Source organism: Coloeus monedula (assembly GCF_965178545.1).
Source record: "Coloeus monedula genome assembly, chromosome: 1".
In the NCBI taxonomy this organism is placed as follows: domain Eukaryota; kingdom Metazoa; phylum Chordata; class Aves; order Passeriformes; family Corvidae; genus Coloeus; species Coloeus monedula.
The window spans coordinates 58273565-58412556 of record NC_138781.1 but is presented as its reverse complement, the minus strand read 5'-3'; positions in this window follow the sequence as shown (position 1 = coordinate 58412556).

Below are 138992 nucleotides of genomic sequence, written 5' to 3'. Positions count from 1 at the left end.
CTCCTCGTCGCCCGCATTGTGGTGCTGTGTTGAAAGTCTTGGCCAGCCAAAGGCTAATCTTACAGCAAGTGCTTCTCTCCTGAAGCATTTGGCTCAGTGAGAGCTACACACGCGGTTTGGACACTGTAAAGCAGCAAGAAAAATGATTGTACCTCGAGCTGAGGAAAATCCCTGCACAGAACCCTGTGCATGCGTGCGCTATACCCTCTGAAGAGCGCGACAGCTCCGAGCCGTGGCTGGGCTTCACTTCTGTCCAGAGCACAGAAGGCGAAGAACGAAGCAGCCGGGCACCGGGCTCATGCACTCAGTGCACCGAATTGCATGAGCTCGGCACAAAGCTGCTTCACAAGCACAGTCAGCTGAGAATGCTCCGGCTGCTTCCGAGAGTCCGGCGCAGCCCTTGCACTCCATCACACACGCTGGCCAGAAACAGTTTCTTACAGCCGCACTGTTGCAGAGTCCACGCGGCTTGAGCGCACGCAGAAGGAGGCGTCCAGAAAGAAGGCGTTCTTCAAGTCCCCCTTCTCTAAGCAGCCTTGAAGCTGAGCACAGCACACTGCGCCTAGGCAGCTTCTTTCTCCGAGAGACGTGCCCTCCTCACACGATGCACTCTCGCAGCTCCCTTGCCCACTTGCAGCAGCTGCTAGCAAAGAAAAAGGCTCCAGGGCTAAGAGCCACTGCTGGGCTGAACCTTCCCCTTGCCTCACGTCAAGCCCCAGAAACTGTCCTCTGCACTCGGTTTTTCCCTTCTCCACCGCATCTACCACGGGCGTCTCTGCATCTCCAAGCATGAAGCTAGCAGAATTGCTTCCAGGGAACAGTGGAAGAGAAATAGGGAGCAGCACAAGTAGCCGCAAGTTGAACTTTCTGCTTCCCACTGCTCAAGTGAATCCGCAAACAAGCGAGTGGCAGGCACGCTTCCTCTTGCAGCCTGGGCCATTCGCACAGCAGCCCAGCCGCTGCTCTGCCTTCGTTCTTATGCCCTTCGTAGCAGGTCGCGCTTTCGTTTTGCTGGAGACGAACAGTCGTCTGCTTCTCGCCCAGAGAGCACGGTGCCGGCAGCGAAAGCCTCCAGGCTGCTGCTTCTGCCCAAACACGCCTGGCCTATGCACTTTCTCTGGCGGCGCTAGGTAGCGGCACATTCGCTCTGCCTTGTAGCCTGAATCTTAACGGAAAGCTTCTCGGCTACGTCTGGCACAGAGCACAGGTTGAGGTCAACGAGCTTCCCCAGAGCTTGCCCCCGAGGCGTGGAAACTTGGATTTGCAGCACATTCCAGGGCTCCTCTTCCTTCCTTTACAGCCTGCCCAGCGCCGTCAGATCGCCGTGCTCTCTGCCGCCGCCTTCTCGCTTCCAAGTACCAGCACGCACCTTGCAGCCGTGCAAAGATGCGGATAGACGTCTCGCTCAGAAGAAGGTGCCAGGACGAAAAGATGTTCGTCCTTTCTGCTCCTCGTCGCCCGCATTGTGGTGCTGTGTTGAAAGTCTTGGCCAGCCAAAGGCTAATGCAGCAGGTGCTTCTCTCCTGAAGCATTTGGCTCAGTGAGAGCTACACACGCGGTTTGGACACTGTAAAGCAGCAAGAAAAATGATTGTACCTCGAGCTGAGGAAAATCCCTGCACAGAACCCTGTGCATGCGTGCGCTATACCTTCTGAAGAGCGCGACAGCTCCGAGCCATGGCTGGGCTTCACTTCTGTCCAGAGCACAGAAGGCGAAGAACGAAGCAGCCGGGCACCGGGCTCATGCACTCAGTGCACCGAATTGCATGAGCTCAGCACAAAGCTGCTTCACAAGCACAGTCAGCTGAGAATGCTCCGGCTGCTTCCGAGAGTCCGGCGCAGCCCTTGCACGCCATCACACAAGCTGGCCAGAAACAGTTTCTTACAGCCGCACTGTTGCAGAGTCCACGCGGCTTGAGCGCACGCAGAAGGAGGCGTCCAGAAAGAAGGCGTTCTTCAAGTCCCCCTTCTCTAAGCAGCCTTGAAGCTGAGCACAGCACACTGCGCCTAGGCAGCTTCTTTCTCCGAGAGACGTGCCCTCCTCACACGATGCACTCTCGCAGCTCCCTTGCCCACTTGCAGCAGCTGCTAGCAAAGAAAAAGGCTCCAGGGCTAAGAGCCACTGCTGGGCTGAACCTTCCCCTTGCCTCACGTCAAGCCCCAGAAACTGTCCTCTGCACTCGGTTTTTCCCTTCTCCACCGCATCTACCACGGGCGTCTCTGCATCTCCAAGCATGAAGCTAGCAGAATTGCTTCCAGGGAACAGTGGAAGAGAAATAGGGAGCAGCACAAGTAGCCGCAAGTTGAACTTTCTGCTTCCCACTGCTCAAGTGAATCCGCAAACAAGCGAGTGGCAGGCACGCTTCCTCTTGCAGCCTGGGCCATTCGCACAGCAGCCCAGCCGCTGCTCTGCCTTCGTTCTTATGCCCTTCGTAGCAGGTCGCGCTTTCGTTTTGCTGGAGACGAACAGTCGTCTGCTTCTCGCCCAGAGAGCGCGGTGCCGGCAGCGAAAGCCTCCAGGCTGCTGCTTCTGCCCAAACACGCCTGGCCTATGCACTTTCTCTGGCGGCGCTAGGTAGCGGCACATTCGCTCTGCCTTGTAGCCTGAATCTTAACGGAAAGCTTCTCGGCTACGTCTGGCACAGAGCACAGGTTGAGGTCAACGAGCTTCCCCAGAGCTTGCCCCCGAGGCGTGGAAACTTGGATTTGCAGCACATTCCAGGGCTACTCTTCCTTCCTTTACAGCCTGCCCAGCGCCGTCAGATCGCCGTGCTCTCTGCCGCCGCCTTCTCGCTTCCAAGTACCAGCACGCACCTTGCAGCCGTGCAAAGATGCGGATAGACGTCTCGCTCAGAAGAAGGTGCCAGGACGAAAAGATGTTCGTCCTTTCTGCTCCTCGTCGCCCGCATTGTGGTGCTGTGTTGAAAGTCTTGGCCAGCCAAAGGCTAATGCAGCAGGTGCTTCTCTCCTGAAGCATTTGGCTCAGTGAGAGCTACACACGCGGTTTGGACACTGTAAAGCAGCAAGAAAAATGATTGTACCTCGAGCTGAGGAAAATCCCTGCACAGAACCCTGTGCATGCGTGCGCTATACCCTCTGAAGAGCGCGACAGCTCCGAGCCATGGCTGGGCTTCACTTCTGTCCAGAGCACAGAAGGCGAAGAACGAAGCAGCCGGGCACCGGGCTCATGCACTCAGTGCACCGAATTGCATGAGCTCAGCACAAAGCTGCTTCACAAGCACAGTCAGCTGAGAATGCTCCGGCTGCTTCCGAGAGTCCGGCGCAGCCCTTGCACTCCATCACACAAGCTGGCCAGAAACAGTTTCTTACAGCCGCACTGTTGCAGAGTCCACGCGGCTTGAGCGCACGCAGAAGGAGGCGTCCAGAAAGAAGGCGTTCTTCAAGTCCCCCTTCTCTAAGCAGCCTTGAAGCTGAGCACAGCACACTGCGCCTAGGCAGCTTCTTTCTCCGAGAGACGTGCCCTCCTCACACGATGCACTCTCGCAGCTCCCTTGCCCACTTGCAGCAGCTGCTAGCAAAGAAAAAGGCTCCAGGGCTAAGAGCCACTGCTGGGCTGAACCTTCCCCTTGCCTCACGTCAAGCCCCAGAAACTGTCCTCTGCACTCGGTTTTTCCCTTCTCCACCGCATCTACCACGGGCGTCTCTGCATCTCCAAGCATGAAGCTAGCAGAATTGCTTCCAGGGAACAGTGGAAGAGAAATAGGGAGCAGCACAAGTAGCCGCAAGTTGAACTTTCTGCTTCCCACTGCTCAAGTGAATCCGCAAACAAGCGAGTGGCAGGCACGCTTCCTCTTGCAGCCTGGGCCATTCGCACAGCAGCCCAGCCGCTGCTCTGCCTTCGTTCTTATGCCCTTCGTAGCAGGTCGCGCTTTCGTTTTGCTGGAGACGAACAGTCGTCTGCTTCTCGCCCAGAGAGCGCGGTGCCGGCAGCGAAAGCCTCCAGGCTGCTGCTTCTGCCCAAACACGCCTGGCCTATGCACTTTCTCTGGCGGCGCTAGGTAGCGGCACATTCGCTCTGCCTTGTAGCCTGAATCTTAACGGAAAGCTTCTCGGCTACGTCTGGCACAGAGCACAGGTTGAGGTCAACGAGCTTCCCCAGAGCTTGCCCCCGAGGCGTGGAAACTTGGATTTGCAGCACATTCCAGGGCTCCTCTTCCTTCCTTTACAGCCTGCCCAGCGCCGTCAGATCGCCGTGCTCTCTGCCGCCGCCTTCTCGCTTCCAAGTACCAGCACGCACCTTGCAGCCGTGCAGAGAGCAAAGATGCGGATAGACGTCTCGCTCAGAAGAAGGTGCCAGGACGAAAAGATGTTCGTCCTTTCTGCTCCTCGTCGCCCGCATTGTGGTGCTGTGTTGAAAGTCTTGGCCAGCCAAAGGCTAATCTTACAGCAAGTGCTTCTCTCCTGAAGCATTTGGCTCAGTGAGAGCTACACACGCGGTTTGGACACTGTAAAGCAGCAAGAAAAATGATTGTACCTCGAGCTGAGGAAAATCCCTGCACAGAACCCTGTGCATGCGTGCGCTATACCCTCTGAAGAGCGCGACAGCTCCGAGCCATGGCTGGGCTTCACTTCTGTCCAGAGCACAGAAGGCGAAGAACGAAGCAGCCGGGCACCGGGCTCATGCACTCAGTGCACCGAATTGCATGAGCTCAGCACAAAGCTGCTTCACAAGCACAGTCAGCTGAGAATGCTCCGGCTGCTTCCGAGAGTCCGGCGCAGCCCTTGCACGCCATCACACAAGCTGGCCAGAAACAGTTTCTTACAGCCGCACTGTTGCAGAGTCCACGCGGCTTGAGCGCACGCAGAAGGAGGCGTCCAGAAAGAAGGCGTTCTTCAAGTCCCCCTTCTCTAAGCAGCCTTGAAGCTGAGCACAGCACACTGCGCCTAGGCAGCTTCTTTCTCCGAGAGACGTGCCCTCCTCACACGATGCACTCTCGCAGCTCCCTTGCCCACTTGCAGCAGCTGCTAGCAAAGAAAAAGGCTCCAGGGCTAAGAGCCACTGCTGGGCTGAACCTTCCCCTTGCCTCACGTCAAGCCCCAGAAACTGTCCTCTGCACTCGGTTTTTCCCTTCTCCACCGCATCTACCACGGGCGTCTCTGCATCTCCAAGCATGAAGCTAGCAGAATTGCTTCCAGGGAACAGTGGAAGAGAAATAGGGAGCAGCACAAGTAGCCGCAAGTTGAACTTTCTGCTTCCCACTGCTCAAGTGAATCCGCAAACAAGCGAGTGGCAGGCACGCTTCCTCTTGCAGCCTGGGCCATTCGCACAGCAGCCCAGCCGCTGCTCTGCCTTCGTTCTTATGCCCTTCGTAGCAGGTCGCGCTTTCGTTTTGCTGGAGACGAACAGTCGTCTGCTTCTCGCCCAGAGAGCGCGGTGCCGGCAGCGAAAGCCTCCAGGCTGCTGCTTCTGCCCAAACACGCCTGGCCTATGCACTTTCTCTGGCGGCGCTAGGTAGCGGCACATTCGCTCTGCCTTGTAGCCTGAATCTTAACGGAAAGCTTCTCGGCTACGTCTGGCACAGAGCACAGGTTGAGGTCAACGAGCTTCCCCAGAGCTTGCCCCCGAGGCGTGGAAACTTGGATTTGCAGCACATTCCAGGGCTACTCTTCCTTCCTTTACAGCCTGCCCAGCGCCGTCAGATCGCCGTGCTCTCTGCCGCCGCCTTCTCGCTTCCAAGTACCAGCACGCACCTTGCAGCCGTGCAAAGATGCGGATAGACGTCTCGCTCAGAAGAAGGTGCCAGGACGAAAAGATGTTCGTCCTTTCTGCTCCTCGTCGCCCGCATTGTGGTGCTGTGTTGAAAGTCTTGGCCAGCCAAAGGCTAATGCAGCAGGTGCTTCTCTCCTGAAGCATTTGGCTCAGTGAGAGCTACACACGCGGTTTGGACACTGTAAAGCAGCAAGAAAAATGATTGTACCTCGAGCTGAGGAAAATCCCTGCACAGAACCCTGTGCATGCGTGCGCTATACCCTCTGAAGAGCGCGACAGCTCCGAGCCATGGCTGGGCTTCACTTCTGTCCAGAGCACAGAAGGCGAAGAACGAAGCAGCCGGGCACCGGGCTCATGCACTCAGTGCACCGAATTGCATGAGCTCAGCACAAAGCTGCTTCACAAGCACAGTCAGCTGAGAATGCTCCGGCTGCTTCCGAGAGTCCGGCGCAGCCCTTGCACTCCATCACACAAGCTGGCCAGAAACAGTTTCTTACAGCCGCACTGTTGCAGAGTCCACGCGGCTTGAGCGCACGCAGAAGGAGGCGTCCAGAAAGAAGGCGTTCTTCAAGTCCCCCTTCTCTAAGCAGCCTTGAAGCTGAGCACAGCACACTGCGCCTAGGCAGCTTCTTTCTCCGAGAGACGTGCCCTCCTCACACGATGCACTCTCGCAGCTCCCTTGCCCACTTGCAGCAGCTGCTAGCAAAGAAAAAGGCTCCAGGGCTAAGAGCCACTGCTGGGCTGAACCTTCCCCTTGCCTCACGTCAAGCCCCAGAAACTGTCCTCTGCACTCGGTTTTTCCCTTCTCCACCGCATCTACCACGGGCGTCTCTGCATCTCCAAGCATGAAGCTAGCAGAATTGCTTCCAGGGAACAGTGGAAGAGAAATAGGGAGCAGCACAAGTAGCCGCAAGTTGAACTTTCTGCTTCCCACTGCTCAAGTGAATCCGCAAACAAGCGAGTGGCAGGCACGCTTCCTCTTGCAGCCTGGGCCATTCGCACAGCAGCCCAGCCGCTGCTCTGCCTTCGTTCTTATGCCCTTCGTAGCAGGTCGCGCTTTCGTTTTGCTGGAGACGAACAGTCGTCTGCTTCTCGCCCAGAGAGCGCGGTGCCGGCAGCGAAAGCCTCCAGGCTGCTGCTTCTGCCCAAACACGCCTGGCCTATGCACTTTCTCTGGCGGCGCTAGGTAGCGGCACATTCGCTCTGCCTTGTAGCCTGAATCTTAACGGAAAGCTTCTCGGCTACGTCTGGCACAGAGCACAGGTTGAGGTCAACGAGCTTCCCCAGAGCTTGCCCCCGAGGCGTGGAAACTTGGATTTGCAGCACATTCCAGGGCTACTCTTCCTTCCTTTACAGCCTGCCCAGCGCCGTCAGATCGCCGTGCTCTCTGCCGCCGCCTTCTCGCTTCCAAGTACCAGCACGCACCTTGCAGCCGTGCAGAGAGCAAAGATGCGGATAGACGTCTCGCTCAGAAGAAGGTGCCAGGACGAAAAGATGTTCGTCCTTTCTGCTCCTCGTCGCCCGCATTGTGGTGCTGTGTTGAAAGTCTTGGCCAGCCAAAGGCTAATCTTACAGCAAGTGCTTCTCTCCTGAAGCATTTGGCTCAGTGAGAGCTACACACGCGGTTTGGACACTGTAAAGCAGCAAGAAAAATGATTGTACCTCGAGCTGAGGAAAATCCCTGCACAGAACCCTGTGCATGCGTGCGCTATACCCTCTGAAGAGCGCGACAGCTCCAAGCCATGGCTGGGCTTCACTTCTGTCCAGAGCACAGAAGGCGAAGAACGAAGCAGCCGGGCACCGGGCTCATGCACTCAGTGCACCGAATTGCATGAGCTCAGCACAAAGCTGCTTCACAAGCACAGTCAGCTGAGAATGCTCCGGCTGCTTCCGAGAGTCCGGCGCAGCCCTTGCACTCCATCACACAAGCTGGCCAGAAACAGTTTCTTACAGCCGCACTGTTGCAGAGTCCACGCGGCTTGAGCGCACGCAGAAGGAGGCGTCCAGAAAGAAGGCGTTCTTCAAGTCCCCCTTCTCTAAGCAGCCTTGAAGCTGAGCACAGCACACTGCGCCTAGGCAGCTTCTTTCTCCGAGAGACGTGCCCTCCTCACACGATGCACTCTCGCAGCTCCCTTGCCCACTTGCAGCAGCTGCTAGCAAAGAAAAAGGCTCCAGGGCTAAGAGCCACTGCTGGGCTGAACCTTCCCCTTGCCTCACGTCAAGCCCCAGAAACTGTCCTCTGCACTCGGTTTTTCCCTTCTCCACCGCATCTACCACGGGCGTCTCTGCATCTCCAAGCATGAAGCTAGCAGAATTGCTTCCAGGGAACAGTGGAAGAGAAATAGGGAGCAGCACAAGTAGCCGCAAGTTGAACTTTCTGCTTCCCACTGCTCAAGTGAATCCGCAAACAAGCGAGTGGCAGGCACGCTTCCTCTTGCAGCCTGGGCCATTCGCACAGCAGCCCAGCCGCTGCTCTGCCTTCGTTCTTATGCCCTTCGTAGCAGGTCGCGCTTTCGTTTTGCTGGAGACGAACAGTCGTCTGCTTCTCGCCCAGAGAGCGCGGTGCCGGCAGCGAAAGCCTCCAGGCTGCTGCTTCTGCCCAAACACGCCTGGCCTATGCACTTTCTCTGGCGGCGCTAGGTAGCGGCACATTCGCTCTGCCTTGTAGCCTGAATCTTAACGGAAAGCTTCTCGGCTACGTCTGGCACAGAGCACAGGTTGAGGTCAACGAGCTTCCCCAGAGCTTGCCCCCGAGGCGTGGAAACTTGGATTTGCAGCACATTCCAGGGCTACTCTTCCTTCCTTTACAGCCTGCCCAGCGCCGTCAGATCGCCGTGCTCTCTGCCGCCGCCTTCTCGCTTCCAAGTACCAGCACGCACCTTGCAGCCGTGCAAAGATGCGGATAGACGTCTCGCTCAGAAGAAGGTGCCAGGACGAAAAGATGTTCGTCCTTTCTGCTCCTCGTCGCCCGCATTGTGGTGCTGTGTTGAAAGTCTTGGCCAGCCAAAGGCTAATGCAGCAGGTGCTTCTCTCCTGAAGCATTTGGCTCAGTGAGAGCTACACACGCGGTTTGGACACTGTAAAGCAGCAAGAAAAATGATTGTACCTCGAGCTGAGGAAAATCCCTGCACAGAACCCTGTGCATGCGTGCGCTATACCCTCTGAAGAGCGCGACAGCTCCGAGCCATGGCTGGGCTTCACTTGTGTCCAGAGCACAGAAGGCGAAGAACGAAGCAGCCGGGCACCGGGCTCATGCACTCAGTGCACCGAATTGCATGAGCTCAGCACAAAGCTGCTTCACAAGCACAGTCAGCTGAGAATGCTCCGGCTGCTTCCGAGAGTCCGGCGCAGCCCTTGCACTCCATCACACAAGCTGGCCAGAAACAGTTTCTTACAGCCGCACTGTTGCAGAGTCCACGCGGCTTGAGCGCACGCAGAAGGAGGCGTCCAGAAAGAAGGCGTTCTTCAAGTCCCCCTTCTCTAAGCAGCCTTGAAGCTGAGCACAGCACACTGCGCCTAGGCAGCTTCTTTCTCCGAGAGACGTGCCCTCCTCACACGATGCACTCTCGCAGCTCCCTTGCCCACTTGCAGCAGCTGCTAGCAAAGAAAAAGGCTCCAGGGCTAAGAGCCACTGCTGGGCTGAACCTTCCCCTTGCCTCACGTCAAGCCCCAGAAACTGTCCTCTGCACTCGGTTTTTCCCTTCTCCACCGCATCTACCACGGGCGTCTCTGCATCTCCAAGCATGAAGCTAGCAGAATTGCTTCCAGGGAACAGTGGAAGAGAAATAGGGAGCAGCACAAGTAGCCGCAAGTTGAACTTTCTGCTTCCCACTGCTCAAGTGAATCCGCAAACAAGCGAGTGGCAGGCACGCTTCCTCTTGCAGCCTGGGCCATTCGCACAGCAGCCCAGCCGCTGCTCTGCCTTCGTTCTTATGCCCTTCGTAGCAGGTCGCGCTTTCGTTTTGCTGGAGACGAACAGTCGTCTGCTTCTCGCCCAGAGAGCGCGGTGCCGGCAGCGAAAGCCTCCAGGCTGCTGCTTCTGCCCAAACACGCCTGGCCTATGCACTTTCTCTGGCGGCGCTAGGTAGCGGCACATTCGCTCTGCCTTGTAGCCTGAATCTTAACGGAAAGCTTCTCGGCTACGTCTGGCACAGAGCACAGGTTGAGGTCAACGAGCTTCCCCAGAGCTTGCCCCCGAGGCGTGGAAACTTGGATTTGCAGCACATTCCAGGGCTCCTCTTCCTTCCTTTACAGCCTGCCCAGCGCCGTCAGATCGCCGTGCTCTCTGCCGCCGCCTTCTCGCTTCCAAGTACCAGCACGCACCTTGCAGCCGTGCAGAGAGCAAAGATGCGGATAGACGTCTCGCTCAGAAGAAGGTGCCAGGACGAAAAGATGTTCGTCCTTTCTGCTCCTCGTCGCCCGCATTGTGGTGCTGTGTTGAAAGTCTTGGCCAGCCAAAGGCTAATCTTACAGCAAGTGCTTCTCTCCTGAAGCATTTGGCTCAGTGAGAGCTACACACGCGGTTTGGACACTGTAAAGCAGCAAGAAAAATGATTGTACCTCGAGCTGAGGAAAATCCCTGCACAGAACCCTGTGCATGCGTGCGCTATACCCTCTGAAGAGCGGGACAGCTCCGAGCCGTGGCTGGGCTTCACTTCTGTCCAGAGCACAGAAGGCGAAGAACGAAGCAGCCGGGCACCGGGCTCATGCACTCAGTGCACCGAATTGCATGAGCTCGGCACAAAGCTGCTTCACAAGCACAGTCAGCTGAGAATGCTCCGGCTGCTTCCGAGAGTCCGGCGCAGCCCTTGCACGCCATCACACAAGCTGGCCAGAAACAGTTTCTTACAGCCGCACTGTTGCAGAGTCCACGCGGCTTGAGCGCACGCAGAAGGAGGCGTCCAGAAAGAAGGCGTTCTTCAAGTCCCCCTTCTCTAAGCAGCCTTGAAGCTGAGCACAGCACACTGCGCCTAGGCAGCTTCTTTCTCCGAGAGACGTGCCCTCCTCACACGATGCACTCTCGCAGCTCCCTTGCCCACTTGCAGCAGCTGCTAGCAAAGAAAAAGGCTCCAGGGCTAAGAGCCACTGCTGGGCTGAACCTTCCCCTTGCCTCACGTCAAGCCCCAGAAACTGTCCTCTGCACTCGGTTTTTCCCTTCTCCACCGCATCTACCACGGGCGTCTCTGCATCTCCAAGCATGAAGCTAGCAGAATTGCTTCCAGGGAACAGGGGAAGAGAAATAGGGAGCAGCACAAGTAGCCGCAAGTTGAACTTTCTGCTTCCCACTGCTCAAGTGAATCCGCAAACAAGCGAGTGGCAGGCACGCTTCCTCTTGCAGCCTGGGCCATTCGCACAGCAGCCCAGCCGCTGCTCTGCCTTCGTTCTTATGCCCTTCGTAGCAGGTCGCGCTTTCGTTTTGCTGGAGACGAACAGTCGTCTGCTTCTCGCCCAGAGAGCGCGGTGCCGGCAGCGAAAGCCTCCAGGCTGCTGCTTCTGCCCAAACACGCCTGGCCTATGCACTTTCTCTGGCGGCGCTAGGTAGCGGCACATTCGCTCTGCCTTGTAGCCTGAATCTTAACGGAAAGCTTCTCGGCTACGTCTGGCACAGAGCACAGGTTGAGGTCAACGAGCTTCCCCAGAGCTTGCCCCCGAGGCGTGGAAACTTGGATTTGCAGCACATTCCAGGGCTACTCTTCCTTCCTTTACAGCCTGCCCAGCGCCGTCAGATCGCCGTGCTCTCTGCCGCCGCCTTCTCGCTTCCAAGTACCAGCACGCACCTTGCAGCCGTGCAGAGAGCAAAGATGCGGATAGACGTCTCGCTCAGAAGAAGGTGCCAGGACGAAAAGATGTTCGTCCTTTCTGCTCCTCGTCGCCCGCATTGTGGTGCTGTGTTGAAAGTCTTGGCCAGCCAAAGGCTAATCTTACAGCAAGTGCTTCTCTCCTGAAGCATTTGGCTCAGTGAGAGCTACACACGCGGTTTGGACACTGTAAAGCAGCAAGAAAAATGATTGTACCTCGAGCTGAGGAAAATCCCTGCACAGAACCCTGTGCATGCGTGCGCTATACCCTCTGAAGAGCGGGACAGCTCCGAGCCGTGGCTGGGCTTCACTTCTGTCCAGAGCACAGAAGGCGAAGAACGAAGCAGCCGGGCACCGGGCTCATGCACTCAGTGCACCGAATTGCATGAGCTCGGCACAAAGCTGCTTCACAAGCACAGTCAGCTGAGAATGCTCCGGCTGCTTCCGAGAGTCCGGCGCAGCCCTTGCACTCCATCACACACGCTGGCCAGAAACAGTTTCTTACAGCCGCACTGTTGCAGAGTCCACGCGGCTTGAGCGCACGCAGAAGGAGGCGTCCAGAAAGAAGGCGTTCTTCAAGTCCCCCTTCTCTAAGCAGCCTTGAAGCTGAGCACAGCACACTGCGCCTAGGCAGCTTCTTTCTCCGAGAGACGTGCCCTCCTCACACGATGCACTCTCGCAGCTCCCTTGCCCACTTGCAGCAGCTGCTAGCAAAGAAAAAGGCTCCAGGGCTAAGAGCCACTGCTGGGCTGAACCTTCCCCTTGCCTCACGTCAAGCCCCAGAAACTGTCCTCTGCACTCGGTTTTTCCCTTCTCCACCGCATCTACCACGGGCGTCTCTGCATCTCCAAGCATGAAGCTAGCAGAATTGCTTCCAGGGAACAGTGGAAGAGAAATAGGGAGCAGCACAAGTAGCCGCAAGTTGAACTTTCTGCTTCCCACTGCTCAAGTGAATCCGCAAACAAGCGAGTGGCAGGCACGCTTCCTCTTGCAGCCTGGGCCATTCGCACAGCAGCCCAGCCGCTGCTCTGCCTTCGTTCTTATGCCCTTCGTAGCAGGTCGCGCTTTCGTTTTGCTGGAGACGAACAGTCGTCTGCTTCTCGCCCAGAGAGCACGGTGCCGGCAGCGAAAGCCTCCAGGCTGCTGCTTCTGCCCAAACACGCCTGGCCTATGCACTTTCTCTGGCGGCGCTAGGTAGCGGCACATTCGCTCTGCCTTGTAGCCTGAATCTTAACGGAAAGCTTCTCGGCTACGTCTGGCACAGAGCACAGGTTGAGGTCAACGAGCTTCCCCAGAGCTTGCCCCCGAGGCGTGGAAACTTGGATTTGCAGCACATTCCAGGGCTACTCTTCCTTCCTTTACAGCCTGCCCAGCGCCGTCAGATCGCCGTGCTCTCTGCCGCCGCCTTCTCGCTTCCAAGTACCAGCACGCACCTTGCAGCCGTGCAAAGATGCGGATAGACGTCTCGCTCAGAAGAAGGTGCCAGGACGAAAAGATGTTCGTCCTTTCTGCTCCTCGTCGCCCGCATTGTGGTGCTGTGTTGAAAGTCTTGGCCAGCCAAAGGCTAATGCAGCAGGTGCTTCTCTCCTGAAGCATTTGGCTCAGTGAGAGCTACACACGCGGTTTGGACACTGTAAAGCAGCAAGAAAAATGATTGTACCTCGAGCTGAGGAAAATCCCTGCACAGAACCCTGTGCATGCGTGCGCTATACCTTCTGAAGAGCGCGACAGCTCCGAGCCATGGCTGGGCTTCACTTCTGTCCAGAGCACAGAAGGCGAAGAACGAAGCAGCCGGGCACCGGGCTCATGCACTCAGTGCACCGAATTGCATGAGCTCAGCACAAAGCTGCTTCACAAGCACAGTCAGCTGAGAATGCTCCGGCTGCTTCCGAGAGTCCGGCGCAGCCCTTGCACGCCATCACACAAGCTGGCCAGAAACAGTTTCTTACAGCCGCACTGTTGCAGAGTCCACGCGGCTTGAGCGCACGCAGAAGGAGGCGTCCAGAAAGAAGGCGTTCTTCAAGTCCCCCTTCTCTAAGCAGCCTTGAAGCTGAGCACAGCACACTGCGCCTAGGCAGCTTCTTTCTCCGAGAGACGTGCCCTCCTCACACGATGCACTCTCGCAGCTCCCTTGCCCACTTGCAGCAGCTGCTAGCAAAGAAAAAGGCTCCAGGGCTAAGAGCCACTGCTGGGCTGAACCTTCCCCTTGCCTCACGTCAAGCCCCAGAAACTGTCCTCTGCACTCGGTTTTTCCCTTCTCCACCGCATCTACCACGGGCGTCTCTGCATCTCCAAGCATGAAGCTAGCAGAATTGCTTCCAGGGAACAGTGGAAGAGAAATAGGGAGCAGCACAAGTAGCCGCAAGTTGAACTTTCTGCTTCCCACTGCTCAAGTGAATCCGCAAACAAGCGAGTGGCAGGCACGCTTCCTCTTGCAGCCTGGGCCATTCGCACAGCAGCCCAGCCGCTGCTCTGCCTTCGTTCTTATGCCCTTCGTAGCAGGTCGCGCTTTCGTTTTGCTGGAGACGAACAGTCGTCTGCTTCTCGCCCAGAGAGCGCGGTGCCGGCAGCGAAAGCCTCCAGGCTGCTGCTTCTGCCCAAACACGCCTGGCCTATGCACTTTCTCTGGCGGCGCTAGGTAGCGGCACATTCGCTCTGCCTTGTAGCCTGAATCTTAACGGAAAGCTTCTCGGCTACGTCTGGCACAGAGCACAGGTTGAGGTCAACGAGCTTCCCCAGAGCTTGCCCCCGAGGCGTGGAAACTTGGATTTGCAGCACATTCCAGGGCTACTCTTCCTTCCTTTACAGCCTGCCCAGCGCCGTCAGATCGCCGTGCTCTCTGCCGCCGCCTTCTCGCTTCCAAGTACCAGCACGCACCTTGCAGCCGTGCAGAGAGCAAAGATGCGGATAGACGTCTCGCTCAGAAGAAGGTGCCAGGACGAAAAGATGTTCGTCCTTTCTGCTCCTCGTCGCCCGCATTGTGGTGCTGTGTTGAAAGTCTTGGCCAGCCAAAGGCTAATCTTACAGCAAGTGCTTCTCTCCTGAAGCATTTGGCTCAGTGAGAGCTACACACGCGGTTTGGACACTGTAAAGCAGCAAGAAAAATGATTGTACCTCGAGCTGAGGAAAATCCCTGCACAGAACCCTGTGCATGCGTGCGCTATACCCTCTGAAGAGCGCGACAGCTCCGAGCCGTGGCTGGGCTTCACTTCTGTCCAGAGCACAGAAGGCGAAGAACGAAGCAGCCGGGCACCGGGCTCATGCACTCAGTGCACCGAATTGCATGAGCTCGGCACAAAGCTGCTTCACAAGCACAGTCAGCTGAGAATGCTCCGGCTGCTTCCGAGAGTCCGGCGCAGCCCTTGCACTCCATCACACACGCTGGCCAGAAACAGTTTCTTACAGCCGCACTGTTGCAGAGTCCACGCGGCTTGAGCGCACGCAGAAGGAGGCGTCCAGAAAGAAGGCGTTCTTCAAGTCCCCCTTCTCTAAGCAGCCTTGAAGCTGAGCACAGCACACTGCGCCTAGGCAGCTTCTTTCTCCGAGAGACGTGCCCTCCTCACACGATGCACTCTCGCAGCTCCCTTGCCCACTTGCAGCAGCTGCTAGCAAAGAAAAAGGCTCCAGGGCTAAGAGCCACTGCTGGGCTGAACCTTCCCCTTGCCTCACGTCAAGCCCCAGAAACTGTCCTCTGCACTCGGTTTTTCCCTTCTCCACCGCATCTACCACGGGCGTCTCTGCATCTCCAAGCATGAAGCTAGCAGAATTGCTTCCAGGGAACAGTGGAAGAGAAATAGGGAGCAGCACAAGTAGCCGCAAGTTGAACTTTCTGCTTCCCACTGCTCAAGTGAATCCGCAAACAAGCGAGTGGCAGGCACGCTTCCTCTTGCAGCCTGGGCCATTCGCACAGCAGCCCAGCCGCTGCTCTGCCTTCGTTCTTATGCCCTTCGTAGCAGGTCGCGCTTTCGTTTTGCTGGAGACGAACAGTCGTCTGCTTCTCGCCCAGAGAGCACGGTGCCGGCAGCGAAAGCCTCCAGGCTGCTGCTTCTGCCCAAACACGCCTGGCCTATGCACTTTCTCTGGCGGCGCTAGGTAGCGGCACATTCGCTCTGCCTTGTAGCCTGAATCTTAACGGAAAGCTTCTCGGCTACGTCTGGCACAGAGCACAGGTTGAGGTCAACGAGCTTCCCCAGAGCTTGCCCCCGAGGCGTGGAAACTTGGATTTGCAGCACATTCCAGGGCTCCTCTTCCTTCCTTTACAGCCTGCCCAGCGCCGTCAGATCGCCGTGCTCTCTGCCGCCGCCTTCTCGCTTCCAAGTACCAGCACGCACCTTGCAGCCGTGCAAAGATGCGGATAGACGTCTCGCTCAGAAGAAGGTGCCAGGACGAAAAGATGTTCGTCCTTTCTGCTCCTCGTCGCCCGCATTGTGGTGCTGTGTTGAAAGTCTTGGCCAGCCAAAGGCTAATGCAGCAGGTGCTTCTCTCCTGAAGCATTTGGCTCAGTGAGAGCTACACACGCGGTTTGGACACTGTAAAGCAGCAAGAAAAATGATTGTACCTCGAGCTGAGGAAAATCCCTGCACAGAACCCTGTGCATGCGTGCGCTATACCTTCTGAAGAGCGCGACAGCTCCGAGCCATGGCTGGGCTTCACTTCTGTCCAGAGCACAGAAGGCGAAGAACGAAGCAGCCGGGCACCGGGCTCATGCACTCAGTGCACCGAATTGCATGAGCTCAGCACAAAGCTGCTTCACAAGCACAGTCAGCTGAGAATGCTCCGGCTGCTTCCGAGAGTCCGGCGCAGCCCTTGCACGCCATCACACAAGCTGGCCAGAAACAGTTTCTTACAGCCGCACTGTTGCAGAGTCCACGCGGCTTGAGCGCACGCAGAAGGAGGCGTCCAGAAAGAAGGCGTTCTTCAAGTCCCCCTTCTCTAAGCAGCCTTGAAGCTGAGCACAGCACACTGCGCCTAGGCAGCTTCTTTCTCCGAGAGACGTGCCCTCCTCACACGATGCACTCTCGCAGCTCCCTTGCCCACTTGCAGCAGCTGCTAGCAAAGAAAAAGGCTCCAGGGCTAAGAGCCACTGCTGGGCTGAACCTTCCCCTTGCCTCACGTCAAGCCCCAGAAACTGTCCTCTGCACTCGGTTTTTCCCTTCTCCACCGCATCTACCACGGGCGTCTCTGCATCTCCAAGCATGAAGCTAGCAGAATTGCTTCCAGGGAACAGTGGAAGAGAAATAGGGAGCAGCACAAGTAGCCGCAAGTTGAACTTTCTGCTTCCCACTGCTCAAGTGAATCCGCAAACAAGCGAGTGGCAGGCACGCTTCCTCTTGCAGCCTGGGCCATTCGCACAGCAGCCCAGCCGCTGCTCTGCCTTCGTTCTTATGCCCTTCGTAGCAGGTCGCGCTTTCGTTTTGCTGGAGACGAACAGTCGTCTGCTTCTCGCCCAGAGAGCGCGGTGCCGGCAGCGAAAGCCTCCAGGCTGCTGCTTCTGCCCAAACACGCCTGGCCTATGCACTTTCTCTGGCGGCGCTAGGTAGCGGCACATTCGCTCTGCCTTGTAGCCTGAATCTTAACGGAAAGCTTCTCGGCTACGTCTGGCACAGAGCACAGGTTGAGGTCAACGAGCTTCCCCAGAGCTTGCCCCCGAGGCGTGGAAACTTGGATTTGCAGCACATTCCAGGGCTACTCTTCCTTCCTTTACAGCCTGCCCAGCGCCGTCAGATCGCCGTGCTCTCTGCCGCCGCCTTCTCGCTTCCAAGTACCAGCACGCACCTTGCAGCCGTGCAAAGATGCGGATAGACGTCTCGCTCAGAAGAAGGTGCCAGGACGAAAAGATGTTCGTCCTTTCTGCTCCTCGTCGCCCGCATTGTGGTGCTGTGTTGAAAGTCTTGGCCAGCCAAAGGCTAATGCAGCAGGTGCTTCTCTCCTGAAGCATTTGGCTCAGTGAGAGCTACACACGCGGTTTGGACACTGTAAAGCAGCAAGAAAAATGATTGTACCTCGAGCTGAGGAAAATCCCTGCACAGAACCCTGTGCATGCGTGCGCTATACCCTCTGAAGAGCGCGACAGCTCCGAGCCATGGCTGGGCTTCACTTCTGTCCAGAGCACAGAAGGCGAAGAACGAAGCAGCCGGGCACCGGGCTCATGCACTCAGTGCACCGAATTGCATGAGCTCAGCACAAAGCTGCTTCACAAGCACAGTCAGCTGAGAATGCTCCGGCTGCTTCCGAGAGTCCGGCGCAGCCCTTGCACGCCATCACACAAGCTGGCCAGAAACAGTTTCTTACAGCCGCACTGTTGCAGAGTCCACGCGGCTTGAGCGCACGCAGAAGGAGGCGTCCAGAAAGAAGGCGTTCTTCAAGTCCCCCTTCTCTAAGCAGCCTTGAAGCTGAGCACAGCACACTGCGCCTAGGCAGCTTCTTTCTCCGAGAGACGTGCCCTCCTCACACGATGCACTCTCGCAGCTCCCTTGCCCACTTGCAGCAGCTGCTAGCAAAGAAAAAGGCTCCAGGGCTAAGAGCCACTGCTGGGCTGAACCTTCCCCTTGCCTCACGTCAAGCCCCAGAAACTGTCCTCTGCACTCGGTTTTTCCCTTCTCCACCGCATCTACCACGGGCGTCTCTGCATCTCCAAGCATGAAGCTAGCAGAATTGCTTCCAGGGAACAGTGGAAGAGAAATAGGGAGCAGCACAAGTAGCCGCAAGTTGAACTTTCTGCTTCCCACTGCTCAAGTGAATCCGCAAACAAGCGAGTGGCAGGCACGCTTCCTCTTGCAGCCTGGGCCATTCGCACAGCAGCCCAGCCGCTGCTCTGCCTTCGTTCTTATGCCCTTCGTAGCAGGTCGCGCTTTCGTTTTGCTGGAGACGAACAGTCGTCTGCTTCTCGCCCAGAGAGCGCGGTGCCGGCAGCGAAAGCCTCCAGGCTGCTGCTTCTGCCCAAACACGCCTGGCCTATGCACTTTCTCTGGCGGCGCTAGGTAGCGGCACATTCGCTCTGCCTTGTAGCCTGAATCTTAACGGAAAGCTTCTCGGCTACGTCTGGCACAGAGCACAGGTTGAGGTCAACGAGCTTCCCCAGAGCTTGCCCCCGAGGCGTGGAAACTTGGATTTGCAGCACATTCCAGGGCTACTCTTCCTTCCTTTACAGCCTGCCCAGCGCCGTCAGATCGCCGTGCTCTCTGCCGCCGCCTTCTCGCTTCCAAGTACCAGCACGCACCTTGCAGCCGTGCAGAGAGCAAAGATGCGGATAGACGTCTCGCTCAGAAGAAGGTGCCAGGACGAAAAGATGTTCGTCCTTTCTGCTCCTCGTCGCCCGCATTGTGGTGCTGTGTTGAAAGTCTTGGCCAGCCAAAGGCTAATCTTACAGCAAGTGCTTCTCTCCTGAAGCATTTGGCTCAGTGAGAGCTACACACGCGGTTTGGACACTGTAAAGCAGCAAGAAAAATGATTGTACCTCGAGCTGAGGAAAATCCCTGCACAGAACCCTGTGCATGCGTGCGCTATACCCTCTGAAGAGCGCGACAGCTCCGAGCCATGGCTGGGCTTCACTTCTGTCCAGAGCACAGAAGGCGAAGAACGAAGCAGCCGGGCACCGGGCTCATGCACTCAGTGCACCGAATTGCATGAGCTCAGCACAAAGCTGCTTCACAAGCACAGTCAGCTGAGAATGCTCCGGCTGCTTCCGAGAGTCCGGCGCAGCCCTTGCACGCCATCACACAAGCTGGCCAGAAACAGTTTCTTACAGCCGCACTGTTGCAGAGTCCACGCGGCTTGAGCGCACGCAGAAGGAGGCGTCCAGAAAGAAGGCGTTCTTCAAGTCCCCCTTCTCTAAGCAGCCTTGAAGCTGAGCACAGCACACTGCGCCTAGGCAGCTTCTTTCTCCGAGAGACGTGCCCTCCTCACACGATGCACTCTCGCAGCTCCCTTGCCCACTTGCAGCAGCTGCTAGCAAAGAAAAAGGCTCCAGGGCTAAGAGCCACTGCTGGGCTGAACCTTCCCCTTGCCTCACGTCAAGCCCCAGAAACTGTCCTCTGCACTCGGTTTTTCCCTTCTCCACCGCATCTACCACGGGCGTCTCTGCATCTCCAAGCATGAAGCTAGCAGAATTGCTTCCAGGGAACAGTGGAAGAGAAATAGGGAGCAGCACAAGTAGCCGCAAGTTGAACTTTCTGCTTCCCACTGCTCAAGTGAATCCGCAAACAAGCGAGTGGCAGGCACGCTTCCTCTTGCAGCCTGGGCCATTCGCACAGCAGCCCAGCCGCTGCTCTGCCTTCGTTCTTATGCCCTTCGTAGCAGGTCGCGCTTTCGTTTTGCTGGAGACGAACAGTCGTCTGCTTCTCGCCCAGAGAGCGCGGTGCCGGCAGCGAAAGCCTCCAGGCTGCTGCTTCTGCCCAAACACGCCTGGCCTATGCACTTTCTCTGGCGGCGCTAGGTAGCGGCACATTCGCTCTGCCTTGTAGCCTGAATCTTAACGGAAAGCTTCTCGGCTACGTCTGGCACAGAGCACAGGTTGAGGTCAACGAGCTTCCCCAGAGCTTGCCCCCGAGGCGTGGAAACTTGGATTTGCAGCACATTCCAGGGCTACTCTTCCTTCCTTTACAGCCTGCCCAGCGCCGTCAGATCGCCGTGCTCTCTGCCGCCGCCTTCTCGCTTCCAAGTACCAGCACGCACCTTGCAGCCGTGCAAAGATGCGGATAGACGTCTCGCTCAGAAGAAGGTGCCAGGACGAAAAGATGTTCGTCCTTTCTGCTCCTCGTCGCCCGCATTGTGGTGCTGTGTTGAAAGTCTTGGCCAGCCAAAGGCTAATGCAGCAGGTGCTTCTCTCCTGAAGCATTTGGCTCAGTGAGAGCTACACACGCGGTTTGGACACTGTAAAGCAGCAAGAAAAATGATTGTACCTCGAGCTGAGGAAAATCCCTGCACAGAACCCTGTGCATGCGTGCGCTATACCCTCTGAAGAGCGCGACAGCTCCGAGCCATGGCTGGGCTTCACTTCTGTCCAGAGCACAGAAGGCGAAGAACGAAGCAGCCGGGCACCGGGCTCATGCACTCAGTGCACCGAATTGCATGAGCTCAGCACAAAGCTGCTTCACAAGCACAGTCAGCTGAGAATGCTCCGGCTGCTTCCGAGAGTCCGGCGCAGCCCTTGCACTCCATCACACAAGCTGGCCAGAAACAGTTTCTTACAGCCGCACTGTTGCAGAGTCCACGCGGCTTGAGCGCACGCAGAAGGAGGCGTCCAGAAAGAAGGCGTTCTTCAAGTCCCCCTTCTCTAAGCAGCCTTGAAGCTGAGCACAGCACACTGCGCCTAGGCAGCTTCTTTCTCCGAGAGACGTGCCCTCCTCACACGATGCACTCTCGCAGCTCCCTTGCCCACTTGCAGCAGCTGCTAGCAAAGAAAAAGGCTCCAGGGCTAAGAGCCACTGCTGGGCTGAACCTTCCCCTTGCCTCACGTCAAGCCCCAGAAACTGTCCTCTGCACTCGGTTTTTCCCTTCTCCACCGCATCTACCACGGGCGTCTCTGCATCTCCAAGCATGAAGCTAGCAGAATTGCTTCCAGGGAACAGTGGAAGAGAAATAGGGAGCAGCACAAGTAGCCGCAAGTTGAACTTTCTGCTTCCCACTGCTCAAGTGAATCCGCAAACAAGCGAGTGGCAGGCACGCTTCCTCTTGCAGCCTGGGCCATTCGCACAGCAGCCCAGCCGCTGCTCTGCCTTCGTTCTTATGCCCTTCGTAGCAGGTCGCGCTTTCGTTTTGCTGGAGACGAACAGTCGTCTGCTTCTCGCCCAGAGAGCGCGGTGCCGGCAGCGAAAGCCTCCAGGCTGCTGCTTCTGCCCAAACACGCCTGGCCTATGCACTTTCTCTGGCGGCGCTAGGTAGCGGCACATTCGCTCTGCCTTGTAGCCTGAATCTTAACGGAAAGCTTCTCGGCTACGTCTGGCACAGAGCACAGGTTGAGGTCAACGAGCTTCCCCAGAGCTTGCCCCCGAGGCGTGGAAACTTGGATTTGCAGCACATTCCAGGGCTACTCTTCCTTCCTTTACAGCCTGCCCAGCGCCGTCAGATCGCCGTGCTCTCTGCCGCCGCCTTCTCGCTTCCAAGTACCAGCACGCACCTTGCAGCCGTGCAGAGAGCAAAGATGCGGATAGACGTCTCGCTCAGAAGAAGGTGCCAGGACGAAAAGATGTTCGTCCTTTCTGCTCCTCGTCGCCCGCATTGTGGTGCTGTGTTGAAAGTCTTGGCCAGCCAAAGGCTAATCTTACAGCAAGTGCTTCTCTCCTGAAGCATTTGGCTCAGTGAGAGCTACACACGCGGTTTGGACACTGTAAAGCAGCAAGAAAAATGATTGTACCTCGAGCTGAGGAAAATCCCTGCACAGAACCCTGTGCATGCGTGCGCTATACCCTCTGAAGAGCGGGACAGCTCCGAGCCGTGGCTGGGCTTCACTTCTGTCCAGAGCACAGAAGGCGAAGAACGAAGCAGCCGGGCACCGGGCTCATGCACTCAGTGCACCGAATTGCATGAGCTCGGCACAAAGCTGCTTCACAAGCACAGTCAGCTGAGAATGCTCCGGCTGCTTCCGAGAGTCCGGCGCAGCCCTTGCACTCCATCACACACGCTGGCCAGAAACAGTTTCTTACAGCCGCACTGTTGCAGAGTCCACGCGGCTTGAGCGCACGCAGAAGGAGGCGTCCAGAAAGAAGGCGTTCTTCAAGTCCCCCTTCTCTAAGCAGCCTTGAAGCTGAGCACAGCACACTGCGCCTAGGCAGCTTCTTTCTCCGAGAGACGTGCCCTCCTCACACGATGCACTCTCGCAGCTCCCTTGCCCACTTGCAGCAGCTGCTAGCAAAGAAAAAGGCTCCAGGGCTAAGAGCCACTGCTGGGCTGAACCTTCCCCTTGCCTCACGTCAAGCCCCAGAAACTGTCCTCTGCACTCGGTTTTTCCCTTCTCCACCGCATCTACCACGGGCGTCTCTGCATCTCCAAGCATGAAGCTAGCAGAATTGCTTCCAGGGAACAGTGGAAGAGAAATAGGGAGCAGCACAAGTAGCCGCAAGTTGAACTTTCTGCTTCCCACTGCTCAAGTGAATCCGCAAACAAGCGAGTGGCAGGCACGCTTCCTCTTGCAGCCTGGGCCATTCGCACAGCAGCCCAGCCGCTGCTCTGCCTTCGTTCTTATGCCCTTCGTAGCAGGTCGCGCTTTCGTTTTGCTGGAGACGAACAGTCGTCTGCTTCTCGCCCAGAGAGCACGGTGCCGGCAGCGAAAGCCTCCAGGCTGCTGCTTCTGCCCAAACACGCCTGGCCTATGCACTTTCTCTGGCGGCGCTAGGTAGCGGCACATTCGCTCTGCCTTGTAGCCTGAATCTTAACGGAAAGCTTCTCGGCTACGTCTGGCACAGAGCACAGGTTGAGGTCAACGAGCTTCCCCAGAGCTTGCCCCCGAGGCGTGGAAACTTGGATTTGCAGCACATTCCAGGGCTACTCTTCCTTCCTTTACAGCCTGCCCAGCGCCGTCAGATCGCCGTGCTCTCTGCCGCCGCCTTCTCGCTTCCAAGTACCAGCACGCACCTTGCAGCCGTGCAAAGATGCGGATAGACGTCTCGCTCAGAAGAAGGTGCCAGGACGAAAAGATGTTCGTCCTTTCTGCTCCTCGTCGCCCGCATTGTGGTGCTGTGTTGAAAGTCTTGGCCAGCCAAAGGCTAATGCAGCAGGTGCTTCTCTCCTGAAGCATTTGGCTCAGTGAGAGCTACACACGCGGTTTGGACACTGTAAAGCAGCAAGAAAAATGATTGTACCTCGAGCTGAGGAAAATCCCTGCACAGAACCCTGTGCATGCGTGCGCTATACCTTCTGAAGAGCGCGACAGCTCCGAGCCATGGCTGGGCTTCACTTCTGTCCAGAGCACAGAAGGCGAAGAACGAAGCAGCCGGGCACCGGGCTCATGCACTCAGTGCACCGAATTGCATGAGCTCAGCACAAAGCTGCTTCACAAGCACAGTCAGCTGAGAATGCTCCGGCTGCTTCCGAGAGTCCGGCGCAGCCCTTGCACGCCATCACACAAGCTGGCCAGAAACAGTTTCTTACAGCCGCACTGTTGCAGAGTCCACGCGGCTTGAGCGCACGCAGAAGGAGGCGTCCAGAAAGAAGGCGTTCTTCAAGTCCCCCTTCTCTAAGCAGCCTTGAAGCTGAGCACAGCACACTGCGCCTAGGCAGCTTCTTTCTCCGAGAGACGTGCCCTCCTCACACGATGCACTCTCGCAGCTCCCTTGCCCACTTGCAGCAGCTGCTAGCAAAGAAAAAGGCTCCAGGGCTAAGAGCCACTGCTGGGCTGAACCTTCCCCTTGCCTCACGTCAAGCCCCAGAAACTGTCCTCTGCACTCGGTTTTTCCCTTCTCCACCGCATCTACCACGGGCGTCTCTGCATCTCCAAGCATGAAGCTAGCAGAATTGCTTCCAGGGAACAGTGGAAGAGAAATAGGGAGCAGCACAAGTAGCCGCAAGTTGAACTTTCTGCTTCCCACTGCTCAAGTGAATCCGCAAACAAGCGAGTGGCAGGCACGCTTCCTCTTGCAGCCTGGGCCATTCGCACAGCAGCCCAGCCGCTGCTCTGCCTTCGTTCTTATGCCCTTCGTAGCAGGTCGCGCTTTCGTTTTGCTGGAGACGAACAGTCGTCTGCTTCTCGCCCAGAGAGCGCGGTGCCGGCAGCGAAAGCCTCCAGGCTGCTGCTTCTGCCCAAACACGCCTGGCCTATGCACTTTCTCTGGCGGCGCTAGGTAGCGGCACATTCGCTCTGCCTTGTAGCCTGAATCTTAACGGAAAGCTTCTCGGCTACGTCTGGCACAGAGCACAGGTTGAGGTCAACGAGCTTCCCCAGAGCTTGCCCCCGAGGCGTGGAAACTTGGATTTGCAGCACATTCCAGGGCTACTCTTCCTTCCTTTACAGCCTGCCCAGCGCCGTCAGATCGCCGTGCTCTCTGCCGCCGCCTTCTCGCTTCCAAGTACCAGCACGCACCTTGCAGCCGTGCAGAGAGCAAAGATGCGGATAGACGTCTCGCTCAGAAGAAGGTGCCAGGACGAAAAGATGTTCGTCCTTTCTGCTCCTCGTCGCCCGCATTGTGGTGCTGTGTTGAAAGTCTTGGCCAGCCAAAGGCTAATCTTACAGCAAGTGCTTCTCTCCTGAAGCATTTGGCTCAGTGAGAGCTACACACGCGGTTTGGACACTGTAAAGCAGCAAGAAAAATGATTGTACCTCGAGCTGAGGAAAATCCCTGCACAGAACCCTGTGCATGCGTGCGCTATACCCTCTGAAGAGCGCGACAGCTCCGAGCCGTGGCTGGGCTTCACTTCTGTCCAGAGCACAGAAGGCGAAGAACGAAGCAGCCGGGCACCGGGCTCATGCACTCAGTGCACCGAATTGCATGAGCTCGGCACAAAGCTGCTTCACAAGCACAGTCAGCTGAGAATGCTCCGGCTGCTTCCGAGAGTCCGGCGCAGCCCTTGCACTCCATCACACACGCTGGCCAGAAACAGTTTCTTACAGCCGCACTGTTGCAGAGTCCACGCGGCTTGAGCGCACGCAGAAGGAGGCGTCCAGAAAGAAGGCGTTCTTCAAGTCCCCCTTCTCTAAGCAGCCTTGAAGCTGAGCACAGCACACTGCGCCTAGGCAGCTTCTTTCTCCGAGAGACGTGCCCTCCTCACACGATGCACTCTCGCAGCTCCCTTGCCCACTTGCAGCAGCTGCTAGCAAAGAAAAAGGCTCCAGGGCTAAGAGCCACTGCTGGGCTGAACCTTCCCCTTGCCTCACGTCAAGCCCCAGAAACTGTCCTCTGCACTCGGTTTTTCCCTTCTCCACCGCATCTACCACGGGCGTCTCTGCATCTCCAAGCATGAAGCTAGCAGAATTGCTTCCAGGGAACAGTGGAAGAGAAATAGGGAGCAGCACAAGTAGCCGCAAGTTGAACTTTCTGCTTCCCACTGCTCAAGTGAATCCGCAAACAAGCGAGTGGCAGGCACGCTTCCTCTTGCAGCCTGGGCCATTCGCACAGCAGCCCAGCCGCTGCTCTGCCTTCGTTCTTATGCCCTTCGTAGCAGGTCGCGCTTTCGTTTTGCTGGAGACGAACAGTCGTCTGCTTCTCGCCCAGAGAGCACGGTGCCGGCAGCGAAAGCCTCCAGGCTGCTGCTTCTGCCCAAACACGCCTGGCCTATGCACTTTCTCTGGCGGCGCTAGGTAGCGGCACATTCGCTCTGCCTTGTAGCCTGAATCTTAACGGAAAGCTTCTCGGCTACGTCTGGCACAGAGCACAGGTTGAGGTCAACGAGCTTCCCCAGAGCTTGCCCCCGAGGCGTGGAAACTTGGATTTGCAGCACATTCCAGGGCTCCTCTTCCTTCCTTTACAGCCTGCCCAGCGCCGTCAGATCGCCGTGCTCTCTGCCGCCGCCTTCTCGCTTCCAAGTACCAGCACGCACCTTGCAGCCGTGCAAAGATGCGGATAGACGTCTCGCTCAGAAGAAGGTGCCAGGACGAAAAGATGTTCGTCCTTTCTGCTCCTCGTCGCCCGCATTGTGGTGCTGTGTTGAAAGTCTTGGCCAGCCAAAGGCTAATGCAGCAGGTGCTTCTCTCCTGAAGCATTTGGCTCAGTGAGAGCTACACACGCGGTTTGGACACTGTAAAGCAGCAAGAAAAATGATTGTACCTCGAGCTGAGGAAAATCCCTGCACAGAACCCTGTGCATGCGTGCGCTATACCTTCTGAAGAGCGCGACAGCTCCGAGCCATGGCTGGGCTTCACTTCTGTCCAGAGCACAGAAGGCGAAGAACGAAGCAGCCGGGCACCGGGCTCATGCACTCAGTGCACCGAATTGCATGAGCTCAGCACAAAGCTGCTTCACAAGCACAGTCAGCTGAGAATGCTCCGGCTGCTTCCGAGAGTCCGGCGCAGCCCTTGCACGCCATCACACAAGCTGGCCAGAAACAGTTTCTTACAGCCGCACTGTTGCAGAGTCCACGCGGCTTGAGCGCACGCAGAAGGAGGCGTCCAGAAAGAAGGCGTTCTTCAAGTCCCCCTTCTCTAAGCAGCCTTGAAGCTGAGCACAGCACACTGCGCCTAGGCAGCTTCTTTCTCCGAGAGACGTGCCCTCCTCACACGATGCACTCTCGCAGCTCCCTTGCCCACTTGCAGCAGCTGCTAGCAAAGAAAAAGGCTCCAGGGCTAAGAGCCACTGCTGGGCTGAACCTTCCCCTTGCCTCACGTCAAGCCCCAGAAACTGTCCTCTGCACTCGGTTTTTCCCTTCTCCACCGCATCTACCACGGGCGTCTCTGCATCTCCAAGCATGAAGCTAGCAGAATTGCTTCCAGGGAACAGTGGAAGAGAAATAGGGAGCAGCACAAGTAGCCGCAAGTTGAACTTTCTGCTTCCCACTGCTCAAGTGAATCCGCAAACAAGCGAGTGGCAGGCACGCTTCCTCTTGCAGCCTGGGCCATTCGCACAGCAGCCCAGCCGCTGCTCTGCCTTCGTTCTTATGCCCTTCGTAGCAGGTCGCGCTTTCGTTTTGCTGGAGACGAACAGTCGTCTGCTTCTCGCCCAGAGAGCGCGGTGCCGGCAGCGAAAGCCTCCAGGCTGCTGCTTCTGCCCAAACACGCCTGGCCTATGCACTTTCTCTGGCGGCGCTAGGTAGCGGCACATTCGCTCTGCCTTGTAGCCTGAATCTTAACGGAAAGCTTCTCGGCTACGTCTGGCACAGAGCACAGGTTGAGGTCAACGAGCTTCCCCAGAGCTTGCCCCCGAGGCGTGGAAACTTGGATTTGCAGCACATTCCAGGGCTACTCTTCCTTCCTTTACAGCCTGCCCAGCGCCGTCAGATCGCCGTGCTCTCTGCCGCCGCCTTCTCGCTTCCAAGTACCAGCACGCACCTTGCAGCCGTGCAAAGATGCGGATAGACGTCTCGCTCAGAAGAAGGTGCCAGGACGAAAAGATGTTCGTCCTTTCTGCTCCTCGTCGCCCGCATTGTGGTGCTGTGTTGAAAGTCTTGGCCAGCCAAAGGCTAATGCAGCAGGTGCTTCTCTCCTGAAGCATTTGGCTCAGTGAGAGCTACACACGCGGTTTGGACACTGTAAAGCAGCAAGAAAAATGATTGTACCTCGAGCTGAGGAAAATCCCTGCACAGAACCCTGTGCATGCGTGCGCTATACCCTCTGAAGAGCGCGACAGCTCCGAGCCATGGCTGGGCTTCACTTCTGTCCAGAGCACAGAAGGCGAAGAACGAAGCAGCCGGGCACCGGGCTCATGCACTCAGTGCACCGAATTGCATGAGCTCAGCACAAAGCTGCTTCACAAGCACAGTCAGCTGAGAATGCTCCGGCTGCTTCCGAGAGTCCGGCGCAGCCCTTGCACTCCATCACACAAGCTGGCCAGAAACAGTTTCTTACAGCCGCACTGTTGCAGAGTCCACGCGGCTTGAGCGCACGCAGAAGGAGGCGTCCAGAAAGAAGGCGTTCTTCAAGTCCCCCTTCTCTAAGCAGCCTTGAAGCTGAGCACAGCACACTGCGCCTAGGCAGCTTCTTTCTCCGAGAGACGTGCCCTCCTCACACGATGCACTCTCGCAGCTCCCTTGCCCACTTGCAGCAGCTGCTAGCAAAGAAAAAGGCTCCAGGGCTAAGAGCCACTGCTGGGCTGAACCTTCCCCTTGCCTCACGTCAAGCCCCAGAAACTGTCCTCTGCACTCGGTTTTTCCCTTCTCCACCGCATCTACCACGGGCGTCTCTGCATCTCCAAGCATGAAGCTAGCAGAATTGCTTCCAGGGAACAGTGGAAGAGAAATAGGGAGCAGCACAAGTAGCCGCAAGTTGAACTTTCTGCTTCCCACTGCTCAAGTGAATCCGCAAACAAGCGAGTGGCAGGCACGCTTCCTCTTGCAGCCTGGGCCATTCGCACAGCAGCCCAGCCGCTGCTCTGCCTTCGTTCTTATGCCCTTCGTAGCAGGTCGCGCTTTCGTTTTGCTGGAGACGAACAGTCGTCTGCTTCTCGCCCAGAGAGCGCGGTGCCGGCAGCGAAAGCCTCCAGGCTGCTGCTTCTGCCCAAACACGCCTGGCCTATGCACTTTCTCTGGCGGCGCTAGGTAGCGGCACATTCGCTCTGCCTTGTAGCCTGAATCTTAACGGAAAGCTTCTCGGCTACGTCTGGCACAGAGCACAGGTTGAGGTCAACGAGCTTCCCCAGAGCTTGCCCCCGAGGCGTGGAAACTTGGATTTGCAGCACATTCCAGGGCTCCTCTTCCTTCCTTTACAGCCTGCCCAGCGCCGTCAGATCGCCGTGCTCTCTGCCGCCGCCTTCTCGCTTCCAAGTACCAGCACGCACCTTGCAGCCGTGCAGAGAGCAAAGATGCGGATAGACGTCTCGCTCAGAAGAAGGTGCCAGGACGAAAAGATGTTCGTCCTTTCTGCTCCTCGTCGCCCGCATTGTGGTGCTGTGTTGAAAGTCTTGGCCAGCCAAAGGCTAATCTTACAGCAAGTGCTTCTCTCCTGAAGCATTTGGCTCAGTGAGAGCTACACACGCGGTTTGGACACTGTAAAGCAGCAAGAAAAATGATTGTACCTCGAGCTGAGGAAAATCCCTGCACAGAACCCTGTGCATGCGTGCGCTATACCCTCTGAAGAGCGCGACAGCTCCGAGCCATGGCTGGGCTTCACTTCTGTCCAGAGCACAGAAGGCGAAGAACGAAGCAGCCGGGCACCGGGCTCATGCACTCAGTGCACCGAATTGCATGAGCTCAGCACAAAGCTGCTTCACAAGCACAGTCAGCTGAGAATGCTCCGGCTGCTTCCGAGAGTCCGGCGCAGCCCTTGCACGCCATCACACAAGCTGGCCAGAAACAGTTTCTTACAGCCGCACTGTTGCAGAGTCCACGCGGCTTGAGCGCACGCAGAAGGAGGCGTCCAGAAAGAAGGCGTTCTTCAAGTCCCCCTTCTCTAAGCAGCCTTGAAGCTGAGCACAGCACACTGCGCCTAGGCAGCTTCTTTCTCCGAGAGACGTGCCCTCCTCACACGATGCACTCTCGCAGCTCCCTTGCCCACTTGCAGCAGCTGCTAGCAAAGAAAAAGGCTCCAGGGCTAAGAGCCACTGCTGGGCTGAACCTTCCCCTTGCCTCACGTCAAGCCCCAGAAACTGTCCTCTGCACTCGGTTTTTCCCTTCTCCACCGCATCTACCACGGGCGTCTCTGCATCTCCAAGCATGAAGCTAGCAGAATTGCTTCCAGGGAACAGTGGAAGAGAAATAGGGAGCAGCACAAGTAGCCGCAAGTTGAACTTTCTGCTTCCCACTGCTCAAGTGAATCCGCAAACAAGCGAGTGGCAGGCACGCTTCCTCTTGCAGCCTGGGCCATTCGCACAGCAGCCCAGCCGCTGCTCTGCCTTCGTTCTTATGCCCTTCGTAGCAGGTCGCGCTTTCGTTTTGCTGGAGACGAACAGTCGTCTGCTTCTCGCCCAGAGAGCGCGGTGCCGGCAGCGAAAGCCTCCAGGCTGCTGCTTCTGCCCAAACACGCCTGGCCTATGCACTTTCTCTGGCGGCGCTAGGTAGCGGCACATTCGCTCTGCCTTGTAGCCTGAATCTTAACGGAAAGCTTCTCGGCTACGTCTGGCACAGAGCACAGGTTGAGGTCAACGAGCTTCCCCAGAGCTTGCCCCCGAGGCGTGGAAACTTGGATTTGCAGCACATTCCAGGGCTACTCTTCCTTCCTTTACAGCCTGCCCAGCGCCGTCAGATCGCCGTGCTCTCTGCCGCCGCCTTCTCGCTTCCAAGTACCAGCACGCACCTTGCAGCCGTGCAAAGATGCGGATAGACGTCTCGCTCAGAAGAAGGTGCCAGGACGAAAAGATGTTCGTCCTTTCTGCTCCTCGTCGCCCGCATTGTGGTGCTGTGTTGAAAGTCTTGGCCAGCCAAAGGCTAATGCAGCAGGTGCTTCTCTCCTGAAGCATTTGGCTCAGTGAGAGCTACACACGCGGTTTGGACACTGTAAAGCAGCAAGAAAAATGATTGTACCTCGAGCTGAGGAAAATCCCTGCACAGAACCCTGTGCATGCGTGCGCTATACCCTCTGAAGAGCGCGACAGCTCCGAGCCATGGCTGGGCTTCACTTCTGTCCAGAGCACAGAAGGCGAAGAACGAAGCAGCCGGGCACCGGGCTCATGCACTCAGTGCACCGAATTGCATGAGCTCAGCACAAAGCTGCTTCACAAGCACAGTCAGCTGAGAATGCTCCGGCTGCTTCCGAGAGTCCGGCGCAGCCCTTGCACTCCATCACACAAGCTGGCCAGAAACAGTTTCTTACAGCCGCACTGTTGCAGAGTCCACGCGGCTTGAGCGCACGCAGAAGGAGGCGTCCAGAAAGAAGGCGTTCTTCAAGTCCCCCTTCTCTAAGCAGCCTTGAAGCTGAGCACAGCACACTGCGCCTAGGCAGCTTCTTTCTCCGAGAGACGTGCCCTCCTCACACGATGCACTCTCGCAGCTCCCTTGCCCACTTGCAGCAGCTGCTAGCAAAGAAAAAGGCTCCAGGGCTAAGAGCCACTGCTGGGCTGAACCTTCCCCTTGCCTCACGTCAAGCCCCAGAAACTGTCCTCTGCACTCGGTTTTTCCCTTCTCCACCGCATCTACCACGGGCGTCTCTGCATCTCCAAGCATGAAGCTAGCAGAATTGCTTCCAGGGAACAGTGGAAGAGAAATAGGGAGCAGCACAAGTAGCCGCAAGTTGAACTTTCTGCTTCCCACTGCTCAAGTGAATCCGCAAACAAGCGAGTGGCAGGCACGCTTCCTCTTGCAGCCTGGGCCATTCGCACAGCAGCCCAGCCGCTGCTCTGCCTTCGTTCTTATGCCCTTCGTAGCAGGTCGCGCTTTCGTTTTGCTGGAGACGAACAGTCGTCTGCTTCTCGCCCAGAGAGCGCGGTGCCGGCAGCGAAAGCCTCCAGGCTGCTGCTTCTGCCCAAACACGCCTGGCCTATGCACTTTCTCTGGCGGCGCTAGGTAGCGGCACATTCGCTCTGCCTTGTAGCCTGAATCTTAACGGAAAGCTTCTCGGCTACGTCTGGCACAGAGCACAGGTTGAGGTCAACGAGCTTCCCCAGAGCTTGCCCCCGAGGCGTGGAAACTTGGATTTGCAGCACATTCCAGGGCTACTCTTCCTTCCTTTACAGCCTGCCCAGCGCCGTCAGATCGCCGTGCTCTCTGCCGCCGCCTTCTCGCTTCCAAGTACCAGCACGCACCTTGCAGCCGTGCAGAGAGCAAAGATGCGGATAGACGTCTCGCTCAGAAGAAGGTGCCAGGACGAAAAGATGTTCGTCCTTTCTGCTCCTCGTCGCCCGCATTGTGGTGCTGTGTTGAAAGTCTTGGCCAGCCAAAGGCTAATCTTACAGCAAGTGCTTCTCTCCTGAAGCATTTGGCTCAGTGAGAGCTACACACGCGGTTTGGACACTGTAAAGCAGCAAGAAAAATGATTGTACCTCGAGCTGAGGAAAATCCCTGCACAGAACCCTGTGCATGCGTGCGCTATACCCTCTGAAGAGCGCGACAGCTCCAAGCCATGGCTGGGCTTCACTTCTGTCCAGAGCACAGAAGGCGAAGAACGAAGCAGCCGGGCACCGGGCTCATGCACTCAGTGCACCGAATTGCATGAGCTCAGCACAAAGCTGCTTCACAAGCACAGTCAGCTGAGAATGCTCCGGCTGCTTCCGAGAGTCCGGCGCAGCCCTTGCACTCCATCACACAAGCTGGCCAGAAACAGTTTCTTACAGCCGCACTGTTGCAGAGTCCACGCGGCTTGAGCGCACGCAGAAGGAGGCGTCCAGAAAGAAGGCGTTCTTCAAGTCCCCCTTCTCTAAGCAGCCTTGAAGCTGAGCACAGCACACTGCGCCTAGGCAGCTTCTTTCTCCGAGAGACGTGCCCTCCTCACACGATGCACTCTCGCAGCTCCCTTGCCCACTTGCAGCAGCTGCTAGCAAAGAAAAAGGCTCCAGGGCTAAGAGCCACTGCTGGGCTGAACCTTCCCCTTGCCTCACGTCAAGCCCCAGAAACTGTCCTCTGCACTCGGTTTTTCCCTTCTCCACCGCATCTACCACGGGCGTCTCTGCATCTCCAAGCATGAAGCTAGCAGAATTGCTTCCAGGGAACAGTGGAAGAGAAATAGGGAGCAGCACAAGTAGCCGCAAGTTGAACTTTCTGCTTCCCACTGCTCAAGTGAATCCGCAAACAAGCGAGTGGCAGGCACGCTTCCTCTTGCAGCCTGGGCCATTCGCACAGCAGCCCAGCCGCTGCTCTGCCTTCGTTCTTATGCCCTTCGTAGCAGGTCGCGCTTTCGTTTTGCTGGAGACGAACAGTCGTCTGCTTCTCGCCCAGAGAGCGCGGTGCCGGCAGCGAAAGCCTCCAGGCTGCTGCTTCTGCCCAAACACGCCTGGCCTATGCACTTTCTCTGGCGGCGCTAGGTAGCGGCACATTCGCTCTGCCTTGTAGCCTGAATCTTAACGGAAAGCTTCTCGGCTACGTCTGGCACAGAGCACAGGTTGAGGTCAACGAGCTTCCCCAGAGCTTGCCCCCGAGGCGTGGAAACTTGGATTTGCAGCACATTCCAGGGCTACTCTTCCTTCCTTTACAGCCTGCCCAGCGCCGTCAGATCGCCGTGCTCTCTGCCGCCGCCTTCTCGCTTCCAAGTACCAGCACGCACCTTGCAGCCGTGCAAAGATGCGGATAGACGTCTCGCTCAGAAGAAGGTGCCAGGACGAAAAGATGTTCGTCCTTTCTGCTCCTCGTCGCCCGCATTGTGGTGCTGTGTTGAAAGTCTTGGCCAGCCAAAGGCTAATGCAGCAGGTGCTTCTCTCCTGAAGCATTTGGCTCAGTGAGAGCTACACACGCGGTTTGGACACTGTAAAGCAGCAAGAAAAATGATTGTACCTCGAGCTGAGGAAAATCCCTGCACAGAACCCTGTGCATGCGTGCGCTATACCCTCTGAAGAGCGCGACAGCTCCGAGCCATGGCTGGGCTTCACTTGTGTCCAGAGCACAGAAGGCGAAGAACGAAGCAGCCGGGCACCGGGCTCATGCACTCAGTGCACCGAATTGCATGAGCTCAGCACAAAGCTGCTTCACAAGCACAGTCAGCTGAGAATGCTCCGGCTGCTTCCGAGAGTCCGGCGCAGCCCTTGCACTCCATCACACAAGCTGGCCAGAAACAGTTTCTTACAGCCGCACTGTTGCAGAGTCCACGCGGCTTGAGCGCACGCAGAAGGAGGCGTCCAGAAAGAAGGCGTTCTTCAAGTCCCCCTTCTCTAAGCAGCCTTGAAGCTGAGCACAGCACACTGCGCCTAGGCAGCTTCTTTCTCCGAGAGACGTGCCCTCCTCACACGATGCACTCTCGCAGCTCCCTTGCCCACTTGCAGCAGCTGCTAGCAAAGAAAAAGGCTCCAGGGCTAAGAGCCACTGCTGGGCTGAACCTTCCCCTTGCCTCACGTCAAGCCCCAGAAACTGTCCTCTGCACTCGGTTTTTCCCTTCTCCACCGCATCTACCACGGGCGTCTCTGCATCTCCAAGCATGAAGCTAGCAGAATTGCTTCCAGGGAACAGTGGAAGAGAAATAGGGAGCAGCACAAGTAGCCGCAAGTTGAACTTTCTGCTTCCCACTGCTCAAGTGAATCCGCAAACAAGCGAGTGGCAGGCACGCTTCCTCTTGCAGCCTGGGCCATTCGCACAGCAGCCCAGCCGCTGCTCTGCCTTCGTTCTTATGCCCTTCGTAGCAGGTCGCGCTTTCGTTTTGCTGGAGACGAACAGTCGTCTGCTTCTCGCCCAGAGAGCGCGGTGCCGGCAGCGAAAGCCTCCAGGCTGCTGCTTCTGCCCAAACACGCCTGGCCTATGCACTTTCTCTGGCGGCGCTAGGTAGCGGCACATTCGCTCTGCCTTGTAGCCTGAATCTTAACGGAAAGCTTCTCGGCTACGTCTGGCACAGAGCACAGGTTGAGGTCAACGAGCTTCCCCAGAGCTTGCCCCCGAGGCGTGGAAACTTGGATTTGCAGCACATTCCAGGGCTCCTCTTCCTTCCTTTACAGCCTGCCCAGCGCCGTCAGATCGCCGTGCTCTCTGCCGCCGCCTTCTCGCTTCCAAGTACCAGCACGCACCTTGCAGCCGTGCAGAGAGCAAAGATGCGGATAGACGTCTCGCTCAGAAGAAGGTGCCAGGACGAAAAGATGTTCGTCCTTTCTGCTCCTCGTCGCCCGCATTGTGGTGCTGTGTTGAAAGTCTTGGCCAGCCAAAGGCTAATCTTACAGCAAGTGCTTCTCTCCTGAAGCATTTGGCTCAGTGAGAGCTACACACGCGGTTTGGACACTGTAAAGCAGCAAGAAAAATGATTGTACCTCGAGCTGAGGAAAATCCCTGCACAGAACCCTGTGCATGCGTGCGCTATACCCTCTGAAGAGCGGGACAGCTCCGAGCCGTGGCTGGGCTTCACTTCTGTCCAGAGCACAGAAGGCGAAGAACGAAGCAGCCGGGCACCGGGCTCATGCACTCAGTGCACCGAATTGCATGAGCTCGGCACAAAGCTGCTTCACAAGCACAGTCAGCTGAGAATGCTCCGGCTGCTTCCGAGAGTCCGGCGCAGCCCTTGCACGCCATCACACAAGCTGGCCAGAAACAGTTTCTTACAGCCGCACTGTTGCAGAGTCCACGCGGCTTGAGCGCACGCAGAAGGAGGCGTCCAGAAAGAAGGCGTTCTTCAAGTCCCCCTTCTCTAAGCAGCCTTGAAGCTGAGCACAGCACACTGCGCCTAGGCAGCTTCTTTCTCCGAGAGACGTGCCCTCCTCACACGATGCACTCTCGCAGCTCCCTTGCCCACTTGCAGCAGCTGCTAGCAAAGAAAAAGGCTCCAGGGCTAAGAGCCACTGCTGGGCTGAACCTTCCCCTTGCCTCACGTCAAGCCCCAGAAACTGTCCTCTGCACTCGGTTTTTCCCTTCTCCACCGCATCTACCACGGGCGTCTCTGCATCTCCAAGCATGAAGCTAGCAGAATTGCTTCCAGGGAACAGGGGAAGAGAAATAGGGAGCAGCACAAGTAGCCGCAAGTTGAACTTTCTGCTTCCCACTGCTCAAGTGAATCCGCAAACAAGCGAGTGGCAGGCACGCTTCCTCTTGCAGCCTGGGCCATTCGCACAGCAGCCCAGCCGCTGCTCTGCCTTCGTTCTTATGCCCTTCGTAGCAGGTCGCGCTTTCGTTTTGCTGGAGACGAACAGTCGTCTGCTTCTCGCCCAGAGAGCGCGGTGCCGGCAGCGAAAGCCTCCAGGCTGCTGCTTCTGCCCAAACACGCCTGGCCTATGCACTTTCTCTGGCGGCGCTAGGTAGCGGCACATTCGCTCTGCCTTGTAGCCTGAATCTTAACGGAAAGCTTCTCGGCTACGTCTGGCACAGAGCACAGGTTGAGGTCAACGAGCTTCCCCAGAGCTTGCCCCCGAGGCGTGGAAACTTGGATTTGCAGCACATTCCAGGGCTACTCTTCCTTCCTTTACAGCCTGCCCAGCGCCGTCAGATCGCCGTGCTCTCTGCCGCCGCCTTCTCGCTTCCAAGTACCAGCACGCACCTTGCAGCCGTGCAGAGAGCAAAGATGCGGATAGACGTCTCGCTCAGAAGAAGGTGCCAGGACGAAAAGATGTTCGTCCTTTCTGCTCCTCGTCGCCCGCATTGTGGTGCTGTGTTGAAAGTCTTGGCCAGCCAAAGGCTAATCTTACAGCAAGTGCTTCTCTCCTGAAGCATTTGGCTCAGTGAGAGCTACACACGCGGTTTGGACACTGTAAAGCAGCAAGAAAAATGATTGTACCTCGAGCTGAGGAAAATCCCTGCACAGAACCCTGTGCATGCGTGCGCTATACCCTCTGAAGAGCGGGACAGCTCCGAGCCGTGGCTGGGCTTCACTTCTGTCCAGAGCACAGAAGGCGAAGAACGAAGCAGCCGGGCACCGGGCTCATGCACTCAGTGCACCGAATTGCATGAGCTCGGCACAAAGCTGCTTCACAAGCACAGTCAGCTGAGAATGCTCCGGCTGCTTCCGAGAGTCCGGCGCAGCCCTTGCACTCCATCACACACGCTGGCCAGAAACAGTTTCTTACAGCCGCACTGTTGCAGAGTCCACGCGGCTTGAGCGCACGCAGAAGGAGGCGTCCAGAAAGAAGGCGTTCTTCAAGTCCCCCTTCTCTAAGCAGCCTTGAAGCTGAGCACAGCACACTGCGCCTAGGCAGCTTCTTTCTCCGAGAGACGTGCCCTCCTCACACGATGCACTCTCGCAGCTCCCTTGCCCACTTGCAGCAGCTGCTAGCAAAGAAAAAGGCTCCAGGGCTAAGAGCCACTGCTGGGCTGAACCTTCCCCTTGCCTCACGTCAAGCCCCAGAAACTGTCCTCTGCACTCGGTTTTTCCCTTCTCCACCGCATCTACCACGGGCGTCTCTGCATCTCCAAGCATGAAGCTAGCAGAATTGCTTCCAGGGAACAGTGGAAGAGAAATAGGGAGCAGCACAAGTAGCCGCAAGTTGAACTTTCTGCTTCCCACTGCTCAAGTGAATCCGCAAACAAGCGAGTGGCAGGCACGCTTCCTCTTGCAGCCTGGGCCATTCGCACAGCAGCCCAGCCGCTGCTCTGCCTTCGTTCTTATGCCCTTCGTAGCAGGTCGCGCTTTCGTTTTGCTGGAGACGAACAGTCGTCTGCTTCTCGCCCAGAGAGCACGGTGCCGGCAGCGAAAGCCTCCAGGCTGCTGCTTCTGCCCAAACACGCCTGGCCTATGCACTTTCTCTGGCGGCGCTAGGTAGCGGCACATTCGCTCTGCCTTGTAGCCTGAATCTTAACGGAAAGCTTCTCGGCTACGTCTGGCACAGAGCACAGGTTGAGGTCAACGAGCTTCCCCAGAGCTTGCCCCCGAGGCGTGGAAACTTGGATTTGCAGCACATTCCAGGGCTACTCTTCCTTCCTTTACAGCCTGCCCAGCGCCGTCAGATCGCCGTGCTCTCTGCCGCCGCCTTCTCGCTTCCAAGTACCAGCACGCACCTTGCAGCCGTGCAAAGATGCGGATAGACGTCTCGCTCAGAAGAAGGTGCCAGGACGAAAAGATGTTCGTCCTTTCTGCTCCTCGTCGCCCGCATTGTGGTGCTGTGTTGAAAGTCTTGGCCAGCCAAAGGCTAATGCAGCAGGTGCTTCTCTCCTGAAGCATTTGGCTCAGTGAGAGCTACACACGCGGTTTGGACACTGTAAAGCAGCAAGAAAAATGATTGTACCTCGAGCTGAGGAAAATCCCTGCACAGAACCCTGTGCATGCGTGCGCTATACCTTCTGAAGAGCGCGACAGCTCCGAGCCATGGCTGGGCTTCACTTCTGTCCAGAGCACAGAAGGCGAAGAACGAAGCAGCCGGGCACCGGGCTCATGCACTCAGTGCACCGAATTGCATGAGCTCAGCACAAAGCTGCTTCACAAGCACAGTCAGCTGAGAATGCTCCGGCTGCTTCCGAGAGTCCGGCGCAGCCCTTGCACGCCATCACACAAGCTGGCCAGAAACAGTTTCTTACAGCCGCACTGTTGCAGAGTCCACGCGGCTTGAGCGCACGCAGAAGGAGGCGTCCAGAAAGAAGGCGTTCTTCAAGTCCCCCTTCTCTAAGCAGCCTTGAAGCTGAGCACAGCACACTGCGCCTAGGCAGCTTCTTTCTCCGAGAGACGTGCCCTCCTCACACGATGCACTCTCGCAGCTCCCTTGCCCACTTGCAGCAGCTGCTAGCAAAGAAAAAGGCTCCAGGGCTAAGAGCCACTGCTGGGCTGAACCTTCCCCTTGCCTCACGTCAAGCCCCAGAAACTGTCCTCTGCACTCGGTTTTTCCCTTCTCCACCGCATCTACCACGGGCGTCTCTGCATCTCCAAGCATGAAGCTAGCAGAATTGCTTCCAGGGAACAGTGGAAGAGAAATAGGGAGCAGCACAAGTAGCCGCAAGTTGAACTTTCTGCTTCCCACTGCTCAAGTGAATCCGCAAACAAGCGAGTGGCAGGCACGCTTCCTCTTGCAGCCTGGGCCATTCGCACAGCAGCCCAGCCGCTGCTCTGCCTTCGTTCTTATGCCCTTCGTAGCAGGTCGCGCTTTCGTTTTGCTGGAGACGAACAGTCGTCTGCTTCTCGCCCAGAGAGCGCGGTGCCGGCAGCGAAAGCCTCCAGGCTGCTGCTTCTGCCCAAACACGCCTGGCCTATGCACTTTCTCTGGCGGCGCTAGGTAGCGGCACATTCGCTCTGCCTTGTAGCCTGAATCTTAACGGAAAGCTTCTCGGCTACGTCTGGCACAGAGCACAGGTTGAGGTCAACGAGCTTCCCCAGAGCTTGCCCCCGAGGCGTGGAAACTTGGATTTGCAGCACATTCCAGGGCTACTCTTCCTTCCTTTACAGCCTGCCCAGCGCCGTCAGATCGCCGTGCTCTCTGCCGCCGCCTTCTCGCTTCCAAGTACCAGCACGCACCTTGCAGCCGTGCAGAGAGCAAAGATGCGGATAGACGTCTCGCTCAGAAGAAGGTGCCAGGACGAAAAGATGTTCGTCCTTTCTGCTCCTCGTCGCCCGCATTGTGGTGCTGTGTTGAAAGTCTTGGCCAGCCAAAGGCTAATCTTACAGCAAGTGCTTCTCTCCTGAAGCATTTGGCTCAGTGAGAGCTACACACGCGGTTTGGACACTGTAAAGCAGCAAGAAAAATGATTGTACCTCGAGCTGAGGAAAATCCCTGCACAGAACCCTGTGCATGCGTGCGCTATACCCTCTGAAGAGCGCGACAGCTCCGAGCCGTGGCTGGGCTTCACTTCTGTCCAGAGCACAGAAGGCGAAGAACGAAGCAGCCGGGCACCGGGCTCATGCACTCAGTGCACCGAATTGCATGAGCTCGGCACAAAGCTGCTTCACAAGCACAGTCAGCTGAGAATGCTCCGGCTGCTTCCGAGAGTCCGGCGCAGCCCTTGCACTCCATCACACACGCTGGCCAGAAACAGTTTCTTACAGCCGCACTGTTGCAGAGTCCACGCGGCTTGAGCGCACGCAGAAGGAGGCGTCCAGAAAGAAGGCGTTCTTCAAGTCCCCCTTCTCTAAGCAGCCTTGAAGCTGAGCACAGCACACTGCGCCTAGGCAGCTTCTTTCTCCGAGAGACGTGCCCTCCTCACACGATGCACTCTCGCAGCTCCCTTGCCCACTTGCAGCAGCTGCTAGCAAAGAAAAAGGCTCCAGGGCTAAGAGCCACTGCTGGGCTGAACCTTCCCCTTGCCTCACGTCAAGCCCCAGAAACTGTCCTCTGCACTCGGTTTTTCCCTTCTCCACCGCATCTACCACGGGCGTCTCTGCATCTCCAAGCATGAAGCTAGCAGAATTGCTTCCAGGGAACAGTGGAAGAGAAATAGGGAGCAGCACAAGTAGCCGCAAGTTGAACTTTCTGCTTCCCACTGCTCAAGTGAATCCGCAAACAAGCGAGTGGCAGGCACGCTTCCTCTTGCAGCCTGGGCCATTCGCACAGCAGCCCAGCCGCTGCTCTGCCTTCGTTCTTATGCCCTTCGTAGCAGGTCGCGCTTTCGTTTTGCTGGAGACGAACAGTCGTCTGCTTCTCGCCCAGAGAGCACGGTGCCGGCAGCGAAAGCCTCCAGGCTGCTGCTTCTGCCCAAACACGCCTGGCCTATGCACTTTCTCTGGCGGCGCTAGGTAGCGGCACATTCGCTCTGCCTTGTAGCCTGAATCTTAACGGAAAGCTTCTCGGCTACGTCTGGCACAGAGCACAGGTTGAGGTCAACGAGCTTCCCCAGAGCTTGCCCCCGAGGCGTGGAAACTTGGATTTGCAGCACATTCCAGGGCTCCTCTTCCTTCCTTTACAGCCTGCCCAGCGCCGTCAGATCGCCGTGCTCTCTGCCGCCGCCTTCTCGCTTCCAAGTACCAGCACGCACCTTGCAGCCGTGCAAAGATGCGGATAGACGTCTCGCTCAGAAGAAGGTGCCAGGACGAAAAGATGTTCGTCCTTTCTGCTCCTCGTCGCCCGCATTGTGGTGCTGTGTTGAAAGTCTTGGCCAGCCAAAGGCTAATGCAGCAGGTGCTTCTCTCCTGAAGCATTTGGCTCAGTGAGAGCTACACACGCGGTTTGGACACTGTAAAGCAGCAAGAAAAATGATTGTACCTCGAGCTGAGGAAAATCCCTGCACAGAACCCTGTGCATGCGTGCGCTATACCTTCTGAAGAGCGCGACAGCTCCGAGCCATGGCTGGGCTTCACTTCTGTCCAGAGCACAGAAGGCGAAGAACGAAGCAGCCGGGCACCGGGCTCATGCACTCAGTGCACCGAATTGCATGAGCTCAGCACAAAGCTGCTTCACAAGCACAGTCAGCTGAGAATGCTCCGGCTGCTTCCGAGAGTCCGGCGCAGCCCTTGCACGCCATCACACAAGCTGGCCAGAAACAGTTTCTTACAGCCGCACTGTTGCAGAGTCCACGCGGCTTGAGCGCACGCAGAAGGAGGCGTCCAGAAAGAAGGCGTTCTTCAAGTCCCCCTTCTCTAAGCAGCCTTGAAGCTGAGCACAGCACACTGCGCCTAGGCAGCTTCTTTCTCCGAGAGACGTGCCCTCCTCACACGATGCACTCTCGCAGCTCCCTTGCCCACTTGCAGCAGCTGCTAGCAAAGAAAAAGGCTCCAGGGCTAAGAGCCACTGCTGGGCTGAACCTTCCCCTTGCCTCACGTCAAGCCCCAGAAACTGTCCTCTGCACTCGGTTTTTCCCTTCTCCACCGCATCTACCACGGGCGTCTCTGCATCTCCAAGCATGAAGCTAGCAGAATTGCTTCCAGGGAACAGTGGAAGAGAAATAGGGAGCAGCACAAGTAGCCGCAAGTTGAACTTTCTGCTTCCCACTGCTCAAGTGAATCCGCAAACAAGCGAGTGGCAGGCACGCTTCCTCTTGCAGCCTGGGCCATTCGCACAGCAGCCCAGCCGCTGCTCTGCCTTCGTTCTTATGCCCTTCGTAGCAGGTCGCGCTTTCGTTTTGCTGGAGACGAACAGTCGTCTGCTTCTCGCCCAGAGAGCGCGGTGCCGGCAGCGAAAGCCTCCAGGCTGCTGCTTCTGCCCAAACACGCCTGGCCTATGCACTTTCTCTGGCGGCGCTAGGTAGCGGCACATTCGCTCTGCCTTGTAGCCTGAATCTTAACGGAAAGCTTCTCGGCTACGTCTGGCACAGAGCACAGGTTGAGGTCAACGAGCTTCCCCAGAGCTTGCCCCCGAGGCGTGGAAACTTGGATTTGCAGCACATTCCAGGGCTACTCTTCCTTCCTTTACAGCCTGCCCAGCGCCGTCAGATCGCCGTGCTCTCTGCCGCCGCCTTCTCGCTTCCAAGTACCAGCACGCACCTTGCAGCCGTGCAAAGATGCGGATAGACGTCTCGCTCAGAAGAAGGTGCCAGGACGAAAAGATGTTCGTCCTTTCTGCTCCTCGTCGCCCGCATTGTGGTGCTGTGTTGAAAGTCTTGGCCAGCCAAAGGCTAATGCAGCAGGTGCTTCTCTCCTGAAGCATTTGGCTCAGTGAGAGCTACACACGCGGTTTGGACACTGTAAAGCAGCAAGAAAAATGATTGTACCTCGAGCTGAGGAAAATCCCTGCACAGAACCCTGTGCATGCGTGCGCTATACCCTCTGAAGAGCGCGACAGCTCCGAGCCATGGCTGGGCTTCACTTCTGTCCAGAGCACAGAAGGCGAAGAACGAAGCAGCCGGGCACCGGGCTCATGCACTCAGTGCACCGAATTGCATGAGCTCAGCACAAAGCTGCTTCACAAGCACAGTCAGCTGAGAATGCTCCGGCTGCTTCCGAGAGTCCGGCGCAGCCCTTGCACGCCATCACACAAGCTGGCCAGAAACAGTTTCTTACAGCCGCACTGTTGCAGAGTCCACGCGGCTTGAGCGCACGCAGAAGGAGGCGTCCAGAAAGAAGGCGTTCTTCAAGTCCCCCTTCTCTAAGCAGCCTTGAAGCTGAGCACAGCACACTGCGCCTAGGCAGCTTCTTTCTCCGAGAGACGTGCCCTCCTCACACGATGCACTCTCGCAGCTCCCTTGCCCACTTGCAGCAGCTGCTAGCAAAGAAAAAGGCTCCAGGGCTAAGAGCCACTGCTGGGCTGAACCTTCCCCTTGCCTCACGTCAAGCCCCAGAAACTGTCCTCTGCACTCGGTTTTTCCCTTCTCCACCGCATCTACCACGGGCGTCTCTGCATCTCCAAGCATGAAGCTAGCAGAATTGCTTCCAGGGAACAGTGGAAGAGAAATAGGGAGCAGCACAAGTAGCCGCAAGTTGAACTTTCTGCTTCCCACTGCTCAAGTGAATCCGCAAACAAGCGAGTGGCAGGCACGCTTCCTCTTGCAGCCTGGGCCATTCGCACAGCAGCCCAGCCGCTGCTCTGCCTTCGTTCTTATGCCCTTCGTAGCAGGTCGCGCTTTCGTTTTGCTGGAGACGAACAGTCGTCTGCTTCTCGCCCAGAGAGCGCGGTGCCGGCAGCGAAAGCCTCCAGGCTGCTGCTTCTGCCCAAACACGCCTGGCCTATGCACTTTCTCTGGCGGCGCTAGGTAGCGGCACATTCGCTCTGCCTTGTAGCCTGAATCTTAACGGAAAGCTTCTCGGCTACGTCTGGCACAGAGCACAGGTTGAGGTCAACGAGCTTCCCCAGAGCTTGCCCCCGAGGCGTGGAAACTTGGATTTGCAGCACATTCCAGGGCTACTCTTCCTTCCTTTACAGCCTGCCCAGCGCCGTCAGATCGCCGTGCTCTCTGCCGCCGCCTTCTCGCTTCCAAGTACCAGCACGCACCTTGCAGCCGTGCAGAGAGCAAAGATGCGGATAGACGTCTCGCTCAGAAGAAGGTGCCAGGACGAAAAGATGTTCGTCCTTTCTGCTCCTCGTCGCCCGCATTGTGGTGCTGTGTTGAAAGTCTTGGCCAGCCAAAGGCTAATCTTACAGCAAGTGCTTCTCTCCTGAAGCATTTGGCTCAGTGAGAGCTACACACGCGGTTTGGACACTGTAAAGCAGCAAGAAAAATGATTGTACCTCGAGCTGAGGAAAATCCCTGCACAGAACCCTGTGCATGCGTGCGCTATACCCTCTGAAGAGCGCGACAGCTCCGAGCCATGGCTGGGCTTCACTTCTGTCCAGAGCACAGAAGGCGAAGAACGAAGCAGCCGGGCACCGGGCTCATGCACTCAGTGCACCGAATTGCATGAGCTCAGCACAAAGCTGCTTCACAAGCACAGTCAGCTGAGAATGCTCCGGCTGCTTCCGAGAGTCCGGCGCAGCCCTTGCACGCCATCACACAAGCTGGCCAGAAACAGTTTCTTACAGCCGCACTGTTGCAGAGTCCACGCGGCTTGAGCGCACGCAGAAGGAGGCGTCCAGAAAGAAGGCGTTCTTCAAGTCCCCCTTCTCTAAGCAGCCTTGAAGCTGAGCACAGCACACTGCGCCTAGGCAGCTTCTTTCTCCGAGAGACGTGCCCTCCTCACACGATGCACTCTCGCAGCTCCCTTGCCCACTTGCAGCAGCTGCTAGCAAAGAAAAAGGCTCCAGGGCTAAGAGCCACTGCTGGGCTGAACCTTCCCCTTGCCTCACGTCAAGCCCCAGAAACTGTCCTCTGCACTCGGTTTTTCCCTTCTCCACCGCATCTACCACGGGCGTCTCTGCATCTCCAAGCATGAAGCTAGCAGAATTGCTTCCAGGGAACAGTGGAAGAGAAATAGGGAGCAGCACAAGTAGCCGCAAGTTGAACTTTCTGCTTCCCACTGCTCAAGTGAATCCGCAAACAAGCGAGTGGCAGGCACGCTTCCTCTTGCAGCCTGGGCCATTCGCACAGCAGCCCAGCCGCTGCTCTGCCTTCGTTCTTATGCCCTTCGTAGCAGGTCGCGCTTTCGTTTTGCTGGAGACGAACAGTCGTCTGCTTCTCGCCCAGAGAGCGCGGTGCCGGCAGCGAAAGCCTCCAGGCTGCTGCTTCTGCCCAAACACGCCTGGCCTATGCACTTTCTCTGGCGGCGCTAGGTAGCGGCACATTCGCTCTGCCTTGTAGCCTGAATCTTAACGGAAAGCTTCTCGGCTACGTCTGGCACAGAGCACAGGTTGAGGTCAACGAGCTTCCCCAGAGCTTGCCCCCGAGGCGTGGAAACTTGGATTTGCAGCACATTCCAGGGCTACTCTTCCTTCCTTTACAGCCTGCCCAGCGCCGTCAGATCGCCGTGCTCTCTGCCGCCGCCTTCTCGCTTCCAAGTACCAGCACGCACCTTGCAGCCGTGCAAAGATGCGGATAGACGTCTCGCTCAGAAGAAGGTGCCAGGACGAAAAGATGTTCGTCCTTTCTGCTCCTCGTCGCCCGCATTGTGGTGCTGTGTTGAAAGTCTTGGCCAGCCAAAGGCTAATGCAGCAGGTGCTTCTCTCCTGAAGCATTTGGCTCAGTGAGAGCTACACACGCGGTTTGGACACTGTAAAGCAGCAAGAAAAATGATTGTACCTCGAGCTGAGGAAAATCCCTGCACAGAACCCTGTGCATGCGTGCGCTATACCCTCTGAAGAGCGCGACAGCTCCGAGCCATGGCTGGGCTTCACTTCTGTCCAGAGCACAGAAGGCGAAGAACGAAGCAGCCGGGCACCGGGCTCATGCACTCAGTGCACCGAATTGCATGAGCTCAGCACAAAGCTGCTTCACAAGCACAGTCAGCTGAGAATGCTCCGGCTGCTTCCGAGAGTCCGGCGCAGCCCTTGCACTCCATCACACAAGCTGGCCAGAAACAGTTTCTTACAGCCGCACTGTTGCAGAGTCCACGCGGCTTGAGCGCACGCAGAAGGAGGCGTCCAGAAAGAAGGCGTTCTTCAAGTCCCCCTTCTCTAAGCAGCCTTGAAGCTGAGCACAGCACACTGCGCCTAGGCAGCTTCTTTCTCCGAGAGACGTGCCCTCCTCACACGATGCACTCTCGCAGCTCCCTTGCCCACTTGCAGCAGCTGCTAGCAAAGAAAAAGGCTCCAGGGCTAAGAGCCACTGCTGGGCTGAACCTTCCCCTTGCCTCACGTCAAGCCCCAGAAACTGTCCTCTGCACTCGGTTTTTCCCTTCTCCACCGCATCTACCACGGGCGTCTCTGCATCTCCAAGCATGAAGCTAGCAGAATTGCTTCCAGGGAACAGTGGAAGAGAAATAGGGAGCAGCACAAGTAGCCGCAAGTTGAACTTTCTGCTTCCCACTGCTCAAGTGAATCCGCAAACAAGCGAGTGGCAGGCACGCTTCCTCTTGCAGCCTGGGCCATTCGCACAGCAGCCCAGCCGCTGCTCTGCCTTCGTTCTTATGCCCTTCGTAGCAGGTCGCGCTTTCGTTTTGCTGGAGACGAACAGTCGTCTGCTTCTCGCCCAGAGAGCGCGGTGCCGGCAGCGAAAGCCTCCAGGCTGCTGCTTCTGCCCAAACACGCCTGGCCTATGCACTTTCTCTGGCGGCGCTAGGTAGCGGCACATTCGCTCTGCCTTGTAGCCTGAATCTTAACGGAAAGCTTCTCGGCTACGTCTGGCACAGAGCACAGGTTGAGGTCAACGAGCTTCCCCAGAGCTTGCCCCCGAGGCGTGGAAACTTGGATTTGCAGCACATTCCAGGGCTACTCTTCCTTCCTTTACAGCCTGCCCAGCGCCGTCAGATCGCCGTGCTCTCTGCCGCCGCCTTCTCGCTTCCAAGTACCAGCACGCACCTTGCAGCCGTGCAGAGAGCAAAGATGCGGATAGACGTCTCGCTCAGAAGAAGGTGCCAGGACGAAAAGATGTTCGTCCTTTCTGCTCCTCGTCGCCCGCATTGTGGTGCTGTGTTGAAAGTCTTGGCCAGCCAAAGGCTAATCTTACAGCAAGTGCTTCTCTCCTGAAGCATTTGGCTCAGTGAGAGCTACACACGCGGTTTGGACACTGTAAAGCAGCAAGAAAAATGATTGTACCTCGAGCTGAGGAAAATCCCTGCACAGAACCCTGTGCATGCGTGCGCTATACCCTCTGAAGAGCGGGACAGCTCCGAGCCGTGGCTGGGCTTCACTTCTGTCCAGAGCACAGAAGGCGAAGAACGAAGCAGCCGGGCACCGGGCTCATGCACTCAGTGCACCGAATTGCATGAGCTCGGCACAAAGCTGCTTCACAAGCACAGTCAGCTGAGAATGCTCCGGCTGCTTCCGAGAGTCCGGCGCAGCCCTTGCACTCCATCACACACGCTGGCCAGAAACAGTTTCTTACAGCCGCACTGTTGCAGAGTCCACGCGGCTTGAGCGCACGCAGAAGGAGGCGTCCAGAAAGAAGGCGTTCTTCAAGTCCCCCTTCTCTAAGCAGCCTTGAAGCTGAGCACAGCACACTGCGCCTAGGCAGCTTCTTTCTCCGAGAGACGTGCCCTCCTCACACGATGCACTCTCGCAGCTCCCTTGCCCACTTGCAGCAGCTGCTAGCAAAGAAAAAGGCTCCAGGGCTAAGAGCCACTGCTGGGCTGAACCTTCCCCTTGCCTCACGTCAAGCCCCAGAAACTGTCCTCTGCACTCGGTTTTTCCCTTCTCCACCGCATCTACCACGGGCGTCTCTGCATCTCCAAGCATGAAGCTAGCAGAATTGCTTCCAGGGAACAGTGGAAGAGAAATAGGGAGCAGCACAAGTAGCCGCAAGTTGAACTTTCTGCTTCCCACTGCTCAAGTGAATCCGCAAACAAGCGAGTGGCAGGCACGCTTCCTCTTGCAGCCTGGGCCATTCGCACAGCAGCCCAGCCGCTGCTCTGCCTTCGTTCTTATGCCCTTCGTAGCAGGTCGCGCTTTCGTTTTGCTGGAGACGAACAGTCGTCTGCTTCTCGCCCAGAGAGCACGGTGCCGGCAGCGAAAGCCTCCAGGCTGCTGCTTCTGCCCAAACACGCCTGGCCTATGCACTTTCTCTGGCGGCGCTAGGTAGCGGCACATTCGCTCTGCCTTGTAGCCTGAATCTTAACGGAAAGCTTCTCGGCTACGTCTGGCACAGAGCACAGGTTGAGGTCAACGAGCTTCCCCAGAGCTTGCCCCCGAGGCGTGGAAACTTGGATTTGCAGCACATTCCAGGGCTACTCTTCCTTCCTTTACAGCCTGCCCAGCGCCGTCAGATCGCCGTGCTCTCTGCCGCCGCCTTCTCGCTTCCAAGTACCAGCACGCACCTTGCAGCCGTGCAAAGATGCGGATAGACGTCTCGCTCAGAAGAAGGTGCCAGGACGAAAAGATGTTCGTCCTTTCTGCTCCTCGTCGCCCGCATTGTGGTGCTGTGTTGAAAGTCTTGGCCAGCCAAAGGCTAATGCAGCAGGTGCTTCTCTCCTGAAGCATTTGGCTCAGTGAGAGCTACACACGCGGTTTGGACACTGTAAAGCAGCAAGAAAAATGATTGTACCTCGAGCTGAGGAAAATCCCTGCACAGAACCCTGTGCATGCGTGCGCTATACCTTCTGAAGAGCGCGACAGCTCCGAGCCATGGCTGGGCTTCACTTCTGTCCAGAGCACAGAAGGCGAAGAACGAAGCAGCCGGGCACCGGGCTCATGCACTCAGTGCACCGAATTGCATGAGCTCAGCACAAAGCTGCTTCACAAGCACAGTCAGCTGAGAATGCTCCGGCTGCTTCCGAGAGTCCGGCGCAGCCCTTGCACGCCATCACACAAGCTGGCCAGAAACAGTTTCTTACAGCCGCACTGTTGCAGAGTCCACGCGGCTTGAGCGCACGCAGAAGGAGGCGTCCAGAAAGAAGGCGTTCTTCAAGTCCCCCTTCTCTAAGCAGCCTTGAAGCTGAGCACAGCACACTGCGCCTAGGCAGCTTCTTTCTCCGAGAGACGTGCCCTCCTCACACGATGCACTCTCGCAGCTCCCTTGCCCACTTGCAGCAGCTGCTAGCAAAGAAAAAGGCTCCAGGGCTAAGAGCCACTGCTGGGCTGAACCTTCCCCTTGCCTCACGTCAAGCCCCAGAAACTGTCCTCTGCACTCGGTTTTTCCCTTCTCCACCGCATCTACCACGGGCGTCTCTGCATCTCCAAGCATGAAGCTAGCAGAATTGCTTCCAGGGAACAGTGGAAGAGAAATAGGGAGCAGCACAAGTAGCCGCAAGTTGAACTTTCTGCTTCCCACTGCTCAAGTGAATCCGCAAACAAGCGAGTGGCAGGCACGCTTCCTCTTGCAGCCTGGGCCATTCGCACAGCAGCCCAGCCGCTGCTCTGCCTTCGTTCTTATGCCCTTCGTAGCAGGTCGCGCTTTCGTTTTGCTGGAGACGAACAGTCGTCTGCTTCTCGCCCAGAGAGCGCGGTGCCGGCAGCGAAAGCCTCCAGGCTGCTGCTTCTGCCCAAACACGCCTGGCCTATGCACTTTCTCTGGCGGCGCTAGGTAGCGGCACATTCGCTCTGCCTTGTAGCCTGAATCTTAACGGAAAGCTTCTCGGCTACGTCTGGCACAGAGCACAGGTTGAGGTCAACGAGCTTCCCCAGAGCTTGCCCCCGAGGCGTGGAAACTTGGATTTGCAGCACATTCCAGGGCTACTCTTCCTTCCTTTACAGCCTGCCCAGCGCCGTCAGATCGCCGTGCTCTCTGCCGCCGCCTTCTCGCTTCCAAGTACCAGCACGCACCTTGCAGCCGTGCAGAGAGCAAAGATGCGGATAGACGTCTCGCTCAGAAGAAGGTGCCAGGACGAAAAGATGTTCGTCCTTTCTGCTCCTCGTCGCCCGCATTGTGGTGCTGTGTTGAAAGTCTTGGCCAGCCAAAGGCTAATCTTACAGCAAGTGCTTCTCTCCTGAAGCATTTGGCTCAGTGAGAGCTACACACGCGGTTTGGACACTGTAAAGCAGCAAGAAAAATGATTGTACCTCGAGCTGAGGAAAATCCCTGCACAGAACCCTGTGCATGCGTGCGCTATACCCTCTGAAGAGCGCGACAGCTCCGAGCCGTGGCTGGGCTTCACTTCTGTCCAGAGCACAGAAGGCGAAGAACGAAGCAGCCGGGCACCGGGCTCATGCACTCAGTGCACCGAATTGCATGAGCTCGGCACAAAGCTGCTTCACAAGCACAGTCAGCTGAGAATGCTCCGGCTGCTTCCGAGAGTCCGGCGCAGCCCTTGCACTCCATCACACACGCTGGCCAGAAACAGTTTCTTACAGCCGCACTGTTGCAGAGTCCACGCGGCTTGAGCGCACGCAGAAGGAGGCGTCCAGAAAGAAGGCGTTCTTCAAGTCCCCCTTCTCTAAGCAGCCTTGAAGCTGAGCACAGCACACTGCGCCTAGGCAGCTTCTTTCTCCGAGAGACGTGCCCTCCTCACACGATGCACTCTCGCAGCTCCCTTGCCCACTTGCAGCAGCTGCTAGCAAAGAAAAAGGCTCCAGGGCTAAGAGCCACTGCTGGGCTGAACCTTCCCCTTGCCTCACGTCAAGCCCCAGAAACTGTCCTCTGCACTCGGTTTTTCCCTTCTCCACCGCATCTACCACGGGCGTCTCTGCATCTCCAAGCATGAAGCTAGCAGAATTGCTTCCAGGGAACAGTGGAAGAGAAATAGGGAGCAGCACAAGTAGCCGCAAGTTGAACTTTCTGCTTCCCACTGCTCAAGTGAATCCGCAAACAAGCGAGTGGCAGGCACGCTTCCTCTTGCAGCCTGGGCCATTCGCACAGCAGCCCAGCCGCTGCTCTGCCTTCGTTCTTATGCCCTTCGTAGCAGGTCGCGCTTTCGTTTTGCTGGAGACGAACAGTCGTCTGCTTCTCGCCCAGAGAGCACGGTGCCGGCAGCGAAAGCCTCCAGGCTGCTGCTTCTGCCCAAACACGCCTGGCCTATGCACTTTCTCTGGCGGCGCTAGGTAGCGGCACATTCGCTCTGCCTTGTAGCCTGAATCTTAACGGAAAGCTTCTCGGCTACGTCTGGCACAGAGCACAGGTTGAGGTCAACGAGCTTCCCCAGAGCTTGCCCCCGAGGCGTGGAAACTTGGATTTGCAGCACATTCCAGGGCTCCTCTTCCTTCCTTTACAGCCTGCCCAGCGCCGTCAGATCGCCGTGCTCTCTGCCGCCGCCTTCTCGCTTCCAAGTACCAGCACGCACCTTGCAGCCGTGCAAAGATGCGGATAGACGTCTCGCTCAGAAGAAGGTGCCAGGACGAAAAGATGTTCGTCCTTTCTGCTCCTCGTCGCCCGCATTGTGGTGCTGTGTTGAAAGTCTTGGCCAGCCAAAGGCTAATGCAGCAGGTGCTTCTCTCCTGAAGCATTTGGCTCAGTGAGAGCTACACACGCGGTTTGGACACTGTAAAGCAGCAAGAAAAATGATTGTACCTCGAGCTGAGGAAAATCCCTGCACAGAACCCTGTGCATGCGTGCGCTATACCTTCTGAAGAGCGCGACAGCTCCGAGCCATGGCTGGGCTTCACTTGTGTCCAGAGCACAGAAGGCGAAGAACGAAGCAGCCGGGCACCGGGCTCATGCACTCAGTGCACCGAATTGCATGAGCTCAGCACAAAGCTGCTTCACAAGCACAGTCAGCTGAGAATGCTCCGGCTGCTTCCGAGAGTCCGGCGCAGCCCTTGCACGCCATCACACAAGCTGGCCAGAAACAGTTTCTTACAGCCGCACTGTTGCAGAGTCCACGCGGCTTGAGCGCACGCAGAAGGAGGCGTCCAGAAAGAAGGCGTTCTTCAAGTCCCCCTTCTCTAAGCAGCCTTGAAGCTGAGCACAGCACACTGCGCCTAGGCAGCTTCTTTCTCCGAGAGACGTGCCCTCCTCACACGATGCACTCTCGCAGCTCCCTTGCCCACTTGCAGCAGCTGCTAGCAAAGAAAAAGGCTCCAGGGCTAAGAGCCACTGCTGGGCTGAACCTTCCCCTTGCCTCACGTCAAGCCCCAGAAACTGTCCTCTGCACTCGGTTTTTCCCTTCTCCACCGCATCTACCACGGGCGTCTCTGCATCTCCAAGCATGAAGCTAGCAGAATTGCTTCCAGGGAACAGTGGAAGAGAAATAGGGAGCAGCACAAGTAGCCGCAAGTTGAACTTTCTGCTTCCCACTGCTCAAGTGAATCCGCAAACAAGCGAGTGGCAGGCACGCTTCCTCTTGCAGCCTGGGCCATTCGCACAGCAGCCCAGCCGCTGCTCTGCCTTCGTTCTTATGCCCTTCGTAGCAGGTCGCGCTTTCGTTTTGCTGGAGACGAACAGTCGTCTGCTTCTCGCCCAGAGAGCGCGGTGCCGGCAGCGAAAGCCTCCAGGCTGCTGCTTCTGCCCAAACACGCCTGGCCTATGCACTTTCTCTGGCGGCGCTAGGTAGCGGCACATTCGCTCTGCCTTGTAGCCTGAATCTTAACGGAAAGCTTCTCGGCTACGTCTGGCACAGAGCACAGGTTGAGGTCAACGAGCTTCCCCAGAGCTTGCCCCCGAGGCGTGGAAACTTGGATTTGCAGCACATTCCAGGGCTACTCTTCCTTCCTTTACAGCCTGCCCAGCGCCGTCAGATCGCCGTGCTCTCTGCCGCCGCCTTCTCGCTTCCAAGTACCAGCACGCACCTTGCAGCCGTGCAAAGATGCGGATAGACGTCTCGCTCAGAAGAAGGTGCCAGGACGAAAAGATGTTCGTCCTTTCTGCTCCTCGTCGCCCGCATTGTGGTGCTGTGTTGAAAGTCTTGGCCAGCCAAAGGCTAATGCAGCAGGTGCTTCTCTCCTGAAGCATTTGGCTCAGTGAGAGCTACACACGCGGTTTGGACACTGTAAAGCAGCAAGAAAAATGATTGTACCTCGAGCTGAGGAAAATCCCTGCACAGAACCCTGTGCATGCGTGCGCTATACCCTCTGAAGAGCGCGACAGCTCCGAGCCATGGCTGGGCTTCACTTCTGTCCAGAGCACAGAAGGCGAAGAACGAAGCAGCCGGGCACCGGGCTCATGCACTCAGTGCACCGAATTGCATGAGCTCAGCACAAAGCTGCTTCACAAGCACAGTCAGCTGAGAATGCTCCGGCTGCTTCCGAGAGTCCGGCGCAGCCCTTGCACTCCATCACACAAGCTGGCCAGAAACAGTTTCTTACAGCCGCACTGTTGCAGAGTCCACGCGGCTTGAGCGCACGCAGAAGGAGGCGTCCAGAAAGAAGGCGTTCTTCAAGTCCCCCTTCTCTAAGCAGCCTTGAAGCTGAGCACAGCACACTGCGCCTAGGCAGCTTCTTTCTCCGAGAGACGTGCCCTCCTCACACGATGCACTCTCGCAGCTCCCTTGCCCACTTGCAGCAGCTGCTAGCAAAGAAAAAGGCTCCAGGGCTAAGAGCCACTGCTGGGCTGAACCTTCCCCTTGCCTCACGTCAAGCCCCAGAAACTGTCCTCTGCACTCGGTTTTTCCCTTCTCCACCGCATCTACCACGGGCGTCTCTGCATCTCCAAGCATGAAGCTAGCAGAATTGCTTCCAGGGAACAGTGGAAGAGAAATAGGGAGCAGCACAAGTAGCCGCAAGTTGAACTTTCTGCTTCCCACTGCTCAAGTGAATCCGCAAACAAGCGAGTGGCAGGCACGCTTCCTCTTGCAGCCTGGGCCATTCGCACAGCAGCCCAGCCGCTGCTCTGCCTTCGTTCTTATGCCCTTCGTAGCAGGTCGCGCTTTCGTTTTGCTGGAGACGAACAGTCGTCTGCTTCTCGCCCAGAGAGCGCGGTGCCGGCAGCGAAAGCCTCCAGGCTGCTGCTTCTGCCCAAACACGCCTGGCCTATGCACTTTCTCTGGCGGCGCTAGGTAGCGGCACATTCGCTCTGCCTTGTAGCCTGAATCTTAACGGAAAGCTTCTCGGCTACGTCTGGCACAGAGCACAGGTTGAGGTCAACGAGCTTCCCCAGAGCTTGCCCCCGAGGCGTGGAAACTTGGATTTGCAGCACATTCCAGGGCTACTCTTCCTTCCTTTACAGCCTGCCCAGCGCCGTCAGATCGCCGTGCTCTCTGCCGCCGCCTTCTCGCTTCCAAGTACCAGCACGCACCTTGCAGCCGTGCAGAGAGCAAAGATGCGGATAGACGTCTCGCTCAGAAGAAGGTGCCAGGACGAAAAGATGTTCGTCCTTTCTGCTCCTCGTCGCCCGCATTGTGGTGCTGTGTTGAAAGTCTTGGCCAGCCAAAGGCTAATCTTACAGCAAGTGCTTCTCTCCTGAAGCATTTGGCTCAGTGAGAGCTACACACGCGGTTTGGACACTGTAAAGCAGCAAGAAAAATGATTGTACCTCGAGCTGAGGAAAATCCCTGCACAGAACCCTGTGCATGCGTGCGCTATACCCTCTGAAGAGCGCGACAGCTCCGAGCCATGGCTGGGCTTCACTTCTGTCCAGAGCACAGAAGGCGAAGAACGAAGCAGCCGGGCACCGGGCTCATGCACTCAGTGCACCGAATTGCATGAGCTCAGCACAAAGCTGCTTCACAAGCACAGTCAGCTGAGAATGCTCCGGCTGCTTCCGAGAGTCCGGCGCAGCCCTTGCACGCCATCACACAAGCTGGCCAGAAACAGTTTCTTACAGCCGCACTGTTGCAGAGTCCACGCGGCTTGAGCGCACGCAGAAGGAGGCGTCCAGAAAGAAGGCGTTCTTCAAGTCCCCCTTCTCTAAGCAGCCTTGAAGCTGAGCACAGCACACTGCGCCTAGGCAGCTTCTTTCTCCGAGAGACGTGCCCTCCTCACACGATGCACTCTCGCAGCTCCCTTGCCCACTTGCAGCAGCTGCTAGCAAAGAAAAAGGCTCCAGGGCTAAGAGCCACTGCTGGGCTGAACCTTCCCCTTGCCTCACGTCAAGCCCCAGAAACTGTCCTCTGCACTCGGTTTTTCCCTTCTCCACCGCATCTACCACGGGCGTCTCTGCATCTCCAAGCATGAAGCTAGCAGAATTGCTTCCAGGGAACAGTGGAAGAGAAATAGGGAGCAGCACAAGTAGCCGCAAGTTGAACTTTCTGCTTCCCACTGCTCAAGTGAATCCGCAAACAAGCGAGTGGCAGGCACGCTTCCTCTTGCAGCCTGGGCCATTCGCACAGCAGCCCAGCCGCTGCTCTGCCTTCGTTCTTATGCCCTTCGTAGCAGGTCGCGCTTTCGTTTTGCTGGAGACGAACAGTCGTCTGCTTCTCGCCCAGAGAGCGCGGTGCCGGCAGCGAAAGCCTCCAGGCTGCTGCTTCTGCCCAAACACGCCTGGCCTATGCACTTTCTCTGGCGGCGCTAGGTAGCGGCACATTCGCTCTGCCTTGTAGCCTGAATCTTAACGGAAAGCTTCTCGGCTACGTCTGGCACAGAGCACAGGTTGAGGTCAACGAGCTTCCCCAGAGCTTGCCCCCGAGGCGTGGAAACTTGGATTTGCAGCACATTCCAGGGCTACTCTTCCTTCCTTTACAGCCTGCCCAGCGCCGTCAGATCGCCGTGCTCTCTGCCGCCGCCTTCTCGCTTCCAAGTACCAGCACGCACCTTGCAGCCGTGCAAAGATGCGGATAGACGTCTCGCTCAGAAGAAGGTGCCAGGACGAAAAGATGTTCGTCCTTTCTGCTCCTCGTCGCCCGCATTGTGGTGCTGTGTTGAAAGTCTTGGCCAGCCAAAGGCTAATGCAGCAGGTGCTTCTCTCCTGAAGCATTTGGCTCAGTGAGAGCTACACACGCGGTTTGGACACTGTAAAGCAGCAAGAAAAATGATTGTACCTCGAGCTGAGGAAAATCCCTGCACAGAACCCTGTGCATGCGTGCGCTATACCCTCTGAAGAGCGCGACAGCTCCGAGCCATGGCTGGGCTTCACTTCTGTCCAGAGCACAGAAGGCGAAGAACGAAGCAGCCGGGCACCGGGCTCATGCACTCAGTGCACCGAATTGCATGAGCTCAGCACAAAGCTGCTTCACAAGCACAGTCAGCTGAGAATGCTCCGGCTGCTTCCGAGAGTCCGGCGCAGCCCTTGCACTCCATCACACAAGCTGGCCAGAAACAGTTTCTTACAGCCGCACTGTTGCAGAGTCCACGCGGCTTGAGCGCACGCAGAAGGAGGCGTCCAGAAAGAAGGCGTTCTTCAAGTCCCCCTTCTCTAAGCAGCCTTGAAGCTGAGCACAGCACACTGCGCCTAGGCAGCTTCTTTCTCCGAGAGACGTGCCCTCCTCACACGATGCACTCTCGCAGCTCCCTTGCCCACTTGCAGCAGCTGCTAGCAAAGAAAAAGGCTCCAGGGCTAAGAGCCACTGCTGGGCTGAACCTTCCCCTTGCCTCACGTCAAGCCCCAGAAACTGTCCTCTGCACTCGGTTTTTCCCTTCTCCACCGCATCTACCACGGGCGTCTCTGCATCTCCAAGCATGAAGCTAGCAGAATTGCTTCCAGGGAACAGTGGAAGAGAAATAGGGAGCAGCACAAGTAGCCGCAAGTTGAACTTTCTGCTTCCCACTGCTCAAGTGAATCCGCAAACAAGCGAGTGGCAGGCACGCTTCCTCTTGCAGCCTGGGCCATTCGCACAGCAGCCCAGCCGCTGCTCTGCCTTCGTTCTTATGCCCTTCGTAGCAGGTCGCGCTTTCGTTTTGCTGGAGACGAACAGTCGTCTGCTTCTCGCCCAGAGAGCGCGGTGCCGGCAGCGAAAGCCTCCAGGCTGCTGCTTCTGCCCAAACACGCCTGGCCTATGCACTTTCTCTGGCGGCGCTAGGTAGCGGCACATTCGCTCTGCCTTGTAGCCTGAATCTTAACGGAAAGCTTCTCGGCTACGTCTGGCACAGAGCACAGGTTGAGGTCAACGAGCTTCCCCAGAGCTTGCCCCCGAGGCGTGGAAACTTGGATTTGCAGCACATTCCAGGGCTACTCTTCCTTCCTTTACAGCCTGCCCAGCGCCGTCAGATCGCCGTGCTCTCTGCCGCCGCCTTCTCGCTTCCAAGTACCAGCACGCACCTTGCAGCCGTGCAGAGAGCAAAGATGCGGATAGACGTCTCGCTCAGAAGAAGGTGCCAGGACGAAAAGATGTTCGTCCTTTCTGCTCCTCGTCGCCCGCATTGTGGTGCTGTGTTGAAAGTCTTGGCCAGCCAAAGGCTAATCTTACAGCAAGTGCTTCTCTCCTGAAGCATTTGGCTCAGTGAGAGCTACACACGCGGTTTGGACACTGTAAAGCAGCAAGAAAAATGATTGTACCTCGAGCTGAGGAAAATCCCTGCACAGAACCCTGTGCATGCGTGCGCTATACCCTCTGAAGAGCGCGACAGCTCCAAGCCATGGCTGGGCTTCACTTCTGTCCAGAGCACAGAAGGCGAAGAACGAAGCAGCCGGGCACCGGGCTCATGCACTCAGTGCACCGAATTGCATGAGCTCAGCACAAAGCTGCTTCACAAGCACAGTCAGCTGAGAATGCTCCGGCTGCTTCCGAGAGTCCGGCGCAGCCCTTGCACTCCATCACACAAGCTGGCCAGAAACAGTTTCTTACAGCCGCACTGTTGCAGAGTCCACGCGGCTTGAGCGCACGCAGAAGGAGGCGTCCAGAAAGAAGGCGTTCTTCAAGTCCCCCTTCTCTAAGCAGCCTTGAAGCTGAGCACAGCACACTGCGCCTAGGCAGCTTCTTTCTCCGAGAGACGTGCCCTCCTCACACGATGCACTCTCGCAGCTCCCTTGCCCACTTGCAGCAGCTGCTAGCAAAGAAAAAGGCTCCAGGGCTAAGAGCCACTGCTGGGCTGAACCTTCCCCTTGCCTCACGTCAAGCCCCAGAAACTGTCCTCTGCACTCGGTTTTTCCCTTCTCCACCGCATCTACCACGGGCGTCTCTGCATCTCCAAGCATGAAGCTAGCAGAATTGCTTCCAGGGAACAGGGGAAGAGAAATAGGGAGCAGCACAAGTAGCCGCAAGTTGAACTTTCTGCTTCCCACTGCTCAAGTGAATCCGCAAACAAGCGAGTGGCAGGCACGCTTCCTCTTGCAGCCTGGGCCATTCGCACAGCAGCCCAGCCGCTGCTCTGCCTTCGTTCTTATGCCCTTCGTAGCAGGTCGCGCTTTCGTTTTGCTGGAGACGAACAGTCGTCTGCTTCTCGCCCAGAGAGCGCGGTGCCGGCAGCGAAAGCCTCCAGGCTGCTGCTTCTGCCCAAACACGCCTGGCCTATGCACTTTCTCTGGCGGCGCTAGGTAGCGGCACATTCGCTCTGCCTTGTAGCCTGAATCTTAACGGAAAGCTTCTCGGCTACGTCTGGCACAGAGCACAGGTTGAGGTCAACGAGCTTCCCCAGAGCTTGCCCCCGAGGCGTGGAAACTTGGATTTGCAGCACATTCCAGGGCTACTCTTCCTTCCTTTACAGCCTGCCCAGCGCCGTCAGATCGCCGTGCTCTCTGCCGCCGCCTTCTCGCTTCCAAGTACCAGCACGCACCTTGCAGCCGTGCAAAGATGCGGATAGACGTCTCGCTCAGAAGAAGGTGCCAGGACGAAAAGATGTTCGTCCTTTCTGCTCCTCGTCGCCCGCATTGTGGTGCTGTGTTGAAAGTCTTGGCCAGCCAAAGGCTAATGCAGCAGGTGCTTCTCTCCTGAAGCATTTGGCTCAGTGAGAGCTACACACGCGGTTTGGACACTGTAAAGCAGCAAGAAAAATGATTGTACCTCGAGCTGAGGAAAATCCCTGCACAGAACCCTGTGCATGCGTGCGCTATACCCTCTGAAGAGCGCGACAGCTCCGAGCCATGGCTGGGCTTCACTTGTGTCCAGAGCACAGAAGGCGAAGAACGAAGCAGCCGGGCACCGGGCTCATGCACTCAGTGCACCGAATTGCATGAGCTCAGCACAAAGCTGCTTCACAAGCACAGTCAGCTGAGAATGCTCCGGCTGCTTCCGAGAGTCCGGCGCAGCCCTTGCACTCCATCACACAAGCTGGCCAGAAACAGTTTCTTACAGCCGCACTGTTGCAGAGTCCACGCGGCTTGAGCGCACGCAGAAGGAGGCGTCCAGAAAGAAGGCGTTCTTCAAGTCCCCCTTCTCTAAGCAGCCTTGAAGCTGAGCACAGCACACTGCGCCTAGGCAGCTTCTTTCTCCGAGAGACGTGCCCTCCTCACACGATGCACTCTCGCAGCTCCCTTGCCCACTTGCAGCAGCTGCTAGCAAAGAAAAAGGCTCCAGGGCTAAGAGCCACTGCTGGGCTGAACCTTCCCCTTGCCTCACGTCAAGCCCCAGAAACTGTCCTCTGCACTCGGTTTTTCCCTTCTCCACCGCATCTACCACGGGCGTCTCTGCATCTCCAAGCATGAAGCTAGCAGAATTGCTTCCAGGGAACAGTGGAAGAGAAATAGGGAGCAGCACAAGTAGCCGCAAGTTGAACTTTCTGCTTCCCACTGCTCAAGTGAATCCGCAAACAAGCGAGTGGCAGGCACGCTTCCTCTTGCAGCCTGGGCCATTCGCACAGCAGCCCAGCCGCTGCTCTGCCTTCGTTCTTATGCCCTTCGTAGCAGGTCGCGCTTTCGTTTTGCTGGAGACGAACAGTCGTCTGCTTCTCGCCCAGAGAGCGCGGTGCCGGCAGCGAAAGCCTCCAGGCTGCTGCTTCTGCCCAAACACGCCTGGCCTATGCACTTTCTCTGGCGGCGCTAGGTAGCGGCACATTCGCTCTGCCTTGTAGCCTGAATCTTAACGGAAAGCTTCTCGGCTACGTCTGGCACAGAGCACAGGTTGAGGTCAACGAGCTTCCCCAGAGCTTGCCCCCGAGGCGTGGAAACTTGGATTTGCAGCACATTCCAGGGCTCCTCTTCCTTCCTTTACAGCCTGCCCAGCGCCGTCAGATCGCCGTGCTCTCTGCCGCCGCCTTCTCGCTTCCAAGTACCAGCACGCACCTTGCAGCCGTGCAGAGAGCAAAGATGCGGATAGACGTCTCGCTCAGAAGAAGGTGCCAGGACGAAAAGATGTTCGTCCTTTCTGCTCCTCGTCGCCCGCATTGTGGTGCTGTGTTGAAAGTCTTGGCCAGCCAAAGGCTAATCTTACAGCAAGTGCTTCTCTCCTGAAGCATTTGGCTCAGTGAGAGCTACACACGCGGTTTGGACACTGTAAAGCAGCAAGAAAAATGATTGTACCTCGAGCTGAGGAAAATCCCTGCACAGAACCCTGTGCATGCGTGCGCTATACCCTCTGAAGAGCGCGACAGCTCCGAGCCGTGGCTGGGCTTCACTTCTGTCCAGAGCACAGAAGGCGAAGAACGAAGCAGCCGGGCACCGGGCTCATGCACTCAGTGCACCGAATTGCATGAGCTCGGCACAAAGCTGCTTCACAAGCACAGTCAGCTGAGAATGCTCCGGCTGCTTCCGAGAGTCCGGCGCAGCCCTTGCACGCCATCACACAAGCTGGCCAGAAACAGTTTCTTACAGCCGCACTGTTGCAGAGTCCACGCGGCTTGAGCGCACGCAGAAGGAGGCGTCCAGAAAGAAGGCGTTCTTCAAGTCCCCCTTCTCTAAGCAGCCTTGAAGCTGAGCACAGCACACTGCGCCTAGGCAGCTTCTTTCTCCGAGAGACGTGCCCTCCTCACACGATGCACTCTCGCAGCTCCCTTGCCCACTTGCAGCAGCTGCTAGCAAAGAAAAAGGCTCCAGGGCTAAGAGCCACTGCTGGGCTGAACCTTCCCCTTGCCTCACGTCAAGCCCCAGAAACTGTCCTCTGCACTCGGTTTTTCCCTTCTCCACCGCATCTACCACGGGCGTCTCTGCATCTCCAAGCATGAAGCTAGCAGAATTGCTTCCAGGGAACAGGGGAAGAGAAATAGGGAGCAGCACAAGTAGCCGCAAGTTGAACTTTCTGCTTCCCACTGCTCAAGTGAATCCGCAAACAAGCGAGTGGCAGGCACGCTTCCTCTTGCAGCCTGGGCCATTCGCACAGCAGCCCAGCCGCTGCTCTGCCTTCGTTCTTATGCCCTTCGTAGCAGGTCGCGCTTTCGTTTTGCTGGAGACGAACAGTCGTCTGCTTCTCGCCCAGAGAGCGCGGTGCCGGCAGCGAAAGCCTCCAGGCTGCTGCTTCTGCCCAAACACGCCTGGCCTATGCACTTTCTCTGGCGGCGCTAGGTAGCGGCACATTCGCTCTGCCTTGTAGCCTGAATCTTAACGGAAAGCTTCTCGGCTACGTCTGGCACAGAGCACAGGTTGAGGTCAACGAGCTTCCCCAGAGCTTGCCCCCGAGGCGTGGAAACTTGGATTTGCAGCACATTCCAGGGCTACTCTTCCTTCCTTTACAGCCTGCCCAGCGCCGTCAGATCGCCGTGCTCTCTGCCGCCGCCTTCTCGCTTCCAAGTACCAGCACGCACCTTGCAGCCGTGCAAAGATGCGGATAGACGTCTCGCTCAGAAGAAGGTGCCAGGACGAAAAGATGTTCGTCCTTTCTGCTCCTCGTCGCCCGCATTGTGGTGCTGTGTTGAAAGTCTTGGCCAGCCAAAGGCTAATGCAGCAGGTGCTTCTCTCCTGAAGCATTTGGCTCAGTGAGAGCTACACACGCGGTTTGGACACTGTAAAGCAGCAAGAAAAATGATTGTACCTCGAGCTGAGGAAAATCCCTGCACAGAACCCTGTGCATGCGTGCGCTATACCCTCTGAAGAGCGCGACAGCTCCAAGCCATGGCTGGGCTTCACTTCTGTCCAGAGCACAGAAGGCGAAGAACGAAGCAGCCGGGCACCGGGCTCATGCACTCAGTGCACCGAATTGCATGAGCTCAGCACAAAGCTGCTTCACAAGCACAGTCAGCTGAGAATGCTCCGGCTGCTTCCGAGAGTCCGGCGCAGCCCTTGCACGCCATCACACAAGCTGGCCAGAAACAGTTTCTTACAGCCGCACTGTTGCAGAGTCCACGCGGCTTGAGCGCACGCAGAAGGAGGCGTCCAGAAAGAAGGCGTTCTTCAAGTCCCCCTTCTCTAAGCAGCCTTGAAGCTGAGCACAGCACACTGCGCCTAGGCAGCTTCTTTCTCCGAGAGACGTGCCCTCCTCACACGATGCACTCTCGCAGCTCCCTTGCCCACTTGCAGCAGCTGCTAGCAAAGAAAAAGGCTCCAGGGCTAAGAGCCACTGCTGGGCTGAACCTTCCCCTTGCCTCACGTCAAGCCCCAGAAACTGTCCTCTGCACTCGGTTTTTCCCTTCTCCACCGCATCTACCACGGGCGTCTCTGCATCTCCAAGCATGAAGCTAGCAGAATTGCTTCCAGGGAACAGTGGAAGAGAAATAGGGAGCAGCACAAGTAGCCGCAAGTTGAACTTTCTGCTTCCCACTGCTCAAGTGAATCCGCAAACAAGCGAGTGGCAGGCACGCTTCCTCTTGCAGCCTGGGCCATTCGCACAGCAGCCCAGCCGCTGCTCTGCCTTCGTTCTTATGCCCTTCGTAGCAGGTCGCGCTTTCGTTTTGCTGGAGACGAACAGTCGTCTGCTTCTCGCCCAGAGAGCGCGGTGCCGGCAGCGAAAGCCTCCAGGCTGCTGCTTCTGCCCAAACACGCCTGGCCTATGCACTTTCTCTGGCGGCGCTAGGTAGCGGCACATTCGCTCTGCCTTGTAGCCTGAATCTTAACGGAAAGCTTCTCGGCTACGTCTGGCACAGAGCACAGGTTGAGGTCAACGAGCTTCCCCAGAGCTTGCCCCCGAGGCGTGGAAACTTGGATTTGCAGCACATTCCAGGGCTACTCTTCCTTCCTTTACAGCCTGCCCAGCGCCGTCAGATCGCCGTGCTCTCTGCCGCCGCCTTCTCGCTTCCAAGTACCAGCACGCACCTTGCAGCCGTGCAGAGAGCAAAGATGCGGATAGACGTCTCGCTCAGAAGAAGGTGCCAGGACGAAAAGATGTTCGTCCTTTCTGCTCCTCGTCGCCCGCATTGTGGTGCTGTGTTGAAAGTCTTGGCCAGCCAAAGGCTAATCTTACAGCAAGTGCTTCTCTCCTGAAGCATTTGGCTCAGTGAGAGCTACACACGCGGTTTGGACACTGTAAAGCAGCAAGAAAAATGATTGTACCTCGAGCTGAGGAAAATCCCTGCACAGAACCCTGTGCATGCGTGCGCTATACCCTCTGAAGAGCGGGACAGCTCCGAGCCGTGGCTGGGCTTCACTTCTGTCCAGAGCACAGAAGGCGAAGAACGAAGCAGCCGGGCACCGGGCTCATGCACTCAGTGCACCGAATTGCATGAGCTCGGCACAAAGCTGCTTCACAAGCACAGTCAGCTGAGAATGCTCCGGCTGCTTCCGAGAGTCCGGCGCAGCCCTTGCACGCCATCACACAAGCTGGCCAGAAACAGTTTCTTACAGCCGCACTGTTGCAGAGTCCACGCGGCTTGAGCGCACGCAGAAGGAGGCGTCCAGAAAGAAGGCGTTCTTCAAGTCCCCCTTCTCTAAGCAGCCTTGAAGCTGAGCACAGCACACTGCGCCTAGGCAGCTTCTTTCTCCGAGAGACGTGCCCTCCTCACACGATGCACTCTCGCAGCTCCCTTGCCCACTTGCAGCAGCTGCTAGCAAAGAAAAAGGCTCCAGGGCTAAGAGCCACTGCTGGGCTGAACCTTCCCCTTGCCTCACGTCAAGCCCCAGAAACTGTCCTCTGCACTCGGTTTTTCCCTTCTCCACCGCATCTACCACGGGCGTCTCTGCATCTCCAAGCATGAAGCTAGCAGAATTGCTTCCAGGGAACAGGGGAAGAGAAATAGGGAGCAGCACAAGTAGCCGCAAGTTGAACTTTCTGCTTCCCACTGCTCAAGTGAATCCGCAAACAAGCGAGTGGCAGGCACGCTTCCTCTTGCAGCCTGGGCCATTCGCACAGCAGCCCAGCCGCTGCTCTGCCTTCGTTCTTATGCCCTTCGTAGCAGGTCGCGCTTTCGTTTTGCTGGAGACGAACAGTCGTCTGCTTCTCGCCCAGAGAGCACGGTGCCGGCAGCGAAAGCCTCCAGGCTGCTGCTTCTGCCCAAACACGCCTGGCCTATGCACTTTCTCTGGCGGCGCTAGGTAGCGGCACATTCGCTCTGCCTTGTAGCCTGAATCTTAACGGAAAGCTTCTCGGCTACGTCTGGCACAGAGCACAGGTTGAGGTCAACGAGCTTCCCCAGAGCTTGCCCCCGAGGCGTGGAAACTTGGATTTGCAGCACATTCCAGGGCTACTCTTCCTTCCTTTACAGCCTGCCCAGCGCCGTCAGATCGCCGTGCTCTCTGCCGCCGCCTTCTCGCTTCCAAGTACCAGCACGCACCTTGCAGCCGTGCAAAGATGCGGATAGACGTCTCGCTCAGAAGAAGGTGCCAGGACGAAAAGATGTTCGTCCTTTCTGCTCCTCGTCGCCCGCATTGTGGTGCTGTGTTGAAAGTCTTGGCCAGCCAAAGGCTAATGCAGCAGGTGCTTCTCTCCTGAAGCATTTGGCTCAGTGAGAGCTACACACGCGGTTTGGACACTGTAAAGCAGCAAGAAAAATGATTGTACCTCGAGCTGAGGAAAATCCCTGCACAGAACCCTGTGCATGCGTGCGCTATACCCTCTGAAGAGCGCGACAGCTCCAAGCCATGGCTGGGCTTCACTTCTGTCCAGAGCACAGAAGGCGAAGAACGAAGCAGCCGGGCACCGGGCTCATGCACTCAGTGCACCGAATTGCATGAGCTCAGCACAAAGCTGCTTCACAAGCACAGTCAGCTGAGAATGCTCCGGCTGCTTCCGAGAGTCCGGCGCAGCCCTTGCACGCCATCACACAAGCTGGCCAGAAACAGTTTCTTACAGCCGCACTGTTGCAGAGTCCACGCGGCTTGAGCGCACGCAGAAGGAGGCGTCCAGAAAGAAGGCGTTCTTCAAGTCCCCCTTCTCTAAGCAGCCTTGAAGCTGAGCACAGCACACTGCGCCTAGGCAGCTTCTTTCTCCGAGAGACGTGCCCTCCTCACACGATGCACTCTCGCAGCTCCCTTGCCCACTTGCAGCAGCTGCTAGCAAAGAAAAAGGCTCCAGGGCTAAGAGCCACTGCTGGGCTGAACCTTCCCCTTGCCTCACGTCAAGCCCCAGAAACTGTCCTCTGCACTCGGTTTTTCCCTTCTCCACCGCATCTACCACGGGCGTCTCTGCATCTCCAAGCATGAAGCTAGCAGAATTGCTTCCAGGGAACAGTGGAAGAGAAATAGGGAGCAGCACAAGTAGCCGCAAGTTGAACTTTCTGCTTCCCACTGCTCAAGTGAATCCGCAAACAAGCGAGTGGCAGGCACGCTTCCTCTTGCAGCCTGGGCCATTCGCACAGCAGCCCAGCCGCTGCTCTGCCTTCGTTCTTATGCCCTTCGTAGCAGGTCGCGCTTTCGTTTTGCTGGAGACGAACAGTCGTCTGCTTCTCGCCCAGAGAGCGCGGTGCCGGCAGCGAAAGCCTCCAGGCTGCTGCTTCTGCCCAAACACGCCTGGCCTATGCACTTTCTCTGGCGGCGCTAGGTAGCGGCACATTCGCTCTGCCTTGTAGCCTGAATCTTAACGGAAAGCTTCTCGGCTACGTCTGGCACAGAGCACAGGTTGAGGTCAACGAGCTTCCCCAGAGCTTGCCCCCGAGGCGTGGAAACTTGGATTTGCAGCACATTCCAGGGCTACTCTTCCTTCCTTTACAGCCTGCCCAGCGCCGTCAGATCGCCGTGCTCTCTGCCGCCGCCTTCTCGCTTCCAAGTACCAGCACGCACCTTGCAGCCGTGCAAAGATGCGGATAGACGTCTCGCTCAGAAGAAGGTGCCAGGACGAAAAGATGTTCGTCCTTTCTGCTCCTCGTCGCCCGCATTGTGGTGCTGTGTTGAAAGTCTTGGCCAGCCAAAGGCTAATGCAGCAGGTGCTTCTCTCCTGAAGCATTTGGCTCAGTGAGAGCTACACACGCGGTTTGGACACTGTAAAGCAGCAAGAAAAATGATTGTACCTCGAGCTGAGGAAAATCCCTGCACAGAACCCTGTGCATGCGTGCGCTATACCCTCTGAAGAGCGCGACAGCTCCGAGCCATGGCTGGGCTTCACTTCTGTCCAGAGCACAGAAGGCGAAGAACGAAGCAGCCGGGCACCGGGCTCATGCACTCAGTGCACCGAATTGCATGAGCTCAGCACAAAGCTGCTTCACAAGCACAGTCAGCTGAGAATGCTCCGGCTGCTTCCGAGAGTCCGGCGCAGCCCTTGCACTCCATCACACAAGCTGGCCAGAAACAGTTTCTTACAGCCGCACTGTTGCAGAGTCCACGCGGCTTGAGCGCACGCAGAAGGAGGCGTCCAGAAAGAAGGCGTTCTTCAAGTCCCCCTTCTCTAAGCAGCCTTGAAGCTGAGCACAGCACACTGCGCCTAGGCAGCTTCTTTCTCCGAGAGACGTGCCCTCCTCACACGATGCACTCTCGCAGCTCCCTTGCCCACTTGCAGCAGCTGCTAGCAAAGAAAAAGGCTCCAGGGCTAAGAGCCACTGCTGGGCTGAACCTTCCCCTTGCCTCACGTCAAGCCCCAGAAACTGTCCTCTGCACTCGGTTTTTCCCTTCTCCACCGCATCTACCACGGGCGTCTCTGCATCTCCAAGCATGAAGCTAGCAGAATTGCTTCCAGGGAACAGTGGAAGAGAAATAGGGAGCAGCACAAGTAGCCGCAAGTTGAACTTTCTGCTTCCCACTGCTCAAGTGAATCCGCAAACAAGCGAGTGGCAGGCACGCTTCCTCTTGCAGCCTGGGCCATTCGCACAGCAGCCCAGCCGCTGCTCTGCCTTCGTTCTTATGCCCTTCGTAGCAGGTCGCGCTTTCGTTTTGCTGGAGACGAACAGTCGTCTGCTTCTCGCCCAGAGAGCGCGGTGCCGGCAGCGAAAGCCTCCAGGCTGCTGCTTCTGCCCAAACACGCCTGGCCTATGCACTTTCTCTGGCGGCGCTAGGTAGCGGCACATTCGCTCTGCCTTGTAGCCTGAATCTTAACGGAAAGCTTCTCGGCTACGTCTGGCACAGAGCACAGGTTGAGGTCAACGAGCTTCCCCAGAGCTTGCCCCCGAGGCGTGGAAACTTGGATTTGCAGCACATTCCAGGGCTACTCTTCCTTCCTTTACAGCCTGCCCAGCGCCGTCAGATCGCCGTGCTCTCTGCCGCCGCCTTCTCGCTTCCAAGTACCAGCACGCACCTTGCAGCCGTGCAGAGAGCAAAGATGCGGATAGACGTCTCGCTCAGAAGAAGGTGCCAGGACGAAAAGATGTTCGTCCTTTCTGCTCCTCGTCGCCCGCATTGTGGTGCTGTGTTGAAAGTCTTGGCCAGCCAAAGGCTAATGCAGCAGGTGCTTCTCTCCTGAAGCATTTGGCTCAGTGAGAGCTACACACGCGGTTTGGACACTGTAAAGCAGCAAGAAAAATGATTGTACCTCGAGCTGAGGAAAATCCCTGCACAGAACCCTGTGCATGCGTGCGCTATACCCTCTGAAGAGCGCGACAGCTCCGAGCCGTGGCTGGGCTTCACTTCTGTCCAGAGCACAGAAGGCGAAGAACGAAGCAGCCGGGCACCGGGCTCATGCACTCAGTGCACCGAATTGCATGAGCTCGGCACAAAGCTGCTTCACAAGCACAGTCAGCTGAGAATGCTCCGGCTGCTTCCGAGAGTCCGGCGCAGCCCTTGCACGCCATCACACAAGCTGGCCAGAAACAGTTTCTTACAGCCGCACTGTTGCAGAGTCCACGCGGCTTGAGCGCACGCAGAAGGAGGCGTCCAGAAAGAAGGCGTTCTTCAAGTCCCCCTTCTCTAAGCAGCCTTGAAGCTGAGCACAGCACACTGCGCCTAGGCAGCTTCTTTCTCCGAGAGACGTGCCCTCCTCACACGATGCACTCTCGCAGCTCCCTTGCCCACTTGCAGCAGCTGCTAGCAAAGAAAAAGGCTCCAGGGCTAAGAGCCACTGCTGGGCTGAACCTTCCCCTTGCCTCACGTCAAGCCCCAGAAACTGTCCTCTGCACTCGGTTTTTCCCTTCTCCACCGCATCTACCACGGGCGTCTCTGCATCTCCAAGCATGAAGCTAGCAGAATTGCTTCCAGGGAACAGGGGAAGAGAAATAGGGAGCAGCACAAGTAGCCGCAAGTTGAACTTTCTGCTTCCCACTGCTCAAGTGAATCCGCAAACAAGCGAGTGGCAGGCACGCTTCCTCTTGCAGCCTGGGCCATTCGCACAGCAGCCCAGCCGCTGCTCTGCCTTCGTTCTTATGCCCTTCGTAGCAGGTCGCGCTTTCGTTTTGCTGGAGACGAACAGTCGTCTGCTTCTCGCCCAGAGAGCACGGTGCCGGCAGCGAAAGCCTCCAGGCTGCTGCTTCTGCCCAAACACGCCTGGCCTATGCACTTTCTCTGGCGGCGCTAGGTAGCGGCACATTCGCTCTGCCTTGTAGCCTGAATCTTAACGGAAAGCTTCTCGGCTACGTCTGGCACAGAGCACAGGTTGAGGTCAACGAGCTTCCCCAGAGCTTGCCCCCGAGGCGTGGAAACTTGGATTTGCAGCACATTCCAGGGCTCCTCTTCCTTCCTTTACAGCCTGCCCAGCGCCGTCAGATCGCCGTGCTCTCTGCCGCCGCCTTCTCGCTTCCAAGTACCAGCACGCACCTTGCAGCCGTGCAAAGATGCGGATAGACGTCTCGCTCAGAAGAAGGTGCCAGGACGAAAAGATGTTCGTCCTTTCTGCTCCTCGTCGCCCGCATTGTGGTGCTGTGTTGAAAGTCTTGGCCAGCCAAAGGCTAATGCAGCAGGTGCTTCTCTCCTGAAGCATTTGGCTCAGTGAGAGCTACACACGCGGTTTGGACACTGTAAAGCAGCAAGAAAAATGATTGTACCTCGAGCTGAGGAAAATCCCTGCACAGAACCCTGTGCATGCGTGCGCTATACCCTCTGAAGAGCGCGACAGCTCCGAGCCATGGCTGGGCTTCACTTCTGTCCAGAGCACAGAAGGCGAAGAACGAAGCAGCCGGGCACCGGGCTCATGCACTCAGTGCACCGAATTGCATGAGCTCAGCACAAAGCTGCTTCACAAGCACAGTCAGCTGAGAATGCTCCGGCTGCTTCCGAGAGTCCGGCGCAGCCCTTGCACGCCATCACACAAGCTGGCCAGAAACAGTTTCTTACAGCCGCACTGTTGCAGAGTCCACGCGGCTTGAGCGCACGCAGAAGGAGGCGTCCAGAAAGAAGGCGTTCTTCAAGTCCCCCTTCTCTAAGCAGCCTTGAAGCTGAGCACAGCACACTGCGCCTAGGCAGCTTCTTTCTCCGAGAGACGTGCCCTCCTCACACGATGCACTCTCGCAGCTCCCTTGCCCACTTGCAGCAGCTGCTAGCAAAGAAAAAGGCTCCAGGGCTAAGAGCCACTGCTGGGCTGAACCTTCCCCTTGCCTCACGTCAAGCCCCAGAAACTGTCCTCTGCACTCGGTTTTTCCCTTCTCCACCGCATCTACCACGGGCGTCTCTGCATCTCCAAGCATGAAGCTAGCAGAATTGCTTCCAGGGAACAGTGGAAGAGAAATAGGGAGCAGCACAAGTAGCCGCAAGTTGAACTTTCTGCTTCCCACTGCTCAAGTGAATCCGCAAACAAGCGAGTGGCAGGCACGCTTCCTCTTGCAGCCTGGGCCATTCGCACAGCAGCCCAGCCGCTGCTCTGCCTTCGTTCTTATGCCCTTCGTAGCAGGTCGCGCTTTCGTTTTGCTGGAGACGAACAGTCGTCTGCTTCTCGCCCAGAGAGCGCGGTGCCGGCAGCGAAAGCCTCCAGGCTGCTGCTTCTGCCCAAACACGCCTGGCCTATGCACTTTCTCTGGCGGCGCTAGGTAGCGGCACATTCGCTCTGCCTTGTAGCCTGAATCTTAACGGAAAGCTTCTCGGCTACGTCTGGCACAGAGCACAGGTTGAGGTCAACGAGCTTCCCCAGAGCTTGCCCCCGAGGCGTGGAAACTTGGATTTGCAGCACATTCCAGGGCTACTCTTCCTTCCTTTACAGCCTGCCCAGCGCCGTCAGATCGCCGTGCTCTCTGCCGCCGCCTTCTCGCTTCCAAGTACCAGCACGCACCTTGCAGCCGTGCAGAGAGCAAAGATGCGGATAGACGTCTCGCTCAGAAGAAGGTGCCAGGACGAAAAGATGTTCGTCCTTTCTGCTCCTCGTCGCCCGCATTGTGGTGCTGTGTTGAAAGTCTTGGCCAGCCAAAGGCTAATCTTACAGCAAGTGCTTCTCTCCTGAAGCATTTGGCTCAGTGAGAGCTACACACGCGGTTTGGACACTGTAAAGCAGCAAGAAAAATGATTGTACCTCGAGCTGAGGAAAATCCCTGCACAGAACCCTGTGCATGCGTGCGCTATACCCTCTGAAGAGCGGGACAGCTCCGAGCCGTGGCTGGGCTTCACTTCTGTCCAGAGCACAGAAGGCGAAGAACGAAGCAGCCGGGCACCGGGCTCATGCACTCAGTGCACCGAATTGCATGAGCTCGGCACAAAGCTGCTTCACAAGCACAGTCAGCTGAGAATGCTCCGGCTGCTTCCGAGAGTCCGGCGCAGCCCTTGCACGCCATCACACAAGCTGGCCAGAAACAGTTTCTTACAGCCGCACTGTTGCAGAGTCCACGCGGCTTGAGCGCACGCAGAAGGAGGCGTCCAGAAAGAAGGCGTTCTTCAAGTCCCCCTTCTCTAAGCAGCCTTGAAGCTGAGCACAGCACACTGCGCCTAGGCAGCTTCTTTCTCCGAGAGACGTGCCCTCCTCACACGATGCACTCTCGCAGCTCCCTTGCCCACTTGCAGCAGCTGCTAGCAAAGAAAAAGGCTCCAGGGCTAAGAGCCACTGCTGGGCTGAACCTTCCCCTTGCCTCACGTCAAGCCCCAGAAACTGTCCTCTGCACTCGGTTTTTCCCTTCTCCACCGCATCTACCACGGGCGTCTCTGCATCTCCAAGCATGAAGCTAGCAGAATTGCTTCCAGGGAACAGGGGAAGAGAAATAGGGAGCAGCACAAGTAGCCGCAAGTTGAACTTTCTGCTTCCCACTGCTCAAGTGAATCCGCAAACAAGCGAGTGGCAGGCACGCTTCCTCTTGCAGCCTGGGCCATTCGCACAGCAGCCCAGCCGCTGCTCTGCCTTCGTTCTTATGCCCTTCGTAGCAGGTCGCGCTTTCGTTTTGCTGGAGACGAACAGTCGTCTGCTTCTCGCCCAGAGAGCACGGTGCCGGCAGCGAAAGCCTCCAGGCTGCTGCTTCTGCCCAAACACGCCTGGCCTATGCACTTTCTCTGGCGGCGCTAGGTAGCGGCACATTCGCTCTGCCTTGTAGCCTGAATCTTAACGGAAAGCTTCTCGGCTACGTCTGGCACAGAGCACAGGTTGAGGTCAACGAGCTTCCCCAGAGCTTGCCCCCGAGGCGTGGAAACTTGGATTTGCAGCACATTCCAGGGCTACTCTTCCTTCCTTTACAGCCTGCCCAGCGCCGTCAGATCGCCGTGCTCTCTGCCGCCGCCTTCTCGCTTCCAAGTACCAGCACGCACCTTGCAGCCGTGCAAAGATGCGGATAGACGTCTCGCTCAGAAGAAGGTGCCAGGACGAAAAGATGTTCGTCCTTTCTGCTCCTCGTCGCCCGCATTGTGGTGCTGTGTTGAAAGTCTTGGCCAGCCAAAGGCTAATGCAGCAGGTGCTTCTCTCCTGAAGCATTTGGCTCAGTGAGAGCTACACACGCGGTTTGGACACTGTAAAGCAGCAAGAAAAATGATTGTACCTCGAGCTGAGGAAAATCCCTGCACAGAACCCTGTGCATGCGTGCGCTATACCCTCTGAAGAGCGCGACAGCTCCAAGCCATGGCTGGGCTTCACTTCTGTCCAGAGCACAGAAGGCGAAGAACGAAGCAGCCGGGCACCGGGCTCATGCACTCAGTGCACCGAATTGCATGAGCTCAGCACAAAGCTGCTTCACAAGCACAGTCAGCTGAGAATGCTCCGGCTGCTTCCGAGAGTCCGGCGCAGCCCTTGCACGCCATCACACAAGCTGGCCAGAAACAGTTTCTTACAGCCGCACTGTTGCAGAGTCCACGCGGCTTGAGCGCACGCAGAAGGAGGCGTCCAGAAAGAAGGCGTTCTTCAAGTCCCCCTTCTCTAAGCAGCCTTGAAGCTGAGCACAGCACACTGCGCCTAGGCAGCTTCTTTCTCCGAGAGACGTGCCCTCCTCACACGATGCACTCTCGCAGCTCCCTTGCCCACTTGCAGCAGCTGCTAGCAAAGAAAAAGGCTCCAGGGCTAAGAGCCACTGCTGGGCTGAACCTTCCCCTTGCCTCACGTCAAGCCCCAGAAACTGTCCTCTGCACTCGGTTTTTCCCTTCTCCACCGCATCTACCACGGGCGTCTCTGCATCTCCAAGCATGAAGCTAGCAGAATTGCTTCCAGGGAACAGTGGAAGAGAAATAGGGAGCAGCACAAGTAGCCGCAAGTTGAACTTTCTGCTTCCCACTGCTCAAGTGAATCCGCAAACAAGCGAGTGGCAGGCACGCTTCCTCTTGCAGCCTGGGCCATTCGCACAGCAGCCCAGCCGCTGCTCTGCCTTCGTTCTTATGCCCTTCGTAGCAGGTCGCGCTTTCGTTTTGCTGGAGACGAACAGTCGTCTGCTTCTCGCCCAGAGAGCGCGGTGCCGGCAGCGAAAGCCTCCAGGCTGCTGCTTCTGCCCAAACACGCCTGGCCTATGCACTTTCTCTGGCGGCGCTAGGTAGCGGCACATTCGCTCTGCCTTGTAGCCTGAATCTTAACGGAAAGCTTCTCGGCTACGTCTGGCACAGAGCACAGGTTGAGGTCAACGAGCTTCCCCAGAGCTTGCCCCCGAGGCGTGGAAACTTGGATTTGCAGCACATTCCAGGGCTACTCTTCCTTCCTTTACAGCCTGCCCAGCGCCGTCAGATCGCCGTGCTCTCTGCCGCCGCCTTCTCGCTTCCAAGTACCAGCACGCACCTTGCAGCCGTGCAAAGATGCGGATAGACGTCTCGCTCAGAAGAAGGTGCCAGGACGAAAAGATGTTCGTCCTTTCTGCTCCTCGTCGCCCGCATTGTGGTGCTGTGTTGAAAGTCTTGGCCAGCCAAAGGCTAATGCAGCAGGTGCTTCTCTCCTGAAGCATTTGGCTCAGTGAGAGCTACACACGCGGTTTGGACACTGTAAAGCAGCAAGAAAAATGATTGTACCTCGAGCTGAGGAAAATCCCTGCACAGAACCCTGTGCATGCGTGCGCTATACCCTCTGAAGAGCGCGACAGCTCCGAGCCATGGCTGGGCTTCACTTCTGTCCAGAGCACAGAAGGCGAAGAACGAAGCAGCCGGGCACCGGGCTCATGCACTCAGTGCACCGAATTGCATGAGCTCAGCACAAAGCTGCTTCACAAGCACAGTCAGCTGAGAATGCTCCGGCTGCTTCCGAGAGTCCGGCGCAGCCCTTGCACTCCATCACACAAGCTGGCCAGAAACAGTTTCTTACAGCCGCACTGTTGCAGAGTCCACGCGGCTTGAGCGCACGCAGAAGGAGGCGTCCAGAAAGAAGGCGTTCTTCAAGTCCCCCTTCTCTAAGCAGCCTTGAAGCTGAGCACAGCACACTGCGCCTAGGCAGCTTCTTTCTCCGAGAGACGTGCCCTCCTCACACGATGCACTCTCGCAGCTCCCTTGCCCACTTGCAGCAGCTGCTAGCAAAGAAAAAGGCTCCAGGGCTAAGAGCCACTGCTGGGCTGAACCTTCCCCTTGCCTCACGTCAAGCCCCAGAAACTGTCCTCTGCACTCGGTTTTTCCCTTCTCCACCGCATCTACCACGGGCGTCTCTGCATCTCCAAGCATGAAGCTAGCAGAATTGCTTCCAGGGAACAGTGGAAGAGAAATAGGGAGCAGCACAAGTAGCCGCAAGTTGAACTTTCTGCTTCCCACTGCTCAAGTGAATCCGCAAACAAGCGAGTGGCAGGCACGCTTCCTCTTGCAGCCTGGGCCATTCGCACAGCAGCCCAGCCGCTGCTCTGCCTTCGTTCTTATGCCCTTCGTAGCAGGTCGCGCTTTCGTTTTGCTGGAGACGAACAGTCGTCTGCTTCTCGCCCAGAGAGCGCGGTGCCGGCAGCGAAAGCCTCCAGGCTGCTGCTTCTGCCCAAACACGCCTGGCCTATGCACTTTCTCTGGCGGCGCTAGGTAGCGGCACATTCGCTCTGCCTTGTAGCCTGAATCTTAACGGAAAGCTTCTCGGCTACGTCTGGCACAGAGCACAGGTTGAGGTCAACGAGCTTCCCCAGAGCTTGCCCCCGAGGCGTGGAAACTTGGATTTGCAGCACATTCCAGGGCTACTCTTCCTTCCTTTACAGCCTGCCCAGCGCCGTCAGATCGCCGTGCTCTCTGCCGCCGCCTTCTCGCTTCCAAGTACCAGCACGCACCTTGCAGCCGTGCAGAGAGCAAAGATGCGGATAGACGTCTCGCTCAGAAGAAGGTGCCAGGACGAAAAGATGTTCGTCCTTTCTGCTCCTCGTCGCCCGCATTGTGGTGCTGTGTTGAAAGTCTTGGCCAGCCAAAGGCTAATGCAGCAGGTGCTTCTCTCCTGAAGCATTTGGCTCAGTGAGAGCTACACACGCGGTTTGGACACTGTAAAGCAGCAAGAAAAATGATTGTACCTCGAGCTGAGGAAAATCCCTGCACAGAACCCTGTGCATGCGTGCGCTATACCCTCTGAAGAGCGCGACAGCTCCGAGCCGTGGCTGGGCTTCACTTCTGTCCAGAGCACAGAAGGCGAAGAACGAAGCAGCCGGGCACCGGGCTCATGCACTCAGTGCACCGAATTGCATGAGCTCGGCACAAAGCTGCTTCACAAGCACAGTCAGCTGAGAATGCTCCGGCTGCTTCCGAGAGTCCGGCGCAGCCCTTGCACGCCATCACACAAGCTGGCCAGAAACAGTTTCTTACAGCCGCACTGTTGCAGAGTCCACGCGGCTTGAGCGCACGCAGAAGGAGGCGTCCAGAAAGAAGGCGTTCTTCAAGTCCCCCTTCTCTAAGCAGCCTTGAAGCTGAGCACAGCACACTGCGCCTAGGCAGCTTCTTTCTCCGAGAGACGTGCCCTCCTCACACGATGCACTCTCGCAGCTCCCTTGCCCACTTGCAGCAGCTGCTAGCAAAGAAAAAGGCTCCAGGGCTAAGAGCCACTGCTGGGCTGAACCTTCCCCTTGCCTCACGTCAAGCCCCAGAAACTGTCCTCTGCACTCGGTTTTTCCCTTCTCCACCGCATCTACCACGGGCGTCTCTGCATCTCCAAGCATGAAGCTAGCAGAATTGCTTCCAGGGAACAGGGGAAGAGAAATAGGGAGCAGCACAAGTAGCCGCAAGTTGAACTTTCTGCTTCCCACTGCTCAAGTGAATCCGCAAACAAGCGAGTGGCAGGCACGCTTCCTCTTGCAGCCTGGGCCATTCGCACAGCAGCCCAGCCGCTGCTCTGCCTTCGTTCTTATGCCCTTCGTAGCAGGTCGCGCTTTCGTTTTGCTGGAGACGAACAGTCGTCTGCTTCTCGCCCAGAGAGCACGGTGCCGGCAGCGAAAGCCTCCAGGCTGCTGCTTCTGCCCAAACACGCCTGGCCTATGCACTTTCTCTGGCGGCGCTAGGTAGCGGCACATTCGCTCTGCCTTGTAGCCTGAATCTTAACGGAAAGCTTCTCGGCTACGTCTGGCACAGAGCACAGGTTGAGGTCAACGAGCTTCCCCAGAGCTTGCCCCCGAGGCGTGGAAACTTGGATTTGCAGCACATTCCAGGGCTACTCTTCCTTCCTTTACAGCCTGCCCAGCGCCGTCAGATCGCCGTGCTCTCTGCCGCCGCCTTCTCGCTTCCAAGTACCAGCACGCACCTTGCAGCCGTGCAAAGATGCGGATAGACGTCTCGCTCAGAAGAAGGTGCCAGGACGAAAAGATGTTCGTCCTTTCTGCTCCTCGTCGCCCGCATTGTGGTGCTGTGTTGAAAGTCTTGGCCAGCCAAAGGCTAATGCAGCAGGTGCTTCTCTCCTGAAGCATTTGGCTCAGTGAGAGCTACACACGCGGTTTGGACACTGTAAAGCAGCAAGAAAAATGATTGTACCTCGAGCTGAGGAAAATCCCTGCACAGAACCCTGTGCATGCGTGCGCTATACCCTCTGAAGAGCGCGACAGCTCCGAGCCATGGCTGGGCTTCACTTCTGTCCAGAGCACAGAAGGCGAAGAACGAAGCAGCCGGGCACCGGGCTCATGCACTCAGTGCACCGAATTGCATGAGCTCAGCACAAAGCTGCTTCACAAGCACAGTCAGCTGAGAATGCTCCGGCTGCTTCCGAGAGTCCGGCGCAGCCCTTGCACGCCATCACACAAGCTGGCCAGAAACAGTTTCTTACAGCCGCACTGTTGCAGAGTCCACGCGGCTTGAGCGCACGCAGAAGGAGGCGTCCAGAAAGAAGGCGTTCTTCAAGTCCCCCTTCTCTAAGCAGCCTTGAAGCTGAGCACAGCACACTGCGCCTAGGCAGCTTCTTTCTCCGAGAGACGTGCCCTCCTCACACGATGCACTCTCGCAGCTCCCTTGCCCACTTGCAGCAGCTGCTAGCAAAGAAAAAGGCTCCAGGGCTAAGAGCCACTGCTGGGCTGAACCTTCCCCTTGCCTCACGTCAAGCCCCAGAAACTGTCCTCTGCACTCGGTTTTTCCCTTCTCCACCGCATCTACCACGGGCGTCTCTGCATCTCCAAGCATGAAGCTAGCAGAATTGCTTCCAGGGAACAGGGGAAGAGAAATAGGGAGCAGCACAAGTAGCCGCAAGTTGAACTTTCTGCTTCCCACTGCTCAAGTGAATCCGCAAACAAGCGAGTGGCAGGCACGCTTCCTCTTGCAGCCTGGGCCATTCGCACAGCAGCCCAGCCGCTGCTCTGCCTTCGTTCTTATGCCCTTCGTAGCAGGTCGCGCTTTCGTTTTGCTGGAGACGAACAGTCGTCTGCTTCTCGCCCAGAGAGCGCGGTGCCGGCAGCGAAAGCCTCCAGGCTGCTGCTTCTGCCCAAACACGCCTGGCCTATGCACTTTCTCTGGCGGCGCTAGGTAGCGGCACATTCGCTCTGCCTTGTAGCCTGAATCTTAACGGAAAGCTTCTCGGCTACGTCTGGCACAGAGCACAGGTTGAGGTCAACGAGCTTCCCCAGAGCTTGCCCCCGAGGCGTGGAAACTTGGATTTGCAGCACATTCCAGGGCTACTCTTCCTTCCTTTACAGCCTGCCCAGCGCCGTCAGATCGCCGTGCTCTCTGCCGCCGCCTTCTCGCTTCCAAGTACCAGCACGCACCTTGCAGCCGTGCAAAGATGCGGATAGACGTCTCGCTCAGAAGAAGGTGCCAGGACGAAAAGATGTTCGTCCTTTCTGCTCCTCGTCGCCCGCATTGTGGTGCTGTGTTGAAAGTCTTGGCCAGCCAAAGGCTAATGCAGCAGGTGCTTCTCTCCTGAAGCATTTGGCTCAGTGAGAGCTACACACGCGGTTTGGACACTGTAAAGCAGCAAGAAAAATGATTGTACCTCGAGCTGAGGAAAATCCCTGCACAGAACCCTGTGCATGCGTGCGCTATACCCTCTGAAGAGCGCGACAGCTCCAAGCCATGGCTGGGCTTCACTTCTGTCCAGAGCACAGAAGGCGAAGAACGAAGCAGCCGGGCACCGGGCTCATGCACTCAGTGCACCGAATTGCATGAGCTCAGCACAAAGCTGCTTCACAAGCACAGTCAGCTGAGAATGCTCCGGCTGCTTCCGAGAGTCCGGCGCAGCCCTTGCACGCCATCACACAAGCTGGCCAGAAACAGTTTCTTACAGCCGCACTGTTGCAGAGTCCACGCGGCTTGAGCGCACGCAGAAGGAGGCGTCCAGAAAGAAGGCGTTCTTCAAGTCCCCCTTCTCTAAGCAGCCTTGAAGCTGAGCACAGCACACTGCGCCTAGGCAGCTTCTTTCTCCGAGAGACGTGCCCTCCTCACACGATGCACTCTCGCAGCTCCCTTGCCCACTTGCAGCAGCTGCTAGCAAAGAAAAAGGCTCCAGGGCTAAGAGCCACTGCTGGGCTGAACCTTCCCCTTGCCTCACGTCAAGCCCCAGAAACTGTCCTCTGCACTCGGTTTTTCCCTTCTCCACCGCATCTACCACGGGCGTCTCTGCATCTCCAAGCATGAAGCTAGCAGAATTGCTTCCAGGGAACAGTGGAAGAGAAATAGGGAGCAGCACAAGTAGCCGCAAGTTGAACTTTCTGCTTCCCACTGCTCAAGTGAATCCGCAAACAAGCGAGTGGCAGGCACGCTTCCTCTTGCAGCCTGGGCCATTCGCACAGCAGCCCAGCCGCTGCTCTGCCTTCGTTCTTATGCCCTTCGTAGCAGGTCGCGCTTTCGTTTTGCTGGAGACGAACAGTCGTCTGCTTCTCGCCCAGAGAGCGCGGTGCCGGCAGCGAAAGCCTCCAGGCTGCTGCTTCTGCCCAAACACGCCTGGCCTATGCACTTTCTCTGGCGGCGCTAGGTAGCGGCACATTCGCTCTGCCTTGTAGCCTGAATCTTAACGGAAAGCTTCTCGGCTACGTCTGGCACAGAGCACAGGTTGAGGTCAACGAGCTTCCCCAGAGCTTGCCCCCGAGGCGTGGAAACTTGGATTTGCAGCACATTCCAGGGCTCCTCTTCCTTCCTTTACAGCCTGCCCAGCGCCGTCAGATCGCCGTGCTCTCTGCCGCCGCCTTCTCGCTTCCAAGTACCAGCACGCACCTTGCAGCCGTGCAGAGAGCAAAGATGCGGATAGACGTCTCGCTCAGAAGAAGGTGCCAGGACGAAAAGATGTTCGTCCTTTCTGCTCCTCGTCGCCCGCATTGTGGTGCTGTGTTGAAAGTCTTGGCCAGCCAAAGGCTAATCTTACAGCAAGTGCTTCTCTCCTGAAGCATTTGGCTCAGTGAGAGCTACACACGCGGTTTGGACACTGTAAAGCAGCAAGAAAAATGATTGTACCTCGAGCTGAGGAAAATCCCTGCACAGAACCCTGTGCATGCGTGCGCTATACCCTCTGAAGAGCGGGACAGCTCCGAGCCGTGGCTGGGCTTCACTTCTGTCCAGAGCACAGAAGGCGAAGAACGAAGCAGCCGGGCACCGGGCTCATGCACTCAGTGCACCGAATTGCATGAGCTCGGCACAAAGCTGCTTCACAAGCACAGTCAGCTGAGAATGCTCCGGCTGCTTCCGAGAGTCCGGCGCAGCCCTTGCACGCCATCACACAAGCTGGCCAGAAACAGTTTCTTACAGCCGCACTGTTGCAGAGTCCACGCGGCTTGAGCGCACGCAGAAGGAGGCGTCCAGAAAGAAGGCGTTCTTCAAGTCCCCCTTCTCTAAGCAGCCTTGAAGCTGAGCACAGCACACTGCGCCTAGGCAGCTTCTTTCTCCGAGAGACGTGCCCTCCTCACACGATGCACTCTCGCAGCTCCCTTGCCCACTTGCAGCAGCTGCTAGCAAAGAAAAAGGCTCCAGGGCTAAGAGCCACTGCTGGGCTGAACCTTCCCCTTGCCTCACGTCAAGCCCCAGAAACTGTCCTCTGCACTCGGTTTTTCCCTTCTCCACCGCATCTACCACGGGCGTCTCTGCATCTCCAAGCATGAAGCTAGCAGAATTGCTTCCAGGGAACAGGGGAAGAGAAATAGGGAGCAGCACAAGTAGCCGCAAGTTGAACTTTCTGCTTCCCACTGCTCAAGTGAATCCGCAAACAAGCGAGTGGCAGGCACGCTTCCTCTTGCAGCCTGGGCCATTCGCACAGCAGCCCAGCCGCTGCTCTGCCTTCGTTCTTATGCCCTTCGTAGCAGGTCGCGCTTTCGTTTTGCTGGAGACGAACAGTCGTCTGCTTCTCGCCCAGAGAGCACGGTGCCGGCAGCGAAAGCCTCCAGGCTGCTGCTTCTGCCCAAACACGCCTGGCCTATGCACTTTCTCTGGCGGCGCTAGGTAGCGGCACATTCGCTCTGCCTTGTAGCCTGAATCTTAACGGAAAGCTTCTCGGCTACGTCTGGCACAGAGCACAGGTTGAGGTCAACGAGCTTCCCCAGAGCTTGCCCCCGAGGCGTGGAAACTTGGATTTGCAGCACATTCCAGGGCTACTCTTCCTTCCTTTACAGCCTGCCCAGCGCCGTCAGATCGCCGTGCTCTCTGCCGCCGCCTTCTCGCTTCCAAGTACCAGCACGCACCTTGCAGCCGTGCAAAGATGCGGATAGACGTCTCGCTCAGAAGAAGGTGCCAGGACGAAAAGATGTTCGTCCTTTCTGCTCCTCGTCGCCCGCATTGTGGTGCTGTGTTGAAAGTCTTGGCCAGCCAAAGGCTAATGCAGCAGGTGCTTCTCTCCTGAAGCATTTGGCTCAGTGAGAGCTACACACGCGGTTTGGACACTGTAAAGCAGCAAGAAAAATGATTGTACCTCGAGCTGAGGAAAATCCCTGCACAGAACCCTGTGCATGCGTGCGCTATACCCTCTGAAGAGCGCGACAGCTCCAAGCCATGGCTGGGCTTCACTTCTGTCCAGAGCACAGAAGGCGAAGAACGAAGCAGCCGGGCACCGGGCTCATGCACTCAGTGCACCGAATTGCATGAGCTCAGCACAAAGCTGCTTCACAAGCACAGTCAGCTGAGAATGCTCCGGCTGCTTCCGAGAGTCCGGCGCAGCCCTTGCACGCCATCACACAAGCTGGCCAGAAACAGTTTCTTACAGCCGCACTGTTGCAGAGTCCACGCGGCTTGAGCGCACGCAGAAGGAGGCGTCCAGAAAGAAGGCGTTCTTCAAGTCCCCCTTCTCTAAGCAGCCTTGAAGCTGAGCACAGCACACTGCGCCTAGGCAGCTTCTTTCTCCGAGAGACGTGCCCTCCTCACACGATGCACTCTCGCAGCTCCCTTGCCCACTTGCAGCAGCTGCTAGCAAAGAAAAAGGCTCCAGGGCTAAGAGCCACTGCTGGGCTGAACCTTCCCCTTGCCTCACGTCAAGCCCCAGAAACTGTCCTCTGCACTCGGTTTTTCCCTTCTCCACCGCATCTACCACGGGCGTCTCTGCATCTCCAAGCATGAAGCTAGCAGAATTGCTTCCAGGGAACAGTGGAAGAGAAATAGGGAGCAGCACAAGTAGCCGCAAGTTGAACTTTCTGCTTCCCACTGCTCAAGTGAATCCGCAAACAAGCGAGTGGCAGGCACGCTTCCTCTTGCAGCCTGGGCCATTCGCACAGCAGCCCAGCCGCTGCTCTGCCTTCGTTCTTATGCCCTTCGTAGCAGGTCGCGCTTTCGTTTTGCTGGAGACGAACAGTCGTCTGCTTCTCGCCCAGAGAGCGCGGTGCCGGCAGCGAAAGCCTCCAGGCTGCTGCTTCTGCCCAAACACGCCTGGCCTATGCACTTTCTCTGGCGGCGCTAGGTAGCGGCACATTCGCTCTGCCTTGTAGCCTGAATCTTAACGGAAAGCTTCTCGGCTACGTCTGGCACAGAGCACAGGTTGAGGTCAACGAGCTTCCCCAGAGCTTGCCCCCGAGGCGTGGAAACTTGGATTTGCAGCACATTCCAGGGCTACTCTTCCTTCCTTTACAGCCTGCCCAGCGCCGTCAGATCGCCGTGCTCTCTGCCGCCGCCTTCTCGCTTCCAAGTACCAGCACGCACCTTGCAGCCGTGCAGAGAGCAAAGATGCGGATAGACGTCTCGCTCAGAAGAAGGTGCCAGGACGAAAAGATGTTCGTCCTTTCTGCTCCTCGTCGCCCGCATTGTGGTGCTGTGTTGAAAGTCTTGGCCAGCCAAAGGCTAATCTTACAGCAAGTGCTTCTCTCCTGAAGCATTTGGCTCAGTGAGAGCTACACACGCGGTTTGGACACTGTAAAGCAGCAAGAAAAATGATTGTACCTCGAGCTGAGGAAAATCCCTGCACAGAACCCTGTGCATGCGTGCGCTATACCCTCTGAACAGCGCGACAGCTCCGAGCCGTGGCTGGGCTTCACTTCTGTCCAGAGCACAGAAGGCGAAGAACGAAGCAGCCGGGCACCGGGCTCATGCACTCAGTGCACCGAATTGCATGAGCTCGGCACAAAGCTGCTTCACAAGCACAGTCAGCTGAGAATGCTCCGGCTGCTTCCGAGAGTCCGGCGCAGCCCTTGCACGCCATCACACAAGCTGGCCAGAAACAGTTTCTTACAGCCGCACTGTTGCAGAGTCCACGCGGCTTGAGCGCACGCAGAAGGAGGCGTCCAGAAAGAAGGCGTTCTTCAAGTCCCCCTTCTCTAAGCAGCCTTGAAGCTGAGCACAGCACACTGCGCCTAGGCAGCTTCTTTCTCCGAGAGACGTGCCCTCCTCACACGATGCACTCTCGCAGCTCCCTTGCCCACTTGCAGCAGCTGCTAGCAAAGAAAAAGGCTCCAGGGCTAAGAGCCACTGCTGGGCTGAACCTTCCCCTTGCCTCACGTCAAGCCCCAGAAACTGTCCTCTGCACTCGGTTTTTCCCTTCTCCACCGCATCTACCACGGGCGTCTCTGCATCTCCAAGCATGAAGCTAGCAGAATTGCTTCCAGGGAACAGGGGAAGAGAAATAGGGAGCAGCACAAGTAGCCGCAAGTTGAACTTTCTGCTTCCCACTGCTCAAGTGAATCCGCAAACAAGCGAGTGGCAGGCACGCTTCCTCTTGCAGCCTGGGCCATTCGCACAGCAGCCCAGCCGCTGCTCTGCCTTCGTTCTTATGCCCTTCGTAGCAGGTCGCGCTTTCGTTTTGCTGGAGACGAACAGTCGTCTGCTTCTCGCCCAGAGAGCACGGTGCCGGCAGCGAAAGCCTCCAGGCTGCTGCTTCTGCCCAAACACGCCTGGCCTATGCACTTTCTCTGGCGGCGCTAGGTAGCGGCACATTCGCTCTGCCTTGTAGCCTGAATCTTAACGGAAAGCTTCTCGGCTACGTCTGGCACAGAGCACAGGTTGAGGTCAACGAGCTTCCCCAGAGCTTGCCCCCGAGGCGTGGAAACTTGGATTTGCAGCACATTCCAGGGCTACTCTTCCTTCCTTTACAGCCTGCCCAGCGCCGTCAGATCGCCGTGCTCTCTGCCGCCGCCTTCTCGCTTCCAAGTACCAGCACGCACCTTGCAGCCGTGCAAAGATGCGGATAGACGTCTCGCTCAGAAGAAGGTGCCAGGACGAAAAGATGTTCGTCCTTTCTGCTCCTCGTCGCCCGCATTGTGGTGCTGTGTTGAAAGTCTTGGCCAGCCAAAGGCTAATGCAGCAGGTGCTTCTCTCCTGAAGCATTTGGCTCAGTGAGAGCTACACACGCGGTTTGGACACTGTAAAGCAGCAAGAAAAATGATTGTACCTCGAGCTGAGGAAAATCCCTGCACAGAACCCTGTGCATGCGTGCGCTATACCCTCTGAAGAGCGCGACAGCTCCAAGCCATGGCTGGGCTTCACTTCTGTCCAGAGCACAGAAGGCGAAGAACGAAGCAGCCGGGCACCGGGCTCATGCACTCAGTGCACCGAATTGCATGAGCTCAGCACAAAGCTGCTTCACAAGCACAGTCAGCTGAGAATGCTCCGGCTGCTTCCGAGAGTCCGGCGCAGCCCTTGCACGCCATCACACAAGCTGGCCAGAAACAGTTTCTTACAGCCGCACTGTTGCAGAGTCCACGCGGCTTGAGCGCACGCAGAAGGAGGCGTCCAGAAAGAAGGCGTTCTTCAAGTCCCCCTTCTCTAAGCAGCCTTGAAGCTGAGCACAGCACACTGCGCCTAGGCAGCTTCTTTCTCCGAGAGACGTGCCCTCCTCACACGATGCACTCTCGCAGCTCCCTTGCCCACTTGCAGCAGCTGCTAGCAAAGAAAAAGGCTCCAGGGCTAAGAGCCACTGCTGGGCTGAACCTTCCCCTTGCCTCACGTCAAGCCCCAGAAACTGTCCTCTGCACTCGGTTTTTCCCTTCTCCACCGCATCTACCACGGGCGTCTCTGCATCTCCAAGCATGAAGCTAGCAGAATTGCTTCCAGGGAACAGTGGAAGAGAAATAGGGAGCAGCACAAGTAGCCGCAAGTTGAACTTTCTGCTTCCCACTGCTCAAGTGAATCCGCAAACAAGCGAGTGGCAGGCACGCTTCCTCTTGCAGCCTGGGCCATTCGCACAGCAGCCCAGCCGCTGCTCTGCCTTCGTTCTTATGCCCTTCGTAGCAGGTCGCGCTTTCGTTTTGCTGGAGACGAACAGTCGTCTGCTTCTCGCCCAGAGAGCGCGGTGCCGGCAGCGAAAGCCTCCAGGCTGCTGCTTCTGCCCAAACACGCCTGGCCTATGCACTTTCTCTGGCGGCGCTAGGTAGCGGCACATTCGCTCTGCCTTGTAGCCTGAATCTTAACGGAAAGCTTCTCGGCTACGTCTGGCACAGAGCACAGGTTGAGGTCAACGAGCTTCCCCAGAGCTTGCCCCCGAGGCGTGGAAACTTGGATTTGCAGCACATTCCAGGGCTACTCTTCCTTCCTTTACAGCCTGCCCAGCGCCGTCAGATCGCCGTGCTCTCTGCCGCCGCCTTCTCGCTTCCAAGTACCAGCGCGCACCTTGCAGCCGTGCAAAGATGCGGATAGACGTCTCGCTCAGAAGAAGGTGCCAGGACGAAAAGATGTTCGTCCTTTCTGCTCCTCGTCGCCCGCATTGTGGTGCTGTGTTGAAAGTCTTGGCCAGCCAAAGGCTAATGCAGCAGGTGCTTCTCTCCTGAAGCATTTGGCTCAGTGAGAGCTACACACGCGGTTTGGACACTGTAAAGCAGCAAGAAAAATGATTGTACCTCGAGCTGAGGAAAATCCCTGCACAGAACCCTGTGCATGCGTGCGCTATACCCTCTGAAGAGCGCGACAGCTCCGAGCCATGGCTGGGCTTCACTTCTGTCCAGAGCACAGAAGGCGAAGAACGAAGCAGCCGGGCACCGGGCTCATGCACTCAGTGCACCGAATTGCATGAGCTCAGCACAAAGCTGCTTCACAAGCACAGTCAGCTGAGAATGCTCCGGCTGCTTCCGAGAGTCCGGCGCAGCCCTTGCACGCCATCACACAAGCTGGCCAGAAACAGTTTCTTACAGCCGCACTGTTGCAGAGTCCACGCGGCTTGAGCGCACGCAGAAGGAGGCGTCCAGAAAGAAGGCGTTCTTCAAGTCCCCCTTCTCTAAGCAGCCTTGAAGCTGAGCACAGCACACTGCGCCTAGGCAGCTTCTTTCTCCGAGAGACGTGCCCTCCTCACACGATGCACTCTCGCAGCTCCCTTGCCCACTTGCAGCAGCTGCTAGCAAAGAAAAAGGCTCCAGGGCTAAGAGCCACTGCTGGGCTGAACCTTCCCCTTGCCTCACGTCAAGCCCCAGAAACTGTCCTCTGCACTCGGTTTTTCCCTTCTCCACCGCATCTACCACGGGCGTCTCTGCATCTCCAAGCATGAAGCTAGCAGAATTGCTTCCAGGGAACAGGGGAAGAGAAATAGGGAGCAGCACAAGTAGCCGCAAGTTGAACTTTCTGCTTCCCACTGCTCAAGTGAATCCGCAAACAAGCGAGTGGCAGGCACGCTTCCTCTTGCAGCCTGGGCCATTCGCACAGCAGCCCAGCCGCTGCTCTGCCTTCGTTCTTATGCCCTTCGTAGCAGGTCGCGCTTTCGTTTTGCTGGAGACGAACAGTCGTCTGCTTCTCGCCCAGAGAGCGCGGTGCCGGCAGCGAAAGCCTCCAGGCTGCTGCTTCTGCCCAAACACGCCTGGCCTATGCACTTTCTCTGGCGGCGCTAGGTAGCGGCACATTCGCTCTGCCTTGTAGCCTGAATCTTAACGGAAAGCTTCTCGGCTACGTCTGGCACAGAGCACAGGTTGAGGTCAACGAGCTTCCCCAGAGCTTGCCCCCGAGGCGTGGAAACTTGGATTTGCAGCACATTCCAGGGCTACTCTTCCTTCCTTTACAGCCTGCCCAGCGCCGTCAGATCGCCGTGCTCTCTGCCGCCGCCTTCTCGCTTCCAAGTACCAGCACGCACCTTGCAGCCGTGCAGAGAGCAAAGATGCGGATAGACGTCTCGCTCAGAAGAAGGTGCCAGGACGAAAAGATGTTCGTCCTTTCTGCTCCTCGTCGCCCGCATTGTGGTGCTGTGTTGAAAGTCTTGGCCAGCCAAAGGCTAATCTTACAGCAAGTGCTTCTCTCCTGAAGCATTTGGCTCAGTGAGAGCTACACACGCGGTTTGGACACTGTAAAGCAGCAAGAAAAATGATTGTACCTCGAGCTGAGGAAAATCCCTGCACAGAACCCTGTGCATGCGTGCGCTATACCCTCTGAAGAGCGGGACAGCTCCGAGCCGTGGCTGGGCTTCACTTCTGTCCAGAGCACAGAAGGCGAAGAACGAAGCAGCCGGGCACCGGGCTCATGCACTCAGTGCACCGAATTGCATGAGCTCGGCACAAAGCTGCTTCACAAGCACAGTCAGCTGAGAATGCTCCGGCTGCTTCCGAGAGTCCGGCGCAGCCCTTGCACGCCATCACACAAGCTGGCCAGAAACAGTTTCTTACAGCCGCACTGTTGCAGAGTCCACGCGGCTTGAGCGCACGCAGAAGGAGGCGTCCAGAAAGAAGGCGTTCTTCAAGTCCCCCTTCTCTAAGCAGCCTTGAAGCTGAGCACAGCACACTGCGCCTAGGCAGCTTCTTTCTCCGAGAGACGTGCCCTCCTCACACGATGCACTCTCGCAGCTCCCTTGCCCACTTGCAGCAGCTGCTAGCAAAGAAAAAGGCTCCAGGGCTAAGAGCCACTGCTGGGCTGAACCTTCCCCTTGCCTCACGTCAAGCCCCAGAAACTGTCCTCTGCACTCGGTTTTTCCCTTCTCCACCGCATCTACCACGGGCGTCTCTGCATCTCCAAGCATGAAGCTAGCAGAATTGCTTCCAGGGAACAGTGGAAGAGAAATAGGGAGCAGCACAAGTAGCCGCAAGTTGAACTTTCTGCTTCCCACTGCTCAAGTGAATCCGCAAACAAGCGAGTGGCAGGCACGCTTCCTCTTGCAGCCTGGGCCATTCGCACAGCAGCCCAGCCGCTGCTCTGCCTTCGTTCTTATGCCCTTCGTAGCAGGTCGCGCTTTCGTTTTGCTGGAGACGAACAGTCGTCTGCTTCTCGCCCAGAGAGCGCGGTGCCGGCAGCGAAAGCCTCCAGGCTGCTGCTTCTGCCCAAACACGCCTGGCCTATGCACTTTCTCTGGCGGCGCTAGGTAGCGGCACATTCGCTCTGCCTTGTAGCCTGAATCTTAACGGAAAGCTTCTCGGCTACGTCTGGCACAGAGCACAGGTTGAGGTCAACGAGCTTCCCCAGAGCTTGCCCCCGAGGCGTGGAAACTTGGATTTGCAGCACATTCCAGGGCTCCTCTTCCTTCCTTTACAGCCTGCCCAGCGCCGTCAGATCGCCGTGCTCTCTGCCGCCGCCTTCTCGCTTCCAAGTACCAGCACGCACCTTGCAGCCGTGCAGAGAGCAAAGATGCGGATAGACGTCTCGCTCAGAAGAAGGTGCCAGGACGAAAAGATGTTCGTCCTTTCTGCTCCTCGTCGCCCGCATTGTGGTGCTGTGTTGAAAGTCTTGGCCAGCCAAAGGCTAATCTTACAGCAAGTGCTTCTCTCCTGAAGCATTTGGCTCAGTGAGAGCTACACACGCGGTTTGGACACTGTAAAGCAGCAAGAAAAATGATTGTACCTCGAGCTGAGGAAAATCCCTGCACAGAACCCTGTGCATGCGTGCGCTATACCCTCTGAAGAGCGGGACAGCTCCGAGCCGTGGCTGGGCTTCACTTCTGTCCAGAGCACAGAAGGCGAAGAACGAAGCAGCCGGGCACCGGGCTCATGCACTCAGTGCACCGAATTGCATGAGCTCGGCACAAAGCTGCTTCACAAGCACAGTCAGCTGAGAATGCTCCGGCTGCTTCCGAGAGTCCGGCGCAGCCCTTGCACGCCATCACACAAGCTGGCCAGAAACAGTTTCTTACAGCCGCACTGTTGCAGAGTCCACGCGGCTTGAGCGCACGCAGAAGGAGGCGTCCAGAAAGAAGGCGTTCTTCAAGTCCCCCTTCTCTAAGCAGCCTTGAAGCTGAGCACAGCACACTGCGCCTAGGCAGCTTCTTTCTCCGAGAGACGTGCCCTCCTCACACGATGCACTCTCGCAGCTCCCTTGCCCACTTGCAGCAGCTGCTAGCAAAGAAAAAGGCTCCAGGGCTAAGAGCCACTGCTGGGCTGAACCTTCCCCTTGCCTCACGTCAAGCCCCAGAAACTGTCCTCTGCACTCGGTTTTTCCCTTCTCCACCGCATCTACCACGGGCGTCTCTGCATCTCCAAGCATGAAGCTAGCAGAATTGCTTCCAGGGAACAGTGGAAGAGAAATAGGGAGCAGCACAAGTAGCCGCAAGTTGAACTTTCTGCTTCCCACTGCTCAAGTGAATCCGCAAACAAGCGAGTGGCAGGCACGCTTCCTCTTGCAGCCTGGGCCATTCGCACAGCAGCCCAGCCGCTGCTCTGCCTTCGTTCTTATGCCCTTCGTAGCAGGTCGCGCTTTCGTTTTGCTGGAGACGAACAGTCGTCTGCTTCTCGCCCAGAGAGCGCGGTGCCGGCAGCGAAAGCCTCCAGGCTGCTGCTTCTGCCCAAACACGCCTGGCCTATGCACTTTCTCTGGCGGCGCTAGGTAGCGGCACATTCGCTCTGCCTTGTAGCCTGAATCTTAACGGAAAGCTTCTCGGCTACGTCTGGCACAGAGCACAGGTTGAGGTCAACGAGCTTCCCCAGAGCTTGCCCCCGAGGCGTGGAAACTTGGATTTGCAGCACATTCCAGGGCTCCTCTTCCTTCCTTTACAGCCTGCCCAGCGCCGTCAGATCGCCGTGCTCTCTGCCGCCGCCTTCTCGCTTCCAAGTACCAGCACGCACCTTGCAGCCGTGCAGAGAGCAAAGATGCGGATAGACGTCTCGCTCAGAAGAAGGTGCCAGGACGAAAAGATGTTCGTCCTTTCTGCTCCTCGTCGCCCGCATTGTGGTGCTGTGTTGAAAGTCTTGGCCAGCCAAAGGCTAATCTTACAGCAAGTGCTTCTCTCCTGAAGCATTTGGCTCAGTGAGAGCTACACACGCGGTTTGGACACTGTAAAGCAGCAAGAAAAATGATTGTACCTCGAGCTGAGGAAAATCCCTGCACAGAACCCTGTGCATGCGTGCGCTATACCCTCTGAAGAGCGCGACAGCTCCGAGCCATGGCTGGGCTTCACTTCTGTCCAGAGCACAGAAGGCGAAGAACGAAGCAGCCGGGCACCGGGCTCATGCACTCAGTGCACCGAATTGCATGAGCTCGGCACAAAGCTGCTTCACAAGCACAGTCAGCTGAGAATGCTCCGGCTGCTTCCGAGAGTCCGGCGCAGCCCTTGCACTCCATCACACACGCTGGCCAGAAACAGTTTCTTACAGCCGCACTGTTGCAGAGTCCACGCGGCTTGAGCGCACGCAGAAGGAGGCGTCCAGAAAGAAGGCGTTCTTCAAGTCCCCCTTCTCTAAGCAGCCTTGAAGCTGAGCACAGCACACTGCGCCTAGGCAGCTTCTTTCTCCGAGAGACGTGCCCTCCTCACACGATGCACTCTCGCAGCTCCCTTGCCCACTTGCAGCAGCTGCTAGCAAAGAAAAAGGCTCCAGGGCTAAGAGCCACTGCTGGGCTGAACCTTCCCCTTGCCTCACGTCAAGCCCCAGAAACTGTCCTCTGCACTCGGTTTTTCCCTTCTCCACCGCATCTACCACGGGCGTCTCTGCATCTCCAAGCATGAAGCTAGCAGAATTGCTTCCAGGGAACAGGGGAAGAGAAATAGGGAGCAGCACAAGTAGCCGCAAGTTGAACTTTCTGCTTCCCACTGCTCAAGTGAATCCGCAAACAAGCGAGTGGCAGGCACGCTTCCTCTTGCAGCCTGGGCCATTCGCACAGCAGCCCAGCCGCTGCTCTGCCTTCGTTCTTATGCCCTTCGTAGCAGGTCGCGCTTTCGTTTTGCTGGAGACGAACAGTCGTCTGCTTCTCGCCCAGAGAGCACGGTGCCGGCAGCGAAAGCCTCCAGGCTGCTGCTTCTGCCCAAACACGCCTGGCCTATGCACTTTCTCTGGCGGCGCTAGGTAGCGGCACATTCGCTCTGCCTTGTAGCCTGAATCTTAACGGAAAGCTTCTCGGCTACGTCTGGCACAGAGCACAGGTTGAGGTCAACGAGCTTCCCCAGAGCTTGCCCCCGAGGCGTGGAAACTTGGATTTGCAGCACATTCCAGGGCTACTCTTCCTTCCTTTACAGCCTGCCCAGCGCCGTCAGATCGCCGTGCTCTCTGCCGCCGCCTTCTCGCTTCCAAGTACCAGCACGCACCTTGCAGCCGTGCAGAGAGCAAAGATGCGGATAGACGTCTCGCTCAGAAGAAGGTGCCAGGACGAAAAGATGTTCGTCCTTTCTGCTCCTCGTCGCCCGCATTGTGGTGCTGTGTTGAAAGTCTTGGCCAGCCAAAGGCTAATCTTACAGCAAGTGCTTCTCTCCTGAAGCATTTGGCTCAGTGAGAGCTACACACGCGGTTTGGACACTGTAAAGCAGCAAGAAAAATGATTGTACCTCGAGCTGAGGAAAATCCCTGCACAGAACCCTGTGCATGCGTGCGCTATACCCTCTGAAGAGCGCGACAGCTCCGAGCCATGGCTGGGCTTCACTTCTGTCCAGAGCACAGAAGGCGAAGAACGAAGCAGCCGGGCACCGGGCTCATGCACTCAGTGCACCGAATTGCATGAGCTCGGCACAAAGCTGCTTCACAAGCACAGTCAGCTGAGAATGCTCCGGCTGCTTCCGAGAGTCCGGCGCAGCCCTTGCACTCCATCACACACGCTGGCCAGAAACAGTTTCTTACAGCCGCACTGTTGCAGAGTCCACGCGGCTTGAGCGCACGCAGAAGGAGGCGTCCAGAAAGAAGGCGTTCTTCAAGTCCCCCTTCTCTAAGCAGCCTTGAAGCTGAGCACAGCACACTGCGCCTAGGCAGCTTCTTTCTCCGAGAGACGTGCCCTCCTCACACGATGCACTCTCGCAGCTCCCTTGCCCACTTGCAGCAGCTGCTAGCAAAGAAAAAGGCTCCAGGGCTAAGAGCCACTGCTGGGCTGAACCTTCCCCTTGCCTCACGTCAAGCCCCAGAAACTGTCCTCTGCACTCGGTTTTTCCCTTCTCCACCGCATCTACCACGGGCGTCTCTGCATCTCCAAGCATGAAGCTAGCAGAATTGCTTCCAGGGAACAGGGGAAGAGAAATAGGGAGCAGCACAAGTAGCCGCAAGTTGAACTTTCTGCTTCCCACTGCTCAAGTGAATCCGCAAACAAGCGAGTGGCAGGCACGCTTCCTCTTGCAGCCTGGGCCATTCGCACAGCAGCCCAGCCGCTGCTCTGCCTTCGTTCTTATGCCCTTCGTAGCAGGTCGCGCTTTCGTTTTGCTGGAGACGAACAGTCGTCTGCTTCTCGCCCAGAGAGCACGGTGCCGGCAGCGAAAGCCTCCAGGCTGCTGCTTCTGCCCAAACACGCCTGGCCTATGCACTTTCTCTGGCGGCGCTAGGTAGCGGCACATTCGCTCTGCCTTGTAGCCTGAATCTTAACGGAAAGCTTCTCGGCTACGTCTGGCACAGAGCACAGGTTGAGGTCAACGAGCTTCCCCAGAGCTTGCCCCCGAGGCGTGGAAACTTGGATTTGCAGCACATTCCAGGGCTACTCTTCCTTCCTTTACAGCCTGCCCAGCGCCGTCAGATCGCCGTGCTCTCTGCCGCCGCCTTCTCGCTTCCAAGTACCAGCACGCACCTTGCAGCCGTGCAGAGAGCAAAGATGCGGATAGACGTCTCGCTCAGAAGAAGGTGCCAGGACGAAAAGATGTTCGTCCTTTCTGCTCCTCGTCGCCCGCATTGTGGTGCTGTGTTGAAAGTCTTGGCCAGCCAAAGGCTAATCTTACAGCAAGTGCTTCTCTCCTGAAGCATTTGGCTCAGTGAGAGCTACACACGCGGTTTGGACACTGTAAAGCAGCAAGAAAAATGATTGTACCTCGAGCTGAGGAAAATCCCTGCACAGAACCCTGTGCATGCGTGCGCTATACCCTCTGAAGAGCGCGACAGCTCCGAGCCATGGCTGGGCTTCACTTCTGTCCAGAGCACAGAAGGCGAAGAACGAAGCAGCCGGGCACCGGGCTCATGCACTCAGTGCACCGAATTGCATGAGCTCAGCACAAAGCTGCTTCACAAGCACAGTCAGCTGAGAATGCTCCGGCTGCTTCCGAGAGTCCGGCGCAGCCCTTGCACGCCATCACACAAGCTGGCCAGAAACAGTTTCTTACAGCCGCACTGTTGCAGAGTCCACGCGGCTTGAGCGCACGCAGAAGGAGGCGTCCAGAAAGAAGGCGTTCTTCAAGTCCCCCTTCTCTAAGCAGCCTTGAAGCTGAGCACAGCACACTGCGCCTAGGCAGCTTCTTTCTCCGAGAGACGTGCCCTCCTCACACGATGCACTCTCGCAGCTCCCTTGCCCACTTGCAGCAGCTGCTAGCAAAGAAAAAGGCTCCAGGGCTAAGAGCCACTGCTGGGCTGAACCTTCCCCTTGCCTCACGTCAAGCCCCAGAAACTGTCCTCTGCACTCGGTTTTTCCCTTCTCCACCGCATCTACCACGGGCGTCTCTGCATCTCCAAGCATGAAGCTAGCAGAATTGCTTCCAGGGAACAGGGGAAGAGAAATAGGGAGCAGCACAAGTAGCCGCAAGTTGAACTTTCTGCTTCCCACTGCTCAAGTGAATCCGCAAACAAGCGAGTGGCAGGCACGCTTCCTCTTGCAGCCTGGGCCATTCGCACAGCAGCCCAGCCGCTGCTCTGCCTTCGTTCTTATGCCCTTCGTAGCAGGTCGCGCTTTCGTTTTGCTGGAGACGAACAGTCGTCTGCTTCTCGCCCAGAGAGCACGGTGCCGGCAGCGAAAGCCTCCAGGCTGCTGCTTCTGCCCAAACACGCCTGGCCTATGCACTTTCTCTGGCGGCGCTAGGTAGCGGCACATTCGCTCTGCCTTGTAGCCTGAATCTTAACGGAAAGCTTCTCGGCTACGTCTGGCACAGAGCACAGGTTGAGGTCAACGAGCTTCCCCAGAGCTTGCCCCCGAGGCGTGGAAACTTGGATTTGCAGCACATTCCAGGGCTACTCTTCCTTCCTTTACAGCCTGCCCAGCGCCGTCAGATCGCCGTGCTCTCTGCCGCCGCCTTCTCGCTTCCAAGTACCAGCACGCACCTTGCAGCCGTGCAGAGAGCAAAGATGCGGATAGACGTCTCGCTCAGAAGAAGGTGCCAGGACGAAAAGATGTTCGTCCTTTCTGCTCCTCGTCGCCCGCATTGTGGTGCTGTGTTGAAAGTCTTGGCCAGCCAAAGGCTAATCTTACAGCAAGTGCTTCTCTCCTGAAGCATTTGGCTCAGTGAGAGCTACACACGCGGTTTGGACACTGTAAAGCAGCAAGAAAAATGATTGTACCTCGAGCTGAGGAAAATCCCTGCACAGAACCCTGTGCATGCGTGCGCTATACCCTCTGAAGAGCGCGACAGCTCCGAGCCATGGCTGGGCTTCACTTCTGTCCAGAGCACAGAAGGCGAAGAACGAAGCAGCCGGGCACCGGGCTCATGCACTCAGTGCACCGAATTGCATGAGCTCGGCACAAAGCTGCTTCACAAGCACAGTCAGCTGAGAATGCTCCGGCTGCTTCCGAGAGTCCGGCGCAGCCCTTGCACTCCATCACACAAGCTGGCCAGAAACAGTTTCTTACAGCCGCACTGTTGCAGAGTCCACGCGGCTTGAGCGCACGCAGAAGGAGGCGTCCAGAAAGAAGGCGTTCTTCAAGTCCCCCTTCTCTAAGCAGCCTTGAAGCTGAGCACAGCACACTGCGCCTAGGCAGCTTCTTTCTCCGAGAGACGTGCCCTCCTCACACGATGCACTCTCGCAGCTCCCTTGCCCACTTGCAGCAGCTGCTAGCAAAGAAAAAGGCTCCAGGGCTAAGAGCCACTGCTGGGCTGAACCTTCCCCTTGCCTCACGTCAAGCCCCAGAAACTGTCCTCTGCACTCGGTTTTTCCCTTCTCCACCGCATCTACCACGGGCGTCTCTGCATCTCCAAGCATGAAGCTAGCAGAATTGCTTCCAGGGAACAGGGGAAGAGAAATAGGGAGCAGCACAAGTAGCCGCAAGTTGAACTTTCTGCTTCCCACTGCTCAAGTGAATCCGCAAACAAGCGAGTGGCAGGCACGCTTCCTCTTGCAGCCTGGGCAATTCGCACAGCAGCCCAGCCGCTGCTCTGCCTTCGTTCTTATGCCCTTCGTAGCAGGTCGCGCTTTCGTTTTGCTGGAGACGAACAGTCGTCTGCTTCTCGCCCAGAGAGCGCGGTGCCGGCAGCGAAAGCCTCCAGGCTGCTGCTTCTGCCCAAACACGCCTGGCCTATGCACTTTCTCTGGCGGCGCTAGGTAGCGGCACATTCGCTCTGCCTTGTAGCCTGAATCTTAACGGAAAGCTTCTCGGCTACGTCTGGCACAGAGCACAGGTTGAGGTCAACGAGCTTCCCCAGAGCTTGCCCCCGAGGCGTGGAAACTTGGATTTGCAGCACATTCCAGGGCTACTCTTCCTTCCTTTACAGCCTGCCCAGCGCCGTCAGATCGCCGTGCTCTCTGCCGCCGCCTTCTCGCTTCCAAGTACCAGCACGCACCTTGCAGCCGTGCAGAGAGCAAAGATGCGGATAGACGTCTCGCTCAGAAGAAGGTGCCAGGACGAAAAGATGTTCGTCCTTTCTGCTCCTCGTCGCCCGCATTGTGGTGCTGTGTTGAAAGTCTTGGCCAGCCAAAGGCTAATCTTACAGCAAGTGCTTCTCTCCTGAAGCATTTGGCTCAGTGAGAGCTACACACGCGGTTTGGACACTGTAAAGCAGCAAGAAAAATGATTGTACCTCGAGCTGAGGAAAATCCCTGCACAGAACCCTGTGCATGCGTGCGCTATACCCTCTGAAGAGCGCGACAGCTCCGAGCCATGGCTGGGCTTCACTTCTGTCCAGAGCACAGAAGGCGAAGAACGAAGCAGCCGGGCACCGGGCTCATGCACTCAGTGCACCGAATTGCATGAGCTCGGCACAAAGCTGCTTCACAAGCACAGTCAGCTGAGAATGCTCCGGCTGCTTCCGAGAGTCCGGCGCAGCCCTTGCACTCCATCACACAAGCTGGCCAGAAACAGTTTCTTACAGCCGCACTGTTGCAGAGTCCACGCGGCTTGAGCGCACGCAGAAGGAGGCGTCCAGAAAGAAGGCGTTCTTCAAGTCCCCCTTCTCTAAGCAGCCTTGAAGCTGAGCACAGCACACTGCGCCTAGGCAGCTTCTTTCTCCGAGAGACGTGCCCTCCTCACACGATGCACTCTCGCAGCTCCCTTGCCCACTTGCAGCAGCTGCTAGCAAAGAAAAAGGCTCCAGGGCTAAGAGCCACTGCTGGGCTGAACCTTCCCCTTGCCTCACGTCAAGCCCCAGAAACTGTCCTCTGCACTCGGTTTTTCCCTTCTCCACCGCATCTACCACGGGCGTCTCTGCATCTCCAAGCATGAAGCTAGCAGAATTGCTTCCAGGGAACAGGGGAAGAGAAATAGGGAGCAGCACAAGTAGCCGCAAGTTGAACTTTCTGCTTCCCACTGCTCAAGTGAATCCGCAAACAAGCGAGTGGCAGGCACGCTTCCTCTTGCAGCCTGGGCAATTCGCACAGCAGCCCAGCCGCTGCTCTGCCTTCGTTCTTATGCCCTTCGTAGCAGGTCGCGCTTTCGTTTTGCTGGAGACGAACAGTCGTCTGCTTCTCGCCCAGAGAGCACGGTGCCGGCAGCGAAAGCCTCCAGGCTGCTGCTTCTGCCCAAACACGCCTGGCCTATGCACTTTCTCTGGCGGCGCTAGGTAGCGGCACATTCGCTCTGCCTTGTAGCCTGAATCTTAACGGAAAGCTTCTCGGCTACGTCTGGCACAGAGCACAGGTTGAGGTCAACGAGCTTCCCCAGAGCTTGCCCCCGAGGCGTGGAAACTTGGATTTGCAGCACATTCCAGGGCTACTCTTCCTTCCTTTACAGCCTGCCCAGCGCCGTCAGATCGCCGTGCTCTCTGCCGCCGCCTTCTCGCTTCCAAGTACCAGCACGCACCTTGCAGCCGTGCAGAGAGCAAAGATGCGGATAGACGTCTCGCTCAGAAGAAGGTGCCAGGACGAAAAGATGTTCGTCCTTTCTGCTCCTCGTCGCCCGCATTGTGGTGCTGTGTTGAAAGTCTTGGCCAGCCAAAGGCTAATGCAGCAGGTGCTTCTCTCCTGAAGCATTTGGCTCAGTGAGAGCTACACACGCGGTTTGGACACTGTAAAGCAGCAAGAAAAATGATTGTACCTCGAGCTGAGGAAAATCCCTGCACAGAACCCTGTGCATGCGTGCGCTATACCCTCTGAAGAGCGGGACAGCTCCGAGCCGTGGCTGGGCTTCACTTCTGTCCAGAGCACAGAAGGCGAAGAACGAAGCAGCCGGGCACCGGGCTCATGCACTCAGTGCACCGAATTGCATGAGCTCGGCACAAAGCTGCTTCACAAGCACAGTCAGCTGAGAATGCTCCGGCTGCTTCCGAGAGTCCGGCGCAGCCCTTGCACGCCATCACACAAGCTGGCCAGAAACAGTTTCTTACAGCCGCACTGTTGCAGAGTCCACGCGGCTTGAGCGCACGCAGAAGGAGGCGTCCAGAAAGAAGGCGTTCTTCAAGTCCCCCTTCTCTAAGCAGCCTTGAAGCTGAGCACAGCACACTGCGCCTAGGCAGCTTCTTTCTCCGAGAGACGTGCCCTCCTCACACGATGCACTCTCGCAGCTCCCTTGCCCACTTGCAGCAGCTGCTAGCAAAGAAAAAGGCTCCAGGGCTAAGAGCCACTGCTGGGCTGAACCTTCCCCTTGCCTCACGTCAAGCCCCAGAAACTGTCCTCTGCACTCGGTTTTTCCCTTCTCCACCGCATCTACCACGGGCGTCTCTGCATCTCCAAGCATGAAGCTAGCAGAATTGCTTCCAGGGAACAGTGGAAGAGAAATAGGGAGCAGCACAAGTAGCCGCAAGTTGAACTTTCTGCTTCCCACTGCTCAAGTGAATCCGCAAACAAGCGAGTGGCAGGCACGCTTCCTCTTGCAGCCTGGGCCATTCGCACAGCAGCCCAGCCGCTGCTCTGCCTTCGTTCTTATGCCCTTCGTAGCAGGTCGCGCTTTCGTTTTGCTGGAGACGAACAGTCGTCTGCTTCTCGCCCAGAGAGCGCGGTGCCGGCAGCGAAAGCCTCCAGGCTGCTGCTTCTGCCCAAACACGCCTGGCCTATGCACTTTCTCTGGCGGCGCTAGGTAGCGGCACATTCGCTCTGCCTTGTAGCCTGAATCTTAACGGAAAGCTTCTCGGCTACGTCTGGCACAGAGCACAGGTTGAGGTCAACGAGCTTCCCCAGAGCTTGCCCCCGAGGCGTGGAAACTTGGATTTGCAGCACATTCCAGGGCTCCTCTTCCTTCCTTTACAGCCTGCCCAGCGCCGTCAGATCGCCGTGCTCTCTGCCGCCGCCTTCTCGCTTCCAAGCACCAGCACGCACCTTGCAGCCGTGCAGAGAGCAAAGATGCGGATAGACGTCTCGCTCAGAAGAAGGTGCCAGGACGAAAAGATGTTCGTCCTTTCTGCTCCTCGTCGCCCGCATTGTGGTGCTGTGTTGAAAGTCTTGGCCAGCCAAAGGCTAATCTTACAGCAAGTGCTTCTCTCCTGAAGCATTTGGCTCAGTGAGAGCTACACACGCGGTTTGGACACTGTAAAGCAGCAAGAAAAATGATTGTACCTCGAGCTGAGGAAAATCCCTGCACAGAACCCTGTGCATGCGTGCGCTATACCCTCTGAAGAGCGGGACAGCTCCGAGCCGTGGCTGGGCTTCACTTCTGTCCAGAGCACAGAAGGCGAAGAACGAAGCAGCCGGGCACCGGGCTCATGCACTCAGTGCACCGAATTGCATGAGCTCGGCACAAAGCTGCTTCACAAGCACAGTCAGCTGAGAATGCTCCGGCTGCTTCCGAGAGTCCGGCGCAGCCCTTGCACGCCATCACACAAGCTGGCCAGAAACAGTTTCTTACAGCCGCACTGTTGCAGAGTCCACGCGGCTTGAGCGCACGCAGAAGGAGGCGTCCAGAAAGAAGGCGTTCTTCAAGTCCCCCTTCTCTAAGCAGCCTTGAAGCTGAGCACAGCACACTGCGCCTAGGCAGCTTCTTTCTCCGAGAGACGTGCCCTCCTCACACGATGCACTCTCGCAGCTCCCTTGCCCACTTGCAGCAGCTGCTAGCAAAGAAAAAGGCTCCAGGGCTAAGAGCCACTGCTGGGCTCAACCTTCCCCTTGCCTCACGTCAAGCCCCAGAAACTGTCCTCTGCACTCGGTTTTTCCCTTCTCCACCGCATCTACCACGGGCGTCTCTGCATCTCCAAGCATGAAGCTAGCAGAATTGCTTCCAGGGAACAGGGGAAGAGAAATAGGGAGCAGCACAAGTAGCCGCAAGTTGAACTTTCTGCTTCCCACTGCTCAAGTGAATCCGCAAACAAGCGAGTGGCAGGCACGCTTCCTCTTGCAGCCTGGGCCATTCGCACAGCAGCCCAGCCGCTGCTCTGCCTTCGTTCTTATGCCCTTCGTAGCAGGTCGCGCTTTCGTTTTGCTGGAGACGAACAGTCGTCTGCTTCTCCCCCAGAGAGCACGGTGCCGGCAGCGAAAGCCTCCAGGCTGCTGCTTCTGCCCAAACACGCCTGGCCTATGCACTTTCTCTGGCGGCGCTAGGTAGCGGCACATTCGCTCTGCCTTGTAGCCTGAATCTTAACGGAAAGCTTCTCGGCTACGTCTGGCACAGAGCACAGGTTGAGGTCAACGAGCTTCCCCAGAGCTTGCCCCCGAGGCGTGGAAACTTGGATTTGCAGCACATTCCAGGGCTCCTCTTCCTTCCTTTACAGCCTGCCCAGCGCCGTCAGATCGCCGTGCTCTCTGCCGCCGCCTTCTCGCTTCCAAGTACCAGCACGCACCTTGCAGCCGTGCAAAGATGCGGATAGACGTCTCGCTCAGAAGAAGGTGCCAGGACGAAAAGATGTTCGTCCTTTCTGCTCCTCGTCGCCCGCATTGTGGTGCTGTGTTGAAAGTCTTGGCCAGCCAAAGGCTAATGCAGCAGGTGCTTCTCTCCTGAAGCATTTGGCTCAGTGAGAGCTACACACGCGGTTTGGACACTGTAAAGCAGCAAGAAAAATGATTGTACCTCGAGCTGAGGAAAATCCCTGCACAGAACCCTGTGCATGCGTGCGCTATACCCTCTGAAGAGCGCGACAGCTCCGAGCCATGGCTGGGCTTCACTTCTGTCCAGAGCACAGAAGGCGAAGAACGAAGCAGCCGGGCACCGGGCTCATGCACTCAGTGCACCGAATTGCATGAGCTCAGCACAAAGCTGCTTCACAAGCACAGTCAGCTGAGAATGCTCCGGCTGCTTCCGAGAGTCCGGCGCAGCCCTTGCACGCCATCACACAAGCTGGCCAGAAACAGTTTCTTACAGCCGCACTGTTGCAGAGTCCACGCGGCTTGAGCGCACGCAGAAGGAGGCGTCCAGAAAGAAGGCGTTCTTCAAGTCCCCCTTCTCTAAGCAGCCTTGAAGCTGAGCACAGCACACTGCGCCTAGGCAGCTTCTTTCTCCGAGAGACGTGCCCTCCTCACACGATGCACTCTCGCAGCTCCCTTGCCCACTTGCAGCAGCTGCTAGCAAAGAAAAAGGCTCCAGGGCTAAGAGCCACTGCTGGGCTGAACCTTCCCCTTGCCTCACGTCAAGCCCCAGAAACTGTCCTCTGCACTCGGTTTTTCCCTTCTCCACCGCATCTACCACGGGCGTCTCTGCATCTCCAAGCATGAAGCTAGCAGAATTGCTTCCAGGGAACAGTGGAAGAGAAATAGGGAGCAGCACAAGTAGCCGCAAGTTGAACTTTCTGCTTCCCACTGCTCAAGTGAATCCGCAAACAAGCGAGTGGCAGGCACGCTTCCTCTTGCAGCCTGGGCCATTCGCACAGCAGCCCAGCCGCTGCTCTGCCTTCGTTCTTATGCCCTTCGTAGCAGGTCGCGCTTTCGTTTTGCTGGAGACGAACAGTCGTCTGCTTCTCGCCCAGAGAGCACGGTGCCGGCAGCGAAAGCCTCCAGGCTGCTGCTTCTGCCCAAACACGCCTGGCCTATGCACTTTCTCTGGCGGCGCTAGGTAGCGGCACATTCGCTCTGCCTTGTAGCCTGAATCTTAACGGAAAGCTTCTCGGCTACGTCTGGCACAGAGCACAGGTTGAGGTCAACGAGCTTCCCCAGAGCTTGCCCCCGAGGCGTGGAAACTTGGATTTGCAGCACATTCCAGGGCTACTCTTCCTTCCTTTACAGCCTGCCCAGCGCCGTCAGATCGCCGTGCTCTCTGCCGCCGCCTTCTCGCTTCCAAGTACCAGCACGCACCTTGCAGCCGTGCAAAGATGCGGATAGACGTCTCGCTCAGAAGAAGGTGCCAGGACGAAAAGATGTTCGTCCTTTCTGCTCCTCGTCGCCCGCATTGTGGTGCTGTGTTGAAAGTCTTGGCCAGCCAAAGGCTAATGCAGCAGGTGCTTCTCTCCTGAAGCATTTGGCTCAGTGAGAGCTACACACGCGGTTTGGACACTGTAAAGCAGCAAGAAAAATGATTGTACCTCGAGCTGAGGAAAATCCCTGCACAGAACCCTGTGCATGCGTGCGCTATACCCTCTGAAGAGCGCGACAGCTCCGAGCCATGGCTGGGCTTCACTTCTGTCCAGAGCACAGAAGGCGAAGAACGAAGCAGCCGGGCACCGGGCTCATGCACTCAGTGCACCGAATTGCATGAGCTCAGCACAAAGCTGCTTCACAAGCACAGTCAGCTGAGAATGCTCCGGCTGCTTCCGAGAGTCCGGCGCAGCCCTTGCACGCCATCACACAAGCTGGCCAGAAACAGTTTCTTACAGCCGCACTGTTGCAGAGTCCACGCGGCTTGAGCGCACGCAGAAGGAGGCGTCCAGAAAGAAGGCGTTCTTCAAGTCCCCCTTCTCTAAGCAGCCTTGAAGCTGAGCACAGCACACTGCGCCTAGGCAGCTTCTTTCTCCGAGAGACGTGCCCTCCTCACACGATGCACTCTCGCAGCTCCCTTGCCCACTTGCAGCAGCTGCTAGCAAAGAAAAAGGCTCCAGGGCTAAGAGCCACTGCTGGGCTGAACCTTCCCCTTGCCTCACGTCAAGCCCCAGAAACTGTCCTCTGCACTCGGTTTTTCCCTTCTCCACCGCATCTACCACGGGCGTCTCTGCATCTCCAAGCATGAAGCTAGCAGAATTGCTTCCAGGGAACAGTGGAAGAGAAATAGGGAGCAGCACAAGTAGCCGCAAGTTGAACTTTCTGCTTCCCACTGCTCAAGTGAATCCGCAAACAAGCGAGTGGCAGGCACGCTTCCTCTTGCAGCCTGGGCCATTCGCACAGCAGCCCAGCCGCTGCTCTGCCTTCGTTCTTATGCCCTTCGTAGCAGGTCGCGCTTTCGTTTTGCTGGAGACGAACAGTCGTCTGCTTCTCGCCCAGAGAGCGCGGTGCCGGCAGCGAAAGCCTCCAGGCTGCTGCTTCTGCCCAAACACGCCTGGCCTATGCACTTTCTCTGGCGGCGCTAGGTAGCGGCACATTCGCTCTGCCTTGTAGCCTGAATCTTAACGGAAAGCTTCTCGGCTACGTCTGGCACAGAGCACAGGTTGAGGTCAACGAGCTTCCCCAGAGCTTGCCCCCGAGGCGTGGAAACTTGGATTTGCAGCACATTCCAGGGCTACTCTTCCTTCCTTTACAGCCTGCCCAGCGCCGTCAGATCGCCGTGCTCTCTGCCGCCGCCTTCTCGCTTCCAAGTACCAGCACGCACCTTGCAGCCGTGCAGAGAGCAAAGATGCGGATAGACGTCTCGCTCAGAAGAAGGTGCCAGGACGAAAAGATGTTCGTCCTTTCTGCTCCTCGTCGCCCGCATTGTGGTGCTGTGTTGAAAGTCTTGGCCAGCCAAAGGCTAATCTTACAGCAAGTGCTTCTCTCCTGAAGCATTTGGCTCAGTGAGAGCTACACACGCGGTTTGGACACTGTAAAGCAGCAAGAAAAATGATTGTACCTCGAGCTGAGGAAAATCCCTGCACAGAACCCTGTGCATGCGTGCGCTATACCCTCTGAAGAGCGCGACAGCTCCGAGCCATGGCTGGGCTTCACTTGTGTCCAGAGCACAGAAGGCGAAGAACGAAGCAGCCGGGCACCGGGCTCATGCACTCAGTGCACCGAATTGCATGAGCTCGGCACAAAGCTGCTTCACAAGCACAGTCAGCTGAGAATGCTCCGGCTGCTTCCGAGAGTCCGGCGCAGCCCTTGCACTCCATCACACACGCTGGCCAGAAACAGTTTCTTACAGCCGCACTGTTGCAGAGTCCACGCGGCTTGAGCGCACGCAGAAGGAGGCGTCCAGAAAGAAGGCGTTCTTCAAGTCCCCCTTCTCTAAGCAGCCTTGAAGCTGAGCACAGCACACTGCGCCTAGGCAGCTTCTTTCTCCGAGAGACGTGCCCTCCTCACACGATGCACTCTCGCAGCTCCCTTGCCCACTTGCAGCAGCTGCTAGCAAAGAAAAAGGCTCCAGGGCTAAGAGCCACTGCTGGGCTGAACCTTCCCCTTGCCTCACGTCAAGCCCCAGAAACTGTCCTCTGCACTCGGTTTTTCCCTTCTCCACCGCATCTACCACGGGCGTCTCTGCATCTCCAAGCATGAAGCTAGCAGAATTGCTTCCAGGGAACAGGGGAAGAGAAATAGGGAGCAGCACAAGTAGCCGCAAGTTGAACTTTCTGCTTCCCACTGCTCAAGTGAATCCGCAAACAAGCGAGTGGCAGGCACGCTTCCTCTTGCAGCCTGGGCCATTCGCACAGCAGCCCAGCCGCTGCTCTGCCTTCGTTCTTATGCCCTTCGTAGCAGGTCGCGCTTTCGTTTTGCTGGAGACGAACAGTCGTCTGCTTCTCGCCCAGAGAGCGCGGTGCCGGCAGCGAAAGCCTCCAGGCTGCTGCTTCTGCCCAAACACGCCTGGCCTATGCACTTTCTCTGGCGGCGCTAGGTAGCGGCACATTCGCTCTGCCTTGTAGCCTGAATCTTAACGGAAAGCTTCTCGGCTACGTCTGGCACAGAGCACAGGTTGAGGTCAACGAGCTTCCCCAGAGCTTGCCCCCGAGGCGTGGAAACTTGGATTTGCAGCACATTCCAGGGCTACTCTTCCTTCCTTTACAGCCTGCCCAGCGCCGTCAGATCGCCGTGCTCTCTGCCGCCGCCTTCTCGCTTCCAAGTACCAGCACGCACCTTGCAGCCGTGCAGAGAGCAAAGATGCGGATAGACGTCTCGCTCAGAAGAAGGTGCCAGGACGAAAAGATGTTCGTCCTTTCTGCTCCTCGTCGCCCGCATTGTGGTGCTGTGTTGAAAGTCTTGGCCAGCCAAAGGCTAATCTTACAGCAAGTGCTTCTCTCCTGAAGCATTTGGCTCAGTGAGAGCTACACACGCGGTTTGGACACTGTAAAGCAGCAAGAAAAATGATTGTACCTCGAGCTGAGGAAAATCCCTGCACAGAACCCTGTGCATGCGTGCGCTATACCCTCTGAAGAGCGCGACAGCTCCGAGCCATGGCTGGGCTTCACTTCTGTCCAGAGCACAGAAGGCGAAGAACGAAGCAGCCGGGCACCGGGCTCATGCACTCAGTGCACCGAATTGCATGAGCTCGGCACAAAGCTGCTTCACAAGCACAGTCAGCTGAGAATGCTCCGGCTGCTTCCGAGAGTCCGGCGCAGCCCTTGCACTCCATCACACAAGCTGGCCAGAAACAGTTTCTTACAGCCGCACTGTTGCAGAGTCCACGCGGCTTGAGCGCACGCAGAAGGAGGCGTCCAGAAAGAAGGCGTTCTTCAAGTCCCCCTTCTCTAAGCAGCCTTGAAGCTGAGCACAGCACACTGCGCCTAGGCAGCTTCTTTCTCCGAGAGACGTGCCCTCCTCACACGATGCACTCTCGCAGCTCCCTTGCCCACTTGCAGCAGCTGCTAGCAAAGAAAAAGGCTCCAGGGCTAAGAGCCACTGCTGGGCTGAACCTTCCCCTTGCCTCACGTCAAGCCCCAGAAACTGTCCTCTGCACTCGGTTTTTCCCTTCTCCACCGCATCTACCACGGGCGTCTCTGCATCTCCAAGCATGAAGCTAGCAGAATTGCTTCCAGGGAACAGGGGAAGAGAAATAGGGAGCAGCACAAGTAGCCGCAAGTTGAACTTTCTGCTTCCCACTGCTCAAGTGAATCCGCAAACAAGCGAGTGGCAGGCACGCTTCCTCTTGCAGCCTGGGCCATTCGCACAGCAGCCCAGCCGCTGCTCTGCCTTCGTTCTTATGCCCTTCGTAGCAGGTCGCGCTTTCGTTTTGCTGGAGACGAACAGTCGTCTGCTTCTCGCCCAGAGAGCGCGGTGCCGGCAGCGAAAGCCTCCAGGCTGCTGCTTCTGCCCAAACACGCCTGGCCTATGCACTTTCTCTGGCGGCGCTAGGTAGCGGCACATTCGCTCTGCCTTGTAGCCTGAATCTTAACGGAAAGCTTCTCGGCTACGTCTGGCACAGAGCACAGGTTGAGGTCAACGAGCTTCCCCAGAGCTTGCCCCCGAGGCGTGGAAACTTGGATTTGCAGCACATTCCAGGGCTACTCTTCCTTCCTTTACAGCCTGCCCAGCGCCGTCAGATCGCCGTGCTCTCTGCCGCCGCCTTCTCGCTTCCAAGTACCAGCACGCACCTTGCAGCCGTGCAGAGAGCAAAGATGCGGATAGACGTCTCGCTCAGAAGAAGGTGCCAGGACGAAAAGATGTTCGTCCTTTCTGCTCCTCGTCGCCCGCATTGTGGTGCTGTGTTGAAAGTCTTGGCCAGCCAAAGGCTAATCTTACAGCAAGTGCTTCTCTCCTGAAGCATTTGGCTCAGTGAGAGCTACACACGCGGTTTGGACACTGTAAAGCAGCAAGAAAAATGATTGTACCTCGAGCTGAGGAAAATCCCTGCACAGAACCCTGTGCATGCGTGCGCTATACCCTCTGAAGAGCGCGACAGCTCCGAGCCATGGCTGGGCTTCACTTCTGTCCAGAGCACAGAAGGCGAAGAACGAAGCAGCCGGGCACCGGGCTCATGCACTCAGTGCACCGAATTGCATGAGCTCGGCACAAAGCTGCTTCACAAGCACAGTCAGCTGAGAATGCTCCGGCTGCTTCCGAGAGTCCGGCGCAGCCCTTGCACTCCATCACACACGCTGGCCAGAAACAGTTTCTTACAGCCGCACTGTTGCAGAGTCCACGCGGCTTGAGCGCACGCAGAAGGAGGCGTCCAGAAAGAAGGCGTTCTTCAAGTCCCCCTTCTCTAAGCAGCCTTGAAGCTGAGCACAGCACACTGCGCCTAGGCAGCTTCTTTCTCCGAGAGACGTGCCCTCCTCACACGATGCACTCTCGCAGCTCCCTTGCCCACTTGCAGCAGCTGCTAGCAAAGAAAAAGGCTCCAGGGCTAAGAGCCACTGCTGGGCTGAACCTTCCCCTTGCCTCACGTCAAGCCCCAGAAACTGTCCTCTGCACTCGGTTTTTCCCTTCTCCACCGCATCTACCACGGGCGTCTCTGCATCTCCAAGCATGAAGCTAGCAGAATTGCTTCCAGGGAACAGGGGAAGAGAAATAGGGAGCAGCACAAGTAGCCGCAAGTTGAACTTTCTGCTTCCCACTGCTCAAGTGAATCCGCAAACAAGCGAGTGGCAGGCACGCTTCCTCTTGCAGCCTGGGCCATTCGCACAGCAGCCCAGCCGCTGCTCTGCCTTCGTTCTTATGCCCTTCGTAGCAGGTCGCGCTTTCGTTTTGCTGGAGACGAACAGTCGTCTGCTTCTCGCCCAGAGAGCACGGTGCCGGCAGCGAAAGCCTCCAGGCTGCTGCTTCTGCCCAAACACGCCTGGCCTATGCACTTTCTCTGGCGGCGCTAGGTAGCGGCACATTCGCTCTGCCTTGTAGCCTGAATCTTAACGGAAAGCTTCTCGGCTACGTCTGGCACAGAGCACAGGTTGAGGTCAACGAGCTTCCCCAGAGCTTGCCCCCGAGGCGTGGAAACTTGGATTTGCAGCACATTCCAGGGCTACTCTTCCTTCCTTTACAGCCTGCCCAGCGCCGTCAGATCGCCGTGCTCTCTGCCGCCGCCTTCTCGCTTCCAAGTACCAGCACGCACCTTGCAGCCGTGCAGAGAGCAAAGATGCGGATAGACGTCTCGCTCAGAAGAAGGTGCCAGGACGAAAAGATGTTCGTCCTTTCTGCTCCTCGTCGCCCGCATTGTGGTGCTGTGTTGAAAGTCTTGGCCAGCCAAAGGCTAATGCAGCAGGTGCTTCTCTCCTGAAGCATTTGGCTCAGTGAGAGCTACACACGCGGTTTGGACACTGTAAAGCAGCAAGAAAAATGATTGTACCTCGAGCTGAGGAAAATCCCTGCACAGAACCCTGTGCATGCGTGCGCTATACCCTCTGAAGAGCGCGACAGCTCCGAGCCATGGCTGGGCTTCACTTCTGTCCAGAGCACAGAAGGCGAAGAACGAAGCAGCCGGGCACCGGGCTCATGCACTCAGTGCACCGAATTGCATGAGCTCGGCACAAAGCTGCTTCACAAGCACAGTCAGCTGAGAATGCTCCGGCTGCTTCCGAGAGTCCGGCGCAGCCCTTGCACTCCATCACACACGCTGGCCAGAAACAGTTTCTTACAGCCGCACTGTTGCAGAGTCCACGCGGCTTGAGCGCACGCAGAAGGAGGCGTCCAGAAAGAAGGCGTTCTTCAAGTCCCCCTTCTCTAAGCAGCCTTGAAGCTGAGCACAGCACACTGCGCCTAGGCAGCTTCTTTCTCCGAGAGACGTGCCCTCCTCACACGATGCACTCTCGCAGCTCCCTTGCCCACTTGCAGCAGCTGCTAGCAAAGAAAAAGGCTCCAGGGCTAAGAGCCACTGCTGGGCTGAACCTTCCCCTTGCCTCACGTCAAGCCCCAGAAACTGTCCTCTGCACTCGGTTTTTCCCTTCTCCACCGCATCTACCACGGGCGTCTCTGCATCTCCAAGCATGAAGCTAGCAGAATTGCTTCCAGGGAACAGGGGAAGAGAAATAGGGAGCAGCACAAGTAGCCGCAAGTTGAACTTTCTGCTTCCCACTGCTCAAGTGAATCCGCAAACAAGCGAGTGGCAGGCACGCTTCCTCTTGCAGCCTGGGCCATTCGCACAGCAGCCCAGCCGCTGCTCTGCCTTCGTTCTTATGCCCTTCGTAGCAGGTCGCGCTTTCGTTTTGCTGGAGACGAACAGTCGTCTGCTTCTCGCCCAGAGAGCACGGTGCCGGCAGCGAAAGCCTCCAGGCTGCTGCTTCTGCCCAAACACGCCTGGCCTATGCACTTTCTCTGGCGGCGCTAGGTAGCGGCACATTCGCTCTGCCTTGTAGCCTGAATCTTAACGGAAAGCTTCTCGGCTACGTCTGGCACAGAGCACAGGTTGAGGTCAACGAGCTTCCCCAGAGCTTGCCCCCGAGGCGTGGAAACTTGGATTTGCAGCACATTCCAGGGCTACTCTTCCTTCCTTTACAGCCTGCCCAGCGCCGTCAGATCGCCGTGCTCTCTGCCGCCGCCTTCTCGCTTCCAAGTACCAGCACGCACCTTGCAGCCGTGCAGAGAGCAAAGATGCGGATAGACGTCTCGCTCAGAAGAAGGTGCCAGGACGAAAAGATGTTCGTCCTTTCTGCTCCTCGTCGCCCGCATTGTGGTGCTGTGTTGAAAGTCTTGGCCAGCCAAAGGCTAATCTTACAGCAAGTGCTTCTCTCCTGAAGCATTTGGCTCAGTGAGAGCTACACACGCGGTTTGGACACTGTAAAGCAGCAAGAAAAATGATTGTACCTCGAGCTGAGGAAAATCCCTGCACAGAACCCTGTGCATGCGTGCGCTATACCCTCTGAAGAGCGCGACAGCTCCGAGCCATGGCTGGGCTTCACTTCTGTCCAGAGCACAGAAGGCGAAGAACGAAGCAGCCGGGCACCGGGCTCATGCACTCAGTGCACCGAATTGCATGAGCTCGGCACAAAGCTGCTTCACAAGCACAGTCAGCTGAGAATGCTCCGGCTGCTTCCGAGAGTCCGGCGCAGCCCTTGCACTCCATCACACAAGCTGGCCAGAAACAGTTTCTTACAGCCGCACTGTTGCAGAGTCCACGCGGCTTGAGCGCACGCAGAAGGAGGCGTCCAGAAAGAAGGCGTTCTTCAAGTCCCCCTTCTCTAAGCAGCCTTGAAGCTGAGCACAGCACACTGCGCCTAGGCAGCTTCTTTCTCCGAGAGACGTGCCCTCCTCACACGATGCACTCTCGCAGCTCCCTTGCCCACTTGCAGCAGCTGCTAGCAAAGAAAAAGGCTCCAGGGCTAAGAGCCACTGCTGGGCTGAACCTTCCCCTTGCCTCACGTCAAGCCCCAGAAACTGTCCTCTGCACTCGGTTTTTCCCTTCTCCACCGCATCTACCACGGGCGTCTCTGCATCTCCAAGCATGAAGCTAGCAGAATTGCTTCCAGGGAACAGGGGAAGAGAAATAGGGAGCAGCACAAGTAGCCGCAAGTTGAACTTTCTGCTTCCCACTGCTCAAGTGAATCCGCAAACAAGCGAGTGGCAGGCACGCTTCCTCTTGCAGCCTGGGCAATTCGCACAGCAGCCCAGCCGCTGCTCTGCCTTCGTTCTTATGCCCTTCGTAGCAGGTCGCGCTTTCGTTTTGCTGGAGACGAACAGTCGTCTGCTTCTCGCCCAGAGAGCACGGTGCCGGCAGCGAAAGCCTCCAGGCTGCTGCTTCTGCCCAAACACGCCTGGCCTATGCACTTTCTCTGGCGGCGCTAGGTAGCGGCACATTCGCTCTGCCTTGTAGCCTGAATCTTAACGGAAAGCTTCTCGGCTACGTCTGGCACAGAGCACAGGTTGAGGTCAACGAGCTTCCCCAGAGCTTGCCCCCGAGGCGTGGAAACTTGGATTTGCAGCACATTCCAGGGCTCCTCTTCCTTCCTTTACAGCCTGCCCAGCGCCGTCAGATCGCCGTGCTCTCTGCCGCCGCCTTCTCGCTTCCAAGTACCAGCACGCACCTTGCAGCCGTGCAAAGATGCGGATAGACGTCTCGCTCAGAAGAAGGTGCCAGGACGAAAAGATGTTCGTCCTTTCTGCTCCTCGTCGCCCGCATTGTGGTGCTGTGTTGAAAGTCTTGGCCAGCCAAAGGCTAATGCAGCAGGTGCTTCTCTCCTGAAGCATTTGGCTCAGTGAGAGCTACACACGCGGTTTGGACACTGTAAAGCAGCAAGAAAAATGATTGTACCTCGAGCTGAGGAAAATCCCTGCACAGAACCCTGTGCATGCGTGCGCTATACCCTCTGAAGAGCGGGACAGCTCCGAGCCGTGGCTGGGCTTCACTTCTGTCCAGAGCACAGAAGGCGAAGAACGAAGCAGCCGGGCACCGGGCTCATGCACTCAGTGCACCGAATTGCATGAGCTCGGCACAAAGCTGCTTCACAAGCACAGTCAGCTGAGAATGCTCCGGCTGCTTCCGAGAGTCCGGCGCAGCCCTTGCACGCCATCACACAAGCTGGCCAGAAACAGTTTCTTACAGCCGCACTGTTGCAGAGTCCACGCGGCTTGAGCGCACGCAGAAGGAGGCGTCCAGAAAGAAGGCGTTCTTCAAGTCCCCCTTCTCTAAGCAGCCTTGAAGCTGAGCACAGCACACTGCGCCTAGGCAGCTTCTTTCTCCGAGAGACGTGCCCTCCTCACACGATGCACTCTCGCAGCTCCCTTGCCCACTTGCAGCAGCTGCTAGCAAAGAAAAAGGCTCCAGGGCTAAGAGCCACTGCTGGGCTGAACCTTCCCCTTGCCTCACGTCAAGCCCCAGAAACTGTCCTCTGCACTCGGTTTTTCCCTTCTCCACCGCATCTACCACGGGCGTCTCTGCATCTCCAAGCATGAAGCTAGCAGAATTGCTTCCAGGGAACAGTGGAAGAGAAATAGGGAGCAGCACAAGTAGCCGCAAGTTGAACTTTCTGCTTCCCACTGCTCAAGTGAATCCGCAAACAAGCGAGTGGCAGGCACGCTTCCTCTTGCAGCCTGGGCCATTCGCACAGCAGCCCAGCCGCTGCTCTGCCTTCGTTCTTATGCCCTTCGTAGCAGGTCGCGCTTTCGTTTTGCTGGAGACGAACAGTCGTCTGCTTCTCGCCCAGAGAGCGCGGTGCCGGCAGCGAAAGCCTCCAGGCTGCTGCTTCTGCCCAAACACGCCTGGCCTATGCACTTTCTCTGGCGGCGCTAGGTAGCGGCACATTCGCTCTGCCTTGTAGCCTGAATCTTAACGGAAAGCTTCTCGGCTACGTCTGGCACAGAGCACAGGTTGAGGTCAACGAGCTTCCCCAGAGCTTGCCCCCGAGGCGTGGAAACTTGGATTTGCAGCACATTCCAGGGCTCCTCTTCCTTCCTTTACAGCCTGCCCAGCGCCGTCAGATCGCCGTGCTCTCTGCCGCCGCCTTCTCGCTTCCAAGTACCAGCACGCACCTTGCAGCCGTGCAGAGAGCAAAGATGCGGATAGACGTCTCGCTCAGAAGAAGGTGCCAGGACGAAAAGATGTTCGTCCTTTCTGCTCCTCGTCGCCCGCATTGTGGTGCTGTGTTGAAAGTCTTGGCCAGCCAAAGGCTAATCTTACAGCAAGTGCTTCTCTCCTGAAGCATTTGGCTCAGTGAGAGCTACACACGCGGTTTGGACACTGTAAAGCAGCAAGAAAAATGATTGTACCTCGAGCTGAGGAAAATCCCTGCACAGAACCCTGTGCATGCGTGCGCTATACCCTCTGAAGAGCGCGACAGCTCCGAGCCATGGCTGGGCTTCACTTGTGTCCAGAGCACAGAAGGCGAAGAACGAAGCAGCCGGGCACCGGGCTCATGCACTCAGTGCACCGAATTGCATGAGCTCAGCACAAAGCTGCTTCACAAGCACAGTCAGCTGAGAATGCTCCGGCTGCTTCCGAGAGTCCGGCGCAGCCCTTGCACTCCATCACACACGCTGGCCAGAAACAGTTTCTTACAGCCGCACTGTTGCAGAGTCCACGCGGCTTGAGCGCACGCAGAAGGAGGCGTCCAGAAAGAAGGCGTTCTTCAAGTCCCCCTTCTCTAAGCAGCCTTGAAGCTGAGCACAGCACACTGCGCCTAGGCAGCTTCTTTCTCCGAGAGACGTGCCCTCCTCACACGATGCACTCTCGCAGCTCCCTTGCCCACTTGCAGCAGCTGCTAGCAAAGAAAAAGGCTCCAGGGCTGAGAGCCACTGCTGGGCTGAACCTTCCCCTTGCCTCACGTCAAGCCCCAGAAACTGTCCTCTGCACTCGGTTTTTCCCTTCTCCACCGCATCTACCACGGGCGTCTCTGCATCTCCAAGCATGAAGCTAGCAGAATTGCTTCCAGGGAACAGTGGAAGAGAAATAGGGAGCAGCACAAGTAGCCGCAAGTTGAACTTTCTGCTTCCCACTGCTCAAGTGAATCCGCAAACAAGCGAGTGGCAGGCACGCTTCCTCTTGCAGCCTGGGCCATTCGCACAGCAGCCCAGCCGCTGCTCTGCCTTCGTTCTTATGCCCTTCGTAGCAGGTCGCGCTTTCGTTTTGCTGGAGACGAACAGTCGTCTGCTTCTCGCCCAGAGAGCGCGGTGCCGGCAGCGAAAGCCTCCAGGCTGCTGCTTCTGCCCAAACACGCCTGGCCTATGCACTTTCTCTGGCGGCGCTAGGTAGCGGCACATTCGCTCTGCCTTGTAGCCTGAATCTTAACGGAAAGCTTCTCGGCTACGTCTGGCACAGAGCACAGGTTGAGGTCAACGAGCTTCCCCAGAGCTTGCCCCCGAGGCGTGGAAACTTGGATTTGCAGCACATTCCAGGGCTCCTCTTCCTTCCTTTACAGCCTGCCCAGCGCCGTCAGATCGCCGTGCTCTCTGCCGCCGCCTTCTCGCTTCCAAGTACCAGCACGCACCTTGCAGCCGTGCAAAGATGCGGATAGACGTCTCGCTCAGAAGAAGGTGCCAGGACGAAAAGATGTTCGTCCTTTCTGCTCCTCGTCGCCCGCATTGTGGTGCTGTGTTGAAAGTCTTGGCCAGCCAAAGGCTAATGCAGCAGGTGCTTCTCTCCTGAAGCATTTGGCTCAGTGAGAGCTACACACGCGGTTTGGACACTGTAAAGCAGCAAGAAAAATGATTGTACCTCGAGCTGAGGAAAATCCCTGCACAGAACCCTGTGCATGCGTGCGCTATACCCTCTGAAGAGCGCGACAGCTCCGAGCCATGGCTGGGCTTCACTTCTGTCCAGAGCACAGAAGGCGAAGAACGAAGCAGCCGGGCACCGGGCTCATGCACTCAGTGCACCGAATTGCATGAGCTCAGCACAAAGCTGCTTCACAAGCACAGTCAGCTGAGAATGCTCCGGCTGCTTCCGAGAGTCCGGCGCAGCCCTTGCACGCCATCACACAAGCTGGCCAGAAACAGTTTCTTACAGCCGCACTGTTGCAGAGTCCACGCGGCTTGAGCGCACGCAGAAGGAGGCGTCCAGAAAGAAGGCGTTCTTCAAGTCCCCCTTCTCTAAGCAGCCTTGAAGCTGAGCACAGCACACTGCGCCTAGGCAGCTTCTTTCTCCGAGAGACGTGCCCTCCTCACACGATGCACTCTCGCAGCTCCCTTGCCCACTTGCAGCAGCTGCTAGCAAAGAAAAAGGCTCCAGGGCTAAGAGCCACTGCTGGGCTGAACCTTCCCCTTGCCTCACGTCAAGCCCCAGAAACTGTCCTCTGCACTCGGTTTTTCCCTTCTCCACCGCATCTACCACGGGCGTCTCTGCATCTCCAAGCATGAAGCTAGCAGAATTGCTTCCAGGGAACAGTGGAAGAGAAATAGGGAGCAGCACAAGTAGCCGCAAGTTGAACTTTCTGCTTCCCACTGCTCAAGTGAATCCGCAAACAAGCGAGTGGCAGGCACGCTTCCTCTTGCAGCCTGGGCCATTCGCACAGCAGCCCAGCCGCTGCTCTGCCTTCGTTCTTATGCCCTTCGTAGCAGGTCGCGCTTTCGTTTTGCTGGAGACGAACAGTCGTCTGCTTCTCGCCCAGAGAGCGCGGTGCCGGCAGCGAAAGCCTCCAGGCTGCTGCTTCTGCCCAAACACGCCTGGCCTATGCACTTTCTCTGGCGGCGCTAGGTAGCGGCACATTCGCTCTGCCTTGTAGCCTGAATCTTAACGGAAAGCTTCTCGGCTACGTCTGGCACAGAGCACAGGTTGAGGTCAACGAGCTTCCCCAGAGCTTGCCCCCGAGGCGTGGAAACTTGGATTTGCAGCACATTCCAGGGCTACTCTTCCTTCCTTTACAGCCTGCCCAGCGCCGTCAGATCGCCGTGCTCTCTGCCGCCGCCTTCTCGCTTCCAAGTACCAGCACGCACCTTGCAGCCGTGCAAAGATGCGGATAGACGTCTCGCTCAGAAGAAGGTGCCAGGACGAAAAGATGTTCGTCCTTTCTGCTCCTCGTCGCCCGCATTGTGGTGCTGTGTTGAAAGTCTTGGCCAGCCAAAGGCTAATGCAGCAGGTGCTTCTCTCCTGAAGCATTTGGCTCAGTGAGAGCTACACACGCGGTTTGGACACTGTAAAGCAGCAAGAAAAATGATTGTACCTCGAGCTGAGGAAAATCCCTGCACAGAACCCTGTGCATGCGTGCGCTATACCCTCTGAAGAGCGCGACAGCTCCGAGCCATGGCTGGGCTTCACTTCTGTCCAGAGCACAGAAGGCGAAGAACGAAGCAGCCGGGCACCGGGCTCATGCACTCAGTGCACCGAATTGCATGAGCTCAGCACAAAGCTGCTTCACAAGCACAGTCAGCTGAGAATGCTCCGGCTGCTTCCGAGAGTCCGGCGCAGCCCTTGCACTCCATCACACACGCTGGCCAGAAACAGTTTCTTACAGCCGCACTGTTGCAGAGTCCACGCGGCTTGAGCGCACGCAGAAGGAGGCGTCCAGAAAGAAGGCGTTCTTCAAGTCCCCCTTCTCTAAGCAGCCTTGAAGCTGAGCACAGCACACTGCGCCTAGGCAGCTTCTTTCTCCGAGAGACGTGCCCTCCTCACACGATGCACTCTCGCAGCTCCCTTGCCCACTTGCAGCAGCTGCTAGCAAAGAAAAAGGCTCCAGGGCTAAGAGCCACTGCTGGGCTGAACCTTCCCCTTGCCTCACGTCAAGCCCCAGAAACTGTCCTCTGCACTCGGTTTTTCCCTTCTCCACCGCATCTACCACGGGCGTCTCTGCATCTCCAAGCATGAAGCTAGCAGAATTGCTTCCAGGGAACAGGGGAAGAGAAATAGGGAGCAGCACAAGTAGCCGCAAGTTGAACTTTCTGCTTCCCACTGCTCAAGTGAATCCGCAAACAAGCGAGTGGCAGGCACGCTTCCTCTTGCAGCCTGGGCCATTCGCACAGCAGCCCAGCCGCTGCTCTGCCTTCGTTCTTATGCCCTTCGTAGCAGGTCGCGCTTTCGTTTTGCTGGAGACGAACAGTCGTCTGCTTCTCGCCCAGAGAGCACGGTGCCGGCAGCGAAAGCCTCCAGGCTGCTGCTTCTGCCCAAACACGCCTGGCCTATGCACTTTCTCTGGCGGCGCTAGGTAGCGGCACATTCGCTCTGCCTTGTAGCCTGAATCTTAACGGAAAGCTTCTCGGCTACGTCTGGCACAGAGCACAGGTTGAGGTCAACGAGCTTCCCCAGAGCTTGCCCCCGAGGCGTGGAAACTTGGATTTGCAGCACATTCCAGGGCTACTCTTCCTTCCTTTACAGCCTGCCCAGCGCCGTCAGATCGCCGTGCTCTCTGCCGCCGCCTTCTCGCTTCCAAGTACCAGCACGCACCTTGCAGCCGTGCAGAGAGCAAAGATGCGGATAGACGTCTCGCTCAGAAGAAGGTGCCAGGACGAAAAGATGTTCGTCCTTTCTGCTCCTCGTCGCCCGCATTGTGGTGCTGTGTTGAAAGTCTTGGCCAGCCAAAGGCTAATCTTACAGCAAGTGCTTCTCTCCTGAAGCATTTGGCTCAGTGAGAGCTACACACGCGGTTTGGACACTGTAAAGCAGCAAGAAAAATGATTGTACCTCGAGCTGAGGAAAATCCCTGCACAGAACCCTGTGCATGCGTGCGCTATACCCTCTGAAGAGCGCGACAGCTCCGAGCCATGGCTGGGCTTCACTTCTGTCCAGAGCACAGAAGGCGAAGAACGAAGCAGCCGGGCACCGGGCTCATGCACTCAGTGCACCGAATTGCATGAGCTCGGCACAAAGCTGCTTCACAAGCACAGTCAGCTGAGAATGCTCCGGCTGCTTCCGAGAGTCCGGCGCAGCCCTTGCACTCCATCACACAAGCTGGCCAGAAACAGTTTCTTACAGCCGCACTGTTGCAGAGTCCACGCGGCTTGAGCGCACGCAGAAGGAGGCGTCCAGAAAGAAGGCGTTCTTCAAGTCCCCCTTCTCTAAGCAGCCTTGAAGCTGAGCACAGCACACTGCGCCTAGGCAGCTTCTTTCTCCGAGAGACGTGCCCTCCTCACACGATGCACTCTCGCAGCTCCCTTGCCCACTTGCAGCAGCTGCTAGCAAAGAAAAAGGCTCCAGGGCTAAGAGCCACTGCTGGGCTGAACCTTCCCCTTGCCTCACGTCAAGCCCCAGAAACTGTCCTCTGCACTCGGTTTTTCCCTTCTCCACCGCATCTACCACGGGCGTCTCTGCATCTCCAAGCATGAAGCTAGCAGAATTGCTTCCAGGGAACAGGGGAAGAGAAATAGGGAGCAGCACAAGTAGCCGCAAGTTGAACTTTCTGCTTCCCACTGCTCAAGTGAATCCGCAAACAAGCGAGTGGCAGGCACGCTTCCTCTTGCAGCCTGGGCCATTCGCACAGCAGCCCAGCCGCTGCTCTGCCTTCGTTCTTATGCCCTTCGTAGCAGGTCGCGCTTTCGTTTTGCTGGAGACGAACAGTCGTCTGCTTCTCGCCCAGAGAGCGCGGTGCCGGTAGCGAAAGCCTCCAGGCTGCTGCTTCTGCCCAAACACGCCTGGCCTATGCACTTTCTCTGGCGGCGCTAGGTAGCGGCACATTCGCTCTGCCTTGTAGCCTGAATCTTAACGGAAAGCTTCTCGGCTACGTCTGGCACAGAGCACAGGTTGAGGTCAACGAGCTTCCCCAGAGCTTGCCCCCGAGGCGTGGAAACTTGGATTTGCAGCACATTCCAGGGCTCCTCTTCCTTCCTTTACAGCCTGCCCAGCGCCGTCAGATCGCCGTGCTCTCTGCCGCCGCCTTCTCGCTTCCAAGTACCAGCACGCACCTTGCAGCCGTGCAAAGATGCGGATAGACGTCTCGCTCAGAAGAAGGTGCCAGGACGAAAAGATGTTCGTCCTTTCTGCTCCTCGTCGCCCGCATTGTGGTGCTGTGTTGAAAGTCTTGGCCAGCCAAAGGCTAATCTTACAGCAAGTGCTTCTCTCCTGAAGCATTTGGCTCAGTGAGAGCTACACACGCGGTTTGGACACTGTAAAGCAGCAAGAAAAATGATTGTACCTCGAGCTGAGGAAAATCCCTGCACAGAACCCTGTGCATGCGTGCGCTATACCCTCTGAAGAGCGCGACAGCTCCGAGCCATGGCTGGGCTTCACTTCTGTCCAGAGCACAGAAGGCGAAGAACGAAGCAGCCGGGCACCGGGCTCATGCACTCAGTGCACCGAATTGCATGAGCTCGGCACAAAGCTGCTTCACAAGCACAGTCAGCTGAGAATGCTCCGGCTGCTTCCGAGAGTCCGGCGCAGCCCTTGCACTCCATCACACAAGCTGGCCAGAAACAGTTTCTTACAGCCGCACTGTTGCAGAGTCCACGCGGCTTGAGCGCACGCAGAAGGAGGCGTCCAGAAAGAAGGCGTTCTTCAAGTCCCCCTTCTCTAAGCAGCCTTGAAGCTGAGCACAGCACACTGCGCCTAGGCAGCTTCTTTCTCCGAGAGACGTGCCCTCCTCACACGATGCACTCTCGCAGCTCCCTTGCCCACTTGCAGCAGCTGCTAGCAAAGAAAAAGGCTCCAGGGCTAAGAGCCACTGCTGGGCTGAACCTTCCCCTTGCCTCACGTCAAGCCCCAGAAACTGTCCTCTGCACTCGGTTTTTCCCTTCTCCACCGCATCTACCACGGGCGTCTCTGCATCTCCAAGCATGAAGCTAGCAGAATTGCTTCCAGGGAACAGGGGAAGAGAAATAGGGAGCAGCACAAGTAGCCGCAAGTTGAACTTTCTGCTTCCCACTGCTCAAGTGAATCCGCAAACAAGCGAGTGGCAGGCACGCTTCCTCTTGCAGCCTGGGCAATTCGCACAGCAGCCCAGCCGCTGCTCTGCCTTCGTTCTTATGCCCTTCGTAGCAGGTCGCGCTTTCGTTTTGCTGGAGACGAACAGTCGTCTGCTTCTCGCCCAGAGAGCACGGTGCCGGCAGCGAAAGCCTCCAGGCTGCTGCTTCTGCCCAAACACGCCTGGCCTATGCACTTTCTCTGGCGGCGCTAGGTAGCGGCACATTCGCTCTGCCTTGTAGCCTGAATCTTAACGGAAAGCTTCTCGGCTACGTCTGGCACAGAGCACAGGTTGAGGTCAACGAGCTTCCCCAGAGCTTGCCCCCGAGGCGTGGAAACTTGGATTTGCAGCACATTCCAGGGCTCCTCTTCCTTCCTTTACAGCCTGCCCAGCGCCGTCAGATCGCCGTGCTCTCTGCCGCCGCCTTCTCGCTTCCAAGTACCAGCACGCACCTTGCAGCCGTGCAAAGATGCGGATAGACGTCTCGCTCAGAAGAAGGTGCCAGGACGAAAAGATGTTCGTCCTTTCTGCTCCTCGTCGCCCGCATTGTGGTGCTGTGTTGAAAGTCTTGGCCAGCCAAAGGCTAATGCAGCAGGTGCTTCTCTCCTGAAGCATTTGGCTCAGTGAGAGCTACACACGCGGTTTGGACACTGTAAAGCAGCAAGAAAAATGATTGTACCTCGAGCTGAGGAAAATCCCTGCACAGAACCCTGTGCATGCGTGCGCTATACCCTCTGAAGAGCGGGACAGCTCCGAGCCGTGGCTGGGCTTCACTTCTGTCCAGAGCACAGAAGGCGAAGAACGAAGCAGCCGGGCACCGGGCTCATGCACTCAGTGCACCGAATTGCATGAGCTCGGCACAAAGCTGCTTCACAAGCACAGTCAGCTGAGAATGCTCCGGCTGCTTCCGAGAGTCCGGCGCAGCCCTTGCACGCCATCACACAAGCTGGCCAGAAACAGTTTCTTACAGCCGCACTGTTGCAGAGTCCACGCGGCTTGAGCGCACGCAGAAGGAGGCGTCCAGAAAGAAGGCGTTCTTCAAGTCCCCCTTCTCTAAGCAGCCTTGAAGCTGAGCACAGCACACTGCGCCTAGGCAGCTTCTTTCTCCGAGAGACGTGCCCTCCTCACACGATGCACTCTCGCAGCTCCCTTGCCCACTTGCAGCAGCTGCTAGCAAAGAAAAAGGCTCCAGGGCTAAGAGCCACTGCTGGGCTGAACCTTCCCCTTGCCTCACGTCAAGCCCCAGAAACTGTCCTCTGCACTCGGTTTTTCCCTTCTCCACCGCATCTACCACGGGCGTCTCTGCATCTCCAAGCATGAAGCTAGCAGAATTGCTTCCAGGGAACAGTGGAAGAGAAATAGGGAGCAGCACAAGTAGCCGCAAGTTGAACTTTCTGCTTCCCACTGCTCAAGTGAATCCGCAAACAAGCGAGTGGCAGGCACGCTTCCTCTTGCAGCCTGGGCCATTCGCACAGCAGCCCAGCCGCTGCTCTGCCTTCGTTCTTATGCCCTTCGTAGCAGGTCGCGCTTTCGTTTTGCTGGAGACGAACAGTCGTCTGCTTCTCGCCCAGAGAGCGCGGTGCCGGCAGCGAAAGCCTCCAGGCTGCTGCTTCTGCCCAAACACGCCTGGCCTATGCACTTTCTCTGGCGGCGCTAGGTAGCGGCACATTCGCTCTGCCTTGTAGCCTGAATCTTAACGGAAAGCTTCTCGGCTACGTCTGGCACAGAGCACAGGTTGAGGTCAACGAGCTTCCCCAGAGCTTGCCCCCGAGGCGTGGAAACTTGGATTTGCAGCACATTCCAGGGCTACTCTTCCTTCCTTTACAGCCTGCCCAGCGCCGTCAGATCGCCGTGCTCTCTGCCGCCGCCTTCTCGCTTCCAAGTACCAGCACGCACCTTGCAGCCGTGCAAAGATGCGGATAGACGTCTCGCTCAGAAGAAGGTGCCAGGACGAAAAGATGTTCGTCCTTTCTGCTCCTCGTCGCCCGCATTGTGGTGCTGTGTTGAAAGTCTTGGCCAGCCAAAGGCTAATGCAGCAGGTGCTTCTCTCCTGAAGCATTTGGCTCAGTGAGAGCTACACACGCGGTTTGGACACTGTAAAGCAGCAAGAAAAATGATTGTACCTCGAGCTGAGGAAAATCCCTGCACAGAACCCTGTGCATGCGTGCGCTATACCCTCTGAAGAGCGCGACAGCTCCGAGCCATGGCTGGGCTTCACTTCTGTCCAGAGCACAGAAGGCGAAGAACGAAGCAGCCGGGCACCGGGCTCATGCACTCAGTGCACCGAATTGCATGAGCTCAGCACAAAGCTGCTTCACAAGCACAGTCAGCTGAGAATGCTCCGGCTGCTTCCGAGAGTCCGGCGCAGCCCTTGCACTCCATCACACACGCTGGCCAGAAACAGTTTCTTACAGCCGCACTGTTGCAGAGTCCACGCGGCTTGAGCGCACGCAGAAGGAGGCGTCCAGAAAGAAGGCGTTCTTCAAGTCCCCCTTCTCTAAGCAGCCTTGAAGCTGAGCACAGCACACTGCGCCTAGGCAGCTTCTTTCTCCGAGAGACGTGCCCTCCTCACACGATGCACTCTCGCAGCTCCCTTGCCCACTTGCAGCAGCTGCTAGCAAAGAAAAAGGCTCCAGGGCTAAGAGCCACTGCTGGGCTGAACCTTCCCCTTGCCTCACGTCAAGCCCCAGAAACTGTCCTCTGCACTCGGTTTTTCCCTTCTCCACCGCATCTACCACGGGCGTCTCTGCATCTCCAAGCATGAAGCTAGCAGAATTGCTTCCAGGGAACAGGGGAAGAGAAATAGGGAGCAGCACAAGTAGCCGCAAGTTGAACTTTCTGCTTCCCACTGCTCAAGTGAATCCGCAAACAAGCGAGTGGCAGGCACGCTTCCTCTTGCAGCCTGGGCCATTCGCACAGCAGCCCAGCCGCTGCTCTGCCTTCGTTCTTATGCCCTTCGTAGCAGGTCGCGCTTTCGTTTTGCTGGAGACGAACAGTCGTCTGCTTCTCGCCCAGAGAGCACGGTGCCGGCAGCGAAAGCCTCCAGGCTGCTGCTTCTGCCCAAACACGCCTGGCCTATGCACTTTCTCTGGCGGCGCTAGGTAGCGGCACATTCGCTCTGCCTTGTAGCCTGAATCTTAACGGAAAGCTTCTCGGCTACGTCTGGCACAGAGCACAGGTTGAGGTCAACGAGCTTCCCCAGAGCTTGCCCCCGAGGCGTGGAAACTTGGATTTGCAGCACATTCCAGGGCTACTCTTCCTTCCTTTACAGCCTGCCCAGCGCCGTCAGATCGCCGTGCTCTCTGCCGCCGCCTTCTCGCTTCCAAGTACCAGCACGCACCTTGCAGCCGTGCAGAGAGCAAAGATGCGGATAGACGTCTCGCTCAGAAGAAGGTGCCAGGACGAAAAGATGTTCGTCCTTTCTGCTCCTCGTCGCCCGCATTGTGGTGCTGTGTTGAAAGTCTTGGCCAGCCAAAGGCTAATCTTACAGCAAGTGCTTCTCTCCTGAAGCATTTGGCTCAGTGAGAGCTACACACGCGGTTTGGACACTGTAAAGCAGCAAGAAAAATGATTGTACCTCGAGCTGAGGAAAATCCCTGCACAGAACCCTGTGCATGCGTGCGCTATACCCTCTGAAGAGCGCGACAGCTCCGAGCCATGGCTGGGCTTCACTTCTGTCCAGAGCACAGAAGGCGAAGAACGAAGCAGCCGGGCACCGGGCTCATGCACTCAGTGCACCGAATTGCATGAGCTCGGCACAAAGCTGCTTCACAAGCACAGTCAGCTGAGAATGCTCCGGCTGCTTCCGAGAGTCCGGCGCAGCCCTTGCACTCCATCACACAAGCTGGCCAGAAACAGTTTCTTACAGCCGCACTGTTGCAGAGTCCACGCGGCTTGAGCGCACGCAGAAGGAGGCGTCCAGAAAGAAGGCGTTCTTCAAGTCCCCCTTCTCTAAGCAGCCTTGAAGCTGAGCACAGCACACTGCGCCTAGGCAGCTTCTTTCTCCGAGAGACGTGCCCTCCTCACACGATGCACTCTCGCAGCTCCCTTGCCCACTTGCAGCAGCTGCTAGCAAAGAAAAAGGCTCCAGGGCTAAGAGCCACTGCTGGGCTGAACCTTCCCCTTGCCTCACGTCAAGCCCCAGAAACTGTCCTCTGCACTCGGTTTTTCCCTTCTCCACCGCATCTACCACGGGCGTCTCTGCATCTCCAAGCATGAAGCTAGCAGAATTGCTTCCAGGGAACAGGGGAAGAGAAATAGGGAGCAGCACAAGTAGCCGCAAGTTGAACTTTCTGCTTCCCACTGCTCAAGTGAATCCGCAAACAAGCGAGTGGCAGGCACGCTTCCTCTTGCAGCCTGGGCCATTCGCACAGCAGCCCAGCCGCTGCTCTGCCTTCGTTCTTATGCCCTTCGTAGCAGGTCGCGCTTTCGTTTTGCTGGAGACGAACAGTCGTCTGCTTCTCGCCCAGAGAGCGCGGTGCCGGTAGCGAAAGCCTCCAGGCTGCTGCTTCTGCCCAAACACGCCTGGCCTATGCACTTTCTCTGGCGGCGCTAGGTAGCGGCACATTCGCTCTGCCTTGTAGCCTGAATCTTAACGGAAAGCTTCTCGGCTACGTCTGGCACAGAGCACAGGTTGAGGTCAACGAGCTTCCCCAGAGCTTGCCCCCGAGGCGTGGAAACTTGGATTTGCAGCACATTCCAGGGCTCCTCTTCCTTCCTTTACAGCCTGCCCAGCGCCGTCAGATCGCCGTGCTCTCTGCCGCCGCCTTCTCGCTTCCAAGTACCAGCACGCACCTTGCAGCCGTGCAAAGATGCGGATAGACGTCTCGCTCAGAAGAAGGTGCCAGGACGAAAAGATGTTCGTCCTTTCTGCTCCTCGTCGCCCGCATTGTGGTGCTGTGTTGAAAGTCTTGGCCAGCCAAAGGCTAATGCAGCAGGTGCTTCTCTCCTGAAGCATTTGGCTCAGTGAGAGCTACACACGCGGTTTGGACACTGTAAAGCAGCAAGAAAAATGATTGTACCTCGAGCTGAGGAAAATCCCTGCACAGAACCCTGTGCATGCGTGCGCTATACCCTCTGAAGAGCGGGACAGCTCCGAGCCGTGGCTGGGCTTCACTTCTGTCCAGAGCACAGAAGGCGAAGAACGAAGCAGCCGGGCACCGGGCTCATGCACTCAGTGCACCGAATTGCATGAGCTCGGCACAAAGCTGCTTCACAAGCACAGTCAGCTGAGAATGCTCCGGCTGCTTCCGAGAGTCCGGCGCAGCCCTTGCACGCCATCACACAAGCTGGCCAGAAACAGTTTCTTACAGCCGCACTGTTGCAGAGTCCACGCGGCTTGAGCGCACGCAGAAGGAGGCGTCCAGAAAGAAGGCGTTCTTCAAGTCCCCCTTCTCTAAGCAGCCTTGAAGCTGAGCACAGCACACTGCGCCTAGGCAGCTTCTTTCTCCGAGAGACGTGCCCTCCTCACACGATGCACTCTCGCAGCTCCCTTGCCCACTTGCAGCAGCTGCTAGCAAAGAAAAAGGCTCCAGGGCTAAGAGCCACTGCTGGGCTGAACCTTCCCCTTGCCTCACGTCAAGCCCCAGAAACTGTCCTCTGCACTCGGTTTTTCCCTTCTCCACCGCATCTACCACGGGCGTCTCTGCATCTCCAAGCATGAAGCTAGCAGAATTGCTTCCAGGGAACAGTGGAAGAGAAATAGGGAGCAGCACAAGTAGCCGCAAGTTGAACTTTCTGCTTCCCACTGCTCAAGTGAATCCGCAAACAAGCGAGTGGCAGGCACGCTTCCTCTTGCAGCCTGGGCCATTCGCACAGCAGCCCAGCCGCTGCTCTGCCTTCGTTCTTATGCCCTTCGTAGCAGGTCGCGCTTTCGTTTTGCTGGAGACGAACAGTCGTCTGCTTCTCGCCCAGAGAGCACGGTGCCGGCAGCGAAAGCCTCCAGGCTGCTGCTTCTGCCCAAACACGCCTGGCCTATGCACTTTCTCTGGCGGCGCTAGGTAGCGGCACATTCGCTCTGCCTTGTAGCCTGAATCTTAACGGAAAGCTTCTCGGCTACGTCTGGCACAGAGCACAGGTTGAGGTCAACGAGCTTCCCCAGAGCTTGCCCCCGAGGCGTGGAAACTTGGATTTGCAGCACATTCCAGGGCTACTCTTCCTTCCTTTACAGCCTGCCCAGCGCCGTCAGATCGCCGTGCTCTCTGCCGCCGCCTTCTCGCTTCCAAGTACCAGCACGCACCTTGCAGCCGTGCAGAGAGCAAAGATGCGGATAGACGTCTCGCTCAGAAGAAGGTGCCAGGACGAAAAGATGTTCGTCCTTTCTGCTCCTCGTCGCCCGCATTGTGGTGCTGTGTTGAAAGTCTTGGCCAGCCAAAGGCTAATCTTACAGCAAGTGCTTCTCTCCTGAAGCATTTGGCTCAGTGAGAGCTACACACGCGGTTTGGACACTGTAAAGCAGCAAGAAAAATGATTGTACCTCGAGCTGAGGAAAATCCCTGCACAGAACCCTGTGCATGCGTGCGCTATACCCTCTGAAGAGCGCGACAGCTCCGAGCCATGGCTGGGCTTCACTTCTGTCCAGAGCACAGAAGGCGAAGAACGAAGCAGCCGGGCACCGGGCTCATGCACTCAGTGCACCGAATTGCATGAGCTCGGCACAAAGCTGCTTCACAAGCACAGTCAGCTGAGAATGCTCCGGCTGCTTCCGAGAGTCCGGCGCAGCCCTTGCACTCCATCACACAAGCTGGCCAGAAACAGTTTCTTACAGCCGCACTGTTGCAGAGTCCACGCGGCTTGAGCGCACGCAGAAGGAGGCGTCCAGAAAGAAGGCGTTCTTCAAGTCCCCCTTCTCTAAGCAGCCTTGAAGCTGAGCACAGCACACTGCGCCTAGGCAGCTTCTTTCTCCGAGAGACGTGCCCTCCTCACACGATGCACTCTCGCAGCTCCCTTGCCCACTTGCAGCAGCTGCTAGCAAAGAAAAAGGCTCCAGGGCTAAGAGCCACTGCTGGGCTGAACCTTCCCCTTGCCTCACGTCAAGCCCCAGAAACTGTCCTCTGCACTCGGTTTTTCCCTTCTCCACCGCATCTACCACGGGCGTCTCTGCATCTCCAAGCATGAAGCTAGCAGAATTGCTTCCAGGGAACAGGGGAAGAGAAATAGGGAGCAGCACAAGTAGCCGCAAGTTGAACTTTCTGCTTCCCACTGCTCAAGTGAATCCGCAAACAAGCGAGTGGCAGGCACGCTTCCTCTTGCAGCCTGGGCAATTCGCACAGCAGCCCAGCCGCTGCTCTGCCTTCGTTCTTATGCCCTTCGTAGCAGGTCGCGCTTTCGTTTTGCTGGAGACGAACAGTCGTCTGCTTCTCGCCCAGAGAGCACGGTGCCGGCAGCGAAAGCCTCCAGGCTGCTGCTTCTGCCCAAACACGCCTGGCCTATGCACTTTCTCTGGCGGCGCTAGGTAGCGGCACATTCGCTCTGCCTTGTAGCCTGAATCTTAACGGAAAGCTTCTCGGCTACGTCTGGCACAGAGCACAGGTTGAGGTCAACGAGCTTCCCCAGAGCTTGCCCCCGAGGCGTGGAAACTTGGATTTGCAGCACATTCCAGGGCTACTCTTCCTTCCTTTACAGCCTGCCCAGCGCCGTCAGATCGCCGTGCTCTCTGCCGCCGCCTTCTCGCTTCCAAGTACCAGCACGCACCTTGCAGCCGTGCAAAGATGCGGATAGACGTCTCGCTCAGAAGAAGGTGCCAGGACGAAAAGATGTTCGTCCTTTCTGCTCCTCGTCGCCCGCATTGTGGTGCTGTGTTGAAAGTCTTGGCCAGCCAAAGGCTAATGCAGCAGGTGCTTCTCTCCTGAAGCATTTGGCTCAGTGAGAGCTACACACGCGGTTTGGACACTGTAAAGCAGCAAGAAAAATGATTGTACCTCGAGCTGAGGAAAATCCCTGCACAGAACCCTGTGCATGCGTGCGCTATACCCTCTGAAGAGCGGGACAGCTCCGAGCCGTGGCTGGGCTTCACTTCTGTCCAGAGCACAGAAGGCGAAGAACGAAGCAGCCGGGCACCGGGCTCATGCACTCAGTGCACCGAATTGCATGAGCTCGGCACAAAGCTGCTTCACAAGCACAGTCAGCTGAGAATGCTCCGGCTGCTTCCGAGAGTCCGGCGCAGCCCTTGCACGCCATCACACAAGCTGGCCAGAAACAGTTTCTTACAGCCGCACTGTTGCAGAGTCCACGCGGCTTGAGCGCACGCAGAAGGAGGCGTCCAGAAAGAAGGCGTTCTTCAAGTCCCCCTTCTCTAAGCAGCCTTGAAGCTGAGCACAGCACACTGCGCCTAGGCAGCTTCTTTCTCCGAGAGACGTGCCCTCCTCACACGATGCACTCTCGCAGCTCCCTTGCCCACTTGCAGCAGCTGCTAGCAAAGAAAAAGGCTCCAGGGCTAAGAGCCACTGCTGGGCTGAACCTTCCCCTTGCCTCACGTCAAGCCCCAGAAACTGTCCTCTGCACTCGGTTTTTCCCTTCTCCACCGCATCTACCACGGGCGTCTCTGCATCTCCAAGCATGAAGCTAGCAGAATTGCTTCCAGGGAACAGTGGAAGAGAAATAGGGAGCAGCACAAGTAGCCGCAAGTTGAACTTTCTGCTTCCCACTGCTCAAGTGAATCCGCAAACAAGCGAGTGGCAGGCACGCTTCCTCTTGCAGCCTGGGCCATTCGCACAGCAGCCCAGCCGCTGCTCTGCCTTCGTTCTTATGCCCTTCGTAGCAGGTCGCGCTTTCGTTTTGCTGGAGACGAACAGTCGTCTGCTTCTCGCCCAGAGAGCGCGGTGCCGGCAGCGAAAGCCTCCAGGCTGCTGCTTCTGCCCAAACACGCCTGGCCTATGCACTTTCTCTGGCGGCGCTAGGTAGCGGCACATTCGCTCTGCCTTGTAGCCTGAATCTTAACGGAAAGCTTCTCGGCTACGTCTGGCACAGAGCACAGGTTGAGGTCAACGAGCTTCCCCAGAGCTTGCCCCCGAGGCGTGGAAACTTGGATTTGCAGCACATTCCAGGGCTCCTCTTCCTTCCTTTACAGCCTGCCCAGCGCCGTCAGATCGCCGTGCTCTCTGCCGCCGCCTTCTCGCTTCCAAGTACCAGCACGCACCTTGCAGCCGTGCAGAGAGCAAAGATGCGGATAGACGTCTCGCTCAGAAGAAGGTGCCAGGACGAAAAGATGTTCGTCCTTTCTGCTCCTCGTCGCCCGCATTGTGGTGCTGTGTTGAAAGTCTTGGCCAGCCAAAGGCTAATCTTACAGCAAGTGCTTCTCTCCTGAAGCATTTGGCTCAGTGAGAGCTACACACGCGGTTTGGACACTGTAAAGCAGCAAGAAAAATGATTGTACCTCGAGCTGAGGAAAATCCCTGCACAGAACCCTGTGCATGCGTGCGCTATACCCTCTGAAGAGCGGGACAGCTCCGAGCCGTGGCTGGGCTTCACTTCTGTCCAGAGCACAGAAGGCGAAGAACGAAGCAGCCGGGCACCGGGCTCATGCACTCAGTGCACCGAATTGCATGAGCTCGGCACAAAGCTGCTTCACAAGCACAGTCAGCTGAGAATGCTCCGGCTGCTTCCGAGAGTCCGGCGCAGCCCTTGCACGCCATCACACAAGCTGGCCAGAAACAGTTTCTTACAGCCGCACTGTTGCAGAGTCCACGCGGCTTGAGCGCACGCAGAAGGAGGCGTCCAGAAAGAAGGCGTTCTTCAAGTCCCCCTTCTCTAAGCAGCCTTGAAGCTGAGCACAGCACACTGCGCCTAGGCAGCTTCTTTCTCCGAGAGACGTGCCCTCCTCACACGATGCACTCTCGCAGCTCCCTTGCCCACTTGCAGCAGCTGCTAGCAAAGAAAAAGGCTCCAGGGCTAAGAGCCACTGCTGGGCTGAACCTTCCCCTTGCCTCACGTCAAGCCCCAGAAACTGTCCTCTGCACTCGGTTTTTCCCTTCTCCACCGCATCTACCACGGGCGTCTCTGCATCTCCAAGCATGAAGCTAGCAGAATTGCTTCCAGGGAACAGGGGAAGAGAAATAGGGAGCAGCACAAGTAGCCGCAAGTTGAACTTTCTGCTTCCCACTGCTCAAGTGAATCCGCAAACAAGCGAGTGGCAGGCACGCTTCCTCTTGCAGCCTGGGCCATTCGCACAGCAGCCCAGCCGCTGCTCTGCCTTCGTTCTTATGCCCTTCGTAGCAGGTCGCGCTTTCGTTTTGCTGGAGACGAACAGTCGTCTGCTTCTCGCCCAGAGAGCACGGTGCCGGCAGCGAAAGCCTCCAGGCTGCTGCTTCTGCCCAAACACGCCTGGCCTATGCACTTTCTCTGGCGGCGCTAGGTAGCGGCACATTCGCTCTGCCTTGTAGCCTGAATCTTAACGGAAAGCTTCTCGGCTACGTCTGGCACAGAGCACAGGTTGAGGTCAACGAGCTTCCCCAGAGCTTGCCCCCGAGGCGTGGAAACTTGGATTTGCAGCACATTCCAGGGCTACTCTTCCTTCCTTTACAGCCTGCCCAGCGCCGTCAGATCGCCGTGCTCTCTGCCGCCGCCTTCTCGCTTCCAAGTACCAGCACGCACCTTGCAGCCGTGCAGAGAGCAAAGATGCGGATAGACGTCTCGCTCAGAAGAAGGTGCCAGGACGAAAAGATGTTCGTCCTTTCTGCTCCTCGTCGCCCGCATTGTGGTGCTGTGTTGAAAGTCTTGGCCAGCCAAAGGCTAATCTTACAGCAAGTGCTTCTCTCCTGAAGCATTTGGCTCAGTGAGAGCTACACACGCGGTTTGGACACTGTAAAGCAGCAAGAAAAATGATTGTACCTCGAGCTGAGGAAAATCCCTGCACAGAACCCTGTGCATGCGTGCGCTATACCCTCTGAAGAGCGCGACAGCTCCGAGCCATGGCTGGGCTTCACTTCTGTCCAGAGCACAGAAGGCGAAGAACGAAGCAGCCGGGCACCGGGCTCATGCACTCAGTGCACCGAATTGCATGAGCTCGGCACAAAGCTGCTTCACAAGCACAGTCAGCTGAGAATGCTCCGGCTGCTTCCGAGAGTCCGGCGCAGCCCTTGCACTCCATCACACAAGCTGGCCAGAAACAGTTTCTTACAGCCGCACTGTTGCAGAGTCCACGCGGCTTGAGCGCACGCAGAAGGAGGCGTCCAGAAAGAAGGCGTTCTTCAAGTCCCCCTTCTCTAAGCAGCCTTGAAGCTGAGCACAGCACACTGCGCCTAGGCAGCTTCTTTCTCCGAGAGACGTGCCCTCCTCACACGATGCACTCTCGCAGCTCCCTTGCCCACTTGCAGCAGCTGCTAGCAAAGAAAAAGGCTCCAGGGCTAAGAGCCACTGCTGGGCTGAACCTTCCCCTTGCCTCACGTCAAGCCCCAGAAACTGTCCTCTGCACTCGGTTTTTCCCTTCTCCACCGCATCTACCACGGGCGTCTCTGCATCTCCAAGCATGAAGCTAGCAGAATTGCTTCCAGGGAACAGGGGAAGAGAAATAGGGAGCAGCACAAGTAGCCGCAAGTTGAACTTTCTGCTTCCCACTGCTCAAGTGAATCCGCAAACAAGCGAGTGGCAGGCACGCTTCCTCTTGCAGCCTGGGCCATTCGCACAGCAGCCCAGCCGCTGCTCTGCCTTCGTTCTTATGCCCTTCGTAGCAGGTCGCGCTTTCGTTTTGCTGGAGACGAACAGTCGTCTGCTTCTCGCCCAGAGAGCGCGGTGCCGGTAGCGAAAGCCTCCAGGCTGCTGCTTCTGCCCAAACACGCCTGGCCTATGCACTTTCTCTGGCGGCGCTAGGTAGCGGCACATTCGCTCTGCCTTGTAGCCTGAATCTTAACGGAAAGCTTCTCGGCTACGTCTGGCACAGAGCACAGGTTGAGGTCAACGAGCTTCCCCAGAGCTTGCCCCCGAGGCGTGGAAACTTGGATTTGCAGCACATTCCAGGGCTCCTCTTCCTTCCTTTACAGCCTGCCCAGCGCCGTCAGATCGCCGTGCTCTCTGCCGCCGCCTTCTCGCTTCCAAGTACCAGCACGCACCTTGCAGCCGTGCAAAGATGCGGATAGACGTCTCGCTCAGAAGAAGGTGCCAGGACGAAAAGATGTTCGTCCTTTCTGCTCCTCGTCGCCCGCATTGTGGTGCTGTGTTGAAAGTCTTGGCCAGCCAAAGGCTAATGCAGCAGGTGCTTCTCTCCTGAAGCATTTGGCTCAGTGAGAGCTACACACGCGGTTTGGACACTGTAAAGCAGCAAGAAAAATGATTGTACCTCGAGCTGAGGAAAATCCCTGCACAGAACCCTGTGCATGCGTGCGCTATACCCTCTGAAGAGCGGGACAGCTCCGAGCCGTGGCTGGGCTTCACTTCTGTCCAGAGCACAGAAGGCGAAGAACGAAGCAGCCGGGCACCGGGCTCATGCACTCAGTGCACCGAATTGCATGAGCTCGGCACAAAGCTGCTTCACAAGCACAGTCAGCTGAGAATGCTCCGGCTGCTTCCGAGAGTCCGGCGCAGCCCTTGCACGCCATCACACAAGCTGGCCAGAAACAGTTTCTTACAGCCGCACTGTTGCAGAGTCCACGCGGCTTGAGCGCACGCAGAAGGAGGCGTCCAGAAAGAAGGCGTTCTTCAAGTCCCCCTTCTCTAAGCAGCCTTGAAGCTGAGCACAGCACACTGCGCCTAGGCAGCTTCTTTCTCCGAGAGACGTGCCCTCCTCACACGATGCACTCTCGCAGCTCCCTTGCCCACTTGCAGCAGCTGCTAGCAAAGAAAAAGGCTCCAGGGCTAAGAGCCACTGCTGGGCTGAACCTTCCCCTTGCCTCACGTCAAGCCCCAGAAACTGTCCTCTGCACTCGGTTTTTCCCTTCTCCACCGCATCTACCACGGGCGTCTCTGCATCTCCAAGCATGAAGCTAGCAGAATTGCTTCCAGGGAACAGGGGAAGAGAAATAGGGAGCAGCACAAGTAGCCGCAAGTTGAACTTTCTGCTTCCCACTGCTCAAGTGAATCCGCAAACAAGCGAGTGGCAGGCACGCTTCCTCTTGCAGCCTGGGCCATTCGCACAGCAGCCCAGCCGCTGCTCTGCCTTCGTTCTTATGCCCTTCGTAGCAGGTCGCGCTTTCGTTTTGCTGGAGACGAACAGTCGTCTGCTTCTCGCCCAGAGAGCACGGTGCCGGCAGCGAAAGCCTCCAGGCTGCTGCTTCTGCCCAAACACGCCTGGCCTATGCACTTTCTCTGGCGGCGCTAGGTAGCGGCACATTCGCTCTGCCTTGTAGCCTGAATCTTAACGGAAAGCTTCTCGGCTACGTCTGGCACAGAGCACAGGTTGAGGTCAACGAGCTTCCCCAGAGCTTGCCCCCGAGGCGTGGAAACTTGGATTTGCAGCACATTCCAGGGCTCCTCTTCCTTCCTTTACAGCCTGCCCAGCGCCGTCAGATCGCCGTGCTCTCTGCCGCCGCCTTCTCGCTTCCAAGTACCAGCACGCACCTTGCAGCCGTGCAGAGAGCAAAGATGCGGATAGACGTCTCGCTCAGAAGAAGGTGCCAGGACGAAAAGATGTTCGTCCTTTCTGCTCCTCGTCGCCCGCATTGTGGTGCTGTGTTGAAAGTCTTGGCCAGCCAAAGGCTAATCTTACAGCAAGTGCTTCTCTCCTGAAGCATTTGGCTCAGTGAGAGCTACACACGCGGTTTGGACACTGTAAAGCAGCAAGAAAAATGATTGTACCTCGAGCTGAGGAAAATCCCTGCACAGAACCCTGTGCATGCGTGCGCTATACCCTCTGAAGAGCGCGACAGCTCCGAGCCATGGCTGGGCTTCACTTCTGTCCAGAGCACAGAAGGCGAAGAACGAAGCAGCCGGGCACCGGGCTCATGCACTCAGTGCACCGAATTGCATGAGCTCGGCACAAAGCTGCTTCACAAGCACAGTCAGCTGAGAATGCTCCGGCTGCTTCCGAGAGTCCGGCGCAGCCCTTGCACTCCATCACACAAGCTGGCCAGAAACAGTTTCTTACAGCCGCACTGTTGCAGAGTCCACGCGGCTTGAGCGCACGCAGAAGGAGGCGTCCAGAAAGAAGGCGTTCTTCAAGTCCCCCTTCTCTAAGCAGCCTTGAAGCTGAGCACAGCACACTGCGCCTAGGCAGCTTCTTTCTCCGAGAGACGTGCCCTCCTCACACGATGCACTCTCGCAGCTCCCTTGCCCACTTGCAGCAGCTGCTAGCAAAGAAAAAGGCTCCAGGGCTAAGAGCCACTGCTGGGCTGAACCTTCCCCTTGCCTCACGTCAAGCCCCAGAAACTGTCCTCTGCACTCGGTTTTTCCCTTCTCCACCGCATCTACCACGGGCGTCTCTGCATCTCCAAGCATGAAGCTAGCAGAATTGCTTCCAGGGAACAGGGGAAGAGAAATAGGGAGCAGCACAAGTAGCCGCAAGTTGAACTTTCTGCTTCCCACTGCTCAAGTGAATCCGCAAACAAGCGAGTGGCAGGCACGCTTCCTCTTGCAGCCTGGGCCATTCGCACAGCAGCCCAGCCGCTGCTCTGCCTTCGTTCTTATGCCCTTCGTAGCAGGTCGCGCTTTCGTTTTGCTGGAGACGAACAGTCGTCTGCTTCTCGCCCAGAGAGCGCGGTGCCGGTAGCGAAAGCCTCCAGGCTGCTGCTTCTGCCCAAACACGCCTGGCCTATGCACTTTCTCTGGCGGCGCTAGGTAGCGGCACATTCGCTCTGCCTTGTAGCCTGAATCTTAACGGAAAGCTTCTCGGCTACGTCTGGCACAGAGCACAGGTTGAGGTCAACGAGCTTCCCCAGAGCTTGCCCCCGAGGCGTGGAAACTTGGATTTGCAGCACATTCCAGGGCTCCTCTTCCTTCCTTTACAGCCTGCCCAGCGCCGTCAGATCGCCGTGCTCTCTGCCGCCGCCTTCTCGCTTCCAAGTACCAGCACGCACCTTGCAGCCGTGCAAAGATGCGGATAGACGTCTCGCTCAGAAGAAGGTGCCAGGACGAAAAGATGTTCGTCCTTTCTGCTCCTCGTCGCCCGCATTGTGGTGCTGTGTTGAAAGTCTTGGCCAGCCAAAGGCTAATGCAGCAGGTGCTTCTCTCCTGAAGCATTTGGCTCAGTGAGAGCTACACACGCGGTTTGGACACTGTAAAGCAGCAAGAAAAATGATTGTACCTCGAGCTGAGGAAAATCCCTGCACAGAACCCTGTGCATGCGTGCGCTATACCCTCTGAAGAGCGGGACAGCTCCGAGCCGTGGCTGGGCTTCACTTCTGTCCAGAGCACAGAAGGCGAAGAACGAAGCAGCCGGGCACCGGGCTCATGCACTCAGTGCACCGAATTGCATGAGCTCGGCACAAAGCTGCTTCACAAGCACAGTCAGCTGAGAATGCTCCGGCTGCTTCCGAGAGTCCGGCGCAGCCCTTGCACGCCATCACACAAGCTGGCCAGAAACAGTTTCTTACAGCCGCACTGTTGCAGAGTCCACGCGGCTTGAGCGCACGCAGAAGGAGGCGTCCAGAAAGAAGGCGTTCTTCAAGTCCCCCTTCTCTAAGCAGCCTTGAAGCTGAGCACAGCACACTGCGCCTAGGCAGCTTCTTTCTCCGAGAGACGTGCCCTCCTCACACGATGCACTCTCGCAGCTCCCTTGCCCACTTGCAGCAGCTGCTAGCAAAGAAAAAGGCTCCAGGGCTAAGAGCCACTGCTGGGCTGAACCTTCCCCTTGCCTCACGTCAAGCCCCAGAAACTGTCCTCTGCACTCGGTTTTTCCCTTCTCCACCGCATCTACCACGGGCGTCTCTGCATCTCCAAGCATGAAGCTAGCAGAATTGCTTCCAGGGAACAGTGGAAGAGAAATAGGGAGCAGCACAAGTAGCCGCAAGTTGAACTTTCTGCTTCCCACTGCTCAAGTGAATCCGCAAACAAGCGAGTGGCAGGCACGCTTCCTCTTGCAGCCTGGGCCATTCGCACAGCAGCCCAGCCGCTGCTCTGCCTTCGTTCTTATGCCCTTCGTAGCAGGTCGCGCTTTCGTTTTGCTGGAGACGAACAGTCGTCTGCTTCTCGCCCAGAGAGCACGGTGCCGGCAGCGAAAGCCTCCAGGCTGCTGCTTCTGCCCAAACACGCCTGGCCTATGCACTTTCTCTGGCGGCGCTAGGTAGCGGCACATTCGCTCTGCCTTGTAGCCTGAATCTTAACGGAAAGCTTCTCGGCTACGTCTGGCACAGAGCACAGGTTGAGGTCAACGAGCTTCCCCAGAGCTTGCCCCCGAGGCGTGGAAACTTGGATTTGCAGCACATTCCAGGGCTACTCTTCCTTCCTTTACAGCCTGCCCAGCGCCGTCAGATCGCCGTGCTCTCTGCCGCCGCCTTCTCGCTTCCAAGTACCAGCACGCACCTTGCAGCCGTGCAGAGAGCAAAGATGCGGATAGACGTCTCGCTCAGAAGAAGGTGCCAGGACGAAAAGATGTTCGTCCTTTCTGCTCCTCGTCGCCCGCATTGTGGTGCTGTGTTGAAAGTCTTGGCCAGCCAAAGGCTAATCTTACAGCAAGTGCTTCTCTCCTGAAGCATTTGGCTCAGTGAGAGCTACACACGCGGTTTGGACACTGTAAAGCAGCAAGAAAAATGATTGTACCTCGAGCTGAGGAAAATCCCTGCACAGAACCCTGTGCATGCGTGCGCTATACCCTCTGAAGAGCGCGACAGCTCCGAGCCATGGCTGGGCTTCACTTCTGTCCAGAGCACAGAAGGCGAAGAACGAAGCAGCCGGGCACCGGGCTCATGCACTCAGTGCACCGAATTGCATGAGCTCGGCACAAAGCTGCTTCACAAGCACAGTCAGCTGAGAATGCTCCGGCTGCTTCCGAGAGTCCGGCGCAGCCCTTGCACTCCATCACACAAGCTGGCCAGAAACAGTTTCTTACAGCCGCACTGTTGCAGAGTCCACGCGGCTTGAGCGCACGCAGAAGGAGGCGTCCAGAAAGAAGGCGTTCTTCAAGTCCCCCTTCTCTAAGCAGCCTTGAAGCTGAGCACAGCACACTGCGCCTAGGCAGCTTCTTTCTCCGAGAGACGTGCCCTCCTCACACGATGCACTCTCGCAGCTCCCTTGCCCACTTGCAGCAGCTGCTAGCAAAGAAAAAGGCTCCAGGGCTAAGAGCCACTGCTGGGCTGAACCTTCCCCTTGCCTCACGTCAAGCCCCAGAAACTGTCCTCTGCACTCGGTTTTTCCCTTCTCCACCGCATCTACCACGGGCGTCTCTGCATCTCCAAGCATGAAGCTAGCAGAATTGCTTCCAGGGAACAGGGGAAGAGAAATAGGGAGCAGCACAAGTAGCCGCAAGTTGAACTTTCTGCTTCCCACTGCTCAAGTGAATCCGCAAACAAGCGAGTGGCAGGCACGCTTCCTCTTGCAGCCTGGGCAATTCGCACAGCAGCCCAGCCGCTGCTCTGCCTTCGTTCTTATGCCCTTCGTAGCAGGTCGCGCTTTCGTTTTGCTGGAGACGAACAGTCGTCTGCTTCTCGCCCAGAGAGCACGGTGCCGGCAGCGAAAGCCTCCAGGCTGCTGCTTCTGCCCAAACACGCCTGGCCTATGCACTTTCTCTGGCGGCGCTAGGTAGCGGCACATTCGCTCTGCCTTGTAGCCTGAATCTTAACGGAAAGCTTCTCGGCTACGTCTGGCACAGAGCACAGGTTGAGGTCAACGAGCTTCCCCAGAGCTTGCCCCCGAGGCGTGGAAACTTGGATTTGCAGCACATTCCAGGGCTACTCTTCCTTCCTTTACAGCCTGCCCAGCGCCGTCAGATCGCCGTGCTCTCTGCCGCCGCCTTCTCGCTTCCAAGTACCAGCACGCACCTTGCAGCCGTGCAAAGATGCGGATAGACGTCTCGCTCAGAAGAAGGTGCCAGGACGAAAAGATGTTCGTCCTTTCTGCTCCTCGTCGCCCGCATTGTGGTGCTGTGTTGAAAGTCTTGGCCAGCCAAAGGCTAATGCAGCAGGTGCTTCTCTCCTGAAGCATTTGGCTCAGTGAGAGCTACACACGCGGTTTGGACACTGTAAAGCAGCAAGAAAAATGATTGTACCTCGAGCTGAGGAAAATCCCTGCACAGAACCCTGTGCATGCGTGCGCTATACCCTCTGAAGAGCGGGACAGCTCCGAGCCGTGGCTGGGCTTCACTTCTGTCCAGAGCACAGAAGGCGAAGAACGAAGCAGCCGGGCACCGGGCTCATGCACTCAGTGCACCGAATTGCATGAGCTCGGCACAAAGCTGCTTCACAAGCACAGTCAGCTGAGAATGCTCCGGCTGCTTCCGAGAGTCCGGCGCAGCCCTTGCACGCCATCACACAAGCTGGCCAGAAACAGTTTCTTACAGCCGCACTGTTGCAGAGTCCACGCGGCTTGAGCGCACGCAGAAGGAGGCGTCCAGAAAGAAGGCGTTCTTCAAGTCCCCCTTCTCTAAGCAGCCTTGAAGCTGAGCACAGCACACTGCGCCTAGGCAGCTTCTTTCTCCGAGAGACGTGCCCTCCTCACACGATGCACTCTCGCAGCTCCCTTGCCCACTTGCAGCAGCTGCTAGCAAAGAAAAAGGCTCCAGGGCTAAGAGCCACTGCTGGGCTGAACCTTCCCCTTGCCTCACGTCAAGCCCCAGAAACTGTCCTCTGCACTCGGTTTTTCCCTTCTCCACCGCATCTACCACGGGCGTCTCTGCATCTCCAAGCATGAAGCTAGCAGAATTGCTTCCAGGGAACAGTGGAAGAGAAATAGGGAGCAGCACAAGTAGCCGCAAGTTGAACTTTCTGCTTCCCACTGCTCAAGTGAATCCGCAAACAAGCGAGTGGCAGGCACGCTTCCTCTTGCAGCCTGGGCCATTCGCACAGCAGCCCAGCCGCTGCTCTGCCTTCGTTCTTATGCCCTTCGTAGCAGGTCGCGCTTTCGTTTTGCTGGAGACGAACAGTCGTCTGCTTCTCGCCCAGAGAGCGCGGTGCCGGCAGCGAAAGCCTCCAGGCTGCTGCTTCTGCCCAAACACGCCTGGCCTATGCACTTTCTCTGGCGGCGCTAGGTAGCGGCACATTCGCTCTGCCTTGTAGCCTGAATCTTAACGGAAAGCTTCTCGGCTACGTCTGGCACAGAGCACAGGTTGAGGTCAACGAGCTTCCCCAGAGCTTGCCCCCGAGGCGTGGAAACTTGGATTTGCAGCACATTCCAGGGCTCCTCTTCCTTCCTTTACAGCCTGCCCAGCGCCGTCAGATCGCCGTGCTCTCTGCCGCCGCCTTCTCGCTTCCAAGTACCAGCACGCACCTTGCAGCCGTGCAGAGAGCAAAGATGCGGATAGACGTCTCGCTCAGAAGAAGGTGCCAGGACGAAAAGATGTTCGTCCTTTCTGCTCCTCGTCGCCCGCATTGTGGTGCTGTGTTGAAAGTCTTGGCCAGCCAAAGGCTAATCTTACAGCAAGTGCTTCTCTCCTGAAGCATTTGGCTCAGTGAGAGCTACACACGCGGTTTGGACACTGTAAAGCAGCAAGAAAAATGATTGTACCTCGAGCTGAGGAAAATCCCTGCACAGAACCCTGTGCATGCGTGCGCTATACCCTCTGAAGAGCGGGACAGCTCCGAGCCGTGGCTGGGCTTCACTTCTGTCCAGAGCACAGAAGGCGAAGAACGAAGCAGCCGGGCACCGGGCTCATGCACTCAGTGCACCGAATTGCATGAGCTCGGCACAAAGCTGCTTCACAAGCACAGTCAGCTGAGAATGCTCCGGCTGCTTCCGAGAGTCCGGCGCAGCCCTTGCACGCCATCACACAAGCTGGCCAGAAACAGTTTCTTACAGCCGCACTGTTGCAGAGTCCACGCGGCTTGAGCGCACGCAGAAGGAGGCGTCCAGAAAGAAGGCGTTCTTCAAGTCCCCCTTCTCTAAGCAGCCTTGAAGCTGAGCACAGCACACTGCGCCTAGGCAGCTTCTTTCTCCGAGAGACGTGCCCTCCTCACACGATGCACTCTCGCAGCTCCCTTGCCCACTTGCAGCAGCTGCTAGCAAAGAAAAAGGCTCCAGGGCTAAGAGCCACTGCTGGGCTGAACCTTCCCCTTGCCTCACGTCAAGCCCCAGAAACTGTCCTCTGCACTCGGTTTTTCCCTTCTCCACCGCATCTACCACGGGCGTCTCTGCATCTCCAAGCATGAAGCTAGCAGAATTGCTTCCAGGGAACAGGGGAAGAGAAATAGGGAGCAGCACAAGTAGCCGCAAGTTGAACTTTCTGCTTCCCACTGCTCAAGTGAATCCGCAAACAAGCGAGTGGCAGGCACGCTTCCTCTTGCAGCCTGGGCCATTCGCACAGCAGCCCAGCCGCTGCTCTGCCTTCGTTCTTATGCCCTTCGTAGCAGGTCGCGCTTTCGTTTTGCTGGAGACGAACAGTCGTCTGCTTCTCGCCCAGAGAGCACGGTGCCGGCAGCGAAAGCCTCCAGGCTGCTGCTTCTGCCCAAACACGCCTGGCCTATGCACTTTCTCTGGCGGCGCTAGGTAGCGGCACATTCGCTCTGCCTTGTAGCCTGAATCTTAACGGAAAGCTTCTCGGCTACGTCTGGCACAGAGCACAGGTTGAGGTCAACGAGCTTCCCCAGAGCTTGCCCCCGAGGCGTGGAAACTTGGATTTGCAGCACATTCCAGGGCTACTCTTCCTTCCTTTACAGCCTGCCCAGCGCCGTCAGATCGCCGTGCTCTCTGCCGCCGCCTTCTCGCTTCCAAGTACCAGCACGCACCTTGCAGCCGTGCAGAGAGCAAAGATGCGGATAGACGTCTCGCTCAGAAGAAGGTGCCAGGACGAAAAGATGTTCGTCCTTTCTGCTCCTCGTCGCCCGCATTGTGGTGCTGTGTTGAAAGTCTTGGCCAGCCAAAGGCTAATCTTACAGCAAGTGCTTCTCTCCTGAAGCATTTGGCTCAGTGAGAGCTACACACGCGGTTTGGACACTGTAAAGCAGCAAGAAAAATGATTGTACCTCGAGCTGAGGAAAATCCCTGCACAGAACCCTGTGCATGCGTGCGCTATACCCTCTGAAGAGCGCGACAGCTCCGAGCCATGGCTGGGCTTCACTTCTGTCCAGAGCACAGAAGGCGAAGAACGAAGCAGCCGGGCACCGGGCTCATGCACTCAGTGCACCGAATTGCATGAGCTCGGCACAAAGCTGCTTCACAAGCACAGTCAGCTGAGAATGCTCCGGCTGCTTCCGAGAGTCCGGCGCAGCCCTTGCACTCCATCACACAAGCTGGCCAGAAACAGTTTCTTACAGCCGCACTGTTGCAGAGTCCACGCGGCTTGAGCGCACGCAGAAGGAGGCGTCCAGAAAGAAGGCGTTCTTCAAGTCCCCCTTCTCTAAGCAGCCTTGAAGCTGAGCACAGCACACTGCGCCTAGGCAGCTTCTTTCTCCGAGAGACGTGCCCTCCTCACACGATGCACTCTCGCAGCTCCCTTGCCCACTTGCAGCAGCTGCTAGCAAAGAAAAAGGCTCCAGGGCTAAGAGCCACTGCTGGGCTGAACCTTCCCCTTGCCTCACGTCAAGCCCCAGAAACTGTCCTCTGCACTCGGTTTTTCCCTTCTCCACCGCATCTACCACGGGCGTCTCTGCATCTCCAAGCATGAAGCTAGCAGAATTGCTTCCAGGGAACAGGGGAAGAGAAATAGGGAGCAGCACAAGTAGCCGCAAGTTGAACTTTCTGCTTCCCACTGCTCAAGTGAATCCGCAAACAAGCGAGTGGCAGGCACGCTTCCTCTTGCAGCCTGGGCCATTCGCACAGCAGCCCAGCCGCTGCTCTGCCTTCGTTCTTATGCCCTTCGTAGCAGGTCGCGCTTTCGTTTTGCTGGAGACGAACAGTCGTCTGCTTCTCGCCCAGAGAGCGCGGTGCCGGTAGCGAAAGCCTCCAGGCTGCTGCTTCTGCCCAAACACGCCTGGCCTATGCACTTTCTCTGGCGGCGCTAGGTAGCGGCACATTCGCTCTGCCTTGTAGCCTGAATCTTAACGGAAAGCTTCTCGGCTACGTCTGGCACAGAGCACAGGTTGAGGTCAACGAGCTTCCCCAGAGCTTGCCCCCGAGGCGTGGAAACTTGGATTTGCAGCACATTCCAGGGCTCCTCTTCCTTCCTTTACAGCCTGCCCAGCGCCGTCAGATCGCCGTGCTCT